This window comes from Chenopodium quinoa, unplaced genomic scaffold, assembly GCF_001683475.1.
Source record: "Chenopodium quinoa cultivar QQ74 unplaced genomic scaffold, ASM168347v1, whole genome shotgun sequence".
Classification (NCBI taxonomy): Eukaryota; Viridiplantae; Streptophyta; class Magnoliopsida; order Caryophyllales; family Amaranthaceae; genus Chenopodium; species Chenopodium quinoa.
The window spans coordinates 3325447-3464747 of NW_018743199.1; the positions used below are offsets into that span (position 1 = coordinate 3325447).

The window sequence follows — 139301 nt, forward strand, 5'->3', positions numbered from 1 at the left end:
TGTGAAAAATAAGTCTAATTAAATAGGTTTGAAACATTGATAATAAAGTTTTACAAAATATTGAATGTTGTACATTTGTACACCTAAAATAATTATTATTACTACATACTACGCATTAAGTACTTCGGTTAAGCAATTTCAAAACAAAAAAAAAAAAAAAAAATACTCCGGCTAAGCAAAAGGAGTAAATAGTTTCTTACATTGTTTTCCCGTGAATCAACCATAATTTTCCTATTTACACGTACAACCCATTAAATGTGGTAAATGAGGGCGGTTTAAAGTGAAACAATTATTAGTAAGATGACAAGAAGAATGGCAAAACAAAAATAATAATAAAAAAAAAATTAAAAATAAAAAAAATAAAAAAAAATTCCGTTCATAAAAATTTGATACCAAGAATAGTTTTGGTAGGAATGTCATAAAAATTCCGGGAACCTTGTCAAACAAATCAATTTCAGGCAGAAATTATAGTTGGGGTCGTTAATAATATCATATTTAGTATATATCTAGGTGATACTATAGATTTTATTCAAAAAAATTTGATACCAAGAATAGTTTTAATTCAATATTTCTTAGCAGAGAATGTTTTTTATGATAAAAGATGATTTTGTTTAAAATTGAATAATTTTTGTGTGGCTGTAATTAAATTATTATGAAAATGGTTTTTATTGTTTAAGATAGCATTTTCTTCACCTAAATTTCACTAATTTATTTGAATTTCAGTCTTAGGACCTGTTCATTTCACCTTAATTTTAATTTAGTTCAGTTCAATTCAACTCCAATATAATCATTTCAGTGCAGCTCCTAATTTCCTTCTCTCATAAAATTTTCATTTCAGCTCTACTCAGTTTAGTTCGGCTCTAATCAGTTCTATTCAGTTCAGTAAATGTGAAACATGCCCTTACTGTCTTGATTAATTTATATTTATATAAGGCTAAGATTTGTTAAATAAAATTCGGGTGAGTTTCAAGCATACACCTTTTATACTCCTAGCCTATTATTATTTTATCTTATATTGTCTTGATTTTAACTTATTTTTACCTGGCCTAAACTTATAGCATCAACATATTAGCTAGTCCTTAACTTATCTAGGCCAACTTATCTGGATTAATCTAATACTTGTACTTGAATTTATCTTAGTTGAGCTTATGAATTTTAAACATATTTTACTTCTTTTTTTTTTTTTTTTGGTGTTTAGAACATATTTTACTTAACTTCTAGTTAATGTACTTGAAAATATATTATTTGAGCTTAGTAACCAAAAATTGATCGATGTTATTTGAACTTAAATCATAAGCTTATCTTACAATTGAATTCATACCCTCTAAAGACCAATGAGCAATTGAAAGGGATTATTTTAAATACTAAATACTTGTTGTTACAAGACAATTCTAGGAAACTGGTTAATATTCATTCTATTAACCTGACCTATTTCTGACTATTTCAACTAGTAAAAAAAACCAAAATAAAAAAATTGAGTTCCTTTGGCATCACTGTTTTTTTTTTTTTTTTTTCCAAAATCATATGTCCTCCGTCTTCTTTTACTTGCAATAAAGCTTTTAGGCACATAGTTTTAAGAGGTGATTAGTGAAAATAAATTAGCTTACTTTTTTTTCAAAATAATTTTAACACTAGTATTAGAGAAGGGTTTAGCCATCATTGCATGTGTGTAAAAATTATTTTGATTAATTTATTAGTCGTTTACATTATATAACCTCGACCTCAAATTGCGTGTCACCAGACAGTGTTGCAAATATTTTAAACGGGGGAAGTATATGATATACGTAGTACGTATGTCATATGATGAATTTAAGATTATCAAACTTATTAAAATCATGACAATATTAAAATATAAAAATACTTTTTTTAAGCCCTTAACAAAAAGCCAACAAAAAAATCCACTTGCAAAACATGCAATATTATTGTTATTAATACAAGGACAGCAAAAAAAAAAAACTGTAGAGTAGTCCACCCATCATTCATCAAGGCCCAGCTCCCTAACCATTTCGTATAAACAAGTCGGCTCTTTAGTCTTTTTTATGATGCGAACTTGACCATTTGTGGTTATTGCGATTATGAACTATCAACTACCACATTAACTATTCTCTAATGTATTGGTGTGGCCAAGAAATCCTCAATATGATCTCTTGATTCCTATATATAATGGTATCTCATTAATATTCATATCTTCAGTTACAAGCAACTAGTTTACATTGGTTCAGCAATCCAGGGAAGCAACTAGATTTTAAAGTTGGAAAATATGTTTTTCGGTGTAGTATTTCATAGTACTCCCTCCGTCCCTAAATTACATTTCTCTTTGGAAATTTACACGGGATTTAAGGAGGAAAGAATAAGACAAATAACAATAATTAGATAATGCAATGGGAAGTACAAAGATAGATTAGTTATTACTCATGACATGTCATCAATCCTTTACAAAAAAAAAAGGGACCAATCACATGCTCCTAATTGAAAATTTTTAACCAATCATATTTATTGTAATTTGGCACAAGGATTATGAGTGAGATTAGGTAAGGATGAGTGAGAAAGCATTAAATATAAAACAGAAAAAGAGTTGATTTACTTAAAAAAAAACTTACCAAAAATAGAAAGGAGGAATGTAATTTTGAAATACCAAAAATAGAAAGGAGGAATGTAATTTAGGGATGGAGGGAGTAGTATTTAATTGTTTGCCTTTTTTACGTGTCAGGATAAAATAACCCTTATAACATTGTCCAATTTAATCTTTGTAATACTATTGAGGGTTTGTTCTCATTGACTGAACTCAGCTGAACTGAACTGAACTGATAAACTGAACTGAATTGAATATTTTATAAGAGAAGGAAATTAGGAGCTGAGCTAAACTGAACTGAATTGAACTGAATTGAAATGAACTGAGCTGAGCTGAACTGAACTGAGCTGAGCTGAACTGAACTGAACTAAGCTGAACTGAACTGAATTTCAACGTAAGAGAACAAGCCCTGAGTAATATCTAATCCCTATAGCACAGACGAGTGCCTTCGTAACAATGACAAAGTACAATACCTAATCCCTATAACACAGACGACTGTCTTTGTAATAATGACCAAGTAACCCCTAATGAGGCACATATAAACATTTGTGTTATAATAATGCTCCTTTTGAAGTGCGTGATTTACGAGTATCACATTTTTTTCGTTACCCGTATTCTTCTATTTGAAATTATATGTTGATCTTAAACTAAACTACATCAATTTGAGAGATTTTCAACTCACCAAAAAATAATATTGTGTTTTTGATATATTTCGATTTAAACCAAAAATATCTTTACATTGAATTTATATTGATTGAAGAAAGTACACTAAGACTCTATTCTTTTGAGCTCTTAAGTTGAGCCGAGAAGTCGAGAAAAAGAAAAGCGGCTCCGTAGGCGGAACAAGTTTCAACGAAAAAAAGAGAAGGGCTTGTTAATTAGTACTACATCCCTCCGTCCCTTTATTAGATGCCTATTTCTAAAATTTATTACTCATATAATAAAAAGAAGTAGACATCTAATTAAGGAACAGAGGAAGTAATTAATAATTATTAGTCACTAGCTAATTTTATATTGTGGCAAGCCACTTTGGGGTTACTTGTTAGTAGTGTAGGGGTTACTTAGTTTATTTGTAACATACTAATATAAGAGGTATCCTATCATTGTTGTAGAGATTACTTTGTTATTTATTAAAGTATAATAAGGGAGGGCCTGTTCACTTTAGCATAATTTCAATTCAGTTTAGCTCCAATCAATTCAGTTCAATTCAGCTCTAATCAGTTCAAATCAGCTCAGTTCAGTGAATGAGAACAGACTCGATCTTACTCTGTCTATGTTATATGAGTTACTTAATAAGTGTTATGAGGGTTACTCTGTTTTTTTTACAAGTGATCATACGGTGTGGCTTGCTGCGCTAAAAACACGCTGACAGCTAATAATTTAAGATTAGTAATTAATCATTAATTAATTATTATTACTTAATATATTTACTAAACATAATATGGCTTAGTAGGAAGAACATGTGTCAATAGAGCAAATTTCAGGATAGCAAAAAATGCAGCTCAGAATAATTGGGCTTAATATTATCTATTAGAGAAACTTCACTAATTTTTGCATCATTAAGACTTAGGTAGGTAGTGTTTTGTACACTTAAATTTTACTTATCGTATCTTATTAGTCATGAACTTATTTTATCTAATTAAACTTATTAGATCTTAACTTATTTGAGCATATTTATTAGCCTAATCTTATATCATCTTATTTATTTAGACTAATTAACCCTTGTTGATTGGCCTTGTATAAGGGTGTCATTAGATCTTATAAAAACTTATTGATCCTTATTTGTCTTAGTTAAACTGCCCACATCTTATTTTATGTAAACTTATTAGCTCTTATATTATCTTATATACAAGTATAAATTTATTAGTTTATATAATATTATACGTATTCGTTTTTTTTTTTCCTCTTTTACTTGCAACACTTCTTTGGTTTATTTTATTCCAATTTGGGCACGTAAACAAACACAAACCTCTAAATACTATGATGGGCAAAACAATCTAACAAAACCAAAAAGCTAGATTGAGATAGTGGCAGACTGGCAATGATCTTCTATCTAGTTCTTTCCTCTTTGGGTCATTAACTTGTCAATTCATCTGAATTTCGTAGTTAATACCTAATTGGGGTTTGTGCCAACTTCCAACAACCATATTTAATTACGTGGCATGTCCAAGCTCATTAGATTTTTTCAACTTCAAAATTTTTAAATTATCATTTTATCTCTTTGTTAAGTTTTCTCCAAGTTGATTGGGTAATAAATTTCCTTGGCCCAAATTTGGGCCCCATATTTCTCGGGCCCAATATTATCACACTTTTTTCCACAAGATTTTTTTTGGAATCTTTCACATGTTATAATGAAACAGTACTGTCTTTGTACAGTATTTAATACCGTTTTTATTAAATTTACTCACACATGCAGTATAAATTACTATCCATTTTACGTACAAAAACACACAAACTCATTCATACCGTAATATTTTTATAAGCTTTGTTATATTTTTCATCATGGATCATGCAACACTAGCAATGATACTTGCTATTTGGTTTGTTGTTTTTCATTTCATTAAAATGTTATTCACTAGCCAAACTACCAAACTTCTTCCCCCCGGTCCTAAACCATTGCCACTAATCGGAAACATCCTTGAAGTTGGTGAGAAACCTCACCAGTCATTTGCTAATCTTGCTAAGATTCATGGTCCATTGATATCATTACGTCTAGGAAGTGTCACAACTATTGTTGTATCCTCGGCTGAAGTAGCCAAAGAAATGTTCTTAAAAAAAGACCACCCACTTTCTAACCGCACTGTTCCTAATTCTGTCACTGCTGGGGATCACCATAAGCTGACTATGTCGTGGTTGCCTGTTTCTCCAAAGTGGCGGAACTTTAGAAAAATCACCGCCGTTCATTTACTTTCTCCTCAAAGACTTGATGCTTGCCAAACCCTAAGACATGCCAAAGTGCAACAGCTTTTCCAATATGTACAAGAATGTGCACAAAAAGGACAAGCTGTTGATATTGGCAAGGCAGCATTTACAACCTCCCTTAATTTGTTATCAAAATTATTCTTTTCGGTCGAATTAGCCCACCATAAATCCCATACATCTCAACAATTCAAAGAACTTATATGGAATATTATGGAAGATATTGGCAAACCTAACTACGCTGATTATTTTCCAATCTTAGGATGCTTAGACCCATCAGGAATTCGACGTCGATTGGCGTCTAATTTTGACAAGTTGATTGCAGTTTTTCAAAGCATAATATGTCAAAGGATTGGCAACGGCCAGGATTCTGCTTCGACGAAGACGACCGATGATGTGCTAGACATTCTTCTTGACCTCCACAAACAAAAAGAGCTCAGTATGGGCGAGATAAATCATCTGCTCGTGGTAAGTCATTGTTTGAAGTTGTTGCCAATATATTAATTACAAGAAGTAAACCTATAAAACGTACAATTATAATAGCAAATTTTTAATGAACATTAATTATATACTAGTGTAGCTTGTGCGTATTAAAATTTTCATGGAGAAATTGCACGAGTTATGTAGGGCTACATGACGAGGACTTTTTTTTTTTATTATTATTATTTTTTTATATATATAATTTTTTTTTGACGGCATATATATATATATTCAAATGTTGGATAAAATGTTGGATAAATAAAAGAAAACAAGGACTTACAAGATTTTAAAATAGTCTAAAATTTAACCAATTTTTTCACTAATGTATAAACAATTTTTTTTTTTTTGATGCAACTAATGTATAAACAATTAATATTATTATGTAAATCATTATTGAATAACTATACTCATATTTTCACGGAATTTAGATGATTAAAATGAGTTGTGATGTAGACAGAATCCGACTTATTAACTAGTACTGCCAAGGACTTTGACAATCATTTGCAGTATATAGCCCATAATAGGGGAAAATACAGCCTAAATCAAGATATAGTTAATTGTAGGTGTTCTTTGGTAAGTTGGTAACTAACAAACGAAGGTGGTGAGGTGGAAATTTTAGCTTTTACGTAGCATTACAACAATTATGTGATTATGTCTCCATCTCTACAAACATAAATTGAATTGTCACTAGTCTACAATGTAGTAAATCTAAGCGACAAATTTGAAAATCTGGTCCCTACGTAATCTACACTCCTATTATTGGCATATCATGATAATCATAAATTCTTCACCAATCTTAATGTTACTACCAATGTCATTTAACTCAGACTACTCCCTTCGTTTTTAAATACTTGCTCCATTTTTTATTTTTCGGCCGTTTTTAAATACTTGCTCCATTTCTTTATTTAGAAAGTTTTACAATATTTTACTAATTTCTTTCACCTAGTGGACCCGCCATATATTTTCTCTCCTCCAATCCTTCCACTACTTTTGCTTTTTATAATTTTTTATTCTTCCACTTATTCCACTACCTCCATATATTATTATTTTCTCCAATTTCTCCTAAAACTCCGTACAAGGAAAAATGAAGCAAGTATTTAAAAACGGTGGGAGTATTAATTTATGTGTCAATGCTTTGGCATAAGGTTGAAAGAACCTTGATAGAGAATCATGGATAAAACAGATAATTTTATGTCGAATGACCTTGTTTGACAATGGGCTGTTGATGGTTGGCTGCATCTTGGTTTTTGTTGCTTATTTGACTGACTATTTGTAGAATAGATGCTTCACAATTTAACAAGCAACTCTATTAAAATGAACTTGTAATTAATTTGGTACTTATTCCAAGTAATATATGTGATCAATACTCGATTATAATTATGTGAGTATATAATATTGATATAGTTGCATAAACTAACTACAACATCAACAGGATATTTTTGATGCTGGGACTGACACTACATCAAGTACTTTTGAATGGGTAATGGCAGAGTTAATTCGAAATCCTAAGATGATGGAAAAAGCTCAAGAAGAAATTGAGCAAGTCTTGGGCAAGGATAGACAAATTCAAGAATCAGACATTATTAAGCTACCTTACTTACAAGCCATTATCAAAGAAACATTGCGGCTACACCCACCAACTGTATTTCTCTTGCCTCGTAAAGCTGATAGTGATGTTGAATTATATGGCTATGTTGTGCCGAAAGATGCACAAATACTTGTTAATTTATGGGCCATTGGAAGAGACCCTCAAGCGTGGGTGAAACCTGACGTGTTTTTACCTGAGAGGTTTTTAGGATCCGAAATTGATGTGAAAGGAAGAGATTTTGGACTCTTACCTTTTGGAGCTGGAAGGAGAATATGCCCCGGGATGAATTTGGCTATTAGAATGTTAACTTTGATGTTAGCTACGCTTCTTCAATTCTTCAATTGGAAGCTTGAAGAAGGTATGAAAGCAGAAGATCTAGACATGGATGAGAAATTTGGGATTGCCTTACAAAAGACTAAACCTCTTCAGATTATTCCCGTTCTTAGGTATTGATCATTATCAAATGCCTGCATATTTATACCGTTATATGTTTTCGTTAGTAAATTCATTCATTTTGTAATTGTTTAAGTTTTCTCCAATTGTTCATGTTTGTTTGATCTTCCATTCAATGCAATTTTAAGGTGGTACTAGAGATCAAGTTTATGTACGTTAGCTCATATGCTATTTTTTTGTAATCTATGTTTACGTATAACTTGTTCGTACAAGTTTGTCATCAATTGTTAGATTTTTTTTTAGTGATTTCAGTTGTTTTTATTTTTACTGTTCATAGTATAACGAGCTAGTACTCCGTAATAATTAAACTTCTCAGCTCCTTCTTCATTTTTTTTCAAAGGAAATGGTTGAGATGGAGACTTCAATCTCTCGAGTCTCGACACCACAACATGATTGTGACTTGACTCAATGTTACTGAGAAGAATTAATCTTCAACAGTATTGGTCCAATACAATAAAAAAAAGCTCCATCAAGTCATTTGACCTCATTTGGCATATTATGTAGCAAATCTTAACTCAATTAATGCTCCATGATATTTTTGATTAAATCTTAGGCTCTTAGCACAACTATTTTTATCTAAAACCCTACCACACTAGGTGAAAAAAGGGATCTAGCAGCGGTTCAAACCCGGCTTAAGGCACCGGTTTGAACCGCTGCCTATGTGGGGGGTGCCAATTACACCCCTTTTTGGCACCGGTTTAAAATCGGTGCCATAAACCGGTTTTGGCACCGGTTAACCGGTGCCTTAAATAATTTCGCGGAATATTTTTTGTTAGTGGTAGTTGTTTTAGGCACCGGTTAACCGGTGCCTTTTTGATATTTTTTTGTTTTTGTTTTTTTTTTTCTTTTTTTACTTTTTGCTTGCAATAATAATAAAAATAATATACAAACAAACATGAAATACGAACCAAACAAAAATAAATGGTGAAATAAGGATTCTTGAAATTGTTATATTCAACATCAAACCAATGGTAAATCACATTATATTCAACAAGTAAATTGTTATTGTACCATACAATAAAAAAAAAATTACAATGAATTATAATGAAATTTAACTCAGAAATTGAAATTGTAAAACAATAAAAAAAAAAAATTTACAACATCAAAATAATATTCCAAAATCGAAATCTTGAATCCTTGTTGCATGAATTAACACCTGCATAAATTAAAACCCAGAAATTATTAAAACTAAAAAAAAAAAAAAAACGAGAAGCAAACCCAGAAAACTAATGCATGAACGAGAAAATCAATTAATCCAAAATCAAACCCAGCAATTGATTAAACCCAGCAAAATTAGTTGACCCCAGAATTTTGCTGGGTTTTCTGAATTATTAATCCCAGAATTTAGAAAATCGATTAACCCCAGAAAATCAATTAACCCCAAAATCGATTAAACCCAGAAAATCAATTAAACCCAGAAGCAAACCCAACAATCGATTAAACCCAGCAAACCCAGAAAATCAATTAACCCCAAAACTTTCGAAAATCAATTAAACCCAGAAATTTCGAAAAATCAATTAAGTGCAAAAAATGACAAAATCAATTAACCCAAATAATTCCAAGATCAATTACACCAATCAATTTCGAACAATATTACAACAATCAAACCCAAAAAAATTAAGGCACATAGCATAAATAATTAAACCCAGAAACCCTTACCCCGAATTATTAAACCCAGAAACATTGAGTTCGTCGCCTATAACTCACTCTAAGGAGGTGGTTCTAGAAAGAGATCCGAGGTGAGGCGAGGCGAGACGAGGCGGTTAACCGGGAAACAGCATGCATGTCACAAGAGCGAGGCGAGCAAGAAGCACCTACTGCGAGAGGGGCGAAGCCGGGCTTAGATGTAGTTTTCAGGTCAGAAGAAGAGGACAGAGAGGGGAGAGAGACAGAGAACAGAGGTCGGAAAGCTGAGAGGAGAAAGAGAGGAGAAGGAGGAGAGGCGCTCAGTTGGAGCCTTGGAGGAGAAAGAGAGGAGAGAGAATCTAAGAGGAGAGATAAGGATGTTAGGGTTTATAAATGAACAATCCCGGTTTTTTTTTTTGTAGCACCGGTTCAATCCGGTGGCCTTGTTATTTTTGGTGGCCTTGTGACGAAAAAGTGAAGCACAGTCAATTTGGTTGAAAGATCTTTAAGAAAAGGACGAGACATTGGTGGATGCAACTCTTGCATGGAAATCCAATAATAAAACTAACGATAATCCGCTAACCACGTCTTATTAATTTTATTATGTTTGCATTCACCAGCCTTATGATCATCCGTTTACCACGTCCTAACATCCGAACTTTAGGATTTGTTTTGAATAATCTAATTTTTACTAATCCATTTGTTATGCATGTATGTTAATGAGAATAATGACGATTAGAGATTTAGAGATGTCAATTCCAATATTCGGATTGAGTTTGCCGAGGTTAGGTTGCGTGACTTGGGTCAGGTCGAGTCTAAATGTCTAATTTTAAACTTAATTTATGCTAAATTATTGTGTCCATACTAAACGAAACCTAAATTGGATATTTTTTGAATCGGGTCAATCGGGTTAGGTTTTAACACCTTTATATTCAACCATGCAAAGATTGTATTATTTGTTCTAATCTTAATAAATGTATAAAACACAAAAAAATACTTGGGATTCTTAAATTTATAATTAATCTTATACCCAATTCACACTCGCAAAATTAATTTGTGATTAAGAAGGAAAATATATACGAAGTGGATAGATAGTCTCTTACAAGTATCATATATACTATCATCCCATCACACGTCTTTTATATATATATCGGTATATGCAACTATCGACGAAATTGTTTTGTATGGATATTAGGCCCTGTTAAATGTTAATGGTATATTCTTCCGGGGTCTAGCCCCTCGTTTGCACCCAAAAAAAAAAATGTTAATGGTATACTATTATAGTAAGAGACTATCTAATTATCTATAGTGATAGAGACTGATACTAATTTTAAAATGGATAAATTAGATTAATGACTCTTTCTATACTATTACAGTAATACTAGCTATTATTTGTATAGTATAGATTAATGACTCTTTTTGTACCAAACCATTTTCTATAGTGATAGAGACTGATACTAATTTTAAAATGCATAAATGTTATGAGTATAAATGTTTGCTTGGGCTCCATATAATTAAGCTAGCTAGTATCATTAAAGTTATACGTTGTGGTGTTTGTATATATATTATTTCCTAAAGGGAAGTTTAAAACGTCTATTTAATATTTAGTCGTGTTTTGATGGCCAATTGCTTACGAAAGAAAGAAAGGGGAGTGCATTCAATTTGCATGATTGTATCGAGGACCAGCAATAATAATACCATCCAGGACCAGCATGTCGGCAACTAATCAACAATATCGTCAATATGCGAGTACAGAGTACTTCATATCAAATTGCCTGGTTTGTACTATTGTAGTTTGTGTCACACTCCACATAAAAGTGTATGATTGTTTCGGTTAAGAATTTAACTAAATGTATATGACATGACACCCTCATCGAATTTCTCATTAATTTTTCCTCTTAACCAAAGGAATTATTGCGATAATGAATAATGATTTAGGGCATGTTTCTTTCAGCTTTATTTCATTTCAGTTCCTAACTTTTTTATTTCGTAAATAGTTCAGTTCAGCTCAGTTTAATAAATGAGAATATGCCCTTAATTGAAATTCATAACTATAAAGTTGAGATTAATACCTTTTTCTAATTACTATTTTTAACAAGATAGCAGAAAATCTTGGTTATTAAAAACTATATTCACAAATGTACTCTACAAATTAACAAAAAAGATTAAAAGAATGTGGGATTAAAGAGAGTAATTAGTACCCTTCGTTCAATCTAAAAGCTTAAATATTTTGAATTAAATATTGAGTGTGACACTAGGACGTGCATATTTATCAGACTTGTTACAACAGAATTTTAATTTTATAGAGCAAATTTGTATTCATATGCAAACTTAAGATAACACAGTATGATAACAATGATTTCCAGCACTTATTCACTGGTTTTACATACTTTTTATTTGATGAACTTTATAATTTAACCAAAGCAATCATCAAAGATAATAATGAAAATAATAATAAGACACACATGAACTAAAAGCATGACCCAATACGACAATCACAACAATAATACGTGTGTATGTTAAATTACGAGACGAAATAATTTAGGTGGAAGTAAACTTGTAGGAGGCATGACATAAGGTACCATGGTCCCAACTAGTATGAATAAGCTCAGCCTTCCACTTTTCACCAGCCGCCCCAACGACGACGTGCAATGGATAAAAATGCTCCGGGAATGGATGTGCCAATTCCCAGTTTGGTGCTTTGGTTTCATATGTATTCACTTCTTCAAACCTGAATACCACCCAAAAAAAATCATACGTAGTTATATATATACTCCGTATTTGTCAAATGAGTATCTTACTAATACTTGCCCTACCAAAAAGCTAGGGCTATCACATCGTGGTACAACTTTTAAATGAAAATTTTCTACCTACCAAGCTACCACCATCAAATAAACGAGAAAAATCTGTTTAAATTGTTTTACTGTTACATGTGAGTTATTTTAAATTGGAGAAATAGTAGAAAACCACTATGTACTGTACAATATGACTTTATTAGCTACAGAGTACATAAATTTCTTTCTTTAAAAGTACTTTTATTGTATTTTCTGTTTTTTGGTTTTTTGTTTTTCAAAAATCATATCATATATCATACGTAGTATAATGAATTAAACAATAGTCAAAGTTATTAAAATAATAATAATGATGAAAACTGACAACAGAAAAGTGGAAATAAACACATTTTTCTAGTTTCCTGTTTTTCGTTTTTTTTGTTTCCTGTTTTTGGTTTTTTATTTTAAAAAAACAAAAAATTGAAAACAAAAAACGATGTCAAACATGCCCTTAATATTTTTTTTTTTTGTGATACTCCGTATAAAACTTAAGCTTTTGTTACTTTGAAAAAAGGATCGATGGCATTATAATACTTCAAATTAAAATAAAATGAACTTAAAATAATTTCAATTGGATTTATTTATTATTAGAAATACTTAAAAAAAAATTATAGTAATTTATAAAAGTGAAAACAATTATATTTGGATTCGGATCCGAACCTATAGATCTACGTACGAAAATTGGGTTTGGAAATTCAAATCCACATATACAAATTCAAGTTTGGAATTGGATCCCACCTGCTCGCCCGTTACCATTCCTAGATCAAGGTCGACTACTTCAATTTTTTCGAATTGAAGAATAGAATATGGATTTGGATTACGTCTTGAGATCAATGAATCATTTTAATTTATTTTTGTAGGTATTTTAGGATAAAAATTTACCAAAGTTAACCAATGAATAGTGTATAAATTTATTATGATAACTGTTTTAGCCATATAAATGAACTTAAAGCATTTTTTGATTTTTTTTTTTTTACAAATGTCACAAAATAAATTTTTATAGGAAAAAATGTTATAAATAATACAATTTTTTAGCATTTCAAATTTAAATATGACAACCTTTTGATTATTTCTTAAAATTACAATCTTTGGGGTCTCAATTTTAAACCGGCCGAAACGATTACTACCTGTTTAAGAGGTTAAATATGCCACATTTGTTCTATGATTGGCTAACAATTTTTTCTTTTCTCTCTCCTCTCCTCTAACACTGCCATTTTTCCACCTCCGGCAACCCTGTTTCCCATCTCCAACCATCTGAAAAATGCACCACCTCCACCTACCCACCCCATCCTTCAACAACCCCACATCTACCCCACCCTAAAAACCGTCCCCTCCCATGCTTACCAACCCCGGCCCAACCGTCACAAGCTTCAATCCCCTAACCCCTCCACGAGCCCAAAACCCTACCCCACCATCCACCATTATCGAAACCCCCCCAAAATAGGTCGGGGTCGTCGTTGTGTGGCCTCGGGGATAGCGGCTTTGGTTGTCAATGGTGGGGGGGGGGGAAAGCAAGATCCGGGTTGGTCGATGGTTGTGGTGGACGAGCAGGTAGGATCGGGCAGGGGGAGGTAGGCTGGCAACCGGCGCTGGCGTGGGAGGAGTTGGTTGACTTCGAAGTGGGAAGGGGAGGCTAGGGATTTTTTAAAAACTATTTTTTAATCAATATTTAGAAAAAAGAAAATCAAATTTTAATTGTTTAGATCAATTATACGATAGCACGTGTCACGTGTAGTCTGTAATCGGTTACAAGTTTTTTTGATTTGCTAGCGCTTAATTTTGAGACCCCTAAAGATTGTAATAAAATTAAGAAATAATGAAAATGATGATTGTCTTATTTAAATTCAACCATGCAAAGATTGTATTATTTATGACAGTTTTTCCTATTTTTTTAAATAAGAGAACAAGCTTTCATATGATTGATTTTATATCTACAAATTTAGGATTCTTGGATCAACATATTAGAATTCGAAGCCACATTTAGAAAGTGGATCCAGATCCATCCTTAATTGATCGTGGATAACATCTGACCCATTGTCATCCCTAAATTTTGTACTTTACATTAGAAGGCTAAAAATGTCTTAATTACCTTCCTTTAGTGAGAGCTAGGTCAAGCCATGAGTCAAAGTCAGCAGCCCAAGGAGCAACACCACCATGATAATGAGGGGTTTCGTCCAATGGGTGTGTTGCACTTCCGGAACCAATAATGAGTACACCTTCGTCTTTCAGCGGAGCCAACGCCCGTCCCAAGTTGTAGTGGTACGTTCCGTCCATTTTCGGCTGCACGGAGAGCTGACACACCGGAATGTCAGCCTCCGGATACATGTACATAAGAGGCACCCATGCACCATGATCAAGCCCACGTTTTTTGTCAATGTGCACCGTGTCGAACCCGGACTTTTTCAGAATTTCTTCTATTCTGCTAGCCAAGTCTGGTGACCCTGGTGCTGGATACTTCAACTGATTCATAATTAACCAAACCAATTGATTCACATTAATTATCAATTTATCATGTGTATAATATTTGGTATTATATAATTCTATAACAATAATGCTAAAGGTTTAACTCGTTTAGACAATAATTAAAATGTCACACCTAGCTAACTTGACGTGTGACATTATTTCATATTTATTGTATTGTATCACATTGAAAAATAAACAAAGGATACAATTAGGAATACAAAATTATTGTTACATTATTAAAAATATAATAATAATACTTTGTATAAAATAAGGCACGGCTAGAAAATAGGAAAACACTACCTTGTACATTGCTTGAGGATAGTCATCAAAATCGTAGATAGTATCATTAAGATGAACAGCATTAACAGCAGGATGATCAGTTTCCCAGTGACCGGAGATCACAAGTATCGCCTTCGGCTTCTTCGAAAATATTTTTTTAGTCCAAGTTTCAAAGAATGGCCTTAAGGGATGTGTGTCTTCTACGGTCAAAATCGGGTTTCCATGGGTTATGAAGAAGGTTTCATTGATTATATTGTTATTTTCCCCACCCATTTTCATTGTTTGTTAAGTTATTTGGAGTTAAAGAAGAATTTTTTTGTAGGGTTTTTATGATTTTGAAACAATTGTGTTTTCGCGAGTATTATAGCAATGGAGGAATCAATAAGTTACGTATTGTATACTAGTACCACGTATTTCATTTATTAATTTTTTTTTTATAAGGTGAGAAAGACCCCGATTGTCGGATTGTGTCTCAACAATCACGGTTTTTTTGGTCCGATATTTGTGAGTCAGAAACTTTGAGAGTGAGGGGAAGGGTAAGGGACTAAGGGACCTTTAGACCACCCTCAAAGTGTGTCTAATGAGAATAAATTCTGTCTACATAATATACAGCTAAAAAAACTTAATTATTTAAAATTTTTGTAAATGATTACAAATCAGTAACTTTTTATATATTTGTATATGGATGAAGAGTTAAACAAATTTTGTGGTCATTTTACGCTAATTAGTACTCCGTCCTATCATTTGGCTAATAAATTTCATGTATAATATCAAACTGACACACAAAATCTAGTACTAGTACAAGTTTTTATGTAGCAGTGTAGCACATAATTAAGTTAGGCCAACCAAACAAATCCAACGATCTACAGAAACTACACAAATATATTTGTGGTTAAAAATTTAATATTAAAGTAATCTTGTTATTTGATAATTTAAAGAAATAAATTTTTTCGTAATAGAATGTAGTTATTATTTGTAGATTTAAATCCTCTAAGAAATCTCATAAAATTTAATTCTTAGACTTCAAAAATACTAGATTGAGAGTGATGCAACTATTGCATCGCCTTGACCTTAATTTGTAAGATAATGTAATTAAAAATTATTATACGTATTATTTGTTTTTTTGATAAAATTATATACTTATTATTATTTGTACTCGTATATGACAATAGGGCGCATAAGCGCTACGTGATTCGTGACAAAAGAATTCTTGTAAGTACTTTGCCCATAACTATAAAATAATATAGATGTAGTCAAGTAGCTAGAATGATCGAGGTCCAGTATACATTGCTCAACAAGGCGACAAGACATAATACGTAAATAACAGTTATGTTAAGAAAAGTGCTGGAAGATGCAAGCAGATCAAGACAATTAAGAAATTTAATCAAACTAAAACTCTATTTACCTACTCTAAGATTAAGACACCAACCTATCAAAACACTTCTAAGACAGACTTAAGAATATAAACTCCTTTAGGTTACTGCTTCTAAGTAGTTTTAAGAGCAATTGGATAAAGTAATAAAATATAGAGGTACTGGGTAAAGGTATTAAACACGGGTCTGAGCCGCACCTGCAAACCAAGAGAGAGAGAGTCCACTTCACAAGTCCAAATAGGGGTGAACATGGTTTGGTTTGGTGCGGTTTGAGTCCAAACCAAACCAAACCGCAAAATACGGTTTGGTAAATTTTTCAAACCAAACCAAGCCATATTAGTATTGAAACCAAACCAAACCAATTAAGCCATATTACTGTTTGGTTTGCGGTTTATGATGAAATGATATTTTTTTTTTCCAAAAATTGTCAAATAATACTTCACTAATTTATAATAATGTTTAAATAAGTAGCCCAAACGGATTAAATTGTACTACAAAGTTACAATAAAAATATCAAGTGCTAACACATAATAAAAATAATACATAACTATAAAAGATATTCATATGAGTACTACATTATAGTCATTAATTATAGAGTATTGACGGTATAGTTTTTATCTATTTTTCATGGTTTTTTTTATTTATTCTTTAATTTTTTTATATAATATAAAAAAAAATTTATTGAAAAATTATATAAATATTAAAATACGGTTTATTGGTTTACGGTTTGGTTTGGTTTATAATTTTTGCAAAACCAAACCAAACCATAAACCATATTTACAAAAAAAATCGAGACCAAACCGTAATTTTATAAACCGTAAACCAAACCAAACCGCTAAAATACGATTTGGTTACGGTCCAGACCAAACTGTGTACAACCCTAAGTCCAAGGAGTTTCCATCCCAAAACCATATGGCAATAGGAGGAGTAGCCCCTTAGCCTTATAAAGTGTTTAATTCTCTCTTCTCCAACCAATGTGGGACACTTACATGTGGTGACACTTGAGAGGTTTATTCTTCAACAAATGGGATGAATAAAAAATTATAAAAAGCAAAAGTAGTTAGAGAATTGGAAGAGAGAAAATATGAAATTCATAAAATATGATTTATGTTGGATCTAATAGGTAAGAAAAATGAATTAAATATTATAAAAGATTTCAAATAAGGAAGGAGCAAATATTTAAAAACGGCCGGAAAAGAAAAGTTGGGAAACGCTAGAATTGTCACACCTTATTTCTTAATCTAGAACTTACACAATGAGTTACTTCAATTCATATATATTGTAGAAAGATTCGAACTCATAACTTCTGCGTGCACCCACCCTTATAGCTAGTAAGCTAGATCATGTTGCACGTCATTACGAACGCGATACTTTTCTCCTAAGGTAACCTAATTTGTAAATCAATCATTCCACACAAAATTTCAAAAGATAATAATTAATCTAATAATAGGTTAACCCCCCACGTTAAGCCTTAAGCTAAGTCTTGGACTAGGATTGATTATGAAAGTGTTGCATACCATTTTTGTATATAAAAGCGTTTTAATTTTTTGATATTTCTGATTAATTGTTTCCATTAATATCAGCACGGATATTGTGTAAATTAATTTGTTTGTATTGAAATTATTTATTTAACGTAATTTCTTACAAAAGACAATACTCAAATATCAACATTTGATACAAGTATTTATTATTTCTTTCATAAAAAAAGATCATATTAAATTGTATAAAATAAACTCTTTGGTCCAAAGAGTTCCTATCATTGTATATACTTGTAGATAGTACGTGTGTATCTAAGCTAAGACAACAAGAGTCCTTAGGTAGGTGTTAGTAGTTAATACACAAAATAGTATTCTACGCCTATGGCATTATATATATATATATATATATATATATATATATATATATATATATATATATATATATATATATATATATATATATATATATATATATATATATATCATCGTAATTAAAGGTGTTAAAACCTAACCCGATTGACCCGATTCGAAAAATATCCAATTTAGGTTTCGTTTAGTATGGACGCAATAATTTAGCATAAATCAAGTTTAAAATTAGACATTTAGACTCGACCTGACCCAAGTCACCCAACCTAACCTCGGTAAACTCAATCCGAAAATTGGAATTGACATCTCTAAATCTCTAATCGTCATTATTCTCATTAACATACATGCATAACAAATGGATTAGTAAAAATTAGATTATTCAAAACAAATCCTAAAGTTCGGATGTTAGGACGTGGTAAACGGATGATCATAAGGCTGGTGAATGCAAACATAATAAAATTAATAAGACGTGGTTAACGGATTATCGTTAGTTTTATTATTGGATTTCCATGCAAGAGTTGCATCCACCAATGTCTCGTCCTTTTCTTAAAGATCTTTCAACCAAATTGACTGTGCTTCACTTTTTCGTCACAAGCCCCAACAACTAGCACGACAAATATGATACGGTCCCTCAATTTCTATGCCAGCTTACTTTAATGAAGAGTTATAAGATCGCTATCTAAGAAAATAACAATATAGTTGTCCTATTCATTTTTCCATATTCTACAAGATAGCATGTTGATTAAAAATTTATTATTAGTTTAAAAATGTATACCGGAATTAGTAATCAATAAAGAGGAAATATAGCTATACAATGCATCACTAAAGACTTAAATTGACATAATTTACTAAACTTTCTCAAATTTAGACCAAATGGATTAAAGGGTATCCAAAAACCCCATGCATGTTAGTGGAAAGTCTAATTAGGTCACCTCATACATGGATAATTAATAAGTGAATAAAGTTGTTTATCGGAAATAAAGGTTAATTAATTATCTAGCTTCAATTCCCTCCTTTTCTCCAACTTATATTTAAGTTATTCTTTTCACACCTTAAATTCGTACATACTAATGTAATGATATAAACATGCTAGACTGTGAAGCCAACAAACAGTTTGAGAGAAAAGTCGATCACATTACGTGTACGTTAATAATCTAGTATGGTACAACATACGTTCAGTTATCCTTAAAATTGAGAGCTACTATACTATCAATTGTGTCAATTCATTATTGTAGTGTAATTAAGTTTTCAAGAACATATAACGTGGCCAAATAGAAAGGATAATGAAAAGTCATTGTGAGAAACACGGCACTAACAGTATATTAAGAATTTTCGTCAACTTTAATCTTAAATTTCTTGTATGTTCATCCTTTCCATCCAATTAGACTTTTCATTCGTAACTACTTAATCAATCACAACATTTAATCAACAATAATAGTTGTCATGTCGTGTTTGATACCACTTATAAATGGTTAAATTAAAAAGACGTGGATAATTGTCAATCGGAAGTTCATTGGAAACCTTTTCATGGATATTTTTCAAATGATTAACAATGTAATAAATTTTTGGGTCCAAAGTTTTGGGGGGCTCTTTCCTTTCTGCAAATGATAATCTAGCTACATGTTAGGCAAAATTACGACACTTATACTGTTGTTGAAAATTTTAAAAAGAAATTGTTTGGGTCCAATTTAGTCAAAATTGGGCCGGAGCACTAAATGATCCAATTAAAAGCCCAAGGTCAAGGTTCAACTCTCCAATTGCTCAAAAGTCAAAAGTCAGCCCACAAAGTAATCCAATTGGGCTAAAGCCCAACCTCTCCAAGTATGACAAGGTATAAAAGCCATCATATTAACACATTCAAGGGGACATCACATATACATTGATATTCCATTTCATATGCTCATTCTTGCATTCAGGAATATTCCACAAAAGCCTCAAGCTACAAACTCTCTTGCATAGTGTCTTCCTTTTACACATTGTACTGACTTTAGCATCGGAGGGGCCTTCCTCGGAAACACCCCCGAGGCTAGTTTACGTGTGTTCACTGTGCAGGAAACCTTCGGCCCAACACAACTTGGACCGAATCCAGTCTTCTCCACTTCAGCGGACCTTCGGCAAGGTCCCATTGTTTTCAACCGAAACAATTTGGCGCCGTCTGTGGGGAAGACTTTCAAAAATCTTTAAGCCAAATTCCTAACCAAGATCATCTTGCAATTATCTTAGCAGCCATGGCTAAGAACCGCAAGAGCAAAAGCCTCCGTCAAGGAGCGGGCGAAAAGCCTAAAACCCCTACACCATCGCCCTCGCCGGACCGGAACTCTCCCAAGGGTGCCGGCTCGGGGGGAGGATCACACAAGGAGGATTCCCTATCTCCTATAATGCATGACTCTCAATATAGGCCGGACCACTCTCGGTCTAGCAGGGGTCAGTCTGATCATAGGACATATTCAGTGTCCCAAAGCCAACCATCGGCTGCACGGCCTCATTACCACACTCGGCCGGGGACCCCTTTGACGGGGCCCAGTTCGGAAGAGGTGGCAAGAGCGCTGGCAGTACTCATGGAGGCAATGAGGGCACAGAATATGCCACCGCCTCGTGATCAAACTCCTCCGCATACCCGGCATCAGCGGAGGAAGTTAGACCATGACGGTGGGAAGCTTCCTTCCTTCCGGGAGCTGGAAGAGTGGGAGGAGGATTCTTGGAAAAATGAAAAACAGAGGAAAAAGAACTCTCAATTATTTAAAGGATCCTCATCCTCAAGACCAGCAGCGCATAAGAGCAGCAGCTCAGCTTCTCGGCCAAAATCTACTCGCCGGGAACCCGAGACTGCTCGCAGAAGCGTCCTTGACCGACTCGGCGGCCAGGAACCGAGCGTGCGTAGTCGCCTCTCGTTCCCTGCAGCCGAGGCCCAGACTTCCCAGCCAGGGACGAAAACCACTCCTACCTCTCTAAGAGGGCGGAGCGCGGTCCCTTCGGCCAGGAACAAGGGCAAGGCCATTATGCTTCCCGCTAGTTCACCATTCGAGCAATGGATACTGGAAGAGCGCGTACCCACGGTTAAAATACCGTCGCATATCACATATGACGGGACCACGGATCCGAAGGACCACGTGGCCTCGTATGAGACTCATATGCATCTTTGCCCCAGATCCGAGGCGACTTGGTGCAAATATTTCCCAACCACTCTCAAGGGGGTCGCGCAAGCGTGGATCTCCAAGGGAGTAAGGCAAGGCTCCATAACAGGTTGGGATGATCTGTCCTCCAAGTTCAGGAGCAAGTTTTCCACGGCAAACCGCCGAGAGAAGACTACCGCAGAGCTCATGGGTCTGCAACAGGGGGAAACCGAAAGCCTCCGAGACTACCTGACCCGTTTCAGTAACGAGTCATCAAGCGTCTCTCAGCTGGACCAGGGGCTAGCTGTTTTTGCAATGCAGAATGGCCTTCAGCCAGGAAAATTCCTAGACTTCATGGTCATGCATACCCCTCAGACCTTGGAGGAAGTTCTTAGTGCTTCGGATAAGTTCATCCGAGCCGAAGAATGGAATAAAGCAAAAACCCAACCTCAATCCGGGGGAGGGAAACAGAGGCAAATACCTTTGTCTGAAGGCCAAGGCCATAAGGCAAAGGGAAAATCAAAGGCTCCGGAGCCATCTCCGGCCAGCGACCCAAAGAAGGACAGGTTTGCCTCATACACAGGCAGATATGAGTCCTACACTCCGCTCTCTCTTCCACGCGCCAAAATTTACAGTGTGACGAAGGAGGAGCAGAGTTACCGAAAGCCGAGACCACTCCCAGAGTGGTATCAGCGAAAAAATAAAAATCAGTGGTGTGAGTTCCACGAGTCTTCGGAACACAACACTGAGGAGTGTATCCAGCTGAAGGACCAGATAGAGGACATGGTCCGGAAGGGATACTTGAAAAAATACATCGCGGATCACCGCGAGAAAAAAGAATCCGAGAGGTTAGCAAAGGACTCTCGGCAGGACCTTGATTTCCCCCGGAAAAACAGTAAAAAACAGGAGGGGAAATTCCCTCCGATCAATGTTATCTCGGGAGGAATATACTCTCGGAGGGAGCACAAGCGTCACCTTAGAGCTTTGACTCACCAGGTGAACAACGCTGACATTCAATCTCCCCAGTCGCCGGTGCCGAACATGACGTTCACAGCCGCCGACTGCCGGGGGATTACGTTCCCTCACGAGGATCCGTTGGTGATCATCGCCACGGTGGCCAACCACGACGTCAGTAAGGTCCTTGTTGACGGTGGCAGCGGAGCAAACATTCTGTTCCGAAAGGCCTACAACCAAATTAAGCTGAAGCCCAAGCACCTTACGCCGGTACCCTATCCGGTATCCGGGTTCAATGGGGCTTCAACTTATCCAGATGGGAAGGTGACGCTTCCTGTCACCATCGGTTGCGATTCTGAAGAACATAAAGACTGGGACACCTGCTGACATTGGCAGCAGACCAGATTCTGAAGAGTCCAGTCCATCGGCAATGGACATGGACCAACAGACTGAAACAGTTGAGTTGGCCGAAGGAGATGCTGAGAAATGTGTAACAATCGGGATGGACCTTGATCCTAACACCCGTTGTGAACTTATTCAGCTCCTGCGGGATAACAGAGATGTGTTTGCTTTCTCGGCAGCTGATATGCCCGGGATAAGTTCAGACCTCATCTCCCATAACCGAAGGGTCCATGCAAGGCCTCTCAAAATTGGAGATCTTGTCCTTCGGAATGCTGCTGCAGTTCAGAAAGGCCGAATCCATGGGAAGCTCTCAGCTACATGGGAGGGACCTTACGAAATATATGATGAGCTTCAGCCAGGGACATACCGACTTCGGCAGTTGGATGGAACTGAGTTGAAAAATCACTGGAACGCTGATGTACTGAAAAGATACCATGTGTAAACCCTTCGGGGCAGAACAATCTTTGTAAGTACATTTTGAACTAATGAAAGGCCTTGGAGCCGCCATTTATATAAATATTTACAACTTTTTATCCTTTCAAAATTTTCTTTGTTCTATCTACTCTTTAAGGGTTTTTTATTCAGCCTCGTCTGAAGCCTTCGCCTTCGGGTAACTGGGTTTCAGATTGCTGACAAAACCTGTCTTTTTAAAGAACACCGGTCTTTCAGCTGAAGTCAAACTTCAGTAAGACTTGTTCTCCAAAGACATGAGTCCATGGACAATTCTGGGATATTGCCTTAACTGAGCCTTGTATCCCAGAGAGCCATTATCCGAAACATTGCCTTAAGTTGGCCCTGTGTTTCGGGTATCCATTTTTCAAAGATAGACAGAAAATCAAGGATAACAGCAACAGTTGAAAATTTTTAAATCAGCCTCGTCTGAAACCTTCGCCTTCGGGTAACTGGGTTTCAGATGGCTTACAAAACTCAGTCTTTTTAAAGAACACTGGTCTTTCAGCTGAAATCAAAAATCAGTAAGACCTGTTCTCCAAAGACATGAGTCCATGGACAATTCTGGGATATTGCCTTAACTGAGCCTTGTATCCCAGAGAGCCATTATCCGAAACATTGCCTTAAGTTGGCCCTGTGTTTCGGGTATCCATTTTTCAAAGATAGACAGAAAATCAAGGATAACAGCCTTTTTAAATCAGCCTCGTCTGAAACCTTCGCCTTCGGGTAACTGGGTTTCAGATGGCTTATAAAACTCAGTCTTTTTAAAGAACACTGGTCTTTCAGCTGAAATCAAACATCAGTAAGACCTGTTCTCCAAAGACATGAGCATGGACAATTCTGGGGTATTGCCTTAACTGAGCCTTGTATCCCAGAGAGCCATTATCCGAAACATTGCCTTAAGTTGGCCCTGTGTTTCGGATACGCGTCTTCTTTAAGAACGGTGGTGTTTCAGCTGAAGTCAAACTTCAGTAAGACTTGTTCTAAAGAGGTTAGTCCCAGAAAGCTAATGTCCCAAGCATTGCCTTCAGTTGGCCCTGTGTTTCGGATATCCAGCTTTCAGACAGTCAATCTTCAATAAGACTTGTATCCCAGAAGCATTGCCTCCAGTTGGCCCTGTGTTTCGGATACCCATTTTGAAGAAGTTCAGAAATTGCTTATTTAACTGAAGTCATACTTCAATTTCTGTGGGGGCAAGAAGCACTCAGTGCAACTATGTTCGGCAGAGTTGAAGAAAAGAAACAGTAAAGCATTCAAAAATAAAGCAACTGAAGAAAAGAGCATTAGATTAATATTTCTCAAAAATTGAGCTACAAGTTCAATAATTCAGTATCGGCAGCCGCCCACAAGCGGAAAATAACAGCTGCCGAAATACGTACATAAGCAAAAAAAAATAATAAAACTGCTGTACGACAAGGCAAGCTGAAGCAAAAAACAAGGCAAAAAACTCAGAAAGCGGCAAGTCTAAAGTTAAGCGCATGATGAACCGCAAGATTCTGAAGACGACTGCCCGAGTTCCTATGCTTCAGCCGGAGGATCAAACTGATCAGCGTTGAGCCCCATGGTGGCCTCAGCCCCAGCAGCAGAAGAAGCGGGCTTTGCACTTTGCCGAGCCTCCCTTTCCCTCTGCTCAGCTTCCAACTCCAGTCTTTCAGCTTCCTCTTCGGCTTCCTCAGCCTTAAGAATTTCAGCTTCAGCTGGAGTTGCATACTTCATGTGAGGGTCTTCGGGATTCTGAACCCACTCAGCACATTTAGACCAGTCTAGTTTCGGCTCAGCATGAAGGCAGACTCTTCGGCATACTCGGAATCCGTTTCTGAAACCCATCTCATATTCCTCTTGGGTGTAAACACGGACTTTGAGTAAAGCCTCAGCATCAGCCAGCTTCTTCTAGGTCTCCTCCAAGTCTTCCTTGGATTTCTTCAGCTCATCAGCGACTTTGGAGGAGGAACCCTTCAGCTCATTCAGCTCTTGCTGAATTTGGAAAGCCTTTGTCTGAGCCTGGGCCACTTCAACTTTCTGGATCAGCAGTTGATCCTCAGCCTCTTGAAATTTAGCTCTTTGGGCTTCAGCAGCAGCAGCAGCCTCTGAGAGTTGGACGTCTTTGGCCAGGAGCAACTCTTCAGCAGCCATTCGGCTGGTTTCAAGAGCCTCTAGACGCTGCTGCACTTCAGCTTGTGCAGCAGTTCCTTCTTGAATTCGGCTCTCAATAGCAGCCTTGAATTTGGAGACGTCCACTCCCATATGCTCCTGGAGGAATTTTTCCCCTTCCATCAGTGGGGGAAAAACCTCCTTCTCCATAGCATCGCAGAAGGTTTTCAGGGCTTCGGCAGCTTTTTTACCGTACTCCTCAACCTCCTGCTGCTTCTCTTCAGCTGATGCTTGCTTCAGCTTAGCAAGCTTAACTTCCTCTTCAGCCACCTTCTTTTCGTGCACAGCAGCGTCTACCCTATCTTGTAGGGTATCAATCAGCTCTACAGTGAGAGTCTGATTGTGCACGAACTGAAAACAGGAAGACAAAAAAAAAAAAAATATATAATAAATAAAAAAAAAAAATATATATATATATGAAGAGCTGAATTTCGGAGGAAATGAAGGAAAATTACCTGCATCATCAGCAGTTGGTTAGACCTGGCTGGGTCAGGAACTGATCTGCTGGATTCGCCCATCCCAGCAGTGGCCTTCAGCGACCAGATCCTTGCCCTGTCTACTTCGGACATGCCAGCAAAATTGCCGAAGTAGGCTGCAGCTCCTTCTCGGTTTTGACCCCATATGAGGTCCCAGATGTGATCTGGGATTGGAATTCGGGGGGCCGAGAAACCCATTTCTCCAGAATGCAGAGTCTGGAAAGAAGGGAAGGACGACGATGGAGCTTGATTAGCTTTGGTTGCCTCAGCATCGTCCTTCTCAGAGGAGTCAATTACTATGACCTCCTCTTCTTCAGGGGTGAGGACGAAAGCCTCAACCTCTCTTGCGATATCTGCCGTGAAGCCCTCAGCACTGGACATCACGGCATCTTTATTTTCGTGCTCAGCAGCACTCTTCTTGATTTCTTCTTGGACCCCTCCCTTAGGTTCGGGAGTTCTCTGATCCACCTCCATCTCAGGAGGTGGCGGAGGGGTCTTTTGAGGAGATTGGGGTGTTGGCTGGGGAACCCTCGGCGATCCATTGCCTTCCTCAGGTTCCCTTATTGCGACGCCGATGGTCATCGGCCTCTGCTGAAAGTCATGAGGGCCGATGATGGCCATCCTTCGGCGCCTTTTCAGAAGGGGCTGCTCGTCCATATCTGAGTCTGAAGACTCTTGTATTTGATCTTCGGGACGAACAGGAGCTTTGCCTTCTCTGTGTCTGTTACTCTCTTCAGACTGTAACAGACAGGGGGGAAGAAGAGTGTGAGTAAAAAAAAAAAAAAAAAAAAAAAAAAAAGAAAAGAAAAGTTTTCTGAAAGCTCACCGAGGTTTTCAGCAAAGCCTCGTCTTCTTCAGCTGCTCTAGCTGCAGCTTCGGCTTCAGCAGCTCTGGAGGACCCCTCTCCTCCTTCGCAAGCCTCAAGTACCCGTGCAACCTCTTCGGCTGTGCGGGCAGCTTCAGCTTCTTCGTTCAGCAGCTGAAACCAAGGGTCTCTCTTCTTCCACCAAGGCTTCTGCCTCTGATACAGAGCAACAGCCTCAATTTGGAAGTGGGAAGAATCCAGATGAACTTCCCTATGCCTCGGCTCAGTGATAGACGGGGCCCGTTCAGTTACAACTCGCTCTCGGTTAACACCAAGACGAGCGTAGTTAATACCAACGTTGGTCTCGTCCCGCTCTGAAAAAAGGAAAGGGAAAAAGTTTAGCTCAGATATGTTGGCACAGCATAAAAAAGCAAAGCGAGAGAAGAAAAAGAGGTAGTTAAAAGCCTCGGCCCCAGCCGAAGAAGCTTACCATCCTTAAACTTTCGGCTGAGGCCAACAGCTGCTAGCATATTCTCTTGGAAAACGTAATGCGTATCGGGGAGCCAAGTCTCCGGGATATGCTGCATTCGACCACTCCCCCCCGGGTTCGGCAGCTTGCCGAAGATATGTTGCTGATCCAGGTTCGGATCCGCCCCGTTATCTGCGGGGGGACCTAGACTTCCCATTTCGGGATCAGGCTCAGCTAAGTACCGGGGAGCGCTGAAGACGCAAGGGTGGCCCGGATCTGTGGGTGCCCTAACCCAAATCCATTGACCTCTCCAGTCCTTGTCTGAAGAGTCATTTGGCCACATGGTCAAGTATTGGGGCCGGGACTCAATCCGATACCACCCAGAACCATGGCTTCCGTGCCCACTCTGAATATTTGGCACTAGCCGATGGAGCTTTCTGAAGCAGTGCAGGTTCGGCACGTATTTGAAGAACTTGCAGACCCATAAGTATGTCATCACCCTTCGGATGCTGGTGGGGGTTAGCTGACATAGGGAAATGTTGTAATGGATCAGCAAGTCTCGGACGAAAACGTCCAAAGGGAACCTCAGCCCATACTGAAGCTGTCTCGTGTACACCCCCACATACCCCGGGGGTGGACGATGGATTCTATCGGATGCTGAGGGCATTCGGCACCAATATCCATCAGCTTCAAAAATGCCGTAGTGCAACTCAATCTGCTCGGCAAATCGATATTGATCGGCGTTCTCTACCCACCATGAGTAGGGGCGGTTCTTTATCATGGCCGAAGCGACTTCGGCATTCTCCCACTCTGAAAACCCAGGGAGGATATCCCAAAGGACAGCGGGAATTTCATCATCCCGTCCAGAAGCACTCGGCTCATCCGTTCTTTGAGGAGGAGCCGAGGAAAGGGGAGTCGCCCTAATCCCTTCAGCAGGGTCAGACTCCGGCCTTTGACCATTCCAGGTCCCAATCCTGTTCCTAGGATCGGGAATCAGCCTTGCTCTTCTTGGAGCACGGGCTCTACCTCTAACTCCTCTTGCCATGGATTATTTCGAAGAGAAAAGTCGAAAGAAAAGGGGAAGGAGTTCGAATTCGAAGAAAAATAAACTGAAATCAAAGGAATTTACCTTAATCTGAAGCGAAAGTTGCCGATTTACGAGTTCGTAGTGGCAAGTCTCAGTTTCTAAGCTCAATGCTCGGGGAATTTGCGAAGTTTTGATGCGGGTTCTTGGTTTCTCTCTCGAAGAATTCTGGGTTCGTGTTGGTGAATAAGTGAGGAGAATGACGCGCCTCTGTTTATATCTCCAGGTACGGGATACGAAGAGTCTGTGCTTTAATTTCTCTTAAGTACCCACTAAGTAACCATTAAACACATGTCTTGTGATTAAACTGCCCATTATCCGTCCAACTTCCGCAAATCATTAACCGTTGTTATCTCATTAATTACGGTTTAAATTCAAATTTTTGGATCAATTAAATCATTTACTTCCCTCCTTTTCTGAGTTAAATCAAACCCGACCCGTCATTCTTCCAAATCGGGTCTGGGGGGCAAGTTGTTTGGGTCCAATTTAGTCAAAATTGGGCCGGAGCACTAAATGATCCAATTAAAAGCCCAAGGTCAAGGTTCAACTCTCCAATTGCTCAAAAGTCAAAAGTCAGCCCACAAAGTAAGCCAATTGGGCTAAAGCCCAACCTCTCCAAGTATGACAAGGTATAAAAGCCATCATATTAACACATTCAAGGGGACATCACATATACATTGATATTCCATTTCATATGCTCATTCTTGCATTCAGGAATATTCCACAAAAGCCTCAAGCTACAAACTCTCTTGCATAGTGTCTTCCTTTTACACATTGTACTGACTTTAGCATCGGAGGGGCCTTCCTCGGAAACACCCCCGAGGCTAGTTTACGTGTGTTCACTGTGCAGGAAACCTTCGGCCCAACACAACTTGGACCGAATCCAGTCTTCTCCACTTCAGCGGACCTTCGGCAAGGTCCCATTGTTTTCAACCGAAACAGAAATTATAAAAAAGGACAAACATATGTATCGCATTCTTGGTGTCATGCACAGGATTTAGTGTTTCAACCTTCTACGATCTACACATGCATGTATCACCATAAGGCCGATGTGTGATAGATATTCATGGGTAAGAGAGTGACATGCATGACTATGTCGTATGCTACTATATTCACAAAATTGCTAGCTTAGAGCATCAAAGAGCAGTCCATGCCTAATGCTCTCGAGTACACAATATAATTTAAGCGAAATTTAATATTCATTGTGTAATATAACCTACTCATGCAATAAGGTCCTTGTACATTGTAGTCTTTAGGTTCCATATATGAGGTTTCTTTTACTATGATGTACTTAGTATCTGTTAAAACTAGAGTGCACCTATACAAACGCATGAGATATTATTTTGAATAGTTTTGGAAGGATTGGATATGATTACTCCATTAACTTCTTGATCGATATCCTTAAAACTGAAAACTTCTTATTTCAGATAGAACTTCCCCTAATTAATATTTATTTCTCTCTCTTTTTTTTTTTTTTTTTTGACAACAGGTTAATATTAATTCTTTGCTGTCCAATTCAAATGTTTAAACGACGTGTTTGCTACGATTGTAAATACAAAAAGACTTGCGTGGATCTGGTCCACAATAATATTATTGTGGACCCGAGGTCTATACACACGCAACTGACATTATATTGAACATAGTGACCATTATTTTTAACATAGTAACCTTATTTTTAACATAGTAACCTTTATTAAAATTACTACAACGTTTAATAATATTGTGAACTAGAAATACGACGCTATTACCCTAATTTTAGCATAGTGGCCTTTATTATTCATATTGATCAGTATATAAAATATTTCATTACAAAAATAACCACTTAGGCCTATATATTACCAAAATGATTTTTATTTCAACTTAGTGACCTTTTTAAAAATTATAGTGACCCTTTTTTTGTTAATAAAACAACCATACTTTCTCTAATATTAGTGGTCCACAATAAATTAGTGTGAACCAGGTCCATTTAAGAATTTGTATTGTAAATAACCAAAGCCATTATCAATCATATATAGTTTTCATCGTATCGTATACACATTTAAGGAAAATTAATTATCGAGTGGTCTCCCAAAAGACTTTGCCTTAGACAACAAAATCACCGTGTTGTTACCAAAAAAAATATCACTCTCGCTCTCACCATCATAATGATTAGCAAACACTAAATCACATCAAGATTTTAATTCCAAATCGACATTCCGAATCTATTTTAGATATTAAAAAAAAAAAAAAAATTCCATTTATTTTCATCGTGTTACATTATCTTTTTCCTCTTTGTGTTCGATTTCGGACCATTTATTTTAATTAGAAGTGTAAGATGGTTTTCTTCTACTAGTTGCCTGCCTTTTAGTGTCGATGTGGTAGCTAGCAACTCGTTTAAGTCTCATTAATCAATTTGTTTTTTTGGGTCCATTGTATCTAGTTGCTTATGGTCCAATTATACGGAACTATAGATTAACATGTGAAAGAGAGGAAGAGAATGTGAAAAATGTTAAGAGTTGAATAGACATGTGAAGAGATTGATGGAAATGATGGAAGAAAGGACGAGATTAGAGTCCGGAAAAAATAATAAAAAGAAGAAGATAGACTCTAAATAGTGTACAAAGCGGGGATGTTAATTAACTTATTTAGTTATTTGATTAAACTAGTTGTTGGTAGGATGATGCTATGGATTTTGTTTAAGTACAAAATGAAAAAATTACGTATTTTAAGATTGATTTTTTTTTTTTAATGAATGTAAGTAAAGTAATACTCCCTCCGTTTCAATATGATAGTCCCATATGGAATCTATTACATAAAATAAGAAAAGAAGAATATTTGGAATCTAACATTAAAGTCAAAAACAATTCATAAATATTTTTGCCTTATTTAAACTTTTTTTTTTTAGGAAACCGTCAAGTATAATTGCATATTTCAAGGGAATAATTTCTTTACTTAGACTCATGTCATCAATGCACAATCATTAATTTAACCAATCATAATTTAATAGGTATAAAATAGGAAATAAAAACTAAGTTAAAAGTAGAATACATTCAATATGGGTAGATCTTTTTGAAACGCTCAAAATAGTATGTGGGACTAACAAATTGAAACGGAGGTAGTAACAAATTCACTAGAGAAAAAGGAAATTTAATTTAAGGTGAATCAGTGTGGAATAATTGTCCACTTGATAGGATAGTAATGATAAATAAATTGGAAACTCCAAGGGCTTTAAGGGTTTAAATATAGTCCAAATATTTATGTGTGTCGCCATTATCCATGTGACACCATGTCATAAATCTCATTATGACATAACAGTGACACATGTCTTCAACATAATATTTCTTTGCGTTATAATAATAATAATAATAATAATAATAATAATAATAATAATAATAATAATAATAATAATAATATTATTATTATTTCATTCCCTTCTCCTTTTCTTCGCTTGGGGAATTAGAGAAGGAGGTTGTTGCGTTACTGAAGCGGATTCAGAGGTTCTCGACGACGCAAGATATTGGGGCTCGTGCTGCAGCTCATATCTTCACTAGGGTAGGATTTGCTATATCTAGAGGAGTGGGGGCCTAGATTGTATCTCGGCTTCCCACTAATTTATTGTAGGTTGTATGACTTTTGTTTTTGAATAATAATAATAATAATAATAATAGAGGAAATTTCAGTAATAGAGCGAGTAATAGTAGTTGACATCCATTTATTATATTGGTATAATTAGCAACAATGTAAAATAACAATGTAATAGTAGTTGATTCGAGCATGATTTTGCTCCTTTGGATATGAGTGTGGTTTACTCTGAAAAATCAAAGATTTGAGTGTGGTTTACTCTGAAAGACCAAGAGATTTGAGTGTGGTTTACTCTGAAAGACCAATAAAAGATTTGAGTGTGGTTTACTCTGAATGCCCAATAAAAGATTTGAGTGTGGTTTACTCTGAAAAGCTAATATTTGATTGGAGCTCGATTTTGCTCTGGAAAAACCAAAAATTGTTATTTACAGGTTCGAAAAGAATGACGTTCCTGTTTGATTGATGACTAATGAGTTCGAAAAGATGAACGTTCTCATAGTTGAAAAAGAAGAAACAAAAAAAATTGAAGGCGACATCACAAGAGTGTGCATCTCGACTTCAACAAATTGAAGAATTTCCAATCGCAACGTTCGTGTTACTGCCGTTACGATTGCGGGAGGGTGTTAGAGATATGAAAAATCGGAAAATATATATATGATATATTTTCCGCAGACATCATTTAAGAGAATAATATATTTAGGTTTATTTTATGTTAAGATATTATTTAGTGAATATATCATTATTAAGATATATGGTATATCTTTTGGGAAGATTGTTTCCTATCTTATTAGCATAGGTTTTGTATAAATACTCAACCTGTTGATGAATAATAATCAAGCAATACAGAAGCTATTCATTCTCTCTTCTCCCTAATTTGTCAAATAATAATAATAATAATAATAATAATAATAATAATAATAATAGAGGAAATTTTAGTAATAGAGCGAGTAATAGTAGTTGACATCCATTTATTATATTGGTATAATTAGCAACAATGTAAAATAACTATTAGACAAAAAAAAATACCTCGATTTTGTTTTTTAAAAGTAAGGAGAATGACCCTAATCAAACTTCAAGCTTCACGGATTTTGGTGAAGTATTTGTGAGATAGACACTTGAAGTGAGGGATGGAAAAGAAAACTTCACCCCAAGCATCGATTTGGCCATTTAATTTTAATTTAAGGTTACAAGGTGAATCCCCATTCATTTGTATCAAGTTTTGCTTGGTACCAAATACCTTAATCTGAGGTATATAGTTAGATACATAACATACATTAATGCTCAATGAAGGGGGCAAACAAAATACTACGTAATTGTGTAGTAAAGGGCCGGGTGTGTATGTAGTCGCTATAGGTATAAACAAAATACTTACAAGTTGGGTGATGATTGATGATGTAAAATTGTGCATTTGTCTTTACGTTTGGTACTTTCGATCTTGTTTATTTTTGGCAAAACTTGTCTATCATGTTGTTAATATTAATCATTTTCAAGTGATTGTCTTACATGGTTGGTGGAAATTTCACTATGCAAAAAAAAAATTTAAAAAAACGTGGCAAACTGAAGTTCACTTGCTGGATGGGTACCCCCTGGCCTCCAGCGATTACTGTTGAATTTACGCCATAATTGATTGTCTTCTAATACAATAATACATTAATACATCGAAGTATAAGATGTTGCTCATATGGTATCACATATGATTTTACTATGATACGTTGGACTGTTTTCACGATTTATATAATCCCTCTAATTCTTAATTAGATGCTTAAAGAGAACCAGAGACAGGATGGATAAAATTAAAGAAGATAAATTCTTGTGAGATTTGTCTTTAATTTTCACTTTTCAAGAAATTAATTAATTATTCAATAGAAAGTTATATAACATTTGCATACAGTACATAATCTGATTAAAGTTAAGGTTTTGTTCTAGTTATATATTAAAAAAAAATGTTAGGGTTTGTTAGACCTATTCTTCTAAGAATATCTTTTTTTTTTTTTTTTTTTTTTTTTTGTCAAAAGCAACTTCTAAGAATATCAAGTAAAGGAAATTTACATGTTGTTTCGTCAATTGAATACAAGATATTATTTAGTTACTTAATTTATTGCATTTAGTAGGTAAAACAATAATCTTAGTGGACATGGGTTAAAAGATCTTTTAATTTTGTTATAGTATTGTTTAAGAAGATGAACAATTTTCAAATGGCTACAATAAAATGGTGGCCATTGTAACTGAATAAATCTCAACCCTCCATTTAATTAAATTCATCATAATCATTCTTCAAAAAAAAAAAAAAAAAATTCATCATAATCATCCATTTAGTTGGCTTTAAAATAAATTAAACTTTATTTAAAAATAAAACAATTAAATGAGATTAAAAAAAAATCAACTATAAAACTTACTTGTATAATTTATCCTACTTGATGTTTCAATTTTTTATCTTTAATGTCAATCGATTGGTTTCTTAATACATTTTTATCTCAAATTTTCGAAATTCTGAAAAGAAAAAATATATACATATTTTTTTTTTTTGAATAGCAAAATATTTCATTAATTAAAAGTCATACGACATCTACAATAGAGATTCGACGTTTACAAATACATAAGATATTGAATCAAATAGAATTTTCCTTCATAAAAACTACGATCGTTGAGTAGATCTTGCACTGCGGAGCATCTCCCGCTTATATCGCTGAAAATTACAGCCTTGTTGGAGAGACAATCTAACGATCCTTTGTAGCCGTGAGGATGTTTTCCTTCTGATCCATCTGTTCGTATTCGAAAACTTGATAACTTTTTCACCAACGAAATAATTTCACGATAATCTATTAGATCTGCTACCATGGATTTAAAACAAAGAAATTTCTCCCTCGAAAAGAGGAAATAAACCTTGTCTTTCGAAGGAGGTCGAAAAACCCTTGTCTTTCGAAGGAGATCGGAAACCCTTTCTTTCGAGAAAGAAAAGTTCCTCCCAAAAGGAGGAAATATTATTATAAACCTAAAAAAACAATAAAGAAACAAGGATTGGGGCTTTCCACCGATTAAAATCGATGAAAGCCCCTTCAAAATTCAACAATAAAGGCTAGGGTTTTGGAGAGAGAAAGGAGGAAAAAGGAGGAGAGTCCTGGACAAAAATATATACATATAATAATTAAAGAATTTATTTTTAATTAAAATTACTAATTAAAGATAAATAAATAAATAAATAAACAAATAATCTTAACCGTTCATTTTAAAAAAATTATAGTAGTCAAAAGTGATAAGACTACATTAGAATTTTCATAATCTTTTGCGTTAATAACTTGGGGGCTTCTATCGATCCAACAAGGCAAAAATAATGTTTCGTAACAAATTAAGTTGGGCAGCATGAGCTTTCTTTAATAAAAACAAATTATATATCATTATCTCTATCAACTTATCACGGGCTCTAAACTCTCTGATACGAGGTAGCAATGCAACTCCATCTTTTGTTGATTTTTTGTCAACTTTAATGTGCCAAATTAATTTTAGCCTCTTTTGACAAATGATGATTTCTTTTAATTTACCCATTTAATTTGATTTTGTCTCTTAGTTGGAAATATATAAAACTTAAATTAAATACGTAAACTAAATTCTAATAAAATAACGAATAATAGTCAATTCTAAAACTGTCTTAAATTTAGCTCAATTTCAGAGAAAATAATTACAAAAACTAAATTCTAAAAACCAGTTAGATTCCCCTAAAAAATGTTGAATTGTAAATTAATTCCCTATTTGCGTTGGTTTAAAAACTTATTTCCACAATATTGTCCACGTAGGTTTGGTAGTTTTTTTTTTTCAAAGAACTGCTATTGGTGATAGCGGTTCTATACTTATAAAACCGCTAATGTCGTTAGCGGTTTTGTATTAGGTTCTTGTATAATAAAAATTCACAAGTTAAAACTTAATATAAGAACCGCTAACGACATTAGCGGTTTTATAACAAGTATAGAACCGTTATCACCGTTAGCGGTTCTTTTTGATAGCGGTTCTTTTTTTAAAAAAACAAAAAAACAAACCTTTTTCCAATCCTACGTGGACAATATTGTGGGAATAAGTTTTTAAACCGACGCAAATAGGGAATTAATTTACAATTCAACAATTTTTATGGAAATCGTTCTAATATTCAAAGCTAAAATTCCCTTCAATTTAATTTGATTTCGGATCGGAAAAATTAAAATGGAGTATAAGAAATCACCTAATGTCATGAGATTTTGATAGATTCACAATCAAGCAAATGATTTGCATACTAGCAATGATATCAATTGGTTATTGTAAAACTAATCCTTCTAACTTATAACATGGTACAACATTTCACTCATATTTGAATTTTCTCATGGGCTCAACAGTATCTCAGTTTATCCAATGTGAGCCAACTCATATTGTGGAATACATAAGGCTTTAACAATTTTTAGGGAGAATGGTGATAATATACCTTGAGTTAGGGTCTGTTCTCATACGCTGAAATTCAGTTCAGTTCAGTTTAGTCCAGCTCAGATCAGTTCAGGTTAGTCTAATTCAATCCATTTCAACTCCTAATTTCCTTCTCTTATAGAATATTCAGTTCAGTTCAGTTCAGTTCAATTTAGTTCAGTTCAGTTCAGTTCAGTTCAACTCAATTCAGTTCAGCTGAGTTCAGTCAATGAGAATAGGTCCTTAGTGACGTTTTCACTTTTCCTCTGCATTTTTTTTTTTGAAATGTTACCGTTTTTTTCTCTAACTTTAGGATCTTTTAGAAACAAATTCACACCACCTGCTTGTTTCTAAAAAACAAAGTAAAATAAAATAAAATCACACCATTTGCTAGAGGTTGTAACAATCCAAACTATCCCACTAAACATTTTTGCTATTTGCATTGCTTTATTTATTTTTACTCTGACCTCCTCCTACCTGAATTTTACCTACAACGCCTATACTTCCATTTTCATCAATTTATAGAATTTACTAAATACATCCGGGTGTATAGAACATACTCTCATTAATTGGCGGGCCAAAAAGTGAGGTAATGTAGGCCCAATGGCCCATCCATAAATAATCATGTTGGACCAATTATCCCATTGGGTAATAAATAATTGTTTTATTAGAGTCAATGCCAAAGTTTTTCCAAGAAAGATGTAAATAAAAATAAAAAATAAAAGAAAGAAAGAAAGAAAGTAACAGTATAATTGCCAAATGGGTTTCATAACTTCATCACTTTGTATAGTTCCATCCATCTATCCCTTTCTAGGATCTATCGTACGTTGTAATTATATTTTTAGGTCCAAATGTTAAGTTGGGACATGCCCTCTTCTGCCCAAACAAGTAACAACGACACACAAATGCGTATGCCCTCTGTTTCGGTTGAAAACAATGGGACCTTGCCGAAGGTCCGCTGAAATGGAGAAGACTGGATTCGGTCCAAGTTGTGTTGGGCCGAAGGTTTCCTGCACAGTGAACACACGTAAACTAGCCTCGGGGGTGTTTCCGAGGAAGGCCCCTCCGATGCTAAAGTCAGTACAATGTGTAAAAGGAAGACACTATGCAAGAGAGTTTGTAGCTTGAGGCTTTTGTGGAATATTCCTGAATGCAAGAATGAGCATATGAAATGGAATATCAATGTATATGTGATGTCCCCTTGAATGTGTTAATATGATGGCTTTTATACCTTGTCATACTTGGAGAGGTTGGGCTTTAGCCCAATTGGCTTACTTTGTGGGCTGACTTTTGACTTTTGAGCAATTGGAGAGTTGAACCTTGACCTTGGGCTTTTAATTGGATCATTTAGTGCTCCGGCCCAATTTTGACTAAATTGGACCCAAACAACTTGCCCCCCAGACCCGATTTGGAAGAATGACGGGTCGGGTTTGATTTAACTCAGAAAAGGAGGGAAGTAAATGATTTAATTGATCCAAAAATTTGAATTTAAACCGTAATTAATGAGATAACAACGGTTAATGATTTGCGGAAGTTGGACGGATAATGGGCAGTTTAATCACAAGACATGTGTTTAATGGTTACTTAGTGGGTACTTAAGAGAAATTAAAGCACAGACTCTTCGTATCCCGTACCTGGAGATATAAACAGAGGCGCGTCATTCTCCTCACTTATTCACCAACACGAACCCAGAATTCTTCGAGAGAGAAACCAAGAACCCGCATCAAAACTTCGCAAATTCCCCGAGCATTGAGCTTAGAAACTGAGACTTGCCACTACGAACTCGTAAATCGGCAACTTTCGCTTCAGATTAAGGTAAATTCCTTTGATTTCAGTTTATTTTTCTTCGAATTCGAACTCCTTCCCCTTTTCTTTCGACTTTTCTCTTCGAAATAATCCATGGCAAGAGGAGTTAGAGGTAGAGCCCGTGCTCCAAGAAGAGCAAGGCTGATTCCCGATCCTAGGAACAGGATTGGGACCTGGAATGGTCAAAGGCCGGAGTCTGACCCTGCTGAAGGGATTAGGGCGACTCCCCTTTCCTCGGCTCCTCCTCAAAGAACGGATGAGCCGAGTGCTTCTGGACGGGATGATGAAATTCCCGCTGTCCTTTGGGATATCCTCCCTGGGTTTTCAGAGTGGGAGAATGCCGAAGTCGCTTCGGCCATGATAAAGAACCGCCCCTACTCATGGTGGGTAGAGAACGCCGATCAATATCGATTTGCCGAGCAGATTGAGTTGCACTACGGCATTTTTGAAGCTGATGGATATTGGTGCCGAATGCCCTCAGCATCCGATAGAATCCATCGTCCACCCCCGGGGTATGTGGGGGTGTACACGAGACAGCTTCAGTATGGGCTGAGGTTCCCTTTGGACGTTTTCGTCCGAGACTTGCTGATCCATTACAACATTTCCCTATGTCAGCTAACCCCCACCAGCATCCGAAGGGTGATGACATACTTATGGGTCTGCAAGTTCTTCAAATACGTGCCGAACCTGCACTGCTTCAGAAAGCTCCATCGGCTAGTGCCAAATATTCAGAGTGGGCACGGAAGCCATGGTTCTGGGTGGTATCGGATTGAGTCCCGGCCCCAATACTTGACCATGTGGCCAAATGACTCTTCAGACAAGGACTGGAGAGGTCAATGGATTTGGGTTAGGGCACCCACAGATCCGGGCCACCCTTGCGTCTTCAGCGCTCCCCGGTACTTAGCTGAGCCTGATCCCGAAATGGGAAGTCTAGGTCCCCCCGCAGATAACGGGGCGGATCCGAACCTGGATCAGCAACATATCTTCGGCAAGCTGCCGAACCCGGGGGGGAGTGGTCGAATGCAGCATATCCCGGAGACTTGGCTCCCCGATACGCATTACGTTTTCCAAGAGAATATGCTAGCAGCTGTTGGCCTCAGCCGAAAGTTTAAGGATGGTAAGCTTCTTCGGCTGGGGCCGAGGCTTTTAACTACCTCTTTTTCTTCTCTCGCTTTGCTTTTTTATGCTGTGCCAACATATCTGAGCTAAACTTTTTCCCTTTCCTTTTTTCAGAGCGGGACGAGACCAACGTTGGTATTAACTACGCTCGTCTTGGTGTTAACCGAGAGCGAGTTGTAACTGAACGGGCCCCGTCTATCACTGAGCCGAGGCATAGGGAAGTTCATCTGGATTCTTCCCACTTCCAAATTGAGGCTGTTGCTCTGTATTAGAGGCAGAAGCCTTGGTGGAAGAAGAGAGACCCTTGGTTTCAGCTGCTGAACGAAGAAGCTGAAGCTGCCCGCACAGCCGAAGAGGTTGCACGGGTACTTGAGGCTTGCGAAGGAGGAGAGGGGTCCTCCAGAGCTGCTGAAGCCGAAGCTGCAGCTAGAGCAGCTGAAGAAGACGAGGCTTTGCTGAAAACCTCGGTGAGCTTTCAGAAAACTTTTCTTTTCTTTTTTTTTTTTTTTTTTTTTTTTTTTTTTACTCACACTCTTCTTCCCCCCTGTCTGTTACAGTCTGAAGAGAGTAACAGACACAGAGAAGGCAAAGCTCCTGTTCGTCCCGAAGATCAAATACAAGAGTCTTCAGACTCAGATATGGACGAGCAGCCCCTTCTGAAAAGGCGCCGAAGGATGGCCATCATCGGCCCTCATGACTTTCAGCAGAGGCCGATGACCATCGGCGTCGCAATAAGGGAACCTGAGGAAGGCAATGGATCGCCGAGGGTTCCCCAGCCAACACCCCAATCTCCTCAAAAGACCCCTCCGCCACCTCCTGAGATGGAGGTGGATCAGAGAACTCCCGAACCTAAGGGAGGGGTCCAAGAAGAAATCAAGAAGAGTGCTGCTGAGCACGAAAATAAAGATGCCGTGATGTCCAGTGCTGAGGGCTTCACGGCAGATATCGCAAGAGAGGTTGAGGCTTTCGTCCTCACCCCTGAAGAAGAGGAGGTCATAGTAATTGACTCCTCTGAGAAGGACGATGCTGAGGCAACCAAAGCTAATCAAGCTCCATCGTCGTCCTTCCCTTCTTTCCAGACTCTGCATTCTGGAGAAATGGGTTTCTCGGCCCCCCGAATTCCAATCCCAGATCACATCTGGGACCTCATATGGGGTCAAAACCGAGAAGGAGCTGCAGCCTACTTCGGCAATTTTGCTGGCATGTCCGAAGTAGACAGGGCAAGGATCTGGTCGCTGAAGGCCACTGCTGGGATGGGCGAATCCAGCAGATCAGTTCCTGACCCAGCCAGGTCTAACCAACTGCTGATGATGCAGGTAATTTTCCTTCATTTCCTCCGAAATTCAGCTCTTCATATATATATATATATTTTTTTTTTTTATTTATTATATATATTTTTTTTTTTGTCTTCCTGTTTTCAGTTCGTGCACAATCAGACTCTCACTGTAGAGCTGATTGATACCCTACAAGATAGGGTAGACGCTGCTGTGCACGAAAAGAAGGTGGCTGAAGAGGAAGTTAAGCTTGCTAAGCTGAAGCAAGCAGCAGCTGAAGAGAAGCAGCAGGAGGTTGAGGAGTACGGTAAAAAAGCTGCCGAAGCCCTGAAAACCTTCTGCGATGCTATGGAGAAGGAGGTTTTTCCCCCACTGATGGAAGGGGAAAAATTCCTCCAGGAGCATATGGGAGTGGACGTCTCCAAATTCAAGGCTGCTATTGAGAGCCGAATTCAAGAAGGAACTGCTGCACAAGCTGAAGTGCAGCAGCGTCTAGAGGCTCTTGAAACCAGCCGAATGGCTGCTGAAGAGTTGCTCCTGGCCAAAGACGTCCAACTCTCAGAGGCTGCTGCTGCTGCTGAAGCCCAAAGAGCTAAATTTCAAGAGGCTGAGGATCAACTGCTGATCCAGGAAGTTGAAGTGGCCCAGGCTCAGACAAAGGCTTTCCAAATTCAGCAAGAGCTGAATGAGCTGAAGGGTTCCTCCTCCAAAGTCGCTGATGAGCTGAAGAAATCCAAGGAAGACTTGGAGGAGACCCAGAAGAAGCTGGCTGATGCTGAGGCTTTACTCAAAGTCCGTGTTTACACCCAAGAGGAATATGAGATGGGTTTCAGAAACGGATTCCGAGTATGCCGAAGAGTCTGCCTTCATGCTGAGCCGAAACTGGACTGGTCTAAATGTGCTGAGTGGGTCCAGAATCCCGAAGACCCTCACATGAAGTATGCAACTCCAGCTGAAGCTGAAATTCTTAAGGCTGAGGAAGCCGAAGAGGAAGCTGAAAGACTGGAGTTGGAAGCTGAGCAGAGGGAAAGGGAGGCTCGGCAAAGTGCAAAGCCCGCTTCTTCTGCTGCTGGGGCTGAGGCCACCATGGGGCTCAACGCTGATCAGTCTGATCCTCCGGCTGAAGCATAGGAACTCGGGCAGTCGTCTTCAGAATCTTGCGGTTCATCATGTGCTTAACTTTAGACTTGCCGCTTTCTGAGTTTTTTGCCTTGTTTTTTGCTTCAGCTTGCCTTGTCGTACAGCAGTTTTATTTTTTTGCTTATGTACGTATTTCGGCAGCTGTTATTTTCCGCTTGTGGGCGGCTGCCGATACTGAATTATTGAACTTGTAGCTCAATTTTTGAGCATGAAATATTAATCTAATGCTCTTTTCTTCAGTTGCTTTATTTTTGAATGCTTTACTGTTTCTTTTCTTCAACTCTGCCGAACATAGTTGCACTGAGTGCTTCTTGCCCCCACAGAAATTGAAGTATGACTGCAGTTGAATAAGCAATTTCTGAACTTCTTCAAAATGGATATCCGAAACACAGGGCCAACTGAAGGCAATGCTTCTGGGATACAAGTCTTACTGAAGATTGACTGTCTGAAAGTTGGATATCCGAAACACAGGGCCAACTGAAGGCAATGCTTGGGATATTAGCTTTCTGGGACTAACCTCTTTAGAACAAGTCTTACTGAAGTTTGACTTCAGCTGAAAGACCAGCGTTCTTAAAGAAGACGCATATCCGAAACACAGGGCCAACTTAAGGCAATGTTTCGGATAATGGCTCTCTGGGATACAAGGCTCAGTTAAGGCAATACCCCAGAATTGTCCATGCTCATGTCTTTGGAGAACAGGTCTTACTGATGTTTGATTTCAGCTGAAAGACCAGTGTTCTTTAAAAAGACTGAGTTTTATAAGCCATCTGAAACCCAGTTACCCGAAGGCGAAGGTTTCAGACGAGGCTGATTTAAAAAGGCTGTTATCCTTGATTTTCTGTCTATCTTTGAAAAATGGATACCCGAAACACAGGGCCAACTTAAGGCAATGTTTCGGATAATGGCTCTCTGGGATACAAGGCTCAGTTAAGGCAATATCCCAGAATTGTCCATGGACTCATGTCTTTGGAGAACAAGTCTTACTGAAGTTTGACTTCAGCTGAAAGACCAGTGTTCTTTAAAAAGACTGAGTTTTGTAAGCCATCTGAAACCCAGTTACCCGAAGGCGAAGGTTTCAGACGAGGCTGATTTAAAAATTTTCAACTGTTGCTGTTATCCTTGATTTTCTGTCTATCTTTGAAAAATGGATACCCGAAACACAGGGCCAACTTAAGGCAATGTTTCGGATAATGGCTCTCTGGGATACAAGGCTCAGTTAAGGCAATATCCCAGAATTGTCCATGGACTCATGTCTTTGGAGAACAAGTCTTACTGAAGTTTGACTTCAGCTGAAAGACCGGTGTTCTTTAAAAAGACAGGTTTTGTCAGCAATCTGAAACCCAGTTACCCGAAGGCGAAGGCTTCAGACGAGGCTGAATAAAAAACCCTTAAAGAGTAGATAGAACAAAGAAAATTTTGAAAGGATAAAAAGTTGTAAATATTTATATAAATGGCGGCTCCAAGGCCTTTCATTAGTTCAAAATGTACTTACAAAGGTTGTTCTGCCCCGAAGGGTTTACACATGGTATTTTTTCAGTACATCAGCGTTCCAGTGATTTTTCAACTCAGTTCCATCCAACTGCCGAAGTCGGTATGTCCCTGGCTGAAGCTCATCATATATTTCGTAAGGTCCCTCCCATGTAGCTGAGAGCTTCCCATGGATTCGGCCTTTCTGAACTGCAGCAGCATTCCGAAGGACAAGATCTCCAATTTTGAGAGGCCTTGCATGGACCCTTCGGTTATAAAATTTGCTGACTCTCTGCTTATAGGCCGCCATTTTATCTCGAGCTGAGTCTCTTACTTCGTCGAGGAAATCGAGAGATTCCCTCATCAGTCGCTCATTCTCAGTCGAGAAATGGTGCACTCGAAGGCTCTCAGAGCCAATTTCCACTGGAAGGACGGCTTCGGCACCATACACCAGTTCAAAAGGTGAGTGGCCCGTTGCCTCTTTTTCAGTTGTCCGAAGGGACCAAAGGGTTCCAGGGAGCTCCTCTAGCCATTTGGACTTTTGATCTTCCACCCTCTTCTTGAGGGCATTTAAGATCTGTTTATTTGCTTCTTCGGCTTGTCCGTTACTTTGCGGGTGGCATACTGCTGAGTATGCCAGTTTGATGCCGAACTGATCTGTATATCGCTTCAGCGGTAAGTTGTCAAATTGCCTCCCATGATCGAAGACAAATACTCTCGGGATGCCAAAGCGAGTGATGATATTCTGCCAGATAAATTTTCTGACAGTTTGCTCTGTAATGTTCGAGGCTGCTTCGGCCTCGATCCATTTACTGAAGTAGTCGACACCAACTATCAGCCATTTTTTCTGGTACACAGCCTCTGGAAATGGTCCCAGTATATCCAGTCCCCATTGGGCAAACGGGAGTGGATTAAGGATCGGCTGAAGATCCCTTGCTGGCTGATGGATAACTGGAGCATATTTTTGACATTTTTCACATTTCCGAACCAGCTCCTTAGCATCTGCGATCATGGTGGGCCAGTAATATCCAGCCCTCAATGCCTTGTGGGCTAAGGCTCTTCCCCCAATGTGGTTCCCACAGATGCCGAGGTGAATCTCCCGCAGGATATAATCTGCATCTGTTGGTCCCACGCATTTCAGCAATGGGGCTGAGAAGGACTTTTTCAGAAGTTCCCCCCTGAAGACAATGAACCTAGAGCTGGTTCTCTTCATTTTGGAGGCCAAAGCTTTGTCCTCAGGAGTTTCTCCCCGAAGCTTAAAAGCTAAAATGGGTTCCATCCAACTAGGCTCTGGGTCAGCGCAGCACACTTCAGGTGCTTCGTCGACACTTCTTACTCGACGCACTTCTACATATACAGACCTGTTCAGCTCGGTAAAAGATGAACTAGCAAGTTTGGAGAGTGCATCGGCCTGAGTATTCTGACCCCTTGGGATCAGCTGAACCTCAAAAGTTTTCAGCTCTGCAATGACTGATTTGATCTTGGCAAGATAAGCTATCATGGAGGGCTCTTTGGCCTCATAGCTGCCACTGATCTGACATGCAACTAGCTGAGAGTCTGTTTTTAAGCAGACATGATCGGCTTCCAAGGAGATGCATAATTGTAGGCCGGCGATTGCTGCCTCATATTCGGCTTCATTGTTCGAGGCCTTAAAAGAAAATTTTAGTGCATACTCAAAGGATTTGCCCTCGGGAGAAGTTATCAGTACTCCTGCCCCCGAACCGTTTTCGGTGGAAGACCCATCCGTAAACACGGTCCAGACTTTCTTGTCACTGTCTAGCACTTCTTGGTATGAGCATTCGGCCAAGAAATCCGCCAGGGCTTGAGCCTTAATGGCAGCCCTCGGACGGTAGCTGATGCTGAATTCGGTGAGCTCAAAAGCCCACTTGGCTAGCCTACCGGATTTTTCAACCTTGCCAAGAACTTTTTCCAACGGCTGATCAGTTAAGACCACTATCTGATGGCAATCAAAATAGGGCCTCAGATTCCGAGCAGCTACCACTACCGCGAAAGCAACTTTCTCGAGTAGAGGATAGCGGGTCTCGGCATCCGTCAGTGTATGACTGACGAAATAAATCGGTTGCTGACTCTTACTCTCTTCCCTCAGCAATACTGCGCTGATGGTGGCTGGGCTAACGGCCACATATAGGTATAGAGTTTCTCCTTCAACTGGGCTAGCCAGCGTTGGGAGTTGAGCCAGATGCTCCCGAAGCTGTTGAAAGGCGTCTTTTTGCTCTTCCTCCCAAACAAGCTCTTTTGTTTTCGGGAGTTTCAGGGCTTTGAAGAAGGGTAACCCCTTATCCGAAGCTCTGGAAATGAACCTCGAGAGGGCTGCCATTCTTCCGGTGAGCCGCTGAACATCCCGCTTTGTTTTCGGCTCAGGAAGGTCGAGCGCCGCTTTGACTTTAGAGGGATTGGCATCAATCCCCCTTTTGCTGACCATGAAACCCAGGAATTTCCCTGACTTCACGCCGAAGACACACTTCTTCGGATTCAGCTTCATTTGATGCTTTCTCAAGGTGGCGAAAGTTTCAGCCAGGTCCTTTACATGGTCCTCTAGTTTTCTGCTTTTGACGATCGAATCGTCAACATAGACTTCCATGTTTCGGCCCTTTTGATCGGCGAAAACTTGATCCACCAGCCTTTGATAGGTTGCCCCCGCATTTTTCAATCCGAAGGGCATCATTTTGTAATTATACACCCCAGCGCTCGTGACGAATGCTGTCTTGGCTCGATCGTCGGGGTGCATAAAAATCTGATGATACCCCGAGAATGCGTCCATGAAACTAAGCAAGGCATGGCCACTTGTCGAATCGACTAGCTGATCGATTCTTGGCAAGGGATAGAAATCCTTTGGACAAGCCTTATTTAGGTCCGTGAAGTCAACGCACATCCTCCAGGTACCATTGGGCTTCTGAACCATCACCACATTTGCCAGCCATTCCGGATATTGGCAAGGTTCAATGAACCCTGCCTCCAATAATTTTTTGACTTCGGCTGCGATGTCTCGGTTCTTATTGGCGGAGTAATTCCGCTTCTTTTGCTTAACTGGTCGACACGCTGGGTCAACATTAAGCTTATGGGAGATGAGGTCTGAACTTATCCCGGGCATATCAGCTGCCGAGAAAGCAAACACATCTCTGTTATCCCGAAGGAGCTGAATAAGTTCACAACGGGTGCTAGGATCAAGGTCCATCCCGATTGTTACACATTTGTCAGCATCTCCTTCGGCCACCTCAACTGTTTCAGTCTGTTGGTCCATGTCCATTGCCGAGGGACTGGACTCTTCAGAATCTGGTCTGCTGCCAATGTCAGCAGGTGTCCCAGTCTTTGTGTTCTTTGGCTGGCTCTCTGAGTCTTGCGGCTCAGCTGAAGAGTCAACCTTTTCCCTTTCGGGACCTTTTTCTCTGGGCACTGATCCTTGGGCCGAAGCACTTAGGCCTTTCGGCTTTTTTGTGCTTGGCTCTCTTTCTTTTTCTTTCTCCTCCTCATCCTTGTCGTTATCTGGGCGACTACTGGATGGCTTGAGGTAGTTGCACCTTCGGGCGTCCTTTTGGTTGCCCTGTATCCTTTCGGGGAAGCCGGCGTCTGAGACATAAATCATCAGCTGATGATAAGTTGAGACGACCCCTTGGATCTCGTGAATTATGGGTCTCCCCAAAATCACGTTGTACACTGAAGGAGCGTCGATGACCAAAAACTCAATCATGACGTTCCGGGCTGCCTCATCGCAACCGATGGTGACAGGAAGCGTCACCTTCCCATCTGGATAAGTTGAAGCCCCATTGAACCCGGATACCGGATAGGGTACCGGCGTAAGGTGCTTGGGCTTCAGCTTAATTTGGTTGTAGGCCTTTCGGAACAGAATGTTTGCTCCGCTGCCACCGTCAACAAGGACCTTACTGACGTCGTGGTTGGCCACCGTGGCGATGATCACCAACGGATCCTCGTGAGGGAACGTAATCCCCCGGCAGTCGGCGGCTGTGAACGTCATGTTCGGCACCGGCGACTGGGGAGCTTGAATGTCAGCGTTGTTCACCTGGTGAGTCAAAGCTCTAAGGTGACGCTTGTGCTCCCTCCGAGAGTATATTCCTCCCGAGATAACATTGATCGGAGGGAATTTCCCCTCCGGTTTTTTACTGTTTTTCCGGGGGAAATCAAGGTCCTGCCGAGGGTCCTTTGCTAGCCTCTCGGATTCTTTTTTCTCGCGGTGATCCGCGATGTATTTTTTCAAGTATCCCTTCCGGACCATGTCCTCTATCTGGTCCTTCAGCTGGAAACACTCTTCAGTGTTGTGGCCCGAAGACTCGTGGAACTCACACCACTGATTTTTATTTTTTCGCTGATACCACTCTGGGAGTGGTCTCGGCTTTCGGTAACTCTGCTCCTCCTTCGTCACACTGTAAATTTTGGCGCGTGGAAGAGAGAGCGGAGTGTAGGACTCGTATCTGCCTGTGTATGAGGCAAACCTGTCCTTCTTTAGGTCGTTGGCCGAAGATGGCTCCGAGACCTTTGATTTTCCCTTTGCCTTATGGCCTTGGCCTTCAGACAAGGGTATTTGCCTCTGTTTCCCTCCCCCGGATTGAGGTTGGGTTTTTGCTTTATTCCATTCTTCGGCTCGGATGAACTTATCCGAAGCACTAAGAGCTTCCTCCAAGGTCTGCGGGGTATGCATGACCATGAAGTCTAGGAATTTTCCTGGCTGAAGGCCATTCTGCATTGCAAAAACAGCTAGCCCCTGGTCTAGCTGGGAGACGCTTGATGACTCGTTACTGAAACGGGTCAGGTAGTCTCGGAGGCTCGAAAAGAGGAAATAAACCTTGTCTTTCGAAGGAGGTCGAAAAACCCTTGTCTTTCGAAGGAGATCGGAAACCCTTTCTTTCGAGAAAGAAAAGTTCCTCCCAAAAGGAGGAAATATTATTATAAACCTAAAAAAACAATAAAGAAACAAGGATTGGGGCTTTCCACCGATTAAAATCGATGAAAGCCCCTTCAAAATTCAACAATAAAGGCTAGGGTTTTGGAGAGAGAAAGGAGGAAAAAGGAGGAGAGTCCTGGACAAAAATATATACATATAATAATTAAAGAATTTATTTTTAATTAAAATTACTAATTAAAGATAAATAAATAAATAAATAAACAAATAATCTTAACCGTTCATTTTAAAAAAATTATAGTAGTCAAAAGTGATAAGACTACATTAGAATTTTCATAATCTTTTGCGTTAATAACTTGGGGGCTTCTATCGATCCAACAAGGCAAAAATAATGTTTCGTAACAAATTAAGTTGGGCAGCATGAGCTTTCTTTAATAAAAACAAATTATATATCATTATCTCTATCAACTTATCACGGGCTCTAAACTCTCTGATACGAGGTAGCAATGCAACTCCATCTTTTGTTGATTTTTTGTCAACTTTAATGTGCCAAATTAATTTTAGCCTCTTTTGACAAATGATGATTTCTTTTAATTTACCCATTTAATTTGATTTTGTCTCTTAGTTGGAAATATATAAAACTTAAATTAAATACGTAAACTAAATTCTAATAAAATAACGAATAATAGTCAATTCTAAAACTGTCTTAAATTTAGCTCAATTTCAGAGAAAATAATTACAAAAACTAAATTCTAAAAACCAGTTAGATTCCCCTAAAAAATGTTGAATTGTAAATTAATTCCCTATTTGCGTTGGTTTAAAAACTTATTTCCACAATATTGTCCACGTAGGTTTGGTAGTTTTTTTTTTTCAAAGAACTGCTATTGGTGATAGCGGTTCTATACTTATAAAACCGCTAATGTCGTTAGCGGTTTTGTATTAGGTTCTTGTATAATAAAAATTCACAAGTTAAAACTTAATATAAGAACCGCTAACGACATTAGCGGTTTTATAACAAGTATAGAACCGTTATCACCGTTAGCGGTTCTTTTTGATAGCGGTTCTTTTTTTAAAAAAACAAAAAAAACAAACCTTTTTCCAATCCTACGTGGACAATATTGTGGGAATAAGTTTTTAAACCGACGCAAATAGGGAATTAATTTACAATTCAACAATTTTTATGGAAATCGTTCTAATATTCAAAGCTAAAATTCCCTTCAATTTAATTTGATTTCGGATCGGAAAAATTAAAATGGAGTATAAGTGAATAAAGTTGTTTATCGGAAATAAAGGTTAATTAATTATCTAGCTTCAATTCCCTCCTTTTCTCCAACTTATATTTAAGTTATTCTTTTCACACCTTAAATTCGTACATACTAATGTAATGATATAAACATGCTAGACTGTGAAGCCAACAAACAGTTTGAGAGAAAAGTCGATCACATTACGTGTACGTTAATAATCTAGTATGGTACAACATACGTTCAGTTATCCTTAAAATTGAGAGCTACTATACTATCAATTGTGTCAATTCATTATTGTAGTGTAATTAAGTTTTCAAGAACATATAACGTGGCCAAATAGAAAGGATAATGAAAAGTCATTGTGAGAAACACGGCACTAACAGTATATTAAGAATTTTCGTCAACTTTAATCTTAAATTTCTTGTATGTTCATCCTTTCCATCCAATTAGACTTTTCATTCGTAACTACTTAATCAATCACAACATTTAATCAACAATAATAGTTGTCATGTCGTGTTTGATACCACTTATAAATGGTTAAATTAAAAAGACGTGGATAATTGTCAATCGGAAGTTCATTGGAAACCTTTTCATGGATATTTTTCAAATGATTAACAATGTAATAAATTTTTGGGTCCAAAGTTTTGGGGGGCTCTTTCCTTTCTGCAAATGATAATCTAGCTACATGTTAGGCAAAATTACGACACTTATACTGTTGTTGAAAATTTTAAAAAGAAATTATAAAAAAGGACAAACATATGTATCGCATTCTTGGTGTCATGCACAGGATTTAGTGTTTCAACCTTCTACGATCTACACATGCATGTATCACCATAAGGCCGATGTGTGATAGATATTCATGGGTAAGAGAGTGACATGCATGACTATGTCGTATGCTACTATATTCACAAAATTGCTAGCTTAGAGCATCAAAGAGCAGTCCATGCCTAATGCTCTCGAGTACACAATATAATTTAAGCGAAATTTAATATTCATTGTGTAATATAACCTACTCATGCAATAAGGTCCTTGTACATTGTAGTCTTTAGGTTCCATATATGAGGTTTCTTTTACTATGATGTACTTAGTATCTGTTAAAACTAGAGTGCACCTATACAAACGCATGAGATATTATTTTGAATAGTTTTGGAAGGATTGGATATGATTACTCCATTAACTTCTTGATCGATATCCTTAAAACTGAAAACTTCTTATTTCAGATAGAACTTCCCCTAATTAATATTTATTTCTCTCTCTTTTTTTTTTTTTTTTTGACAACAGGTTAATATTAATTCTTTGCTGTCCAATTCAAATGTTTAAACGACGTGTTTGCTACGATTGTAAATACAAAAAGACTTGCGTGGATCTGGTCCACAATAATATTATTGTGGACCCGAGGTCTATACACACGCAACTGACATTATATTGAACATAGTGACCATTATTTTTAACATAGTAACCTTATTTTTAACATAGTAACCTTTATTAAAATTACTACAACGTTTAATAATATTGTGAACTAGAAATACGACGCTATTACCCTAATTTTAGAATAGTGGCCTTTATTATTCATATTGATCAGTATATAAAATATTTCATTACAAAAATAACCACTTAGGCCTATATATTACCAAAATGATTTTTATTTCAACTTAGTGACCTTTTTAAAAATTATAGTGACCCTTTTTTTGTTAATAAAACAACCATACTTTCTCTAATATTAGTGGTCCACAATAAATTAGTGTGAACCAGGTCCATTTAAGAATTTGTATTGTAAATAACCAAAGCCATTATCAATCATATATAGTTTTCATCGTATCGTATACACATTTAAGGAAAATTAATTATCGAGTGGTCTCCCAAAAGACTTTGCCTTAGACAACAAAATCACCGTGTTGTTACCAAAAAAAATATCACTCTCGCTCTCACCATCATAATGATTAGCAAACACTAAATCACATCAAGATTTTAATTCCAAATCGACATTCCGAATCTATTTTAGATATTAAAAAAAAAAAAAAAATTCCATTTATTTTCATCGTGTTACATTATCTTTTTCCTCTTTGTGTTCGATTTCGGACCATTTATTTTAATTAGAAGTGTAAGATGGTTTTCTTCTACTAGTTGCCTGCCTTTTAGTGTCGATGTGGTAGCTAGCAACTCGTTTAAGTCTCATTAATCAATTTGTTTTTTTGGGTCCATTGTATCTAGTTGCTTATGGTCCAATTATACGGAACTATAGATTAACATGTGAAAGAGAGGAAGAGAATGTGAAAAATGTTAAGAGTTGAATAGACATGTGAAGAGATTGATGGAAATGATGGAAGAAAGGACGAGATTAGAGTCCGGAAAAAATAATAAAAAGAAGAAGATAGACTCTAAATAGTGTACAAAGCGGGGATGTTAATTAACTTATTTGATTAAACTAGTTGTTGGTAGGATGATGCTATGGATTTTGTTTAAGTACAAAATGAAAAAATTACGTACTTTAAGATTGATTTTTTTTTTTTTAATGAATGTAAGTAAAGTAATACTCCCTCCGTTTCAATATGATAGTCCCATATGGAATCTATTACATAAAATAAGAAAAGAAGAATATTTGGAATCTAACATTAAAGTCAAAAACAATTCATAAATATTTTTGCCTTATTTAAACTTTTTTTTTTTAGGAAACCGTCAAGTATAATTGCATATTTCAAGGGAATAATTTCTTTACTTAGACTCATGTCATCAATGCACAATCATTAATTTAACCAATCATAATTTAATAGGTATAAAATAGGAAATAAAAACTAAGTTAAAAGTAGAATACATTCAATATGGGTAGATCTTTTTGAAACGCTCAAAATAGTATGTGGGACTAACAAATTGAAACGGAGGTAGTAACAAATTCACTAGAGAAAAAGGAAATTTAATTTAAGGTGAATCAGTGTGGAATAATTGTCCACTTGATAGGATAGTAATGATAAATAAATTGGAAACTCCAAGGGCTTTAAGGGTTTAAATATAGTCCAAATATTTATGTGTGTCGCCATTATCCATGTGACACCATGTCATAAATCTCATTATGACATAACAGTGACACATGTCTTCAACATAATATTTCTTTGCGTTATAATAATAATAATAATAATAATAATAATAATAATAATAATAATAATATTATTATTATTTCATTCCCTTCTCCTTTTCTTCGCTTGGGGAATTAGAGAAGGAGGTTGTTGCGTTACTGAAGCGGATTCAGAGGTTCTCGACGACGCAAGATATTGGGGCTCGTGCTGCAGCTCATATCTTCACTAGGGTAGGATTTGCTATATCTAGAGGAGTGGGGGCCTAGATTGTATCTCGGCTTCCCACTAATTTATTGTAGGTTGTATGACTTTTGTTTTTGAATAATAATAATAATAATAATAATAGAGGAAATTTCAGTAATAGAGCGAGTAATAGTAGTTGACATCCATTTATTATATTGGTATAATTAGCAACAATGTAAAATAACAATGTAATAGTAGTTGATTCGAGCATGATTTTGCTCCTTTGGATATGAGTGTGGTTTACTCTGAAAAATCAAAGATTTGAGTGTGGTTTACTCTGAAAGACCAAGAGATTTGAGTGTGGTTTACTCTGAAAGACCAATAAAAGATTTGAGTGTGGTTTACTCTGAATGCCCAATAAAAGATTTGAGTGTGGTTTACTCTGAAAAGCTAATATTTGATTGGAGCTCGATTTTGCTCTGGAAAAACCAAAAATTGTTATTTACAGGTTCGAAAAGAATGACGTTCCTGTTTGATTGATGACTAATGAGTTCGAAAAGATGAACGTTCTCATAGTTGAAAAAGAAGAAACAAAAAAAATTGAAGGCGACATCACAAGAGTGTGCATCTCGACTTCAACAAATTGAAGAATTTCCAATCGCAACGTTCGTGTTACTGCCGTTACGATTGCGGGAGGGTGTTAGAGATATGAAAAATCGGAAAATATATATATGATATATTTTCCGCAGACATCATTTAAGAGAATAATATATTTAGGTTTATTTTATGTTAAGATATTATTTAGTGAATATATCATTATTAAGATATATGGTATATCTTTTGGGAAGATTGTTTCCTATCTTATTAGCATAGGTTTTGTATAAATACTCAACCTGTTGATGAATAATAATCAAGCAATACAGAAGCTATTCATTCTCTCTTCTCCCTAATTTGTCAAATAATAATAATAATAATAATAATAATAATAATAATAATAATAGAGGAAATTTTAGTAATAGAGCGAGTAATAGTAGTTGACATCCATTTATTATATTGGTATAATTAGCAACAATGTAAAATAACTATTAGACAAAAAAAAATACCTCGATTTTGTTTTTTAAAAGTAAGGAGAATGACCCTAATCAAACTTCAAGCTTCACGGATTTTGGTGAAGTATTTGTGAGATAGACACTTGAAGTGAGGGATGGAAAAGAAAACTTCACCCCAAGCATCGATTTGGCCATTTAATTTTAATTTAAGGTTACAAGGTGAATCCCCATTCATTTGTATCAAGTTTTGCTTGGTACCAAATACCTTAATCTGAGGTATATAGTTAGATACATAACATACATTAATGCTCAATGAAGGGGGCAAACAAAATACTACGTAATTGTGTAGTAAAGGGCCGGGTGTGTATGTAGTCGCTATAGGTATAAACAAAATACTTACAAGTTGGGTGATGATTGATGATGTAAAATTGTGCATTTGTCTTTACGTTTGGTACTTTCGATCTTGTTTATTTTTGGCAAAACTTGTCTATCATGTTGTTAATATTAATCATTTTCAAGTGATTGTCTTACATGGTTGGTGGAAATTTCACTATGCAAAAAAAAAATTTAAAAAAACGTGGCAAACTGAAGTTCACTTGCTGGATGGGTACCCCCTGGCCTCCAGCGATTACTGTTGAATTTACGCCATAATTGATTGTCTTCTAATACAATAATACATTAATACATCGAAGTATAAGATGTTGCTCATATGGTATCACATATGATTTTACTATGATACGTTGGACTGTTTTCACGATTTATATAATCCCTCTAATTCTTAATTAGATGCTTAAAGAGAACCAGAGACAGGATGGATAAAATTAAAGAAGATAAATTCTTGTGAGATTTGTCTTTAATTTTCACTTTTCAAGAAATTAATTAATTATTCAATAGAAAGTTATATAACATTTGCATACAGTACATAATCTGATTAAAGTTAAGGTTTTGTTCTAGTTATATATTAAAAAAAAATGTTAGGGTTTGTTAGACCTATTCTTCTAAGAATATCTTTTTTTTTTTTTTTTTTTTTTTGTCAAAAGCAACTTCTAAGAATATCAAGTAAAGGAAATTTACATGTTGTTTCGTCAATTGAATACAAGATATTATTTAGTTACTTAATTTATTGCATTTAGTAGGTAAAACAATAATCTTAGTGGACATGGGTTAAAAGATCTTTTAATTTTGTTATAGTATTGTTTAAGAAGATGAACAATTTTCAAATGGCTACAATAAAATGGTGGCCATTGTAACTGAATAAATCTCAACCCTCCATTTAATTAAATTCATCATAATCATTCTTCAAAAAAAAAAAAAAAAAAATTCATCATAATCATCCATTTAGTTGGCTTTAAAATAAATTAAACTTTATTTAAAAATAAAACAATTAAATGAGATTAAAAAAAAATCAACTATAAAACTTACTTGTATAATTTATCCTACTTGATGTTTCAATTTTTTATCTTTAATGTCAATCGATTGGTTTCTTAATACATTTTTATCTCAAATTTTCGAAATTCTGAAAAGAAAAAATATATACATATTTTTTTTTTTGAATAGCAAAATATTTCATTAATTAAAAGTCATACGACATCTACAATAGAGATTCGACGTTTACAAATACATAAGATATTGAATCAAATAGAATTTTCCTTCATAAAAACTACGATCGTTGAGTAGATCTTGCACTGCGGAGCATCTCCCGCTTATATCGCTGAAAATTACAGCCTTGTTGGAGAGACAATCTAACGATCCTTTGTAGCCGTGAGGATGTTTTCCTTCTGATCCATCTGTTCGTATTCGAAAACTTGATAACTTTTTCACCAACGAAATAATTTCACGATAATCTATTAGATCTGCTACCATGGATTTAAAACAAAGAAATTTCTCCCTCGAAAAGAGGAAATAAACCTTGTCTTTCGAAGGAGGTCGAAAAACCCTTGTCTTTCGAAGGAGATCGGAAACCCTTTCTTTCGAGAAAGAAAAGTTCCTCCCAAAAGGAGGAAATATTATTATAAACCTAAAAAAAAATAAAGAAACAAGGATTGGGGCTTTCCACCGATTAAAATCGATGAAAGCCCCTTCAAAATTCAACAATAAAGGCTAGGGTTTTGGAGAGAGAAAGGAGGAAAAAGGAGGAGAGTCCTGGACAAAAATATATACATATAATAATTAAAGAATTTATTTTTAATTAAAATTACTAATTAAAGATAAATAAATAAATAAATAAACAAATAATCTTAACCGTTCATTTTAAAAAAATTATAGTAGTCAAAAGTGATAAGACTACATTAGAATTTTCATAATCTTTTGCGTTAATAACTTGGGGGCTTCTATCGATCCAACAAGGCAAAAATAATGTTTCGTAACAAATTAAGTTGGGCAGCATGAGCTTTCTTTAATAAAAACAAATTATATATCATTATCTCTATCAACTTATCACGGGCTCTAAACTCTCTGATACGAGGTAGCAATGCAACTCCATCTTTTGTTGATTTTTTGTCAACTTTAATGTGCCAAATTAATTTTAGCCTCTTTTGACAAATGATGATTTCTTTTAATTTACCCATTTAATTTGATTTTGTCTCTTAGTTGGAAATATATAAAACTTAAATTAAATACGTAAACTAAATTCTAATAAAATAACGAATAATAGTCAATTCTAAAACTGTCTTAAATTTAGCTCAATTTCAGAGAAAATAATTACAAAAACTAAATTCTAAAAACCAGTTAGATTCCCCTAAAAAATGTTGAATTGTAAATTAATTCCCTATTTGCGTTGGTTTAAAAACTTATTTCCACAATATTGTCCACGTAGGTTTGGTAGTTTTTTTTTTTCAAAGAACTGCTATTGGTGATAGCGGTTCTATACTTATAAAACCGCTAATGTCGTTAGCGGTTTTGTATTAGGTTCTTGTATAATAAAAATTCACAAGTTAAAACTTAATATAAGAACCGCTAACGACATTAGCGGTTTTATAACAAGTATAGAACCGTTATCACCGTTAGCGGTTCTTTTTGATAGCGGTTCTTTTTTTAAAAAAACAAAAAAACAAACCTTTTTCCAATCCTACGTGGACAATATTGTGGGAATAAGTTTTTAAACCGACGCAAATAGGGAATTAATTTACAATTCAACAATTTTTATGGAAATCGTTCTAATATTCAAAGCTAAAATTCCCTTCAATTTAATTTGATTTCGGATCGGAAAAATTAAAATGGAGTATAAGTGAATAAAGTTGTTTATCGGAAATAAAGGTTAATTAATTATCTAGCTTCAATTCCCTCCTTTTCTCCAACTTATATTTAAGTTATTCTTTTCACACCTTAAATTCGTACATACTAATGTAATGATATAAACATGCTAGACTGTGAAGCCAACAAACAGTTTGAGAGAAAAGTCGATCACATTACGTGTACGTTAATAATCTAGTATGGTACAACATACGTTCAGTTATCCTTAAAATTGAGAGCTACTATACTATCAATTGTGTCAATTCATTATTGTAGTGTAATTAAGTTTTCAAGAACATATAACGTGGCCAAATAGAAAGGATAATGAAAAGTCATTGTGAGAAACACGGCACTAACAGTATATTAAGAATTTTCGTCAACTTTAATCTTAAATTTCTTGTATGTTCATCCTTTCCATCCAATTAGACTTTTCATTCGTAACTACTTAATCAATCACAACATTTAATCAACAATAATAGTTGTCATGTCGTGTTTGATACCACTTATAAATGGTTAAATTAAAAAGACGTGGATAATTGTCAATCGGAAGTTCATTGGAAACCTTTTCATGGATATTTTTCAAATGATTAACAATGTAATAAATTTTTGGGTCCAAAGTTTTGGGGGGCTCTTTCCTTTCTGCAAATGATAATCTAGCTACATGTTAGGCAAAATTACGACACTTATACTGTTGTTGAAAATTTTAAAAAGAAATTATAAAAAAGGACAAACATATGTATCGCATTCTTGGTGTCATGCACAGGATTTAGTGTTTCAACCTTCTACGATCTACACATGCATGTATCACCATAAGGCCGATGTGTGATAGATATTCATGGGTAAGAGAGTGACATGCATGACTATGTCGTATGCTACTATATTCACAAAATTGCTAGCTTAGAGCATCAAAGAGCAGTCCATGCCTAATGCTCTCGAGTACACAATATAATTTAAGCGAAATTTAATATTCATTGTGTAATATAACCTACTCATGCAATAAGGTCCTTGTACATTGTAGTCTTTAGGTTCCATATATGAGGTTTCTTTTACTATGATGTACTTAGTATCTGTTAAAACTAGAGTGCACCTATACAAACGCATGAGATATTATTTTGAATAGTTTTGGAAGGATTGGATATGATTACTCCATTAACTTCTTGATCGATATCCTTAAAACTGAAAACTTCTTATTTCAGATAGAACTTCCCCTAATTAATATTTATTTCTCTCTCTTTTTTTTTTTTTTTTTTGACAACAGGTTAATATTAATTCTTTGCTGTCCAATTCAAATGTTTAAACGACGTGTTTGCTACGATTGTAAATACAAAAAGACTTGCGTGGATCTGGTCCACAATAATATTATTGTGGACCCGAGGTCTATACACACGCAACTGACATTATATTGAACATAGTGACCATTATTTTTAACATAGTAACCTTATTTTTAACATAGTAACCTTTATTAAAATTACTACAACGTTTAATAATATTGTGAACTAGAAATACGACGCTATTACCCTAATTTTAGCATAGTGGCCTTTATTATTCATATTGATCAGTATATAAAATATTTCATTACAAAAATAACCACTTAGGCCTATATATTACCAAAATGATTTTTATTTCAACTTAGTGACCTTTTTAAAAATTATAGTGACCCTTTTTTTGTTAATAAAACAACCATACTTTCTCTAATATTAGTGGTCCACAATAAATTAGTGTGAACCAGGTCCATTTAAGAATTTGTATTGTAAATAACCAAAGCCATTATCAATCATATATAGTTTTCATCGTATCGTATACACATTTAAGGAAAATTAATTATCGAGTGGTCTCCCAAAAGACTTTGCCTTAGACAACAAAATCACCGTGTTGTTACCAAAAAAAATATCACTCTCGCTCTCACCATCATAATGATTAGCAAACACTAAATCACATCAAGATTTTAATTCCAAATCGACATTCCGAATCTATTTTAGATATTAAAAAAAAAAAAAAAATTCCATTTATTTTCATCGTGTTACATTATCTTTTTCCTCTTTGTGTTCGATTTCGGACCATTTATTTTAATTAGAAGTGTAAGATGGTTTTCTTCTACTAGTTGCCTGCCTTTTAGTGTCGATGTGGTAGCTAGCAACTCGTTTAAGTCTCATTAATCAATTTGTTTTTTTTGGGTCCATTGTATCTAGTTGCTTATGGTCCAATTATACGGAACTATAGATTAACATGTGAAAGAGAGGAAGAGAATGTGAAAAATGTTAAGAGTTGAATAGACATGTGAAGAGATTGATGGAAATGATGGAAGAAAGGACGAGATTAGAGTCCGGAAAAAATAATAAAAAGAAGAAGATAGACTCTAAATAGTGTACAAAGCGGGGATGTTAATTAACTTATTTGATTAAACTAGTTGTTGGTAGGATGATGCTATGGATTTTGTTTAAGTACAAAATGAAAAAATTACGTACTTTAAGATTGATTTTTTTTTTTTTAATGAATGTAAGTAAAGTAATACTCCCTCCGTTTCAATATGATAGTCCCATATGGAATCTATTACATAAAATAAGAAAAGAAGAATATTTGGAATCTAACATTAAAGTCAAAAACAATTCATAAATATTTTTGCCTTATTTAAACTTTTTTTTTTTAGGAAACCGTCAAGTATAATTGCATATTTCAAGGGAATAATTTCTTTACTTAGACTCATGTCATCAATGCACAATCATTAATTTAACCAATCATAATTTAATAGGTATAAAATAGGAAATAAAAACTAAGTTAAAAGTAGAATACATTCAATATGGGTAGATCTTTTTGAAACGCTCAAAATAGTATGTGGGACTAACAAATTGAAACGGAGGTAGTAACAAATTCACTAGAGAAAAAGGAAATTTAATTTAAGGTGAATCAGTGTGGAATAATTGTCCACTTGATAGGATAGTAATGATAAATAAATTGGAAACTCCAAGGGCTTTAAGGGTTTAAATATAGTCCAAATATTTATGTGTGTCGCCATTATCCATGTGACACCATGTCATAAATCTCATTATGACATAACAGTGACACATGTCTTCAACATAATATTTCTTTGCGTTATAATAATAATAATAATAATAATAATAATAATAATAATAATAATAATAATAATAATATTATTATTATTTCATTCCCTTCTCCTTTTCTTCGCTTGGGGAATTAGAGAAGGAGGTTGTTGCGTTACTGAAGCGGATTCAGAGGTTCTCGACGACGCAAGATATTGGGGCTCGTGCTGCAGCTCATATCTTCACTAGGGTAGGATTTGCTATATCTAGAGGAGTGGGGGCCTAGATTGTATCTCGGCTTCCCACTAATTTATTGTAGGTTGTATGACTTTTGTTTTTGAATAATAATAATAATAATAATAATAGAGGAAATTTCAGTAATAGAGCGAGTAATAGTAGTTGACATCCATTTATTATATTGGTATAATTAGCAACAATGTAAAATAACAATGTAATAGTAGTTGATTCGAGCATGATTTTGCTCCTTTGGATATGAGTGTGGTTTACTCTGAAAAATCAAAGATTTGAGTGTGGTTTACTCTGAAAGACCAAGAGATTTGAGTGTGGTTTACTCTGAAAGACCAATAAAAGATTTGAGTGTGGTTTACTCTGAATGCCCAATAAAAGATTTGAGTGTGGTTTACTCTGAAAAGCTAATATTTGATTGGAGCTCGATTTTGCTCTGGAAAAACCAAAAATTGTTATTTACAGGTTCGAAAAGAATGACGTTCCTGTTTGATTGATGACTAATGAGTTCGAAAAGATGAACGTTCTCATAGTTGAAAAAGAAGAAACAAAAAAAATTGAAGGCGACATCACAAGAGTGTGCATCTCGACTTCAACAAATTGAAGAATTTCCAATCGCAACGTTCGTGTTACTGCCGTTACGATTGCGGGAGGGTGTTAGAGATATGAAAAATCGGAAAATATATATATGATATATTTTCCGCAGACATCATTTAAGAGAATAATATATTTAGGTTTATTTTATGTTAAGATATTATTTAGTGAATATATCATTATTAAGATATATGGTATATCTTTTGGGAAGATTGTTTCCTATCTTATTAGCATAGGTTTTGTATAAATACTCAACCTGTTGATGAATAATAATCAAGCAATACAGAAGCTATTCATTCTCTCTTCTCCCTAATTTGTCAAATAATAATAATAATAATAATAATAATAGAGGAAATTTTAGTAATAGAGCGAGTAATAGTAGTTGACATCCATTTATTATATTGGTATAATTAGCAACAATGTAAAATAACTATTAGACAAAAAAAAATACCTCGATTTTGTTTTTTAAAAGTAAGGAGAATGACCCTAATCAAACTTCAAGCTTCACGGATTTTGGTGAAGTATTTGTGAGATAGACACTTGAAGTGAGGGATGGAAAAGAAAACTTCACCCCAAGCATCGATTTGGCCATTTAATTTTAATTTAAGGTTACAAGGTGAATCCCCATTCATTTGTATCAAGTTTTGCTTGGTACCAAATACCTTAATCTGAGGTATATAGTTAGATACATAACATACATTAATGCTCAATGAAGGGGGCAAACAAAATACTACGTAATTGTGTAGTAAAGGGCCGGGTGTGTATGTAGTCGCTATAGGTATAAACAAAATACTTACAAGTTGGGTGATGATTGATGATGTAAAATTGTGCATTTGTCTTTACGTTTGGTACTTTCGATCTTGTTTATTTTTGGCAAAACTTGTCTATCATGTTGTTAATATTAATCATTTTCAAGTGATTGTCTTACATGGTTGGTGGAAATTTCACTATGCAAAAAAAAAATTTAAAAAAACGTGGCAAACTGAAGTTCACTTGCTGGATGGGTACCCCCTGGCCTCCAGCGATTACTGTTGAATTTACGCCATAATTGATTGTCTTCTAATACAATAATACATTAATACATCGAAGTATAAGATGTTGCTCATATGGTATCACATATGATTTTACTATGATACGTTGGACTGTTTTCACGATTTATATAATCCCTCTAATTCTTAATTAGATGCTTAAAGAGAACCAGAGACAGGATGGATAAAATTAAAGAAGATAAATTCTTGTGAGATTTGTCTTTAATTTTCACTTTTCAAGAAATTAATTAATTATTCAATAGAAAGTTATATAACATTTGCATACAGTACATAATCTGATTAAAGTTAAGGTTTTGTTCTAGTTATATATTAAAAAAAAATGTTAGGGTTTGTTAGACCTATTCTTCTAAGAATATCTTTTTTTTTTTTTTTTTTTTGTCAAAAGCAACTTCTAAGAATATCAAGTAAAGGAAATTTACATGTTGTTTCGTCAATTGAATACAAGATATTATTTAGTTACTTAATTTATTGCATTTAGTAGGTAAAACAATAATCTTAGTGGACATGGGTTAAAAGATCTTTTAATTTTGTTATAGTATTGTTTAAGAAGATGAACAATTTTCAAATGGCTACAATAAAATGGTGGCCATTGTAACTGAATAAATCTCAACCCTCCATTTAATTAAATTCATCATAATCATTCTTCAAAAAAAAAAAAAAAATTCATCATAATCATCCATTTAGTTGGCTTTAAAATAAATTAAACTTTATTTAAAAATAAAACAATTAAATGAGATTAAAAAAAATCAACTATAAAACTTACTTGTATAATTTATCCTACTTGATGTTTCAATTTTTTATCTTTAATGTCAATCGATTGGTTTCTTAATACATTTTTATCTCAAATTTTCGAAATTCTGAAAAGAAAAAATATATACATATTTTTTTTTTTGAATAGCAAAATATTTCATTAATTAAAAGTCATACGACATCTACAATAGAGATTCGACGTTTACAAATACATAAGATATTGAATCAAATAGAATTTTCCTTCATAAAAACTACGATCGTTGAGTAGATCTTGCACTGCGGAGCATCTCCCGCTTATATCGCTGAAAATTACAGCCTTGTTGGAGAGACAATCTAACGATCCTTTGTAGCCGTGAGGATGTTTTCCTTCTGATCCATCTGTTCGTATTCGAAAACTTGATAACTTTTTCACCAACGAAATAATTTCACGATAATCTATTAGATCTGCTACCATGGATTTAAAACAAAGAAATTTCTCCCTCGAAAAGAGGAAATAAACCTTGTCTTTCGAAGGAGGTCGAAAAACCCTTGTCTTTCGAAGGAGATCGGAAACCCTTTCTTTCGAGAAAGAAAAGTTCCTCCCAAAAGGAGGAAATATTATTATAAACCTAAAAAAACAATAAAGAAACAAGGATTGGGGCTTTCCACCGATTAAAATCGATGAAAGCCCCTTCAAAATTCAACAATAAAGGCTAGGGTTTTGGAGAGAGAAAGGAGGAAAAAGGAGGAGAGTCCTGGACAAAAATATATACATATAATAATTAAAGAATTTATTTTTAATTAAAATTACTAATTAAAGATAAATAAATAAATAAATAAACAAATAATCTTAACCGTTCATTTTAAAAAAATTATAGTAGTCAAAAGTGATAAGACTACATTAGAATTTTCATAATCTTTTGCGTTAATAACTTGGGGGCTTCTATCGATCCAACAAGGCAAAAATAATGTTTCGTAACAAATTAAGTTGGGCAGCATGAGCTTTCTTTAATAAAAACAAATTATATATCATTATCTCTATCAACTTATCACGGGCTCTAAACTCTCTGATACGAGGTAGCAATGCAACTCCATCTTTTGTTGATTTTTTGTCAACTTTAATGTGCCAAATTAATTTTAGCCTCTTTTGACAAATGATGATTTCTTTTAATTTACCCATTTAATTTGATTTTGTCTCTTAGTTGGAAATATATAAAACTTAAATTAAATACGTAAACTAAATTCTAATAAAATAACGAATAATAGTCAATTCTAAAACTGTCTTAAATTTAGCTCAATTTCAGAGAAAATAATTACAAAAACTAAATTCTAAAAACCAGTTAGATTCCCCTAAAAAATGTTGAATTGTAAATTAATTCCCTATTTGCGTTGGTTTAAAAACTTATTTCCACAATATTGTCCACGTAGGTTTGGTAGTTTTTTTTTTTTCAAAGAACTGCTATTGGTGATAGCGGTTCTATACTTATAAAACCGCTAATGTCGTTAGCGGTTTTGTATTAGGTTCTTGTATAATAAAAATTCACAAGTTAAAACTTAATATAAGAACCGCTAACGACATTAGCGGTTTTATAACAAGTATAGAACCGTTATCACCGTTAGCGGTTCTTTTTGATAGCGGTTCTTTTTTTTAAAAAAACAAAAAAAACAAACCTTTTTCCAATCCTACGTGGACAATATTGTGGGAATAAGTTTTTAAACCGACGCAAATAGGGAATTAATTTACAATTCAACAATTTTTATGGAAATCGTTCTAATATTCAAAGCTAAAATTCCCTTCAATTTAATTTGATTTCGGATCGGAAAAATTAAAATGGAGTATAAGAAATCACCTAATGTCATGAGATTTTGATAGATTCACAATCAAGCAAATGATTTGCATACTAGCAATGATATCAATTGGTTATTGTAAAACTAATCCTTCTAACTTATAACATGGTACAACATTTCACTCATATTTGAATTTTCTCATGGGCTCAACAGTATCTCAGTTTATCCAATGTGAGCCAACTCATATTGTGGAATACATAAGGCTTTAACAATTTTTAGGGAGAATGGTGATAATATACCTTGAGTTAGGGTCTGTTCTCATACGCTGAAATTCAGTTCAGTTCAGTTTAGTCCAGCTCAGATCAGTTCAGGTTAGTCTAATTCAATCCATTTCAACTCCTAATTTCCTTCTCTTATAGAATATTCAGTTCAGTTCAGTTCAGTTCAATTTAGTTCAGTTCAGTTCAGTTCAGTTCAACTCAATTCAGTTCAGCTGAGTTCAGTCAATGAGAATAGGTCCTTAGTGACGTTTTCACTTTTCCTCTGCATTTTTTTTTTTTGAAATGTTACCGTTTTTTTCTCTAACTTTAGGATCTTTTAGAAACAAATTCACACCACCTGCTTGTTTCTAAAAAACAAAGTAAAATAAAATAAAATCACACCATTTGCTAGAGGTTGTAACAATCCAAACTATCCCACTAAACATTTTTGCTATTTGCATTGCTTTATTTATTTTTACTCTGACCTCCTCCTACCTGAATTTTACCTACAACGCCTATACTTCCATTTTCATCAATTTATAGAATTTACTAAATACATCCGGGTGTATAGAACATACTCTCATTAATTGGCGGGCCAAAAAGTGAGGTAATGTAGGCCCAATGGCCCATCCATAAATAATCATGTTGGACCAATTATCCCATTGGGTAATAAATAATTGTTTTATTAGAGTCAATGCCAAAGTTTTTCCAAGAAAGATGTAAATAAAAATAAAAAATAAAAGAAAGAAAGAAAGAAAGTAAAAGTATAATTGCCAAATGGGTTTCATAACTTCATCACTTTGTATAGTTCCATCCATCTATCCCTTTCTAGGATCTATCGTACGTTGTAATTATATTTTTAGGTCCAAATGTTAAGTTGGGACATGCCCTCTTCTGCCCAAACAAGTAACAACGACACACAAATGCGTATGCCCTCTGTTTCGGTTGAAAACAATGGGACCTTGCCGAAGGTCCGCTGAAATGGAGAAGACTGGATTCGGTCCAAGTTGTGTTGGGCCGAAGGTTTCCTGCACAGTGAACACACGTAAACTAGCCTCGGGGGTGTTTCCGAGGATGGCCCCTCCGATGCTAAAGTCAGTACAATGTGTAAAAGGAAGACACTATGCAAGAGAGTTTGTAGCTTGAGGCTTTTGTGGAATATTCCTGAATGCAAGAATGAGCATATGAATTGGAATATCCGTCGTTGTCTAATTGTTTTAGTATGATGGCTTTTATACCTCATCATACATGGAGAAGTTGGGCTTTAGCCCAATTGGCTTACTTTGTGGGCTGACCTTTGACTTTTGAGCAATTGGAGAGTTGAACCTTGACCTTGGGCTTTTAATTGGATCATTTAGTGCTCAGGCCCAATTTTGACTAAATTGGACCCAAACAACTTGCCCCCCAGACCCGATTTGGAAGGATGACGGGTCGGGTTTGATTTAACTCAGAAAAGGAGGGAAGTAAATGATTTAATTGATCCAAAAATTTGAATTTAAACCGTAATTAATGAGATAACAACGGTTAATGATTTGCGGAAGTTGGACGGATAATGGGCAGTTTAATCACAAGACATGTGTTTAATGGTTACTTAGTGGGTACTTAAGAGAAATTAAAGCACAGACTCTTCGTATCCCGTACCTGGAGATATAAACAGAGGCGCGTCATTCTCCTCACTTATTCACCAACACGAACCCAGAATTCTTCGAGAGAGAAACCAAGAACCCGCATCAAAACTTCGCAAATTCCCCGAGCATTGAGCTTAGAAACTGAGACTTGCCACTACGAACTCGTAAATCGGGGGTGTTTCCGAGGAAGGCCCCTCCGATGCTAAAGTCAGTACAATGTGTAAAAGGAAGACACTATGCAAGAGAGTTTGTAGCTTGAGGCTTTTGTGTAATATTTCTGAATGCAAGAATGAGCATATGAATTGGAATATCCGTCGTTGTCTAAATTGTCCTTTGAATGTGTTAATATGATGGCTTTTATACCTCATCATACATGGAGAAGTTGGGCTTTAGCCCAATTGGCTTACTTTGTGGGCTGACCTTTGACTTTTGAGCAATTGGAGAGTTGAACCTTGACCTTGGGCTTTTAATTGGATCATTTAGTGCTCAGGCCCAATTTTGACTAAATTGGACCCAAACAACTTGCCCCCCAGACCCGATTTGGAAGGATGACGGGTCGGGTTTGATTTAACTCAGAAAAGGAGGGAAGTAAATGATTTAATTGATCCAAAAATTTGAATTTAAACCGTAATTAATGAGATAACAACGGTTAATGATTTGCGGAAGTTGGACGGATAATGGGCAGTTTAATCACAAGACATGTGTTTAATGGCTACTTAGTGGGTATTTAAGAGAAATTAAAGCACAGACTCTTCGTATCCCGTACCTGGAGATATAAACAGAGGCGCGTCATTCTCCTCACTTATTCACCAACACGAACCCAGAATTCTTCGAGAGAGAAACCAAGAACCCGCATCAAAACTTCGCAAATTCCCCGAGCATTGAGCTTAGAAACTGAGACTTGCCACTACGAACTCGTAAATCGGCAACTTTCGCTTCAGATTAAGGTAAATTCCTTTGATTTCAGTTTATTTTTCTTCGAATTCGAACTCCTTTCCCTTTTTTTTCGACTTTTCTCTTCGAAACAATCCATGGCAAGAGGAGTTAGAGGTAGAGCCCGTGCTCCAAGAAGAGCAAGGCTGATTCCCGATCCTAGGAACTGGATTGGGACCTGGAATGGTCAAAGGCCGGAGTCTGACCCTGCTGAAGGGATTAGGGCGACTCCCCTTTCCTCGGCTCCTCCTCAAAGAACGGATGAGCCGAGTGCTTCTGGACGGGATGATGAAATTCCCGCTGTCCTTTGGGATATCCTCCCTGGGTTTTCAGAGTGGGAGAATGCCGAAGTCGCTTCGGCCATGATAAAGAACCGCCCCTACTCATGGTGGGTAGAGAACGCCGATCAATATCGATTTGCCGAGCAGATTGAGTTGCACTACGGCATTTTTGAAGCTGATGGATATTGGTGCCGAATGCCCTCAGCATCCGATAGAATCCATCGTCCACCCCCGGGGTATGTGGGGGTGTACACGAGACAGCTTCAGTATGGGCTGAGGTTCCCTTTGGACGTTTTCGTCCGAGACTTGCTGATCCATTACAACATTTCCCTACGTCAGCTAACCCCCACCAGCATCCGAAGGGTGATGACATACTTATGGGTCTGCAAGTTCTTCAAATACGTGCCGAACCTGCACTGCTTCAGAAAGCTCCATCGGCTAGTGCCAAATATTCAGAGTGGGCACGGAAGCCATGGTTCTGGGTGGTATCGGATTGAGTCCCGGCCCCAATACTTGACCATGTGGCCAAATGACTCTTCAGACAAGGACTGGAGAGGTCAATGGATTTGGGTTAGGGCACCCACAGATCCGGGCCACCCTTGCGTCTTCAGCGCTCCCCGGTACTTAGCTGAGCCTGATCCCGAAATGGGAAGTCTAGGTTCCCCCGCAGATAACGGGGCGGATCCGAACCTGGATCAGCAACACATCTTCGGCAAGCTGCCGAACCCGGGGGGGAGTGGTCGAATGCAGCATATCCCGGAGACTTGGCTCCCCGATACGCATTACGTTTTCCAAGAGAATATGCTAGCAGCTGTTGGCCTCAGCCGAAAGTTTAAGGATGGTAAGCTTCTTCGGCTGGGGCCGAGGCTTTTAACTACCTCTTTTTCTTCTCTCGCTTTGCTTTTTTATGCTGTGCCAACATATCTGAGCTTAACTTTTTCCCTTTCCTTTTTTCAGAGCGGGACGAGACCAACGTTGGTATTAACTACGCTCGTCTTGGTGTTAACCGAGAGCGAGTTGTAACTGAACGGGCCCCGTCTATCACTGAGCCGAGGCATAGGGAAGTTCATCTGGATTCTTCCCACTTCCAAATTGAGGCTGTTGCTCTGTATCAGAGGCAGAAGCCTTGGTGGAAGAAGAGAGACCCTTGGTTTCAGCTGCTGAACGAAGAAGCTGAAGCTGCCCGCACAGCCGAAGAGGTTGCACGGGTACTTGAGGCTTGCGAAGGAGGAGAGGGGTCCTCCAGAGCTGCTGAAGCCGAAGCTGCAGCTAGAGCAGCTGAAGAAGACGAGGCTTTGCTGAAAACCTCGGTGAGCTTTCAGAAAACTTTTCTTTTCTTTTTTTTTTTTTTTTTTTTTTTTTTTACTCACACTCTTCTTCCCCCCTGTCTGTTACAGTCTGAAGAGAGTAACAGACACAGAGAAGGCAAAGCTCCTGTTCGTCCCGAAGATCAAATACAAGAGTCTTCAGACTCAGATATGGACGAGCAGCCCCTTCTGAAAAGGCGCCGAAGGATGGCCATCATCGGCCCTCATGACTTTCAGCAGAGGCCGATGACCATCGGCGTCGCAATAAGGGAACCTCAGGAAGGCAATGGATCGCCGAGGGTTCCCCAACCAACACCCCAATCTCCTCAAAAGACCCCTCCGCCACCTCCTGAGATGGAGGTGGATCAGAGAACTCCCGAACCTAAGGGAGGGGTCGAAGAAATCAAAAAGAGTGCTGCTGAGCACGAAAATAAAGATGCCGTGATGTCCAGTGCTGAGGGCTTCACGGCAGATATCGCAAGAGAGGTTGAGGCTTTCGTCCTCACCCCTGAAGAAGAGGAGGTCATAGTAATTGACTCCTCTGAGAAGGACGATGCTGAGGCAACCAAAGCTAATCAAGCTCCATCGTCGTCCTTCCCTTCTTTCCAGACTCTGCATTCTGGAGAAATGGGTTTCTCGGCCCCCCGAATTCCAATCCCAGATCACATCTGGGACCTCATATGGGGTCAAAACCGAGAAGGAGCTGCAGCCTACTTCGGCAATTTTGCTGGCATGTCCGAAGTAGACAGGGCTAGGATCTGGTCGCTGAAGGCCACTGCTGGGATGGGCGAATCCAGCAGATCAGTTCCTGACCCAGCCAGGTCTAACCAACTGCTGATGATGCAGGTAATTTTCCTTCATTTCCTCCGAAATTCAGCTCTTCATATATATATATTTTTTTCAGTTCGTGCACAATCAGACTCTCACTGTAGAGCTGATTGATACCCTACAAGATAGGGTAGACGCTGCTGTGCACGAAAAGAAGGTGGCTGAAGAGGAAGTTAAGCTTGCTAAGCTGAAGCAAGCAGCAGCTGAAGAGAAGCAGCAGGAGGTTGAGGAGTACGGTAAAAAAGCTGCCGAAGCCCTGAAAACCTTCTGCGATGCTATGGAGAAGGAGGTTTTTCCCCCACTGATGGAAGGGGAAAAATTCCTCCAGGAGCATATGGGAGTGGACGTCTCCAAATTCAAGGCTGCTATTGAGAGCCGAATTCAAGAAGGAACTGCTGCACAAGCTGAAGTGCAGCAGCGTCTAGAGGCTCTTGAAACCAGCCGAATGGCTGCTGAAGAGTTGCTCCTGGCCAAAGACGTCCAACTCTCAGAGGCTGCTGCTGCTGCTGAAGCCCAAAGAGCTAAATTTCAAGAGGCTGAGGATCAACTGCTGATCCAGAAAGTTGAAGTGGCCCAGGCTCAGACAAAGGCTTTCCAAATTCAGCAAGAGCTGAATGAGCTGAAGGGTTCCTCCTCCAAAGTCGCTGATGAGCTGAAGAAATCCAAGGAAGACTTGGAGGAGACCCAGAAGAAGCTGGCTGATTCTGAGGCTTTACTCAAAGTCCGTGTTTACACCCAAGAGGAATATGAGATGGGTTTCAGAAACGGATTCCGAGTATGCCGAAGAGTCTGCCTTCATGCTGAGCCGAAACTGGACTGGTCTAAATGTGCTGAGTGGGTTCAGAATCCCGAAGACCCTCACATGAAGTATGCAACTCCAGCTGAAGCTGAAATTCTTAAGGCTGAGGAAGCCGAAGAGGAAGCTGAAAGACTGGAGTTGGAAGCTGAGCAGAGGGAAAGGGAGGCTCGGCAAAGTGCAAAGCCCGCTTCTTCTGCTGCTGGGGCTGAGGCCACCATGGGGCTCAACGCTGATCAGTTTGATCCTCCGGCTGAAGCATAGGAACTCGGGCAGTCGTCTTCAGAATCTTGCGGTTCATCATGCGCTTAACTTTAGACTTGCCGCTTTCTGAGTTTTTTGCCTTGTTTTTTGCTTCAGCTTGCCTTGTCGTACAGCAGTTTTATTATTTTTTTTTGCTTATGTACGTATTTCGGCAGCTGTTATTTTCCGCTTGTGGGCGGCTGCCGATACTGAATTATTGAACTTGTAGCTCAATTTTTGAGAAATATTAATCTAATGCTCTTTTCTTCAGTTGCTTTATTTTTGAATGCTTTACTGTTTCTTTTCTTCAACTCTGCCGAACATAGTTGCACTGAGTGCTTCTTGCCCCCACAGAAATTGAAGTATGACTTCAGTTAAATAAGCAATTTCTGAACTTCTTCAAAATGGGTATCCGAAACACAGGGCCAACTGGAGGCAATGCTTGGGACATTAGCTTTCTGGGACTAACCTCTTTAGAACAAGTCTTACTGAAGTTTGACTTCAGCTGAAACACCACCGTTCTTAAAGAAGACGCGTATCCGAAACACAGGGCCAACTTAAGGCAATGTTTCGGATAATGGCTCTCTGGGATACAAGGCTCAGTTAAGGCAATACCCCAGAATTGTCCATGCTCATGTCTTTGGAGAACAGGTCTTACTGATGTTTGATTTCAGCTGAAAGACCAGTGTTCTTTAAAAAGACTGAGTTTTATAAGCCATCTGAAACCCAGTTACCCGAAGGCGAAGGTTTCAGACGAGGCTGATTTAAAAAGGCTGTTATCCTTGATTTTCTGTCTATCTTTGAAAAATGGATACCCGAAACACAGGGCCAACTTAAGGCAATGTTTCGGATAATGGCTCTCTGGGATACAAGGCTCAGTTAAGGCAATATCCCAGAATTGTCCATGGACTCATGTCTTTGGAGAACAGGTCTTACTGATTTTTGATTTCAGCTGAAAGACCAGTGTTCTTTAAAAAGACTGAGTTTTGTAAGCCATCTGAAACCCAGTTACCCGAAGGCGAAGGTTTCAGACGAGGCTGATTTAAAAATTTTCAACTGTTGCTGTTATCCTTGATTTTCTGTCTATCTTTGAAAAATGGATACCCGAAACACAGGGCCAACTTAAGGCAATGTTTCGGATAATGGCTCTCTGGGATACAAGGCTCAGTTAAGGCAATATCCCAGAATTGTCCATGGACTCATGTCTTTGGAGAACAAGTCTTACTGAAGTTTGACTTCAGCTGAAAGACCGGTGTTCTTTAAAAAGACAGGTTTTGTCAGCAATCTGAAACCCAGTTACCCGAAGGCGAAGGCTTCAGACGAGGCTGAATAAAAAACCCTTAAAGAGTAGATAGAACAAAGAAAATTTTGAAAGGATAAAAAGTTGTAAATATTTATATAAATGGCGGCTCCAAGGCCTTTCATTAGTTCAAAATGTACTTACAAAGATTGTTCTGCCCCGAAGGGTTTACACATGGTATCTTTTCAGTACATCAGCGTTCCAGTGATTTTTCAACTCAGTTCCATCCAACTGCCGAAGTCGGTATGTCCCTGGCTGAAGCTCATCATATATTTCGTAAGGTCCCTCCCATGTAGCTGAGAGCTTCCCATGGATTCGGCCTTTCTGAACTGCAGCAGCATTCCGAAGGACAAGATCTCCAATTTTGAGAGGCCTTGCATGGACCCTTCGGTTATGGGAGATGAGGTCTGAACTTATCCCGGGCATATCAGCTGCCGAGAAAGCAAACACATCTCTGTTATCCCGCAGGAGCTGAATAAGTTCACAACGGGTGTTAGGATCAAGGTCCATCCCGATTGTTACACATTTCTCAGCATCTCCTTCGGCCAACTCAACTGTTTCAGTCTGTTGGTCCATGTCCATTGCCGATGGACTGGACTCTTCAGAATCTGGTCTGCTGCCAATGTCAGCAGGTGTCCCAGTCTTTATGTTCTTCGGCTGGCTCTCTGAGTCTTTCGGCTCAGCTGAAGAGTCAACCTTTTCCCTTTCGGGACCTTTTTCTCTGGGCACTGATCCTTGGGCCGAAGCACTTAGGCCTTTCGGCTTTTTTGTGCTTGGCTCTCTTTCTTTTTCTTTCTCCTCCTCATCCTTGTCGTTATCTGGGCGACTAATGGATGGCTTGAGGTAGTTGCACCTTCGGGCGTCCTTTTGGTTGCCCTGTATCCTTTCGGGGAAGCCGGCGTCTGAGACATAAATCATCAGCTGATGATAAGTTGAGACGACCCCTTGGATCTCGTGAATTATGGGTCTCCCCAAAATCACGTTGTACACTGAAGGAGCGTCGATGACCAAAAACTCAATCATGACGTTCCGGGCTGCCTCATCGCAACCGATGGTGACAGGAAGCGTCACCTTCCCATCTGGATAAGTTGAAGCCCCATTGAACCCGGATACCGGATAGGGTACCGGCGTAAGGTGCTTGGGCTTCAGCTTAATTTGGTTGTAGGCCTTTCGGAACAGAATGTTTGCTCCGCTGCCACCGTCAACAAGGACCTTACTGACGTCGTGGTTGGCCACCGTGGCGATGATCACCAACGGATCCTCGTGAGGGAACGTAATCCCCCGGCAGTCGGCGGCTGTGAACGTCATGTTCGGCACCGGCGACTGGGGAGCTTGAATGTCAGCGTTGTTCACCTGGTGAGTCAAAGCTCTAAGGTGACGCTTGTGCTCCCTCCGAGAGTATATTCCTCCCGAGATAACATTGATCGGAGGGAATTTCCCCTCCGGTTTTTTACTGTTTTTCCGGGGGAAATCAAGGTCCTGCCGAGGGTCCTTTGCTAGCCTCTCGGATTCTTTTTTCTCGCGGTGATCCGCGATGTATTTTTTCAAGTATCCCTTCCGGACCATGTCCTCTATCTGGTCCTTCAGCTGGAAACACTCTTCAGTGTTGTGGCCCGAAGACTCGTGGAACTCACACCACTGATTTTTATTTTTTCGCTGATACCACTCTGGGAGTGGTCTCGGCTTTCGGTAACTCTGCTCCTCCTTCGTCACACTGTAAATTTTGGCGCGTGGAAGAGAGAGCGGAGTGTAGGACTCGTATCTGCCTGTGTATGAGGCAAACCTGTCCTTCTTTAGGTCGTTGGCCGAAGATGGCTCCGAGACCTTTGATTTTCCCTTTGCCTTATGGCCTTGGCCTTCAGACAAGGGTATTTGCCTCTGTTTCCCTCCCCCGGATTGAGGTTGGGTTTTTGCTTTATTCCATTCTTCGGCTCGGATGAACTTATCCGAAGCACTAAGAGCTTCCTCCAAGGTCTGCGGGGTATGCATGACCATGAAGTCTAGGAATTTTCCTGGCTGAAGGCCATTCTGCATTGCAAAAACAGCTAGCCCCTGGTCTAGCTGGGAGACGCTTGATGACTCGTTACTGAAACGGGTCAGGTAGTCTCGGAGGCTTTCGGTTTCCCCCTGTTGCAGACCCATGAGCTCTGCGGTAGTCTTCTCTCGGCGGTTTGCCGTGGAAAACTTGCTCCTGAACTTGGAGGACAGATCATCCCAACCTGTTATGGAGCCTTGCCTTACTCCCTTGGAGATCCACGCTTGCGCGACCCCCTTGAGAGTGGTTGGGAAATATTTGCACCAAGTCGGCTCGGATCTGGGGCAAAGATGCATATGAGTCTCATACGAGGCCACGTGGTCCTTCGGATCCGTGGTCCCGTCATATGTGATATGCGACGGTATTTTAACCGTGGGTACGCGCTCTTCCAGTATCCATTGCTCGAATGGTGAACTAGCGGGAAGCATAATGGCCTTGCCCTTGTTCCTGGCCGAAGGGACCGCGCTCCGCCCTCTTAGAGAGGTAGGAGTGGTTTTCGTCCCTGGCTGGGAAGTCTGGGCCTCGGCTGCAGGGAACGAGAGGCGACTACGCACGCTCGGTTCCTGGCCGCCGAGTCGGTCAAGGACGCTTCTGCGAGCAGTCTCGGGTTCCCGGCGAGTAGATTCTGGCCGAGAAGCTGAGCTGCTGCTCTTATGCGCTGCTGGTCTTGAGGATGAGGATCCTTTAAATAATTGAGAGTTCTTTTTCCTCTGTTTTTCATTTTTCCAAGAATCCTCCTCCCACTCTTCCAGTTCCCGGAAGGAAGGAAGCTTCCCACCGTCATGGTCTAACTTCCTCCGCTGATGCCGGGTATGCGGAGGAGTTTGATCACGAGGCGGTGGCATATTCTGTGCCCTCATTGCCTCCATGAGTACTGCCAGCGCTCTTGCCACCTCTTCCGAACTGGGCCCCGTCAAAGGGGTCCCCGGCCGAGTGTGGTAATGAGGCCGTGCAGCCGATGGTTGGCTTTGGGACACTGAATATGTCCTATGATCAGACTGACCCCTGCTAGACCGAGAGTGGTCCGGCCTATATTGAGAGTCATGCATTATAGGAGATAGGGAATCCTCCTTGTGTGATCCTCCCCCCGAGCCGGCACCCTTGGGAGAGTTCCGGTCCGGCGAGGGCGATGGTGTAGGGGTTTTAGGCTTTTCGCCCGCTCCTTGACGGAGGCTTTTGCTCTTGCGGTTCTTAGCCATGGCTGCTAAGATAATTGCAAGATGATCTTGGTTAGGAATTTGGCTTAAAGATTTTTGAAAGTCTTCCCCACAGACGGCGCCAAATTGTTTCGGTTGAAAACAATGGGACCTTGCCGAAGGTCCGCTGAAATGGAGAAGACTGGATTCGGTCCAAGTTGTGTTGGGCCGAAGGTTTCCTGCACAGTGAACACACGTAAACTAGCCTCGGGGGTGTTTCCGAGGAAGGCCCCTCCGATGCTAAAGTCAGTACAATGTGTAAAAGGAAGACACTATGCAAGAGAGTTTGTAGCTTGAGGCTTTTGTGTAATATTTCTGAATGCAAGAATGAGCATATGAATTGGAATATCCGTCGTTGTCTAAATTGTCCTTTGAATGTGTTAATATGATGGCTTTTATACCTCATCATACATGGAGAAGTTGGGCTTTAGCCCAATTTGGTTTACTTTGTGGGCTGACCTTTGACTTTTGAGCAATTGGAGAGTTGAACCTTGACCTTGGGCTTTTAATTGGATCATTTAGTGCTCAGGCCCAATTTTGACTAAATTGGACCCAAACACCCTCTATTTTTAAAGATTCGTTTTTAAGTTTCTGACAAATTAAAATATTTCTAACAGTTTCATACCCCATTGCATGTGCACATTATTAAAATATCATGAATTCAACGACAAACTATTTTACGACAGAAATTATTTATACACTACACTTATTCCCTTTTTTAATTTTTTTAAAAATTATTAATTAATTTTACTAATTATTAAATGAAGCTTGCATATTATGATGTCACGTGTTTGCTTTATGTTCTCCGATTTTCTTTTTCTATCAAATGTAAAAATAATAACCTGTTCAATGTTCACTCTTCTAACTACTTTTCTCCCACTTTAAGTTAATGATCTGTTTTAACAAAAAATTAAAAATAAAAATAAAAAAAATCAAACTTCCTTTTTTTTTTAGGAAAAATTACTAATAATAATACAACCTTTGTCCCATTCTTTTATAATAATACAATCTTTTAATTATTTTATACTAATACAACCTTTAGGGGGTGTTCATTTTAAAACAAGATTAAATCGAATTTTCGATGAGTTTTGAGGTGGGAGAAGGGAAGGGGATATTACACCCTTCCTCATCCCCACCACCAAAAATTCATCCTTCCCCTTTCTTAACCTCAAAGTCCACTGAAATTTGATTTTATCTTGTTTAAAATGAACACTCCCTAAAGGTTGTATTATTACAAAATAATCCAAAGGTTGTATTATTAAAAAAGAATGGGCCAAAGGTTGTATTATTTTTTTTATCAATTTTTCCTTTTTTTATATTTTATTTTATTTTACGAAACTTCCCGATTTATCGAAATAGATATCTTTACAAAAGAAAATAATTACTCCGTATAAACTAAAACTACATCATCACATTCCATCAAGTTAATTTACCAAAGTGTAAAAAATTTTACTAACTAAAATTGATTTTAAATGAATATTATTTCTTAAGGGATAGAATACATACATGGTATATATGGATTGGGGAAAAGTCTAAATTTCAGTCCAAATTAAATAATTTATTTGTAGATTGGAAAAACTCATGTTTTTAAGTGTATATAAAGTCTCTGAAAGGCTTGGCCATGTATGTACAAATTATCTTCACTTAATTTAGGGGAATAAAAAAAAAATCAAATAAGAGTTAGTAAGTTTAGGTTAAATAAATTAGACAAAATAAATTCTACAAAGTACGTACTAAATTAAATAAGCTCATATGAACTATAAATCAAAATCACATAAACATGTATAGAACCCACCATATGACTTTCCTAATTTTAAATTCCAACTTATGAAATTTGACATTGGTGGAAAAATAATACATAGCACAACGTATAGAAAATAATACTCCGTAATACTCTAATGCTTAAACGAATGATTCAGATTTAAGAGTGTCTATGCTATTTCTTACAGCTATATGTTAAATTATTAATTACCAGTGTTAATAAATCGTATAATTTAGTTGAGTTCATTGTTTATATAGGGTTGAAAGGTATAATCTTTAGTCTAGTTTTTGACTTAAGTTACATGTACCCGACATAGTTTTTCTAACCTACATTAATTTATCAAAAAACCTACATTGATTTATCTTTTGAAATATTGATAACTTGTTTGGTTTAATTTCATTGTTTCAAGCGTTCAAATCATGATATATCAAACTAGAGAGATTTATTGGATTTGCCAAAGTCCTATTCCAATTAATCAAAAACCCAAACACTAATGAAATAAGTAAAATTTCCAAATTTATATATAATATTTTTGTTCAAATAACCGGCAAAAAAAAAATGTTAATTACCTAGTAAAAACTCTGATATTTTGTTTATTCTTTTCATAGTATGTGATTCCTTTCTTCTCGGATATACTGATACAACCATTATAAATAGAAGATGCTAGACATTTACGTAAGTATGCACAACATAGCAAAAACCAACCAACTTCTATTACAATATTTTTTTAATACTTCTTTTGGAGGAGAACAAATCATGGATAATACAAGCCTAGCAATGATACTTGCAATTTGGTTCATTGCTTTTCATTTCATTAAAATATTATTTACTAGCCAAACTTCCAAACTTCTTCCTCCAGGCCCTAAACCACTTCCAATAATCGGCAACATTCTTGAAGTTGGTGACAAACCTCACCAGTCATTTGCTAACCTCGCCAAGATTCACGGCCCTCTAATATCTCTACGTCTAGGCAGTGTCACAACTATTGTTGTATCATCAGCTGAAGTAGCCAAAGAAATGTTCTTAAAAAAAGACTACCCTCTTTCTAACCGTACTGTTCCTAATTCTGTCACTGCTGGTGACCACCACAAACTCACCATGTCGTGGTTGCCTGTCTCCCCAAAGTGGAGGAATTTTAGAAAGATCACAGCCGTTCATTTACTTTCTCCTCAAAGACTTGATAGTTGCCAAAGCCTTAGGCATGCCAAGGTACAACAACTTTTTCAATATGTACAAGAATGTGCACAAAAAGGGCAAGCCGTTGATATTGGCAAGGCTGCATTTACTACATCCCTCAATTTGTTATCAAAACTATTCTTTTCGGTCGAATTAGCCCATCATAAATCCCATACATCTCAACAATTCAAAGAACTTATATGGAATATTATGGAAGATATTGGCAAGCCTAACTATGCTGATTACTTTCCAATCTTAGGATGTGTCGATCCTTCGGGTATTCGACGGCGATTAGCGTCTAGTTTTGACAAGCTAATTGCTGTTTTTCAAAGTATAATCACTCAAAGGCTTGGTAGTACAACAACAAAGATAAATGATGTGCTTGACGTTCTTCTCGACCTCTACAAACAGAAGGAGCTTAGCATGGCCGAGATTAACCATCTTCTAGTCGTAAGTTCATTTTTTTTCTCCATATATATATATATATATATATATATATATATATATATATATATATATATATATATATATATATATATATATATATTCTAATGTAATCTTATGACTTTTGACTACCACAATTTTTTATAATGGATGGCTGAGATTATTTGTTTTTAGATTTATTTTTAATTAGTAATTTTATTTTTAAAAAAATCATTTTTAATTATTTTATATATATGTTTTATTTCCTTAATTTTGAAAACATAAAAATAATTTCTGAAAGATTAAAATATATATTACGTATTTAAAATGATTAAAAATTAATTTTAATCAAATTTACGAATAAAAAATAAATTAAAAAATAAATAATCTCAGCCGTCCATTTTAATAAAATTGTGGTAGTCTAAAGTCATAAAACTACATTGAAATCATATATATGTTTTCTTGTGTACGTAGTTTCGAGGAAATTGACGTAAATAGAATATCATATCAGACTAGTTCTTAGATTCACGTCAAAGATTTTGACGAATTAAGCTAATTACTACAATCATCAAGCATGCATCTACTAATTCTTAATATTTTTTCTTTACCAATAATGAGCTTGTGCATGGCATAAAATGATTTTTTAAGAAACACAACTTTACATTATAAAATTAATAACGAATTACGATTCATTGATTGGATATATATATATGTGACAAATATATAAACCACATTTATTTGGAGCTTGTTAAACTCTGACCTGTCACATTAGATCAGAATTTAAAGTATACTTGTTACTGTTTTCATCTCAAATAATTGTTTTACTATACTATGCTTTGCAACAAAAACAAGTAAAATAGTATATTTGTTGATAAAAATTGTACGAGTAAGATTTTGATGTATATAATGAAAAAGGCAAAATAGTATGAGAAGATAGAACGCAACCCGTGCATTCACAATAATAAAACAAGAAAATTCCATTAAGAACAATTAAATGATTGGTAAGAACATTATTCTATAAAATAAAGAAAGTATACATTGTTTAATAGAATAATTACCCATCCAATTGGACTTCGGGAGGATATTACAGACCATGATAAAAATTTCGACAATTTTTGTTTCCGCACGAAAAAAAAAGTCAAAAAATTCAAAAATTGAACGCTAATATCCACCTTTTTGATAAATTTTGGAGCCTTTGGGGGGTGTCTAAAAGTCTTGAAATTCTAGGGAATACATCTTAGGGTCATATAATGTCGTTTTGAAACATATGTGATCATTATTTTTGTCATAAATGTTCGTGGTAGGCTAGAGTTAATAAATTCGGTGCCAGTTGTCAACTTGTAAATTGGTCATTTAAAGGAAAATTGAATGGTTCCACCCACCCAATTGGACTCCCGGAGGATATTAGGGACCATGTAAAACATTTCGGCAATTTTATTTTCGGGGCCCGATGTTGAAAAGAAATGAGATTTTAGGGGATACAACATCTCGGGGTCATATAATTCTGTTTGAAACCATAAATGACCATTATATGTTGTCATCAATATTCGTGGTAGGCTTGAGTTAATGAAATCAGTGCAAGTTGTAAACCGGTAAATTGGTCATTTAAAGAAAAAAAATTGGATGGTTCCAACTTAGTAATTGGACTCCTGGAGGGTATTAAGTACCATGGTAAACATTTCACCAATTTTTATTTCTGGGCGAAAAAAAGTTAAAAATTTCCAATATTGAAGGCTAATATCCACGTTTTTTAAGAAATTTTGAAGTTTTCGGGACCTAGTGTCGAAAAGACTTGTTGTAGACACCCAAATGTGTCTCCCCAAAACCAAACCCAGTGATGAGTACTTTTCACGTCGAAACATAATCGAATGAAGTGAAAGTGTGGAAAATCTAGTGTTGCGGATAATTTTAATTTCTTTTCTCTTCTCTCTGTTTTTGAAAATTTATTTTAAGAAAACAGCCAATCCAGTTTGGTTGGTCCATGATATGGGTCCAATATTAGTGTAGTTGGATGGGGCTTGCAAAGACCTTTCCAACGATATATTATAAGCCCAATTCCGATGAATATTGAGGAAGTTATGGCCAATTTACCAAACTGGGCCCGGTTTGAGCTTTATAAACGGCCCAATGATCTAGGGGAGCGCCTAATATGATTTATCATTCCTAATGCAATTAGGAATGGTTTTAGTCTTCTAGATTCTTCTAGAAGGTTCTTTTCACTCCTAATTCAATTAGCATTGATAAATTGACTTTTGTTGACTTTTCAGAGTTTTAATCAAAATCAAATAGCAATTTCGAGGAAATTATATGATTTTATCCTCCAGTACGGTAAATTTATCTGATTTTCGAAAACGCGTTAAAATCAGGCTTGGCGCCTAACCCCGGGCCTTGGCACCTGGAACCAGGCCTGGCGCTAGCCACTGGCGCCTGGCGCCAGCTAGCCAAGGGTGGCGCCAGCTTTGTTTTCTTCGCGTCAGACTCTGTTTTGTTTAATTTATCTTTTTGGCTGATTTTCTCTATAAATATCGTATTAAAAACTCCGTTTTGATTCATCATCTACATTCATTCATTAATCACCAATTCTCATCATTCACGAGCTCTCATCTACAATCAGTTTTAATTAGCGTTCTCTTAATTATTCAATTCTTTCTTCTTACTTTGCTTTTCATACAAAATTCCGCATTCACAAGATCTAGAAACACCTAGCCATATTCGAAGTTGCCTTCGCCCTAGACGTGAAAGGTTTTAATTTCTGAGGGTTTGGTCCCAAATCTCTATTTCAATTATTTAATTTAATTGTTGTTTATTATTTTCCTTGAAGTTACTAACGTGTGTATTTTGTTATAAGAAAGAGGTACGAGGTATCAAAGTAAGTACTTTAATGGTTTTAATTGATATTATGATGTAGAAATCATGTTTATATTGTTATTATAATATTCCTAGTATCATGTCTAGGGTAATTTTAATATTAAATATGATTGTTACGATGCTTCCTATGTTCTTCCTAATATTTATGATTGTTAGTATCATGTTAGGGTTAAAGATTTGATTTTTATTGCTTAGTGACATGCTAGGATTTGTTATTAATCTTGTTAGTATCATGCCTAGGATCTTGCTATTATTATGCTTTAATATTAACATGATTATTATTATGGTTAATATGATTGTTATTATGATGATTATTTCATTGTTATATTTTTATTATCATAGTTATATTTATTATTATGTTGCTTGATACAATATTTTTATTTATTGCTTGATCACACCTTTGATGCATGTTTAAAGGGAATTTGGTACTTGTAATCACGCTTAATAAGATATTAATAATCTTGTTAGGTTTAATTGTGATTATAATTTCAAGTGATCGCCAATAATAGTTTATTTGTGCATTATATTCAACCAACATAGATTAAACAGGTTTAGGGTTAATCCTATTGATTGTATGTTAATCAAAAAGCGCACATGAATACGATCAGAATAAAGTAGAGGCCTATTATTAGGGCAGGTTCAATCTCTTTTAGGTTGGATTTGTACCTTAATCCTCGAACCCTTATTTGGTTCTAGACCTTATGGAGTGGACGATCTCTTGGATCGTTAAGGGGTGTAACCTTCACCCTGTGAACGGTTTACAAGTTCCTAAAAAACTTGTTGGCGACTCTTTTGCTCTATCTTCTTCCCTTTTGGACGCCACCGTACTTTAGTGTATGATCACAGTGGGGTTCAAGCTAGTGGGATTTAAAAGCTTGAAATTATTCCCTACAGTTTTTGGCGACTCCACTGGGGAGGATTTCTATTTTAATTCCTGAATTTGTTTCGGCAATGATTTAGAATGAGTGGATGAGACTCGAAACGTTCTAAGTATTTCATGTGCGTAATTTTGATTAACATCATTGTCATATGCACAAAAAAGATCTCATTGGAAAGACCATCCATGATGAGTTAAAAACATAGGATTTTACACGTAGGAAATTTGAGAATTATCTTTCACAACTAGGACTGAAATAACACCGCGCGAAACTGGAAAATTTTATCGAGCACAGAAAGCTGCTGAGGCATGTGGGAAGTAGCGTCAGGGCCGGGGCCAGAGCTTGGCGCCAGTGTTTTAGTTGTAGCGCCAGACGCCAGTATTGGCGCCAGACGCTACAGTTAAAATCTGGCGCCTGTCTTTGATTGCTGGCGCTAATTTCCCCCAATACCGAGCCAGAAATATGCGTTCTAATTTCGACCGGTTTTTTCGTATTGTTTGCTCGATCCTACTTCCTGATTGCATTTTTTTTCTCACTTTTCTGAAACCCATATGTGTTCTATATATGGACATAACCCTCTGGGAATTCATGCTCCATTTACCCGATTGAACGCTCCGTGCAAAAAAGGGTACATCCGAGATGTTGAATTCACCAAATCATGGAAGCGAGTTTTTTCTAAAGCTCGCGGTGTCCCATCCACTCGCGCCAACCCTTCACGGTTAGGCTTCCGCGCGGTGCATCCGGACAATTAACCATGGACCCTCTATTGACTAAACCATATCCCGAACTTTAGAGAACTAGAGCCATGGTTAGGTTGCAAACTCATTGCATCATGTTGTGCCTACTTGACTAAGTGTGCATTATTTGTTGTGCATATATATTCTATCTTAACCGTTTGTTGACTTGTGTTGAGTCTAAAAAATTAATGACTTAAAGAACTTTGCCAATCTTTTTAAATAATTAATTAGTTTGAGTCAATAAAGTCTAATATTTTAATCGGAATTGACCTAGTACGACTTTAGGCATACCCCAGTTGATTAATAACACCGAAAACAGTCCCAGACCAAAGCTCCAATATTGGCGCCAAGGTTTGAGCTGTAGCGCCACATGATGGAGTGTAGCGCCTGACGACGGTTTTGTCGCCTGGGGCCAAGCTCCACAGTGCGACGCCAGTTCTGTTGCTTGGCCTACAGTTCGGATTATTGGTCGAGTCATCACCAAGGGTCTAATTAATCAGTCTTCTGTTTAATTCGGTTAATTTTCGCTGTCAATAACATTGTCGAGTCACTAATCGAGTTTTAGTCACATAGTCTAGCCACATGGTCATGACATGAGTCTCAACATGTCACCTACACTCACTAGTCTTAGCACACACTTTGAGTATATGTCACCTTGACCATGTCTTAGGTTCATGCATGAGTCGGTCTTTCCGTCATTTGAGTTGGGGGTATATTCTACTCCTAATTCTTCATATCCCTCCATCTAAATCTTCTTCACATCCTATTCCAATCTTTATTCACTTCCTCCATCCATTGCATGTTGAATAAAGTTTAAGTCAAATAATTAACAATAGAGATCCCCAAATTCCTTTTCCACAGTACTTGGTCAAGGAGAGAAGGGCGTCCTCTTTATTCAGGTCTCGCTTTTTGATAAATCGATTCGTCAAAAGAGGAAGGCTAAGAAGATAATGGCAACTCAAGAAGAAGTCAATGATCTTAAGAACCAACTGGCTACTGTGAATGAGACACTGAAGCTTCTCGCACTTAAGGTCGATGATCCCGTGAAGCAACAACAAATGGACCTCATGCAAGAAAGTTTGGGCAAGCTATCTAGTGACTATAAATTTCAGGGCATGAGTTCACAAGGGGTCTCGCTGGACAAGGAACTTCTTCCACATAAGTTCAACGCCATTGACATCCCAAAATTCAAGGCAATAGATAACCCTTACTTCCATCTAAGAGATTTCAAAACCATAATGAACATTAAGGGTATCGATAAGAAGGTTTTCCCCTCTTTATTCTCATTATCTCTTGAGACCGTTTACCAACAATGGTTCTTCTCCCTTGACAAGGAGAAAACCTCTACCTGGGAATCGATAGTGTTGATAGGTACAAGTGCAATATTCAAGTTGAAACCGACCATAGACAACTTGAGATGCTAAGACAAAAAGAGAATGAAGGCTTTACTTCTTTCTTTAATAAGTGGAGGGAAACTTTCGCCAAGATTATTGAAGTCCCCACCGAAAAGGAGTCTATGAGGATGTTTATCAAGAATCTTCAAGAGAAGTATTCGAAGCATTTGAAATATCAACACAATTTGAATACTTTCAAGGTCATTTATGACATTGAAATTGAAATGGAAGACGACCTCGCAAAGCAAAAAGCTACTAACAATAGTAACCACGGTGGCTGGAAAGGAAAGAAGAACGACAATCCTTCTTCTTCCGAAAATGCCAACTCTAGTAATAATGTTAGTACCTTTGACCGTAGTGGTGTCTTAGCCTTGGACAATCAAGGATCTAAAAGGAAACCCGGGCGAGAGTTCACATCCATTGGAATGACCTACGATGCTGCTTTCGATCGTCTTTACGATCGAGGATTAATCAAACCTATTGGCCCTACTGAGGATCCAACACCAGAAAATCGATCCTCGAGATGGAATCCAAACTCCTATTGCAAGTACCATCGACAGAACGGTCATACTATTGATGAATGATAAAGGTTTCAAAACCTCATTCAAGATCTCATAGAGGCAAATAAGATCCCATTGCCTCTAGCTAGCGAGAAGACTGGGTGATGATGAAGCGAATGACACGAGACAAGAGGCGAGCTTCAACGACAAGATTTCGTGACCTCTTTTTGCTGTTTCTTTTTCATTCTTTCCTTTCCCCAATAATCCTAGCATAGGCACCTTTTAATCTCCTTAAATTTATTTTGTAGGATCATTATTTTCTTTTAATAATATGAGCATTTATTTCCTTGCATATGATCATTGCATTGCATTCAAAAAAAAAAAATCCATGTCGAATCAAGCACAAGGTATACCAATGATTTAAGGAAACCCTTGTAGCCACATCATATCTTCTTTCACCATTTAGAATATACAATCCTTTCTTCATAAACCACTTTGAGCCTCGTCTAACGATAAACCTTTCTTTTTTCAACCTACATCTACCTAACCTTGGGATGGGATGGTGTGTAACTTATGCAATTCTAAAAAAAGCTTGAGTAATTTAAAATATCAATATAAAAATAAGCAAAAGCAAAAAAAATAATAAATAAAAGTGTACAAAAGGGAAAGTGTTCCAATGTCTTTGATATGAAAATATCTTCGATAAGAACACGTCTCAGATTGCGTCCCTTATCGAGTGCTCGGTACCGTGCCTGAGAAACATGAATGCCAAGTGAGTGATAGACCGCATGATCGGGATTGCCCACACTTATAAAAATAAAATAGATGCTAAAGCAAAAGATAAAAGAGAGCTAAAAAAGAGTAGAAACTCAAGCATTCAAAAGCAAGGTTGCACACCTTGGGGGCTTATTTAGGGTCTTGAGCCTTTATCCCCTTCTTCTATAACCTTTAGCCTAACCACGTTACAACCCTTAAAAAGACCTTTTTGAGGTATACACACACTTGTGCGAGGTTCGGCTAGAGCTACGTTCGGCCTGATTCCTAACGGATACGTAGGCAACCTCACATTGAGGTGCGGCCGTAATAAAAATGCATTCATATTCACATTCACACACTTACACCATGATCATATCAAGGGATATCCCATGCTCATCCCTATTCATTTAGAGCTAGACTTGGGGGCTTGATCCCTACATCATTAGCTTACCTAGCCTAGGAGTCACCATCATTTGACTCTTCTTGAAAATAATATTCTTTCCACACACTTAGCTCTTGTAGCTTAGCTTTAGTGTCACTTTCACACATTGCACAGATACATGACCAAATATACTTCCCTTAGGAACCCTTTGTCATGAAATCACAACGTTGAAGCATGCCTTGTCATATCAACATCGCTCATCAGTCATATTTGTCATTGCATCACGAAGTATGAAGTACTTAGCCTCCGTGCCTAAGTTACCCAAATACTTACATCATTGAGCCAACAGTTGAGATAGCCTAGGATGGATTAATCCTTGCACCTTGAGAGATAGTATCAAACAACATTTGATTAAGCTCATTCAACATGCATCTTCAAACTTTCGATTCTTTTTTCGCGTCTTTCTTTTTTGGGAGAAAGTCGGTACCCTCCACAAAAATGACGGAAATTTTTGCTTTTTGCATTTTCGAGTCGCACGTTCACGTTACTATGCACACACGGGTCATGAGTCCCACGTGTCATTTCACTTTAAGTCGAATCAACCTCGAGTCAGTTGATCACAGCGAGTCAAGTTTATGCCTTGAGTCATGTCAAGTCAATGTGTCAAACGCGCTAAGCCTTAGGTCAACCCTAAGATAATTAAAAAGATTGGCAAAGTTCTACAGTCAAAATAAATACAAATGCAGCAGAATAGGGAAGACCCTACTCCAATTCTTGGTTCCAGAGATATCTCAGCAACGACAGAGCTCGAAGCCTCTCAGAAAGGTGATTTCGACTTCATACAACAATTTTGGGTTCCTTGGTACGCCAGTTAGACCCTATAAGCAATTTGACATGATTAGTAGTCGGCTCGATTACAATCGTAGTAAGTGATTGACCTCACAAAAAAACCGTCTCACTTAGCTTAAGCGCTTAAAACACTGGTTCATTACAATCGGTTCAAAAGCAAGCACTTAAACGACAATATTTCTAAAAATGGATTGTCGTGCATCTTCTTCAACGACAATTTTTCCAAGCGTGGATTGTCGTGCTCCTTCTTTGTTTGGCAAGTTTTTCCAAGTTCGGATTGTCATACATTCATAGATCGCTGGCAAGTTTTCCGAGATTGGATTGTCATACACCCAGTTCCCTATGGCAAAATTTCCCAAAGGATTGTCGTAGGTCTGTACTCATCATAAATTTCGGCAAAAGTTCCTCAACGTGGATTGTCTTCAGCAAGTGGCAAATTTTCCCGAAGTGGATTGTCGGTCGACTCTTTTTTGCAAATGTTCCAAGACGCGGATTGTCAATCGTGGCAGTATTTTCCTAAGAGGATTGTCGCATAGCGTTGGCAAATTTCCAAGGTGGATTGCTTTCAAGAGTTATATTCCAAGATGTGGATTGTCGATCGTAGCAAAGTTCTTATGAAAGATTGTTACGAAGCATTGGCAACTTTTCTAAAGATTGGATTTTTGGGAAATTTTCCGAGATACGGATTGTCGCTTCATCGTGACAACATTTCCAAGAATGGATTGTTACGTGGCATTGACAACTTTCCCTAAATCGGATTGTCATACATCATACAAGAGTTGTGTTGGCAACTGTTCCCGAAGAAAAGAGGATTGTCATCACAGCAAAAGCACCGACATACAGGTTCAAAGCAACAGAAGCGCCGACGTACAGGCACAGCGGAAGCAAAGTTCAGGCGAACTTTTAAAGATCGACAGGCATGGATCTTCGGTAATTTCCTTTGGAAAATTATCGCATCAAATGAGGATAACTTCAAGAGAAGATATCTTCGACAGCATTCCCTAGCTTGCGGAGAGTTGTCACAAACAACTGGAGGTAATTTCGGGCGAAGTTGTCTTCGATCATATTCCCTTAGGCATGGAAGATGATCATAATGCGGATGAGGATTATTTCAAGAGAAATAGTATTCGATGATGTTCCCTAGGATGTGGAATATTATCAATGCAGATGAGGATTATTTCAAGAGAAATAGTACTCTTCGATGGTGTTCCCTAGGATGTGGAATATTATCAATGCGGATGTGGATTGTTTCAAGAGAAGCAATCTTTGATGGTATTCCCTTGGACGTGGAATATTATCAATGCGGAGGAGGATCGTTTCAGGCAAAGCAATCTTCTATTTTGGAAGCAGTTACGGGCGTGGCGGTTTTCAAGCGGGATGACATTCTCTAGCTTGCAGGAGGTCATCAAAACAATCGGTTACTTTCAGAGACGTGTGCTCGACGGTGCAAGATACGTGTTTCTTAACTCTTTTATCTGTTTAACTAATGCTAGTTTTGCAGGTATCGGCGTTACAAGAGTGGTTTAGGATCGCAGAACGTTCTGAATCATTCTCCGTCCCTATCGATATTTTGACTTTTGTTTTCGAAACTTGCGTTTCTCCAAACTCAGTCAAAGTGGGGGCTTCTGTAGACACCCAAATGTGTCTCCCCAAAACCAAACCCAGTGATGAGTACTTTTCACGTCGAATCATAATCGAATGAAGTGAAAGTGTGGAAAATCTAGTGTTGCGGATAGTTTTAATTTCTTTTCTCTTCTCTCTGTTTTTGAAAATTTATTTTAAGAAAACAGCCAATCCAGTTTGGTTGGTCCATGATATGGGTCCAATAGTAGTGTATTTGGATGGGGCTTGCAAAGACCTTTCCAACGATATATTATAAGCCCGATTCCGATGAATATTGAGGAAGTTATGGCCAATTTACCAAACTGGGCCCGGTTTGAGGTTTATATACGGCCCAATGATCTAGGGGAGGGCCTAATATGATTTATTATTCCTAATGCAATAAGGAATGGTTTTAGTCTTCTAGATTCTTCTAGAAGGTTCTTTTCATTCCTAATTCAATTAGCATTGATAAATTGACTTTTGTTGACTTTTCAGAGTTTTAATCAAAATCAAATAGCATTTTCGAGGAAATTATATGATTTTATCCTCCAGTACGGTAAATTTATCTGATTTTCGAAAACGCGTTAAAATCAGGCTTGGCGCCTAACCCCGGGCCTTGGCGCCTGGAACCAGGCCTGGCGCTAGCCACTGGCGCCTGGCGCCAGCTAGCCAAGGGTGGCGCCAGCTTTGTTTTCTTCGCGTCAGACTCTGTTTTGTTTAATTTATCTTTTTGGCTGATTTTCTCTATAAATATCGTATTAAAAACTCCGTTTTGATTCATCATCTACATTCATTCATTAATCACCAATTCTCATCATTCACGAGCTCTCATCTACAATCAGTTTTAATTAGCGTTCTCTTAATTATTCAATTCTTTCTTCTTACTTTGCTTTTCATACAAAATTCCGCATTCACAAGATCTAGAAACACCTAGCCATATTCGAAGTTGCCTTCGCCCTAGACGTGAAAGGTTTTAATTTCTGAGGGTTTGGTCCCAAATCTCTATTTCAATTATTTAATTTAATTGTTGTTTATTATTTTCCTTGAAGTTACTAACGTGTGTATTTTGTTATAAGAAAGAGGTACGAGGTATCAAAGTAAGTACTTTAATGGTTTTAATTGATATTATGATGTAGAAATCATGTTTATATTGTTATTATAATATTCCTAGTATCATGTCTAGGGTAATTTTAATATTAAATATGATTGTTACGATGCTTCCTATGTTCTTCCTAATATTTATGATTGTTAGTATCATGTTAGGGTTAAAGATTTGATTTTTATTGCTTAGTGACATGCTAGGATTTGTTATTAATCTTGTTAGTATCATGCCTAGGATCTTGCTATTATTATGCTTTAATATTAACATGATTATTATTATGGTTAATATGATTGTTATTATGATGATTATTTCATTGTTATATTTTTATTATCATAGTTATATTTATTATTATGTTGCTTGATACAATATTTTTATTTATTGCTTGATCACACCTTTGATGCATGTTTAAAGGGAATTTGGTACTTGTAATCACGCTTAATAAGATATTAATAATCTTGTTAGGTTTAATTGTGATTATAATTTCAAGTGATCGCCAATAATAGTTTATTTGTGCATTATATTCAACCAACATAGATTAAACAGGTTTAGGGTTAATCCTATTGATTGTATGTTAATCAAAAAGCGCACATGAATACGATCAGAATAAAGTAGAGGCCTATTATTAGGGCAGGTTCAATCTCTTTTAGGTTGGATTTGTACCTTAATCCTCGAACCCTTATTTGGTTCTAGACCTTATGGAGTGGACGATCTCTTGGATCGTTAAGGGGTGTAACCTTCACCCTGTGAACGGTTTACAAGTTCCTAAAAAACTTGTTGGCGACTCTTTTACTCTATCTTCTTCCCTTTTGGACGCCACCGTACTTTAGTGTATGATCACAGTGGGGTTCAAGCTAGTGGGATTTAAAAGCTTGAAATTATTCCCTACACTAGTGATTTTAAGGAATATATTTCGGGGTCATATAACGTCGTTTAAAACCATATATGACCATTATATGTTATCATAAATGTTCGTTGTAGGCTTGAGTTAATGAAATCAGTTCAAGTTGTAAACCGGTAAATTGGTCGTTTAAAGGCAAATTGGTTGGTTACACCCACCCAATTGGACTACCTGAGGGTATTATGGACCACGGTAAAAATTTCGACAATTTTTATTTTCGGGATAAAAAAATTCAAAAAATTCCAAAACTGAAGGCCCGATGTGGTTTTTGAGAAATGTTATCCACGTTTTTTGAGAAATTTTTGAGGTTTCGAGGCTCGATGTGGAAAATCCTTGAGATTTTAGGGGATACATCTCGAGGTCATATAATACTGTTTTAAACCATAAATGATCATTATATGTTGTCAAAACTATTCGTGGTAGGCTTGAGTTAATGTAATCAGTGTAAGTGGTAAATTAGTAAATTCATCATTTAAAGGCAAATTGGATGGTTCCACCAACCTAATTAGACATCAGAAGGGTATTAGGGACCATAAACATTTCGGAAATTTTATATTTCAAGCGAAAAAAAGTAAAAAATTTCCAAAATATCCACGCTTTTTGAGAAATTTTAGAGGTTTTGAGGCCCGATGTCGAAAATCCTTGAGATTTTAGAGAATACATCTGGGGGTCATATAACGTCGTTTGGAAACATATATGATAATTATTTGTTGTCATAAATATTCGTGGTATGCTTTAGTTAACCAAATCAGTGCAAGTTGTAAATCGGTAAATTGGTCGTTTAAAGGGAAATTGAATGGTTACAACCACCCAATTAGAATCCCGAAGGGTATTAGGGTCCATGATAAACATTTAGGCAATTTTTATTTTCGGGTGAAAAAAGTCAAAAATTTCAAAAATTAAAGACTAATATCCACGCTTTTTGAAAAATTTTAGAGGTTTCCTGGCCCAGTCACTAAAAGCCATGAAAGTCAAATAACGTCGTTTGGAACCATATATGACCATTATATGTTTTCATAAATGTTCGTGGTAGGCTTGATTTAATGAAATCGGTGCAAGTTGTAAACCGGTAAATTCGTCTTTCGCCTTTTAAAGGGAAATTGGATGGTTCCACCCACCATGTTGGACTCCCGGAGGGTATTAGAAACCTTAGTAAATATTTCAGTTTATTTCTGGGCGAAAAAAGTCAAAGTATTACAAAATTGAAGGCTAATATCCACCCTTTTTAAGAAATTTGTGAGGTTTCGGGGACTGTTTTCGAAAAGCCTTGAAAATTTAAGTAATTTATCTCGGGGTCATATAATGCCGTTTAGAATCATATATAATCATTATATGTTGTCATAAATGTTAGTGGTAGGCTTGATTTAACGAAATCGGTGCAAGTTGTAAACTGGTAAATTGGTCGTTTAAAGACAAATTGGATGTTTCTACCCACAAAATTGGACTCCCGGAGAGTATTAGGGACCATGATAAACATTTCAGCAATTTTTATTCCAGGCAAAAAAAGTCAAGAAATTCAAAAATTGAAGGCTAATATCCACCAATTTGAGAAATTTTAGAGTTTTCGGGGCCCGGTGTTTAAAAGTCTTGAAATTCAAGTGAATACACCTCGGAGTCATATAATTTTGTTTGGAACCATATGTAATCATTATTTTTTGTAATAAATGTTCGTGGTATGCTTGATTTAATGAAATCGGTTGAAGTTTTAAATCGGTAAATTGGTCGTTAAAAGACAAATTGGATTGTTTCACCCACCAAATTGGACTCCCGGAGGGTATTAGGGACCATGGTAAACATTCGGAAAATTTTTATATTTGGGCTAAAAAAATAATAAAAAAAATTCCAAAATTAAAGGTATATCCACGCTTTTTGAAAATTTTTTAGAAATTTCGGTGCCTGGTGTCGAAAAGCCTTTAGAATTTAATATTTATCTTGGTGTCAAATGACGTTTGGAATCATATATAATCATTATATGATGTCATAAATGTTCGTGGTAGGCTTGAGTCAATGAAATCGGTGCAAGTTGTAAATCAGTAAATTGGCATTTAAAGTCAAATTGGATGGTTACACCCACCCAATTAGACTCCCGAAGGGTATTAAGGACCATGGTAAACATTTCGGCAATTTTTATTTCCGGGAAAAAAAAAGTTAAAAAATTCCAAAATTGAAGTACAATATCCACGCTTTTTGAGAAATTTTTTAGGTTTCAGGTCCGGTGTTGAAAAGAAATGAGATTTTAGGGGATACATCTTAGGGATCATATTATGCCGTTTGAAACCATAAATGACCATTAGATGTTGTCATAAATGTTCGTTGTAGGCTTAAGTTAATGAAATCAGTGCAAGTTGTAAACCGGTAAATTGGTCGTTTAAAGGAAAATTGGATGGTAACACCCACCCAATTAGACTACCGGAGGGTATTAGTGACCATGGTTAACATTTCGACAATTTTTATTTTCGGGCGAAAAAAGTAAAAAAAAATTCAAAACTGAAGGGTAATATCCATATTTTATGAGAAATTTTTGAGGTTTCGAGGTCCGGTGTCAAAAAGAATTGAGATTTTAGGGGATACATCTCGGGGTCATATAATAATGTTTTAAACCATAAATGATCAGCGTATGTTGTCATAACTGTTCGTGGTAGGCTTGGGTTAAAGTAATTAGTGCAAGTTGTAAACAGGTAAATTCGCCATTTAAAGACAAATTGGATTGTTCCACCCACCTAATTAGACTTCAGGAGTGTATTAAGGAACATGGTAAACATTTCGGCAATTTTAATTTACACTCGAAAAAAGTCAAAAAAATTCCAAAATTTAAGACATTATCCACACTTTTTGAGAAATTTTACAGATTTTGAGGCCCTATTTCGAAAATCCTTGAGATTTTAGGGAATACATCTAGGGGTCATATAATGTCGTTTGGAACCATATATGATAATTATTTGTTCTCATAAATGTTCGTGGTAGGCTTGAGTCAATAAAATTGGTGAAAGAAGTAAACCGGTAAACTGGTCGTTTAAAGGCAAATTAGATGTTTCTACCCAGCCAATTGAATTCCTGGAGGGTACTAGGGACCATGGTAAACAGTTTGGAAATTTCTTTTTCTAACAAAAAATGTCAAAAATTGAAGACTAATATGCACGCATTTTGCGAAATTTTGAAGGTTTGGGGGCTCGGTGTCGAAAACAATTGAAATTCTAGGAAATACATCTTGGGGTCATATAATTCCGTTTGGAACCATATATGATCTTTATATGTTGTCATAAATGTTCGTGGTAGGCTTGAGTTAATGAAATCAGTGCAAGTTGTAAATCGGTAAATTTTCAATTTAAAGGCAAATTGGATGGTTCAACCAACCAAATGGGACTCCCGGAGGATATTACGGATCCTGATAAAAATTTCGGCAATTTTTATTTGTGGGCGAAAAAGAGTAAAAAAAATTCCAAATTTGAAGACTAATATCCACGCTTTTGAGAAATTTTGGAGGTTTTGAGGCCCGTTGTTGAAAAACCTTGAGACTTTAGGGGATATATCTCAGAGTCATATAATGTCGTTTGAAACCATAAATGATCATTATATTTTGCCATAAATGTTCGTGGTATGCTTGAATTAATGAAATCGTTGAGAGTTGAAAATCGGTAAATTGGTCGTTTAAAGGCAAATTAGATGGTTCCACCCACTCAATTGTACTCCTGGTGGGTATTAGGGACCATGGTAAACATTTCGAAATTTTTTATTTCGGGTGAAATTAAAAAAAGTCAAAAAATTCCAAAATTAAGGGCTTATATCAACGCGTTTTGAGAAATTTTGGAGGTTTAAGGTCCGGTGTCGAAAAGCCTTGATATTTTAGAGAATAAATCTCATAATGACCGTTTGGATCCATATATGATCATTATATAATGTCATAAATATTTGTGGTAGGCTTGATTTAATGAAATCGATGCAAGTTGTAAACCGGTAAATTGGTCGTTTAAAGAAAAAATTGGATGGTTCCACCCTAACAATTGGACTCCCAGAAGGTATTAATTACCATGGTAAACATTTTGCCAATTTTTATTTCTGGGCGAAAAAAAAGTCAAAAAATTACAAAATTGAAGGCTAATATCCACGTTTTTTAAGAAAATTTGAAGTTTTTGGGACCTTGTCTCGAAAAGACTTGAGATTTTAGGGAATACATTTTGGAGTAATATAACGTCGTTTGGAATCATATATAATAATTATTTGTTGTCATTAATGTTCGTGGTAGGTTCGAGTTAATGAAATCAGTTCAAGTTGCAAACCGATAAATTGGTCGTTTAAAGAAAAATTGGATGGTTCCACCCACCCAATTGGACTACCGAAGAGTATTAGGGACCATGGTAAACATTTTTGCAATTTTTATTTTCAGGTGAAAAAACGTAAAAAAAATTCCAAAATTAAAGGCTAATATCCACACTTTTTGAGAAATATTTGAGGTTTCGGGGCCCGGTGTCCAAACATTTTGAGATTATAGGGGATAAATTTCGAGGTCATGTAATACTGTTTTAAACCATAAATGATCATTATATGTTGTCATAAATGTCCGTGGTAGGCTTGAGTTAATGAAATCGATGCAAGTTGTAAATCGGCAATTCGCCATTTAAAGGCCACTTGGATGGTTCCACCCACTTAATTAGACTCCCTAAGAGTATTAGGGACCATGGTAAACATTTTGGCAATTTTTATTTACAAGCGAAAAAAGTGAAAAAAAATCCCAAAATTTAAGGCTAATATCCACGTTTTTTGAGAAATTTTGGAGGTTTTGAGGCCTGAAGTCGAAAATCTTTAAGGTTTTAGGGAATACATTTCGGGGTCAAATAATGCTGTTTGGAACTATATATGATCATTATATGTTGTCATAAATGTTCGTGGTAGGCTTGAGTTAATGAAATCGGTGCAAGTTGTGAACCGGTAAATTGGTTGTTTAAAGGCAAATTGGATGGTTCCACTCACCCAGTTATACTCCCGAATGATATTAGGGACCATGGTAAAAATTTCGGCATTTTTTATTTCCAGGTGAAAAAAAGTCAAAAAATTCCAGAATTGAAGGATAATATCCTCGCTTTTTGAGAAATTTCGAAGGTTTCGGGGCCTTGTGTCGAAAAGAAATGAGATTTTAGGAGATACATTGCGGGGTCATATAATGTCATTTGAAACCATAAATGACTATTAATTATATGATGTCATAAATGTTCGTGGTAGGCTTGAGTTAATGAAATCATTGCAAGTTGTAAACCGGTAAATTGGTCGTTTAAAGTTAAATTGGATAGTTACACCCACGCAATCAGACTACCGGAGGGTATTATGGACCATGGTTAACATTTCGGCAATTTTATTTTCGGTCGAAAATAGTAAAAAAGTTCCAAAACTGAAGGCTAATATCCACGCTTTTTGAGAAATTTTTGAGGTTTCGGGGCAAGGTGTCGAAAAGATTTGAGATTTTAGGGGATGCATCTCAAGGTCATATAATACTGTTTTAAACCATAAATGAACATTATATGTTGTCATAAATGTTCGTGGTAGGCTCTAGTTAATGAAATCGCTGCAAGTTGTAAATCGGTAAATTGGTCGTTTAAAGGCAAATTGGATGGTTCCACCCAGCCAATTGAACTCCCGAAGGGTATAAGCTAGGGACCATGGTAAACATTTCGACGGTTTTTATTCACGGGCGAAAAAATTCAAAAAATTCCAAAACTGAAGGCTAATATCCATGTTTTTTGTGAAATTTTTGAGGATTTGAGACCCGGTGTCGAAAAGGCTTGAGATTTTAGAGGATAAATCTCAGGGTCATATAATGACGTCTGGTACCATATGTAATCATTATATGTTGTCATAAAGGTTCGTGGTAAGCTTGAGTTAATGAAATCGGTGCAAGATGTAAACCAGTAAGTTGGCTATTTAAAGGCAAATTGGATGATTCCACCCACCCAATTAGACTCCTGGAGGTTATTAGGGACCATGGTACACATGTCGGCAATTTTTATTTACAGGCAAAAAAAAAAATCGTAAAATTTAAAATTGAAGGCTTTTTGAAAATTTTGGAAGTTTTGAGGCCTGGTTACGAAGCCTTGATATTTTTGGGGATACATGTCAGTGACATATAATGACGTTTGAAACCATATATGATCATTATATGTTGTCATAAATGTTTGTGGTAGGCTTGAGTTAATGAAATCGGTGGAATTTGTAAACCGGTAAATTAGACGTTTAAAGGCAAGTTGGATGGTTCCACTCACCCAATTGGAATCTCGAAGGGTGTTAGGGACCATGGTAAACATTTCAGCAACTTTTATTTCCGGGTGAAAAAAAGTCAAAAAAAATTCTAAAATTGAAGAATAATCCACGCATTTTTCGAAATTTTGAAGGTTTTGAGGCTCGGTGTTTAAAAGTATTTCTAGGGAATAGATCTCGGGGTCATATAATACCGTTTGGAACCATATATGATTATTATATGTTGTCATAAATGTTCGTGGTAGACTTGAGTTAATGAAATCGGTGAAAGTAGTAAACCGGTACATTGGCCGTTTAAAGGCAGATTGGATGGTTCCACCCCGCCAATTGAACTTTCGGAGGGTTCTAGGGACTATGGTAAACAATTTGGCAATTTTTATTTCTTAACGAAGAAAAGTAAAAAAATTCCAAAATTGAAGACTAATATCTAGGGCTGGCAAAAACTGACCCGACCCGAAAACACGACCTGAACCCGACCTGAAAATATCGGGTTAGGGTTGAGGTTTTTGACACGAAAACTTAAATGGGTTGACACGAACCCGACCTGATATTTAAATGGGTTAGGTTAAGGTTGAGAAATTCAACCCGAAAGTAACCCGAATTGACCCGAAAAAAATTAAAACATGTTTTGTTTTTGGGCCAGATCCATATTGTACTCCGTATGAGATATATATGTACTACCTAAAGAATAAAACCCTAATATTTATTTCCCTACCCACCAGCCACCGTCACTTGTTTTCTTACCTCCACTTTCTCTCTCATAATTTTTTCTCTCTTCTCTCTCATAATTTCTTCTCTCCTTCCTTTAAATGAGTTTTTCACTAATATTCTAACCCAGATCTTCATCAAATGAAAATATGACTTTCATTTTTCTACTACTTCGTTTTTTTTTGTGTGTGTTATTAAATAGTTTATTTTTGTTGTTGTTCTTTAGTTCGAAAATCTCTATTGTTTGAAAATAAGAATTTAGTCATTAGTTTAAATAATATTTCGTGTATGTTTGTTTTTCTGTAATTGTTTTTCAATTTATTTAATGATTGTGTCGAATTTTTCTTTCATTCTTTTTTTTTCTTTTTTGTTTCTCTGATTTTTCTTATTTTTGTTTTGCACGACATGCAAGGTTGAGCTTTTGCTGTTTCATGGTTTACCGACTCATGAATTTGACGCTTCATATGGATCATTATTTTGTTTTATTTTGGAAATGTAACTTCAATTCTCGTATAAAGGTGTACTGTGTGGATTCCAATTTCATACTAAGTATTAAATTATAAAAAATAATTAAAGGATGAATGTATGTGTTGCCAGATCTGAATAAAAATCCAAATTATTGGCTTAATTTTTTCATTAAAAAAAATCAGGTTGAAATCAGGTTGACCCGAACCCGAATAAATCAGGTTAGGGTTAGGATTTCTGACCCGAAAAGTTAAATGGGTCAGGTTCAGGTCAGGGGTTTTTTGACCCGAAACCGAAATGACCCGAACCCGAAATGACCCAACCCGACCTGATTGCCACCCCTACTAATATCCACGCATTTTGCGAAATTTTAAAGGTTTTGAGGCTCGAAGTCGAAAAGAATTGAAATTCTAGGAAATACATTTCGGGGTTATATAATTCCGTTTGGAATCATATATGATCATTATATGTTGTCACAAATGTTCGTGGAAAGCTTAAGTTAATGAAATTGTTGCAAGTTGTAAATCGGTAAATTTGTCGTTTAAAGGCAAACTGGATTGTTCAACCCACCCAATGGGACTCCCGGAAGGTATTAGAGACCATGGTAAACATTTTGGCAATTTTTATTTTCGGGTGAAAAAAAACAAAAAAAAATCCAAAATTGAAGGCTAATATCCACGTTTTTTTTGAAAATTTTTGGAGGTTTCGGTTTGAGTTGTCAATTCGGGTAAACGGGTCGGGTTAAGGTTGGGTAATAGTGGGTCGAGTCAATTCAAATTAATTCCATAACCTATGCAGGTGGGGTTTGGGTTGTTTATGCTTGAGTTGGGTCATACTTCTTATCGGGTTTGGGTCGGGTTAAGGCCGGGTTAATAACAAGTCGGGTTACATTCGGGTTGGGTGAATAATAGATAGATCGGTTTAATTTGGGATTTCACGGGTTAAAATGGGTTAGGGTAATTCTCAGGTTCGAGTTGGGTTCGGTTCAAGTCAATAATTTGCGAGTTATAATTAGGTCGGGTCATTCTCGGGTTCAAGTCAATAATTTGCGGGTTATATTCTGGTTGGGTCATTTCCAAGTCGGGTCATTCTCGGATTCAAGTCGGGTTATATTCAAGTCTATAAGTTGCAGGCTGCAATTAGGTCGGGTCATTTCCAAGTCAGGTCATATTCGGGTTCAACTAACTATAAATTGATAATTATCATTTTTATCAAGCTAATTATTTCCTTTGATTTTAATATATATGACAATATACTAGGGAACTATAGTCTATAATTTAGGAAGATAAATATTTCCTTTTACCATACAACAAATATATAATATATTTAATTCTTAAATTTGAGAATGATACTATATTTAATATATACCACCCACACCACCTTTACGATCCACCGTAAATTGCACCAATTTCATTCGATGAAAATTACCTAGCAATAAGGAGGAGCATAGGAGAAAGAAAGACAAGAGAAGAGAGGAAGAAGTACCAAGTAAAAAGGAACAGAGGAGAGAAAAAGAGAAAGGAAGAGAAGAAGGGTTGTGCCGCACAAACGGTTTGGTGCGGGTGGACACACCTAATAGTTTATGTTTTTAATAATATTTTGTAGAGCAAATTAAAGTTGTACTGATATGCAAAATTAAGATAGTACAACATGATAACAATGATTTCCAGCACTTATTCACTGATTTTACATACTTTTTATTTGATGAACTTTATAATTTAACCAAAGCAATCATCAAAGATAATAATGAAAATAATAATAAGACACACATGAACTAAAAGCATGACCCAATAAGACAATCACAACAATAATACGTGTGTATGTTAAATTACGAGACGAAATAATTTAGGTGGAAGTAAACTTGTAGGAGGCATGACATAAGGTACCATGGTCCCAACTAGTATGAATAAGCTCAGCCTTCCACTTTTCACCAGCCGCCCCGACGACGACGTGCAATGGATAAAAATGCTCCGGGAATGGATGTGCCAATTCCCAGTTTGGTGCTTTGGTTTCATATGTATTCACTTCTTCAAACCTGAATACCACTACAAAAATCATACGTAGCTATATACAAGTATATAGTGCACCAAAAAAAAAAAAAAAAAAAAAAACCTTCGTATATAATACTCTGTATTAGTGAAATGAGTATCTTACTAAATATTTGCACTACCAAGAAGCTAGGGCTATCACATCGTGGTACAACTTTAAAATGAAAATTTTCTACCTACCAAGCTACCACCATCAAATAAATGAGAAAATTCTGTTTAAATTGTTTTACATTTACATGTGAGTTATTTTTAATTGGAGAAATAGTAGAAAATCACTATGTACTGGACAATGTAACTTTATAAGGTTCATAATTTTATTAATTTAAAAGTATTTTTTAATTTACTCGTTTACAGTATTTTAACTACCACCTCTTATTTTTATTCTTTGCAATTTTAGGGGTATTATTTGTGAGATATAAAATATTTTAAAGTTGTGAGTTAAGCACAAAATTAGGTACTCAATTCTTCCTTTTTTCACCGTTTAGGTGCTCAATTATTTTTACTTTGCTTTTGGGTACTGAGTTAAGAATTCAGGCAAAAAAAAAAAAAAAATCAGCCAAAGAATTCAGTACCTTGGGTTAAAGAATTTAGTACCTTTGGTTAAGAGTATGTTGGCCCCACCCGATTAAAAAATTCGCAGGTCAACCCATTTTTTTCCCTTTCTTTTTCTTTATTCCCCCTTTTTGCTCCTTTATTCTTTTCCATTTCTAGAAACATTGCTGCGTCACTTTTGAAGAACAACGAGCAACCCTGGGCTCGATTCTGGGGAAAACGACACCAAAAGCCGCCATTTTTTTGAGGTAAGCTCAATTTCTCATCGTTTATGTTGTTAATTTGATATAAAATTTGGATTTTTTGCCCATTTGTTGATGTTTGTTGCAACCTAGGGTTTTCGATATTTTGGGGTTTTTATTGAACAAATTGATGATGTCGATTAGTTGTGTTTTTTGTGTTAAATTTGTTGCTTTGTTGTTGTTTGTTGTTGGATTAAGGTAGTGTTGTTGTTGAATATTGATTTCATGTTGTTTACAATGCGCAAGGGTTGGATTAGTTTATATGTTTTTCGCACTAAAACAAGGGAGGTTTTGGTGAAATTGTGTATATATGCTGAATTTGTGTCCTCACAGAATATTCAAAGTTATCCTTCTATGAGGCTGAATTTCCAGAACTAGGTTCATACAAATTACATACAGTTAGGGGGTATGAATTTTGAACCGTTAAACTAAGAATTTTGGGCCTGAAGTGGTAATGATCGAACTTGCTGTAAGTTGTTCCTAATTATGTAGTTTTTATAAGTTTTGGTTGATCATTTGACTTAGTGGCCCATGTCATAGTCCCCTTTGATAATCTGCAAGACGTGATTGATGTTTTTTTTTTTTGAAATTGAATAAGGGACAAATGGTTTTGGATGAATTTTGTTAAGCAACAATGGCTGATTTTGTGGCTGGACAGAAGAAGCAGCAGCAGGGGCAGACTTGAAGTACCAGCGGTAGGGGAAGCAGCAGCAGCTTCCGTTTCTGTTTTTTTTTTTCTACAAAATCTGGGAAAACCTTGAAGAATTTCTGCCTAAATAAACATGGTCAATGAACCTGTTTTTATGAATTTTGTTGTTGGTTAAACTGCTACAGATTCTGTCTTGCTGTTTTTTTATTATTGAAATTGAATCAGGGACAAATGGTTTTGGATGAATTTTGTTAAGCAACAATGGTGATTCTGCCAGGTTCATGCCCCTTTAAATAGAGAAACTAACGGCTAGTTTCTTAGTCAAAATTAATACATTTATTTATTATTATATTTTTAAAAATATTAATTTTTTAATTAGGTATGGGGTCCACATACTCTTAACCAAAGGTACTAAATTCTTTAACCCAAGGTACTGAATTCTTTGGCTGATTTATTTTTTTTTAGCCGGAATTCTTAACTCAGTACCCAAAAGCAAAGTAAAAAAAACTGAGTACCTAAAAGGTGAAATTTTTAAGAATTGAGTACCTAATTGTACTCTTAACTCTAAAGTTGTAAAAAACAAAAATCAAAGGCAGGGTTTTTTTTTTTTGATAATCTGTATAAAACTTTTGCTTTTGTTACTTTGAAAAAAGGAACGATGGTATAATAATACTTCAAATTTTAAAAAATAAACTTAAAATAAATTCAGTTGGATTTATTTATTTTGAAACATTTAAAAAAAACGAAAGTAATATTTTAAAAGTGAAAACAATTATATTTGGATTCGGATCTATTGAACCTATAGATCTACGAAATCTAGATTTGGAAATTCAAATCCACATATAGGAATTCAAGTTTGGATTTGGATTCAGTCAAATACGACTTAGCTTGCTAGTCCGTTACCATCCCTAGATCAAGGTCGGCCCTAGTTCAATTTTTTCGAATTGAAGAATCGATTATGGATTTGGATTATGTTTTGAGATCAATTAATCATTTTAATTATTTATTTTAAGATAAAAAAATTACAAAAGTTAACTAGTGAATAGTGTATAAATTTATTAGATAATTATTTAAGCCACATATATGAACTTAAAGCTTTTTTATATATATGTATATAAATTTTTTTTTACAAATTTCACAAAATTATCTTTTTTTTTAGAAAAAAATGTCATGAATAATACAGTACAACTTTAATTTTGAGCGTTTGAAATTTAAATATGACAAGTTGACAACATTTTGGTTATTTCTTAATATTACAACTTTTGGGGTCTCAATTTTAAACAGGCCGAAATCGATTGCTACTTGTTTAACAGGTTATATATGCTATGTGTTGCTCTATGATTGGCTAACAATTTTTTTCATTTCTTTCTCCTCCCCTCTAACACTACCATTTTTCCACCTCCGGCAACCCTGCTTTCCATCACCAACCATCGGAAAATGCACCACCTCCAGCTGCCCACCCAATCCTTCAACAACCCCGACCCACCTTGAAAACCGTCTCCTCCCATGCCTACCCACCCCAACCATAACAATTCAAGCTTCAATTCCCCTACCCCTCCACGAGCCCAAAACCCTACCCCACCATCCACCATAATCAAAACCCCTCAAAATAGGTCGGGTCGTGGTGGCCTGGGGGATCACAGGTTTGGTTGTCATTGGTGGGGGGGAAGCAAGATCCGAGTTGGTCAGTGATTGTGGTGGGCGAGCAGGTAGGATCGTGCAAGGGGTGGGCTGACAACCGGTGCTGGCGGGAAAGGAGGTGCGTGGTTGGCGTGGAAGTGGGAGGGGGAGGTTATGGATTTTTTTACTTTTTTTTTAATCAATATTTAGAAAAAAAGAAATCAAATTTAAATTGTGTAGACCACTTAAACGATATCACGTGTCACGTGTAGTCTATTAAATCGGTTACAAGTTTTTTGATTTGCTAGCGCTTAATTTTGAGACCCCCAAAGGATGTCATAGTATCAAGAAATAATGAAAAGCCTGATTGACTTATTTAAATTAACTATCTAAAGATCGTATTATTTATGAAAGTTTTTCCTATTTTTTTAAAATAAGAGAACAAGGTTTCATATAGATTTTACATCTACGGATTTAAGATTCTTGGATCAACATATTAGAATTCGAATAATTTGAAGCCAAATTTAGAAAGTGAATCCAGATCCATCCCGAATTGGCCGTGGATAAGATCTGACCCATTGTCATCCCTAAATTTTGTACTTCTCATTAAAAGGCTAAAAATGTCTTAATTACCTTCCTTTAGTGAGAGCAACGTCAAGCCACGAGTCAAAGTCAGCAGCCCAAGGAGCAACACCACCATGATAATGAGGGGTTTCGTCCAAAGGGTGTGTTGCACTTCCGGAGCCAATAATGAGAACACCTTCGTCTTTCAGTGGCGCCAACGCCCGCCCCAAGTTGTAGTGGTACGTTCCGTCCATTTTCGGCTGAACGGAGAGCTGACATACCGGAATGTCAGCCTCCGGATACATGTACATAAGAGGCACCCATGCACCATGATCAAGCCCACGTTTTTTGTCAATGTGCACCGTGTCGAACCCGGACTTTTTCAGAATTTCTTCTACTCGGCTAGCCAAGTCTGGTGACCCTGGAGCTGGATACTTCAACTGATCCATAATTAACCAAACCAAAAAAAAATATTTATTTGTTACTTGAGTCACATACTCACGTTATCAAGTGTATAATAATATTTCATACTACGTGTTACATAACTTTATAACATTAATAATGCTAAACTCATTTAGAAAATAAAAAGTGTCACGCCTATTAGCTAAATTGACATGTGACATTATTATTTAACATCATTGTATCACAAACACAGTACATATGATTGAAATATAAAGAAAAGTATAGATACATTTACGAAAAATAAATTATCGTAAACATCATAAAACATAAGTAATCCGTAAGAAATAAGGCACGGTCCAAAAATAGGAAAATTCTATTTACCTTTGTACATGGCTTCAGGATAATCATCAAAATCGTAGATAGTATCATTGATGTTTGGGTCCAATTTAGTCCAATTGGGCCTAGGCATTAAATGATCCAATTAAAAGCCCAAGGTCAAGGTTCAACTCTTCAATTGTGCTCAAGTCAAAGGTCAGCCCTCAAAGCAAGCCAATTGGGCTAAAGCCCAACTTCTCCATGTATGAAGAGGTATAAAAGCCATCAATAATCATACATTCAGACATATATTCATAGATTCATATATTCTCATATACTCAAATAAAGCCTCAAGCAACAAAACTCTCTTGCATAGTGTTCTCTTTCTACACATTGTACTGACTTTAGCATCGGAGGGGCCTTCCTCGGCAACACCCCCGAGGCTAGTTTACGTGTGTTTACTGTGCAGGAAACCTTCGGCCCAACATAACTTGGACCGAATCCAGTCTTCTCCGTTTCAGCGGACCTTCGGCAAGGTCCCATTGTTTTCACCCGAAACAATTTGGCGCCGTCTGTGGGGAAGACTTTCAAAAATCTTTAAGCCAAATTTCTAACCAAGATCATCTTGCAATTATCTTAGTAGAAATGGCTAAGAACCGCAAGAGCAAAAGCCTCCGTCAAGGAGCGGGCGAAAAGCCTAAAATCCCTACACCATCACCCTCGCCGGACCGGAACTCTCCCAAGGGTGCCAGCTCGGGGGGAGGATCATACAAGGAGGATTCCCTTTCTCCTGTAATTCATGACTCTCATCATAGGCCGAGTCACTCTCGGTCTAGCAGGGGTGAGTCCGATCATAGGACACATTCAGTGCCCCAAAGCCAACCATCGGCTGTACGCCCTCATTCCCATACTCGGCCGAGGACCCCTTTGACGGGGCCCAGCTCGGAAAAGGTGGCAAGAGCGCAGGCAGTACTCATGGAGGCGATGAGGGCACAAAATATGCCACCACCTCGTGATCGAACTCCTCCGCATACCCGGCATCAGCGGAGGAAGTTAGACCATGATGGTGGGAAGCTTCCTTCCTTCCGGGAACTGGAAGAGTGGGAAGAGGATACCTGGAAGAATGAAAAAGAGAGGAAAAAGAACCCTCAATTTTTAAAAGGATCCTCATCCTCACGACCAGAAACGCATAAGAGCAGCAGCTCAGCTTCTCGGCCAAAATCTACTCACCGAGAACCTGAGACTGTTCGCCGAAGCGTCCTCGACCGACTCGGCGGCAAGGAACCGAGCGTGCGCAGTCGCCTCTCGTTCCCAGCAGCCGAGGCCCAGACTTCCCATCCAGGGACGAAAACCACTCCTACCTCTCTAAGAGGGCGGAGCGCGGTCCCTTCGGCCAGGAACAAGGGCAAGGCCGTTATGCTACCCGCCAGTTCACCATTCGAGCAATGGATACAGGAAGAGCGCGTGCCCACGGTTAAAATACCGTCGCACATCACATATGACGGGACCTCGGATCCGAAGGATCATGTGGCCTCGTATGAGACTCATATGCATCTTTGCCCCAGATCCGAAGCGACTTGGTGCAAATATTTCCCAACCACTCTCAAGGGGGTCGCGCAAGCGTGGATCTCCAAGGGAGTAAAGCAAGGCTCCATAACAGGGTGGGATGATCTGTCCTCCAAATTTAGGAGCAAGTTTTCCACGGCAAACCGCCGAGAGAAGACTACTGCAGAACTCATGAGTCTGCAACAGGGGGAAACCGAAAGCCTCCGAGACTATCTGACCCGTTTCAGTAACGAGTCATCCAGCGTCTCTCAGCTGGATCAGGGGCTAGCCGTTTTTGCGATGCAGAATGGCCTTCAGCCCGGAAAGTTCCTAGACTTCATGGTCATGCATACCCCGCAGACCCTGGAGGAAGCTCTGAATGCCACGGATAAGTTCATCCGAGCCGAAGAATGGAACAAAGCGAAAACCCAACCTCAATTTGGGGGAGGGAAACAAAGACAAATACCCTTGTCTGAAGGCCAAGGCCATAAGGCAAAGGGAAAGTCAAAGGCCTCGGAGCAATCTTCGGCCAGCGACCCAAAGAAGGAAAGATCTGCCTCATACACAGGCAGATACGAGTCCTACACTCCGCTCTCTCTTCCACGCGCCAAAATTTACAGCGTGACGAAGGAAGAGCAGAGTTACCGAAAGCCGAGACCACTCCCAGAGTGGTATCAGCGAAAAAATAAAAATCAGTGGTGCGAGTTCCACGAGTCTTCAGGACACAACACTGAGGAGTGTATCCAACTGAAGGACCAGATAGAGGACATGGTCCGGAAGGGATACTTGAAAAAATACATCGCGGATCACCGCGAGAAAAAAGAATCCGAGAAGTCAGCAAAGGACCCTCGGCAAGACCTCGACTTCCCCCGGAAAAACAGTAAAAAGCCGGAGGGGAAATTCCCACCGATCAATGTTATCAAGGGAGGAATATACTCTCGGAGGGAGCACAAGAGACACCTTAGAGCTTTGACTCACCAGGTGAACAACGCTGACATTCAATCTCCCCAGTCGCCGGTGCCGAACATGACGTTCACAGCCGCCGACTGCCGGGGGATTACGTTCCCTCACGAGGATCCGTTGGTGATCATCGCCACGGTTGCCAACCACGACGTCAGTAAGGTCCTTGTTGACGGTGGCAGCGGAGCAAACATTCTGTTCCGAAAGGCCTACAATCAAATCAAGCTGAAGCCCAAGCACCTTACGCCGGTACCCTACCCGGTATCCGGGTTCAACGGGGCTTCAACTTATCCAGATGGGAAGGTGACACTTCCTGTCACCATCGGCTGCGATGAGGCAGCCAGGAACGTCATGATTGAATTTTTGGTAATTGACGCTCCTTCAGTGTACAACGTGATTTTGGGGAGACCCATAATTCATGAGATCCAAGGGGTCGTCTCAACTTATCATCAGCTGATGATTTACGTCTCAGACGCCGGCTTCCCCGAAAGGATACAGTTTAACCAAAAGGACGCCCGAAGGTGCAACTACCTCAAGCTATCCAGTAGCCGCCCAGATGACGACAAGGATGAGGAGGAGCAAGAAAAAGAAAGAGAGCCAAGCACAAAAAAGCCGAAAGGCCTAAGTGCTTCGGCCCAAGGATCTGTACCCGGAGGTAAAGGGCCCGAAAGGGAAAAGGCTAGCTCTTCAGCTGAGCCGCAAGACTCAGAGAGCCAGCCGAAGAACAAAAAGACTGAGACACCTGCTGACATTGGCAGCAGGCCAGATTATGAAGAGTCCAGTCCATCAGCAATGGACATGGACCAACAGACTGAAACAGTTGAGTTGGTTGAAGGAGACGTTGAGAAATGTGTAACAATCAGGATGGACCTTGATCCGAACACCCGTTGTGAACTTATTCAGCTCCTTCGGGACAACAGAGATGTGTTTGCTTTCTCGGCAGCTGATATGCCCGGGATAAGTTCAGACCTCATCTCCCATAAGCTTAATGTTGACCCAACGTGTCGACCAGTTAAGCAAAAGAAGCGGAATTACTCCGCCAATAAGAACCGAGACATCGCTGCCGAGGTCAAAAAATTGCTGGAGGCAGGATTCATTGAACCTTGCCAATATCCAGAATGGCTGGCAAATGTGGTGATGGTTCAGAAGGCCAATGGTACCTGGAGGATGTGCGTTGACTTCACGGACCTAAATAAGGCTTGTCCAAAGGATTTCTATCCCTTGCCGAGGATCGATCAGCTAGTCGATTCGACAAGTGGCCATGCCTTGCTTAGTTTCATGGACGCATTCTCGGGGTATCATCAGATCTTTATGCACCCCGACGATCGAGCAAAGACAGCATTCGTCACGAACGCTGGGGTGTACAATTACAAAATGATGCCCTTCGGATTGAAAAATGCGGGGGCAACCTATCAAAGGCTAGTGGATCAAGTTTTTGCCGATCAAAAGGGCCAAAACATGGAAGTCTATGTTGACGATTCGATCGTCAAAAGCAAAAAACCAGAGGACCATGTAAAGGACCTGGCTGAAACTTTCGCCACCTTGAGAAAGCATCAAATGAAGCTGAATCCGAAGAAGTGTGTCTTCGGCGTGAAGTCAGGGAAATTCCTTGGGTTCATAGTCAGCAAAAGGGGGATTGATGCCAATCCCTCTAAAGTCAAAGCGGCGCTCGACCTTCCTGAGCCAAAAACGAAGCGGGATGTTCAGCGGCTCACCGGAAGAATGGCAGCCCTCTCGAGTTTCATTTCCAGAGCTTCGGATAAGGGGTTACCTTTCTTCAAAGACCTGAAACTCCCGAAAACAAAAGAGCTCGTTTGGGAGGAAGAGCAAAAAGACGCCTTTAAACAGCTTCGGGAGCATCTGGCTCAACTCCCAACGCTGTCTAGCCCAGCTGAAGGAGAAACTTTGTACCTATATGTGGCCGTTAGCCCAGCCACCATCAGCGCCGTATTGCTGAAGGAAGAAAGTAAAAGTCAGCAGCCGATCTATTTTGTCAGTCATACACTGACGGATGCCGAGACTCGCTATCCACTACTCGAGAAAGTCGCTTTCGCGGTAGTAGTAGCTGCTCGGAAGCTGAGGCCCTATTTTAATTGCCATCAGATAGTGGTCTTAACTGATCAACCGTTGGAAAAATTTCTCGGCAAGGTTGAAAAATCTGGTAGGCTAGCCAAGTGGGCTTTTGAGCTCACCGAATTCAGCATCAGCTACCGTCCGAGGGCTGCCATTAAGGCTCAAGCTCTAGCGGATTTCTTGCCCGAATGCTCATACCAAGAAGCGCTAGACAGTGAAAAGAAAGTCTGGACCGTGTTTACGGAAGGATCTTCCACCGAAAACGGTTCGGGGGCAGGAGTGGTGATAACTTCTCCTGAAGGCAAATCCTTTGAGTATGCACTAAAATTTTCTTTTAAGGCCTCGAAAAATGAAGCCGAATATGAGGCAGCAATCGCCGGCCTAGAATTGTGCATCTCCCTGGAGGCCGATCATGTCTGCCTGAAAACAGACTCTCAGCTAGTTGCATATCAGATCAGCGGCAGCTACGAGGCCAAAGAGCCCTCCATGATAGCTTATCTTGCCAAGATCAAGTCAGTCATTGCAGAGCTGAAAACTTTTGAGGTTCAGCTGATCCCAAGGGGTCAGAATACTCAAGCCGATGCACTTTCCAAACTTGCCAGTTCATCTCTTACCGAGCTGAACAGATCTGTATATGTAGAAGTGCGTCGAGAGAGAAGTGTTGACAAAGCACCTGAAGTGTGCTGCGCTGACCCAGAGCCTAGTTGGATGGACCCCATCCTAGCTTTCAAGCTTCGGGGAGAAACTCCCGAAGATAAAGCTTTGGCCTCCAAGATAAAGAGAACCAGCTCTAGGTTCATTGTCTTCAGGGGGGAACTTCTGAAAAAGTCCTTCTCAGCCCCATTGCTGAAATGCGTGGGACCAACAGATGCAGATTATATCCTACGGGAGATTCATCTCGGCATCTGTGGGAACCACATTGGGGGAAGGACCTTAGCCCACAAGGCATTGAGGGCTGGATATTACTGGCCCACCATGATCGCAGATGCTAAGGAGCTGGTTCGGAAATGCGAAAAATGTCAAAAGTACGCTCCAGTTATCCATCAGCCAGCAAGGGATCTTCAGCCGATCCTTAATCCACTCCCGTTCGCCCAATGGGGACTGGATATACTAGGACCATTTCCAGAGGCTGTGTACTAGAAAAAATGGCTGATGGTTGGTGTCGACTACTTCAGTAAATGGATCGAAGCCGAAGCAACCTCGAACATTACAGAGCAAACTGTCAGAAAATTTATCTGGCAGAATATCATCACTCAATTTGGCATCCCGAGAGTATTTATCTTCGATCATGGGAGGCAATTTGATAACTTGCCGCTAAAGCGGTATACAAATCAGTTCGGCATCAAACTGGCATATTCAGCGGTATGCCACCCGCAAAGTAACGGACAAGCCGAAGCTGCAAATAAACAGATCTTAAATGCCCTCAAGAAGAGGGTGGAAGATCAAAAGTCCAAGTGGCTGGATGAGCTCCCAGGAACCCTTTGGTCCCTTCGGACAACTGAAAAAGAAGCAACGGGCTATTCACCTTTTGAACTTGTGTATGGTGCCGAAGCCGTCCTTCCAGTGGAAATTGGCTCTGAGAGCCTGCGAGTGCACCACTTCTCGGCTGAGAATGAGCAACTGATGAGGGAATCTCTCGATTTCCTCGAAGAAGTAAGAGACTCAACCCGAGACAGAATGGCCGCCTATAAGCAGAGAATCAGCAAATTTTATAACCGAAGGGTCCATGCAAGGCCTCTCAAAATTGGAGACCTTGTCCTTCGGAATGCTGCTGCAGTTCAGAAAGGCCGAATCCATGGGAAACTCTCAGCTGCATGGGAAGGACCTTATGAAATTTATGATGAGCTTCAGCCAGGGACATACCGACTTCGGCAGTTGGATGGAACTGAGTTAAAAAATCACTAGAACGCTGATGTACTGAAAAAATATCATGTGTAAACCCTTCGGGGCAGAACAATCTTTGTAAGTACATTTTGAACTAATGAAAGGCCTTGGAGCCGCCATTTATATAAATGTTTACAACTTTTTATCCTTTCAAAGTTTTCTTTGTTCTATCTACTCTTTAAGGGTTTTTTATTCAGCCTCGTCTGAAACCTTCGCCTTCGGGTAACTGGGTTTCAGATTGCTGACAAAACTCGTCTTTTTAAAGAACACTGGTCTTTCAGCTGAAGTCAAACTTCAGTAAGACTTGTTCTCCAAAGACATGAGTTCATGGACAATTCTGGGATATTGCCTTAACTGAGCCTTGTATCCCAGAGAGCCATTATCCGAAACATTTCCTTAAGTTGGCCCAGTGTTTCGGGTATCCATTTTTCAAAGATAGACAGAAAATCAAGGATAACAGCAACAGTTGAAAATTGTTTATTCAGCCTCGTCTGAAACCTTAACCTTCGGGTAACTGGGTTTCAGATTGCTGACAAAACTCGTCTTTTTAAAAAAAAACACTGGTCTTTCAGCTGAAGTCCAACTTCAGTAAGACTTGTTCTCCAAAGACGAGTCCATGGACAATTCTGGGATATTGCCTTAACTGAGCCTTGTATCCCAGAAAGCCATTATCCGAAACATTGCCTTCAGTTGGCCCTGTGTTTCGGATACCCATTTTTTAAAAAAATGAAGAAATTGTTTATTCAGCTGAAGCCATACTTCAATTTCTGGGGGGGCAAGAAGCACTATCAGTGCAAGTTTATGTTCAGCAGAATTGAAGAAACAGTAAAACATTCAAAAGCAAAGCAGCTGAAGAAAAGAGCATCAAATTAATAATTTATGCTCAGAAATTGAGCTACAAGTTCAATTAAACTGTATCGGCAGCCGCCCACAAGCGGAAAATAACAGCTGCCGAAATACGTACATAAGCAAAAAAATAAACTGTTGTACGACAAGGCAAGCTGAAGCAAAAAACAAGGCAAAAAAATTCAGAAAGCGGCAAGTCTAAAGTTAAGCGCATGATGAACCGCAAGATTCTGAAGACGACTGCCCGAGTTCTTATGCTTCAGCCCGAGGATCAGACTGATCAGCATTGTTGAGCCCCATGGTGGCCTCAACCCCAGCAGCAGAAGAAGCAGGCTTTGCACTCTGCCGAGCCTCCCTTTCCCTCTGTTCAGCTTCCAACTCCATTCTCTCAGCTTCTTCTTCGGCTTCCTCAGCCTGAAGAATTTCAGCTTCGACTGGAGTTGCATACTTCATATGAGGGTCTTCGGGATTCTGGACCCATTCAGCACACTTGGACCAGTCCAGCTTCGGCTCAGCATGAAGGCAGACTCTTCGGCATACTCTGAACCCGTTTCTGAAACCCATTTCATATTCTTCCTGGGTATAGACACGGACTTTGAGTAGAGCCTCAGCATCAGCTAACTTGGGAAGCCTCTGTCTGAGCCTGGGCCATTTCTTCTTTTTTGACCATCAGCAGATCCTCAGCCTCATGGAGCTTAGCTCTCTGAGCTTCAGCAGCAGCAGCAGCCTCTGAGAGTTGCACATCCTTGGCCTGGAGCAGCTCTTCAGCAGCCATTCTGCTGGCTTCAAGAGCTTCTAGCCGTTGCTGCACTTCAGCTTGTGCAGCAGCTCCTTCCTGAATACGGCTCTCAACGGCAGCCTTGAATTTGGAGACGTCCACTCCCAGGTGCTCCTGGAGGAATTTTTCCCCTTCCATCAGTGGGGGAAAAACTTCCTTCTCCATAGCGTCGCAGAAGGTTTTGAGGGCTTCAGCAGCTTTTTTCTCGTACTCCTCACCCTTCTGCTGCTTCTCTTCAGCTGCTGCTTGCTTCAGCTTAGCAAGCTTTAATTCCTCTTCAGCTACCTTCTTGTCGTGCTCGGCAGCGTCTACCCTATCTTGTAGGGTATCTATCAGCTCTACAGTGAGAGTCTGATTGTGCACGAACTGAAAACAGGAAGACAAGTTAAAAAATAAAAAAAAATAAAAATAGAGCTGAATTTTAGAGGAAATAAAGGCAAGGAAAATCACCTGTATCATCAGCAGTTGGTTAGACCTGGCTGGGTCAAGAACTGATCTGCTGGATTCGCCCATCCCAGCAGTGGCCTTCAGCGACCAGATTCTTGCCCTATCTACTTCGGACATGCCAGCAAAATCGCCGAAGTAGGCTGCAGCTCCTTCTCGGTTCTGACCCCATATGAGGTCCCAGATGTGTTCTGGGATTGGAATTCGGGGGGCCGAGAAACCCATTTCTCCAGATTGCAGAGTCTGGAAGGAGGGAAAGGATGACGATGGAGCTTGTTTAGCTTTGGATGGCTCAGCATCATCCTTCTCAGAGGAGTCAATTACTATGACCTCCTCTTCTTCAGGGGTGAGGACGAAAGCCTCAACCTCTCTTGCAATGTCTGCCGTGAAACCCTCAGCACTGGGCATCATGACATCTTTATTCTTGTGCTCAGCAGCACTCTCCTGAATTTCTTCTTGGACCCCTCCCTTAGATTAGGGAGTTTTTTGATCCACCTCCATCTCAGAAGGTGGCGGAGGGGTCTTTTGAGGTGATTGAGGTTGTGGCCGGGGAACCCTCGGCGATCCATTGCCTTCCTCGGGTTCCTTTATTTCAACGCCGATGGTCATCGGCCTCCGCTGAAAGTCATGCGGCCCGATGATGGCCATTCTTCGGCGTCTTTTCTGAAGGGGCTGCTCGTCCATGTCTGAGTCTGAAGACTCTTCTTGTATTTGGTCTTCGGGACGAACAGGGGCTTTCCCTTCTCTGTGTCTGTTACTCTCTTCAGACTGTAACAGACAGGGGGGAGGAGGAATGTGAGCAAAAAAAAAAAAAAAAAAAAAGAAAAAAAAAAGAAGAAGACAAAGTTAAGTCTGAAAGCTCACCGAGGTCTTCAGCAGAGCCTCGTCTTCTTCAGCTGCCCTAGCTGCAGCTTCCTCTTCAGCAGCTCTGGAGGACCCTTGTCCTCCTTCGCAAGCTTCGAGAACCCGTGCAACCTCTTCGGCTGTACGGGCAGCTTCAGCTTCTTCGTCCAGCAGCTGAAACCAGGGGTCTCTCTTCTTCCACCAAGGCTTCTGCCTCTGATACAGAGCAACAGCCTCAATTTGGAAGTGGGAAGAGTCTAGATGAACTTCCCTATGCCTCGGCTCAGTGATAGACGGGGCCCGATCAGTTACAACTCGTTCTCGGTTGACGCCAAGACGAGCGTAGTTAATGCCAACGTTGGTCTCGTCCCGCTCTGAAAAAGAAAAGGGGAAAGGTCAGTTCAGTTAGGCTGGCACAACATAAAAAAAGCGAAGTGTGGAGAAAAAGAGATAATTTAAAAGTCTCGGCCCCAGCCGAAGAAGCTTACCATCCTTAAACTTTCGGCTGAGGCCAACAGCTGCTAGCATGTTCTCTTGGAAAACATAATGCGTATCGGGGAGCCAAGTCTCCGGGATATGCTGCATTCGGCCGCTGCCCCCCCGGTTCGGCAGCTTGCCGAACATATTTTATTGATCAAGGTTCGGATCCGGCCCGTTATCTGCGGGGGGACCTAAACTTCCCATTTCGGGATCAGGCTCAGCAAGGTACCGGGGAGCACTGAAGACGCAAGGGTGGCCCGGATCTGTGGGTGCCCTAACCCAAATCCATTGACCTCTCCAGTCCTTGTCTGAAGAGTCGTTCGGCCACATGGTCAGGTACTGGGGCCGAGACTCAATTCGGTACCACCCAGAACCATGGCTTCCGTGCCCACTTTGAATATTTGGCACTAGCCGATGAAGCTTTTTGAAGCAGTGCAGGTTCGACACATACTTGAAGAACTTGCAGACCCATAGGTATGTCATCACCCTTCGGATGCTGGTAGGAGTTAGCTAACATAGGGAGATATTGTAATGGATCAGCAAGTCTCGGACGAATACGTCCAAAGGGAACCTCAGCCCGTACTGAAGCTGTCTTGTGTACACCCCAACATACCCCGGGGGTGGAAGATGGATTCTATCGGATGCCGCGGGCATTCGGCACCAATACCCATCAGCTTCAAAAATGCCGTAATGCAACTCAATTTGCTCGGCAAACCGATATTGTTAGGCATTCTCCACCCACCATGAGTAGGGGCGGTTCTTTATCATGGCCGAAGCTACTTCGGCATTCTCCCACTCTGAAAACCCGGGGAGGATATCCCAAAGGACAGCGGGAACTTCATCGTCCCGTCCAGAAGCGCTTGGCCCCTCCGTTCTCTGAGGAGGAGCCGAGGAAATTGGAGTCGCCCTAATCCCTTCAGCAGGGTCAGACTCTGGCCTTTGTCCATTCCAGGTCCCAATCCTGTTCCTAGGATCGGGAATCGGCCTTGCTCTTCTTGGAGCACGGGCTCTACCTCTAACTCCTCTTGCCATTGATTATTTCGAAGAAAAAAGTCGAAAAAAAGGGAAGGAGTTCGAATTCGAAGAAAAATAAACTAAAATCAAAGGAATTTACCTTAATCTGAAGCGAAAGTTGCCGATTTACGAGTTCGTAGTGGCAAGTCTCAGTTTCTAAGCTTAATGCTCGGGGAATTTGCGAAGTTTTGATGCGGGTTCTTGGTTTCTCTCGAGAATTCTGGGTTTGTGTTTGTGAATAAGTGAGGAGAGATGACGCGCCTCTGTTTATATCTCCAGGAATGGGAATACGGGGAGTCCGCGTTTCAATTTCTCTTAAATACCCCACTAAGTAACCGTTAAACACACGACCTTGCGATTAAACTGCCCATTATCCGTTCAACTTCCACAATCATCCGCCTTAACCGTTGTTATCTCATTAATTACGGTTTAAATTCAAATTTTTGGATTAATTAAATCATTTACTTCCCTCCTTTTCTGAATTAAATCAAACCCGACCCGTCATCCTTCCAAATCGGGTCTGGGGGGCAAGTTGTTTGGTTCCAATTTAGTCCAATTGGGCCTAGGCATTAAATGATCCAATTAAAAGCCCAAGGTCAAGGTTCAACTCTCCAATTGTGCTCAAGTCAAAGGTCAGCCCTCAAAGCAAGCCAATTGGGCTAAAGCCCAACTTCTCCATGTATGAAGAGGTATAAAAGTCATCAATATTCATACATTCAGACATATATTCATAGATTCATATATTCTCATATACTCAAATAAAGCCTCAAGCAACAAAACTCTCTTGCATAGTGTTCTCTTTCTACACATTGTACTGACTTTAGCATCGGAGGGGCCTTCCTCGGCAACACCCCCGAGGCTAGTTTACGTGTGTTTACTGTGCAGGAAACCTTCGGCCCAACATAACTTGGACCGAATCCAGTCTTCTCCATTTCAGCGGACCTTCGGCAAGGTCCCATTGTTTTCACCCGAAACAATTGATATGAACAGCATTAACAGCAGGATGATCAGTTTCCCAGTGACCGGAGATCACAAGTATCGCCTTCGGCTTCTTCGAAAATATTTTTTCAGTCCAAGTTTCAAAGAATGGCCTTAAGGGATGCGTGTCTTCTACTGTTAAAATTGGGTTTCCATGGGTTATGAAGAAGGTTTCATTGATTATATTCTTATCTTCCCCACCCATTTTATTTTAAGGAGTTATTGAACAAAATTTAGTAGGGTTATTATGATTTTGAAACAATTGTGGCTTCGCGAGTATTAGAACAATAATGGAGGAATCAAGGGAGAAGGGGGGGGGGGGGGGTACTTAGTACTTACGTATTGTACCACGCATTTTATTTTTCCTAAACTTTTAAATAAATCGGATGTACAATAAATATTGTATATCCGTTATAAAGTTACCTCTAAAATGAGCAAAAGTTATCCTAATATGAATAAAAGTTACCCTGACACAAATAAAAGTTACGAAATATATATGCTTTATCGATAAAAGTTACCCAAAAAATTATAAAAGTGACCCTAAATTCGATAAAAAGTATCCCCCCAGATGTATACAAAAGTTATTCTTCATTTTTTCAAGGTAAGAAAAAAGAGAAAACATTAGGAAACCCTCTGCATGAGGAGAATTCCTAATGCGTCTGAGGATAGGAATTAAAGAAGAGTTGTTATGAAGACTAATGCACATACTACCAATAACTAAATGACCCACATCAGCAGCTCAGTTTGCCTCTCGATAAATATGCCGAATGTTCACTTGTCGAATTTGCTAAGAAGGTAGCGTATGTATGTAATGATATGCTCAATCTCCAATGGAATTGACCAGGTATCAATAACTGAGTTGATGAGTAGCAAATTATCACTTTCCATGTGAATATTCTTGATCCCTTTCTCCAGAGCTAGGAGAATGCATTTGTGAAGTGAAGTAGCTTCTTCTATGAAAACCTTGGTGTTGTCGAGATTGAAATTGCACGCTCCAATAATTGTCTCAGTGCTGTCTCTATAATGATTTCCGCAGCTGCAGAGTTGTTGAGAACCGAACCACATATTTAATTGTTGGACTTAATTAATTTTGTAGTATTTGTGAAAGTATTTAGGCGGCCTACCTATATATAAATTAGAGGTGATCAACATCAGCCCGACCCACTATCCCGACCCGAAAATAGGGATAGTTTGGGCAAGCCTAAAAACTCAAGTTTAGTTAAAAAGCCTGAACCTGGCTCGAAAAAAACCCAAAAAGCCCATTTTGACTCGACAAGCCTGCTACTTTTTACGTTTTTGGGCACGAGAAATTATGATAAGGCCCGATCCGATTTTTATATGTGTAGCATAATTAAGTGTGGCCAACCAAACAAAACCAACGATCGACAGATAAACTAATTAAAGTAAATTTGTGTGGTTATATTATTAAAGTGTCCTTGTGTTTTGATAATTTAGAGAATACTCCGTAAATTACTTGGTAGTAGAAAATGGTTATTATTTGTAGATGTCATTTCTCTGATATGATGAGCCCTATGAAATTTAATTCTTAGACTTTAGAGACATTAGATTGAGAATTTGAGAGTAATTAATGCAACTACTTTATCACTTTAACCTCAATTTATTAGGTAATATACAATAAGGCACATAGCAAAAAGAGGAAGTGCACGTTACTCGTGACAAAAGTATTATTACAACTATTCTTTTAGAAGTAAGTACTTTGCCCAAAAGTAAAAAAAATAATATAGATGTAGTCAAGTAGCTAAAATTATCGAGGTCTTCTTGTATACGTTGCTCAACAAGGCGACAAAGACATACAACGTAATAACAGTATGTTAAGAAAAGTGCTGGAAGATGCAACCTCATTTACAAACTTAATCAAACTAAAACTCTATTTACCTACTATCAGATTAAGACACCAACATATCAAAACCTCCTATTAATTAGCTGGGAAACGCTAGAATTGGTTAATCCTTATTCTTTAATCTAGTACTTGTACGTACAATGAGTTCGTTGCATATTGTAGTAAGATTCGAATCCACAACCATTATAGCTAGATAAGGCGGCACGTCAGTGGCGGATCCAGGATTTAGAAAATGGGGGTACGAAAGGAAGTTCGATAAAAAAAAATTACAAAATAATACGTGGATTGCAATATATTTTTCTTAGCTAAATTTTGAGTTAATAAATCCTAAATCATTTTACTTTGTATTAGTATTTGCGTGTACGATACACCACATCCTCCGATAATAAGTCTTACGAGTATTATTGAGTAACTACATATGTTTCTGAAAAAAAAAAAAGATTATCTAAGAGACCTGTTATTTGGAATAACAGGACTCTTTGATCAAAAATACTAATCAGCAATCTGGCGTTAGAAAAAAAACCTAAAGAGTCTAAGAGACCTATTTTTAAAATATGTGGTCTCTTTAAAGTTAACACAAAAAAGGGCGGGCTGATTCAGTGCCTAGGCTATAACTACCTAACAGTACCTAACCTATTTGATACAGGCGGTCTCTTTTCTTACCAATTTTTTTTCCAGGAATGGGGGTACAACTGTAACTTTATAATAATGTTTTAAACCATAAATGATCATTGTATGTTGTCATAACTGTTCGTGGTAGGCTTGGGTTAATGTGATAAGTGCAAGTTGTAAACCGGTAAATTCGCCATTTAAAGACAAATTGGATGGTTCCATCCACCTAATTAGACTTCAGGATTGTATTAAGGAACATGGTAAACATTTCGGCAATTTTAATTAACACTCGAAAAAAGTCAAAAAAATTCCAAAATTTAAGGATAATATCCACACTTTTTGAGAAATTTTAGAGATTTTGAGGCCCTATTTCGAAAATCCTTGAGATTTTAGGGAATACATCTAGGGGTCATATAATGTCGTTTGGAACCATATATGATAATTATTTGTTCTCATAAATGTTCGTGGTAGGCTTGAGTTAATGAAATTGGTGAAAGAAGTAAACCGGTAAATTGGTCGTTTAAAGGCAAATTAAATTAGATGGTTCCACCCAGCCAATTGAACTCTCGGAAGGTACTAGGGACCATGGTAAACAGTTTGGCAATTTTTTTTTCTGACGAAAAATGTCAAAAATTGAAGACTAATATGCACGCATTTTGCGAAATTTTGAAGGTTTGGGGGCTCAGTGTCGAAAAGAATTGAAATTCTAGGAAATGCATCTCGGGGCCATATAATTCCGTTTGGAACCATATATGATCTTTATATGTAGTCATAAATGTTCGTGGTAGGCTTGACTTAATGAAATAGGTGCAAGTTTTAAATCGGTAAATTTTCAATTTAAAGGCAAATTGGATGGTTCAACCAACCCAATAGGACTCCCGGAGGATATTAGGGACCCTGATAAACATTTCAGCAATTTTTATTTGTGGGCGAAAAAGAGTAAAAATATTCCAAAATTGAAGGCTAATATCCACGCTTTTTGAGAAATTTTGGAGGTTTTGAGGCCCGTTGTCGAAAAACCCTAAGACTTTAGGGGATACATCTCAGAGTCATATAATGCCGTTTGGAACCATAAATGATCATTATATGTTTTCATAAATGTTCGTGGCCTGGTATGCTTGAATTAATGAAATCAGTGAGAGTTGAAAATCGGTAAATTGGTCGTTTAAAGTCAAATTAAATGGTTCCACCCACTAAATTGGACTCCTGGTGGGTATTAGGGACCATGGTAAACATTTCAGAAATTTTTATCCCGAGCGAAAAAAAGTCAAAAAAATTCCAAAATTAAGGGCTTATATCAACGCGTTTTGAGAAATTTTGGAGGTTTAAGGTCCGGTGTCAAAAAGCCTTGATATTTTAGAGAATACACCTCATAATGACCGTTTGGATCCATATATGATCATTATATGATGTCATAAATGTTTGTGGTAGGATTGATTTAATGAAATCGATGCAAGTTGTAAATCGGTAAATTGGCCATTTAAAGTAAAATTGGATGGTTACACCCACCCAGTTGGACTTCTTGAGGGTTTTAGGGACCATGGTAAACATTTTGACAATTTTTATATCCTAGCGAAAAAGTCAAAAAATCCAAAATTGAAGGCTAATATCCACGTTTTTAAAGAAATTTCAAAGGTTTCAAGGCCCGGTGTCGAAAAGAACAGAGATTTTATGGGATAAATCTCGGGGTCATATAATTTCGTTTGAAACCATAAATGTCCATTACATGTGTCATCAATGTTCGTGGTAGGCTTGAGTTAATGAAATCAGTGTAAGTTGTGAACCGGTAAATTGGTCGTTTTAAAGAAAAAATTGGATGGTTCCACCCTAACAATTGGACTCCCAGAAGGTATTAAGTACCATGGTAAACATTTCGCCAATTTTTATTTCTGGGCGAAAAAAAGTCAAAAAATTCCAAAATTGAAGGCTAATATCCACTTTTTTAAGAAATTTTGAAGTTTTTGGGACCTTGTCTCGAAAAGACTTGAGATTTTAGGGAATACATTTTGGGGTAATATAACGTCGTTTGGAACCATATATGATAATTATTTGTTGTCATTAATGTTCGTGGTAGGTTTGAGTTAATGAAATCAGTGCAAGTTACAAATCGGTAAATTGGTCGTTTAAAGAAAAATTGGATGGTTCCACCCACCCAATTGGACTACCGGAGAGTATTAGGGACCATGGTAAAAATTTCGACAATTTTTATTTTCTGGCGAAAATAAAGTAAAAAAATTCCAAAATTAAAGGCTAATATCCACACTTTTTGAGAAATGTTTGAGGTTTCGGGGCCCGGTGTCGAAACGTTTTAAGATTATAGGGAATACATTTCGAGGTCATGTAATACTGTTTTAAACCATACATGATTATTATATGTTGTCATAAATGTCCGTGGTAGGCTTGAGTTAATGAAATCGATGCAAGTTGTAAATCGGCAATTCGCCATTTAAAGGCAAATTGGATGGTTCCACCCACTCAATTAGACTCCCTGAGGGTATTAGGGAACATGGTAAATATTTTGGCAATTTTTATTTACAAGCGAACAAAAAGTGAAAAAAATCCCAAAATTTAAGGCTAATATCCACGTTTTTTGAGAAAATTTGGAGGTTTTGAGGCCTGAAGTCGAAAATCTTTGAGATTTTAGAGAATACATTTCGGGGTCAAATAATGTTATTTGGAACTATATATGATCATTATATGTTGTCATAAATGTTCGTGGTAGGCTTGAGTTAATGAAATCGGTGCAAGTTGTGAACCGGTAAATTGGTCGTTTAAAGGCAAATTGGATGGTTTCACTCACCCAATTAGACTCCCGAATGGTATTAGGGACCATGGTAAACATTTCGGCATTTTTTATTTCCAGGCGAAAAAAGTCAAAAAATTCAAAATTGAAGGCTAATATCCACGCTTTTTGAGAAATTTCGAAGGTTTCTGGGCCCTGTGTCGAAAAGAAATGAGATTTTAGGGGATACATCTCGGGGTCATATAATGTCATTTGAAACCATAATTAAATGACTATTTATTATATGATGTCATAAATGTTCGTGGTAGGCTTGAGTTAATGAAATCATTGCAAGTTGTAAACCGGTAAATTGGTCGTTTAAAGGTAAATTGGATGGTTACACCCACACAATCAGACTACCGGAGGATATTATGGACCATGGTAAACATTTCGGCAATTTTTATTTTCGGACGAAAATAGTAAAAAAAATTCCAAAACTAAAGGCTAATATCCACGCTTTTTGAGAAATTTTTGAGGTTTCGGGGCAAGGTAAAACATATTTGGAGTACTTCCTTAGAAAATTTATTATTTTAACACTTTCCCTCACATGTAAGGTCCCTTAAATTTCTTTTCATGTGAATTTGTGATGTTTCATGGGGTTAGAGCCCATTTTTTTACTCCTCATCTCCTCCTCATCACATAGACCTAATGTGCTCATTAATCAAAGATTGTGGGTCTAGCTTTGATTATGACCTTGTCAAATATGAGTCGTTAGGCACTCACAATCAAGAGAGTTCATTTTGTTAGTCCAAATGAGGTTCCATCCAATGTCATATGCCAATAGAAGGAGTAATCCTACCCTTATAAAATGTTTAACTCTCTTTCTTTTCTCAATGCAGGACACGTACATGTATTGTTTGAAAAGTTACACTTCCACAAAGAATGTTAGGCAGAGGCGAAGCCATAGGGGTGCTGGTGGAAGACTAGCCCCCGTGACCCAACTGTAAACTCTTTTATTATCAATGTTGGCTTCCTTAAGAAGTTAAGATAATAGAATAAACATAGTAAATGTTCATAAAATTAAAATGTTACTCTAGCATTTGTAGTTTTGCGCAGTGATAACTAATTAAATATAGTAAACGTCCATGAAATCTACTCTAGCGCAGTGGTAGGTTACAACCGCTAATTACCGCAAGACCGCAAGTCACAGGTTCAACTCTTGGTATTTATTTTTGTTAGATTTCGAGAAAACTCCTTGGGTTGGATTGTGTACCATTGAATAATATATATATAGTGTTACAATACTAGTCCTAATCATGTTAGGAAACCTATTATGATAAGAATACAAACTATATCACAAATATATACAAATATATCCTACTCTGCGACAAATATTATAATATTCCTATAATATCTATCACACCCCCGCAGTCGTAGCGGGAGGAGAGCGTACGCTAAGACTGGATCTAAATTCCAGAAATAAATCTCGTGGTAGATTGCACTGACATTGTCACAATAAACAATAGTAGCTTGCCGTAGAGGACAGTGTAACTCAAGATCAATGGTACCCTGAACATAACGCAGAATGCGTTTCAATGCCTCATAGTGAGGTTCCCGGGGATCATGCATAAAAAGACACACCTGTTGTACCACATATGCAATATATGGCCTAGTAAAGGTGAGATACTGAAAAGCACCTGCTAAACTGCGATACAAAGTAGGATCCCGAAAAGGTGGTCTTGCATCTGCACTAAGTTTGGACTTAGTGTCAACTGGAGTGGCTGCAGGTTTACAAGAGGCCATACTTGCACGCTCTAAAATCTCCTGTGCATACTTTTCCTGTGAAAGTAGCAAATAAGAAGATTTTCGGGTTACTACAATACCCAAAAAATAACTCAGAGGACCCAAGTCAGTCATAGGAAACTCAGTTTGTAACTGAGATATAATCCCTACACGCAACCTGTCAGATGAGGTAGCTAATATGATATCATCAACATAAAGAAGCAAATATGCCATATCATCACCCTGTCGGAAAGTGAAGAGAGAAGTGTCACTCTTAGAAATGACAAAGCCCAACTTGATAAAAAAATTTGCAAAGCGTTGGTACCAAGCTCTGGGAGCTTGCTTTAAACCATAGAGAGCCTTGCGGAGACGACAAACATGATTGGGCGCTCTCTGATCAAGAAAACCCGGAGGTTGATGCATATAAACAGTTTCTTGCAAGTCACCATGTAAAAAGGCATTTTTGACATCTAGTTGATGAATCGACCACTTTTTAGCCAAAGCTAAGCTGAGAACAGTACGAATAGTGGCCAGTTTAACTACCGGACTAAAGGTCTCATCACAGTCCACACCAATTTCCTGCGACCTGTCATCACATACAAGACGAGCTTTGTGCCTTTCAAGGTCACCATTAGACTTGTATTTATGCTTAAATAGCCACATACAATTAACAACATTCACCCCCGCAGGCCTAGGCACTAATTCCCATGTCCCTGTTTTAATTAAAGCACTATGTTCATCTTTCATCGCCGCATTCCAATTATGGTCATTTAAAGCTTGTTTATAGGACTTTGGAAGTGGTGATTTATGAAGATGGGGTCCCGAAGGTTGAACGGTGAGGTTACAATATTTCGGGTTTGGCTTAAAAATTCCCCGTTGACTACGGGTGACTCGGGGAGAGGGTGGTGGTGGCCGAGTGGGTTGTATGGGCGGTATTCCACGCAAAGGAGGTGGGGAGTAAGCGGGTGATGGGGTAGCTGGGCTGCTGGCCGTAGGAGTGGTGGGCAGCGGTGTGGGCAGTGAGGTCCGCAGGTCTGCCGCGGTGTGGGCTGGGCTGCCGCAGCCTAGCTGCGGTGTAGTCTGGACCATGGAGCTGCATGGTGTAGGCTGGGGTGGGATGCTTGCACTTGGGTTTTTCGCAGCTGGGCTGCCAGGAGGGGTTCGTGGGTTTGGGCCATGGTGAGGAGCTGTGGTTTGTGAGCCACAGCTTTGGGTTGGAGAGGGATATGGGCCTGCTTGTTGTGGGCTATGTAAAAAGGGATGCAACAAATCAGGAGATGGAGAATCATCCACCAAAAAATCGTAGTCAGTGTTGCGGAATTGTGCTCAATTCCGAAAAGGAAAAACGGTTTCATCAAAATTGACATGACCCGAGATGATGATTTTATTGGTGGTGAGATCAAGGAACCTATACCCTCTATGAACAATAGGATAACCCAGGAATACACATGGTGTTGATCTAGGAGCTAATTTATGTGGAGCTGTGGTAGACAAATTAGGAAAACAAAGACATGGATATGATCATACGAAGGAGTTTTCCCAAACAAGGCAAGAGCCGGAGTACTGTTTTTAAGGGCTTTGGTTGGCATAATATTTTGAAGATAAGTAGTCGTTTCAAGAGCATAAAACCAATACGATGGGGGAGAGATGCATGAAAGAGAATTGTACGCTTAATATTATTAAGTGTACGAATCATACGTTCAGCTTTGCCATTTTGGGAAGATGTGTGTGGACAAGAGAAGCGGAAAAGCATTCCATGGTCAATAAATTTTTGCTTAAATGGGTCATTATCAAATTCCCTACTATGATCACATTGAAAACATTTAATTTGACGTTCAAACTGGGTTTCAACATATTTTCGAAAATTGATAAAGGATTGAAAAGCTTGAGATTTGTATTTTAAAGGAATTGTCCACACAAAGTGAGTACGATTATCTAATAAAACTAGATAATATTTGTGACCTTGAGCACTACGAATGGGAGATGTTCATAAATCGACATGTATAATATCAAAAGCACAAACTGTAGTATTATTAGAATTATCAAAGGGAAGTCGAGTATGTTTCCTAATTGACAAGACTTGCAAAAATTGGAGTCATGCTCCTTATTACAATAAATATGATTTTTAGACTTAAGATAGCTAAAAACTTGAGCTCCAGGGTGTCCTAGACAACTATGCCAAGTAGATGGTGAAGCAGCAGTGAGGGAGGTAGCAAGACAGGTTGACGGAGTGGTTCTGACTGGATATAGGTCCCCCGAACTATCACATCTCGTTATTTTGTTCCCCGTACGAAGATCCTTCACGGAAAAACCAAAAGGATCAAACTCAATAGACACAGAATTATCAGAGGTATATTTACGGACTGAAATAAGGTTCTTTATGATTTGAGGTGCTAGAAGGACATCACGAAGGACAAGAGGTGTTTTAGTATGGGGAAGGGTGCCATGACCATAACCTGTTACTGGAATACGATGACCATTACCAACTAAAATATGATTTTTAGTGCTTAAATTAAACAAGGGCAAGAGATTACCAGCGTTATTCGTCATGTGAGATGTTGCACCTGAATCCACGTACCACTAATTGTCGGGATTTGGAAGAGTCATCGTGGAGAAGGAGGATGCCAATTTCGTTGGTGTCATGGGCTGCCCGTATTGGGCTGAGTACGCCTGTTGGGGTCTCGGCTGGCCGAGAATTGATTGCTGATGCTGGACTGGAAAGGGAGCAGGAGGTCTGGCCCAAGAAGCTTGTTGGGCCCACTGCTGAAAACTGGCCCAGAGCTGTTGCTGCCTTGGGGCGGACTGATTGTGGGGGTGGATTGGGCCTGGGCCATTTGTGGTTGTTGGCTCTGCCCTTGGCCACGCCCCCTGCCTTTCCCTTTGGGTTTGCCTCCCCTTCCCTTGCTGCCACGCCCACGGCCCACCGCCACCACCACCCCTGCCCTGCTGCTGTGGTGGTTGCTGCTGTTGGGCGGCTGCCGCGGAGGTGGTGGTGGTGTTGTTGTGTTGCGCTACAAAGGCTTGCCCGGAATTTTCTTTAGCCGATTTTCTTGACTCCTCTAACAAAATTCTTGATCTTGCTTCATCAAATCCGGGAAGAGGGCGAATTTGAGTGATGGATTGAGCCACTCCATCATAGTCCGAGTCAATTAAACCTGCACAAAGACGAAGAACCAAAGTTCTCTCGGATACGGGTTGACACACATTAGCAAGTTGGTCTTTGATCTCCTTCAATTTCTGACAATAAGAAGACACGTCTGGAAAATTCTCAACAAAAAGATTGTTAAATTGATTTTCAAGGTATATAGCACGAATTTCACCATTATCTTGAAAAATATTAGCGAGCCTATCCCAAGTTTCTTGTTCCGTAGCATTCTTGTACAACACCGTGCTTTGTAAGTCTGCAGAAATTGTATTATAAATCCATTTTTTCACAATTGAGTCAAGGCGGTTCCACTGCGCCGAGGTGAGGTCCGTAGGACGAGGTGATTTTGGATCTATATGGTCGATAACATTGCAGGAATGACAATGGATCTCAAAGAGTTCAACCCAACTACTATAATTCCCTTTGTCACGATCAAGAATTTCCGGGACCTCATTCTTGATATTGCTAATGGAATTAGCAGGGTGGTAGTCTTTTGAGGGTGGAGGAGGAGGAGGAGGTGTGGGTTGTTAATCATCATCCTTGGCCATCGCTAAGTATGCCGAAACAAAACGTTACTGGAAACCAAAATAAGGCTAAAGACAACAAAAACTTGATGTTGCAGCAAAGTGGACCAAAAAAAGGTAGCAATTTAGGTGATGAGAATACCACGAAGGATTAGAGTTTGCGGAAGAAAAGAAAGGATCGGATTTTTTAGAAAAAAATTAATTTTGTGGAACCCTAAAAAATCTAGGCTGTGATACCATGTTAGATTTCGGGAAAACTCCTTGAGTTGGAGTGTGTGCCATTGAAAAATATATATAGTGTTACAATACTAGTCCTAATCATGTTAGGAAACCTAGTATGATAAGAATACAAACTATATCACAAATATATACAAATATATCCTACTCTGCGACAAATATTATAATATATTCCTATAATATCTATCAATTTTTATGTAAAATTTATTTTTACGTATCCTTTTAATCTTTCTTTTTGTTAACTTAGCACTTTTTTTTTATTTTTTTATTTTATTTTTTTATACACTTTTGACAAACTTTTCAATAAATCGGATATAAAATAAATATTGTATATCGGTAATAAAGTTACCCTTACAATGAGCAAAATTTACCCTAATATGAATAAAAGTTAAATTACTCTGATATAAATAAAAGTTATAAAGTACTTATGTTTTATTGATAAAGTTACTTAAAAAGTTGTAAAGTGACCCTAAATTTGATGTGACCTCCGATGTATAGTAAATTACTATACACCAGATGTATACAAAACTTATTCTACTTTTTATGATACTTGCATTGTAATTTTGCTCATTTGTTATTTTGTTTCAATCTTTCTTTCTTATTAAATCATTTTTCTTGGTTTTACTTTAGCATTTATCACTATATTATACAAGTTCCATCATTAATACCTTTAATAATAATTAGTAAAGTTTTTTTTAAAAAAAATTATTTATCTTATTTTGACTTTTTATGGTTTTCAAGACACGGCTTAATCATACATCATGTTACAGAATTTTTTTTTTTAAAAGGAAACTTGTTATGGAATACTTAATAACATTTTTTATTATTATTAAATATAAAGTACTAGAAAAAATATGGTGATATAATGGTAATTATATTAGTGAAAAAAAAAAAAAACCAACTTTGACCATATGGAATATTATTTTATTTCGAGGTATAAGTGTCGGCCTCCTTAGATTTTTATTCTTGGGTTTGCGAACGAATGTAAGATGATCATAAGGTTGGTGAACGTGAATGCAAACATAATAAATAAATAAGACATGGTTAGAGGATTGTCGTTAGTTTTACTATTAGAGTTACATGCAAGAGTTGCATCCACCAATGTCTCGTCCTTTTCTTAAAGATTTTTCAACCAAATTGAATTTGCTTCACTTTTTCGCCCCAACAAGTCAACAACTAGCACGACAGATATGATACGTTCCCTCAATTTCCTTACCAACTTAACAACTTAAATGAAGAATTATGAGATCGCTATAAATCTAAGAAAATAACAATACAACTCGTCTTGTGTGCGGCCGGTCACACCGTGCGACCACTTAAAATAATCCCTATAACATTGATCAAGTAACCCCTGTAATACCAATCAAGTAACCCCTATAACACTAACCGAATAACTCTATAACAATGATGATGTAACCCCTTTACCACTGATCAAGTAACTCCCATTACACTAGCAAAGTAACCTCTATAGTTGTTGGCCACACGGTGTGACCAGCCACATTTAAGATTTTGTGATAGCCATATAGTTGTCCTATTCATTTTTCCATATTCTTCAAGATAACATGTTGATTAATTAATATTTTAGACCAAATGGATGAATGGGTATATTAAGGATGTATGTTAGTGGAGAGTCTAATTATACAATAACCTCATACTAAAATCAATTGATAATTAATAAGTAAATTGAAGTTGTTCATCAGAAGGAAGGAAGGAAAAAAAAAAAAAAAAAAAAAAAAAGGTTATCTAGCTCCCCTCCTTTCTCCAACTTACATGTAAGATATTATTAACACACCTTAAATTCATTAAACAAACATAATGAAATAAACATGATAGACTATAAAACCGACAAATTGTTTGAGATAAAAGTCAGCCACATTATGTGTCGATAATCGAGTATGGTACTACATACGTTTAGATTTCCTTAAATACTATACTATCTGTTTGGGTCCAATTTAGTCCAATTGGGCTTAGGCATTAAATGATCCAATTAAAAGCCTAAGGTCAAGGTTCATCTCTCCAATTGTGCTAAAGTCAAAGATCAGTCCTCAAGGTTAGCCAATTGGGCTAAGGCCCAACTTCTCCATGTATGCAGAGGTATAAAAGCCATCAATATTACATTTGTACATTCATTCAAGCAAAGCCTCAAGCAACTAATTCTCTTGCATAGTGTTCTCTTTCTACGCACTGTACTGACTTTAGCATCGGAGGGGCCTTCCTCGGCAACACCCCCGAGGCTAGTTTACGTGTGTTTACTGTGCAGGAAACCTTCGGCCCAACATTACTTGGATCGAATCTAGTCTTCTCCACTTCATCGGACCTTCGACAAGGTCCCATTGTTTTCACCCGAAACAATTTGGCGCCGTCTGTGGGGAAGACTTTCAAAAATCTTTAAGCCAAATTTCTAACCAAGATCATCTTGCAATTATCTTAGTAGCAATGTCTAAGAACCGCAAGAGCAAAGGCCTCCGTCAAGGAGCGGGCGAAAAGCCTAAAACCCCTACACCATCACCCTCGCCGGACCGGAACTCTCCCAAGGGTGCCAGCTCGGGGGGAGGATCATACAGGGAGGATTCCCTTTCTCCCGTAATTCATAACTCTCATCATAGGCCGAGTCACTCTCGGTCTAGCAGGGGTGAGTCCGATCATAGGACACATGCAGTGCCCCAAAGCCAACCATCGACTGTGCGCCCTCATTCCCATACTCGGCCGAGGACCCCTTTGACGGGGCCCAGCTCGGAGGAGGTGGCAAGAGCGCTGGCAGTGCTCATGGAGGCAATGAGGGCACAAAATATGCCACCACCTCGTGATCGAACTCCTCCGTATACCCGGCATCAACGGAGGAAGCTAGACCATGATGGTGGGAAGCTTCCTTCCTTCCGGGAACTGGAAGAGTGGGAAGAGGATACCTGGAAAAATGAAAAAGAGAGGAAAAAGAACCCTCAATTTTTCAAAGGATCCTCATCCTCCCGACCAGAAACGCATAAGAGCAGCAGCTCAGCTTCTCGGCCAGAATCCACTCACCGAGAACAACCTGAGGCTGTTCGCCGAAGCGTCCTCGACCGACTCGGCGGCAAGGAACCTAGCGTGCACAGTCGCCTCTCGTTCCCTGCGGCCGAGGCCCAAAATTTCCAGCCAGGGACGAAAACCACTCCTACCTCTCTAAGAGGGCGGAGCGCGGTCCCTTCGGCCAGGAACAAGGACAAGGCCGTTATGCTACCCGACAGTTCGCCATTCGAGCAATGGATACTGGAAGAGCACGTGCCCACGGTTAAAATACCGTCGCACATCACATATGACGGGACCTCGGATCCGAAGGATCACGTGGCCTCGTATGAGACTCATATGCATCTTTGCCCCAGATCCGAAGCGACTTGGTGCAAATATTTCCCAACCACTCTCAAGGGGGTCGCGCAAGCGTGGATCTCCAAGGGAGTAAAGCAAGGCTCCATAACAGGGTGGGATGATCTGTCCTCCAAGTTTAGGAGCAAGTTTTCCACGGCAAACCGCCGAGAGAAGACTACTGCAGAACTCATGAGTCTGCAACAGGGGGAAACCGAAAGCCTCCGAGACTATCTGACGCGTTTCAGTAACGAGTCATCCAGCGTCTCTCAGCTGGACCAGGGGCTAGCCGTTTTTGCAATGTAGAATGGCCTTCAGCCCGGGAAGTTCCTAGACTTCATGGTCATGCATACCCCGCAGACCTTGGAGGAAGCTCTGAATGCCTCGGATAAGTTCATCCGAGCCGAAGAATGGAACAAAGCGAAAACCCAACCTCAATTTGGGGGAGGGAAACAAAGACAAATACCCTTGTCTGAAGGCCAAGGCCATAAGGCAAAGGGAAAGTCAAAGGCCTCGGAGAAATCTTCGGCCAGCGACCCAAAGAAGGAAAAATCTGCCTCATATACAGGCAGATACGAGTCCTACACTCCGCTCTCTCTTCCACGCTGTGACGAAGGAGGAGCAGAGTTACCGAAAGCCGAGACCACTCCCAGAGTGGTATCAGCGAAAAAATAAAAATCAGTGGTGCGAGTCCAAAATTTACAGCGTGACGAAGGAGGAGCAGAGTTACCGAAAGCCGAGACCACTCCCAGTGTGGTATCAGCGAAAAAATAAAAATCAGTGGTGCGAGTTCCACGAGTCTCCGGGACACAACACTGAGGAGTGTATCCAACTGAAGGACCAGATAGAGGACATGGTCCGGAAGGGATACTTGAAAAAATACTCTCGGCAAGACCTCGACTTCCCCTAGAAGAACAGTAAAAAACCGGAGGGGAAATTCTCTCCGATCAATGTTATCTCGGGGGGAATATGCTCTCGGAGGGAGCACAAGCGACACCTTAGGGCTTTGACTCACCAGGTGAACAACGCTGACATTCAGTCTCCCCAATCGCCGGTGCCGAACATGACGTTCACAGTCGCCGACTGCCGGGGGATAACGTTCCCTCACGAGGATCCGTTGGTGATCATCGCCACGGTGGCCAACCACGACGTCAGTAAGGTCCTTGTTGACGGTGGCAGCGGAGCAAACATTCTGTTCTGAAAGGCCTACAATCAAATCAAGCTGAAGCCCAAGCACCTTACGCCGGTACCCTACCCGGTATCCGGGTTCAACGAGGCTTCAACTTATCTAGACGGAAAGGTGACACTTCCTATGACCATCGGCTGCGATGAGGCAGCCAGGAACGTCATGATTGAATTTTTGGTCATTGACGCTCCTTCAGTGTACAACGTGATTTTGGGGAGACCCATAATTCATGAGATCCAAGGGGTCGTCTCAACTTATCATCAGCTGATGATTTACGTCTCAGACGCTGGCTTCCCCGAAAGGATACAGGGCAACCAAAAGGACGCCCGAAGGTGCAACTATCTCAAGCCATCCAGTAGTCGCCCAGATGACGACAAGGATGAGGAGGAGAAAGAAAAAGAAAGAGAGCCAAGCACAAAAAAGTCGAAAGGCCTAAGTGCTTCGGCCCAAGGATCTATACCCAGAGGTAAAGGGCCCGAAAGGGAAAAAGCTAGCTCTTCAGCTGAACAGCAAGACTCAGAGAGCAAGCCGAAGAACAAAAAGACTGGGACACCTGCTGACATAGGCAACAGGCCAGATTATGAAGAGTCCAGTCCATCAGCAATGGACATGGACCAACAGCCTGAAACAGTTGAGTTGGCCGAAGGAGACGTTGAGAAATGTGTAACAATCGGGATGGACCTTGATCCGAATACCCGTTGTGAACTTATTCAGCTCCTTCGGGACAACAGAGATGTGTTTGCTTTCTCGGCAGCTGATATGCCCGGGATAAGTCCAGACCTCATCTCCCATAAGCTTAATGTTGACCCAACGTGTCGACCAATTAAGCAAAAGAAGCGGAATTACTCCGCTAATAAGAACCGAGACATCGCAGCCGAGGTCAAAAAATTGCTGGAGGCAGGCTTCATCGAACCTTGCCAATATCCAGAATTACTGGCAAATGTGGTGATGGTTCAGAAGGCCAATGGTACCTAGAGGATGTGCGTTGACTTCACGGACCTAAATAAGGCTTGTCCGAAGGATTTCTATCCCTTGCCGAGGATCGATCAGCTAGTCGATTCGACAAATGGCCATGCCTTGCTTAGTTTCATGGACGCATTCTCGGGGTATCATCAGATCTTCATGCACCCCGACGATCGAGCAAAGACAGCATTCGTCACGAACGCTGGGGTGTACAATTACAAAATGATGCCCTTTGGATTGAAAAATGCGGGGGCAACCTATCAAAGGCTGGTGGATCAAGTTTTTGCCGATCAAAAGGGCTGAAACATGGAAGTCTATGTCGACGATTCGATCGTCAAAAGCAAAAAACCTGAGGACCATGTTAAGGACCTGGCTGAAACTTTCTCCACCTTAAGAAAGCATCAAATGAAGCTGAATCCGAAGAAGTGTGTCTTCGGCGTGAAGTCAGGGAAATTCCTTGGGTTCATAGTTAGCAAAAGGGGGATTGATGCCAATCCCTCCAAAGTCAAAGCAGCGCTCGACCTTCCTGAGCCGAAAACAAAGCGGGATGTTCAGCGGCTCACCGGAAGAATGGCAGCCCTCTCGAGGTTCATTTCCAGAGCTTGGGATAAGGGGTTACCTTTCTTCAAAGCCCTGAAACTCCCGAAAACAAAAGAGCTCGTTTGGGAGGAAGAGCAAAAAGACGCCTTTAAACAGCTTCGGGAGCATCTGGCTCAACTCCCAACGCTGGCTAGCCCAGCAGAAGGAGAAACTTTGTACCTGTATGTGGCCGTTAGCCCAGCCACCATCAGTGCAGTACTGCTGAAGGAAGAAAGTAAAAGTCAGCAACCGATCTACTTTGTCAGTCATACACTGACGGATGTCGAGACTCGCTACCCTCTACTCGAGAAAGTTGCTTTCGCGGTAGTAGTAGCTGCTCGGAAGCTGAGGCCCTATTTTGATTGCCATCAGATAGTGGTCTTAACTGATCAGCCGTTGGAAAAAGTTCTCGGCAAGGTTGAAAAATCTGGTAGGCTAGCCAAGTGGGCTTTTGAGCTCACCGAATTCAGCATCAGCTACCGTCCGAGGGCTGCCATTAAGGCTCAAGCTCTAGCGGATTTCTTGGCCGAATGCTCATACCAAGAAGCGCTAGACAATGAAAAGAAAGTCTGGACCGTGTTTACGGATGGATCTTCCACCGAAAACGGTTCGGGGGCAGGAGTAGTGATAACTTCTCCCGAAGGCAAATCCTTTGAGTATGCACTAAAATTTTCTTTTAAGGCCTCGAACAACGAAGCCGAATATGAGGCAGCAATCGCCGGCCTAGAATTGTGCATCTCCCTGGAAGCCGATCATGTCTGCCTGAAAACAGACTCTCAGCTAGTTGCATATCAGATTAGCGGCAGCTACGAGGCCAAAAAGCCCTCCATGATAGCTTATCTTGCCAAGACCAAGTTAGTCATTGCAGAGCTTAAAACTTTTGAGGTTCAGCTGATCCCAAGGGGTCAGAATACTCAAGCCGATGCACTCTCCAAACTTGCCAGTTCATCTCTTACCGAGCTGAACAGATCTGTATATGTAGAAGTGCGTCGAGAGAGAAGTGTCGACGAAGCACCTGAAGTGTGCTGCGCTGACCCAGAGCCTAGTTGGATGGACCCCATCCTAACTTTCAAGCTTCGGGGAGAAACTCCCGAAGATAAAGCTTTGGCCTCCAAGATGAAGAGAACCAGCTCAAGGTTCATTGTCTTCAGGGGGGAACTTCTGAAAAAGTCCTTCTCAGCCCCATTGCTGAAATGTGTGGGACCAACAGATGCAGATTATATCCTACGGGAGATTCACCTCGGCATCTGTGGGAACCACATTGGGGGAAGGACCTTAGACCATAAGGCATTGAGGGCTGGATATTACTGGCCCACCATGATCGCAGATGCTAAGGAGCTGGTTCGGAAATGCGAAAAATGTCAAAAATACGCTCCAGTTATCCACCAGCCAGCAAGGGATCTTCAGCCGATCCTTAATCCACTCCCGTTTGCCCAATAGGGACTGGATATACTAGGACCATTTCCAGAGGCTGTGTACCAGAAAAAATGGCTGATAGTTGGTGTTGACTACTTCAGTAAATGGATCGAGGCCGAAGCAGCCTCGAACATTACAGAGCAAACTGTCAGAAAATTTATCTGGCAGAATATCATCACTCGTTTTGGCATCCCGAGAGTATTTATCTTCGATCATGGGAGGCAATTTGATAACTTACCGTTGAAGCGGTATACAGATCAGTTCGGCATCAAACTGGCATATTCAGTGGTATGCCACCCGCAAAGTAACGGACAAGCCGAAGCTGCAAATAAACAGATCCTAAATGCCCTCAAGAAGAGGGTGGAAGATCAAAAGTCCAAGTGGCTGGAGGAGCTCCCTGGAACCCTTTGGTCCCTTTGGAAAACTGAAAAAGAGGCAACGGGCTATTCACCTTTTGAACTGGTGTATGGTGCCAAAGCCGTTCTTCCAGTGGAAATTGGCTCTGAGAGCCTACGAGTGCACCACTTCTCGGCTGAGAATGAGCGACTGATGAGGGAATCTCTCGATTTCCTCGACGAAGTAAGAGACTCAGCCCGAGACAGGATGGCCGCTTATAAGCAGAGAATCAGCAAATTTTATAACCGAAGGGTCCATGCAAGGCCTCTTAAAAGTGGAGACCTTGTCCTTCGGAATGCTGCTGCAGTTCAGAAAGGTCGAATCCATGGGAAACTCTCAGCTGCATGGGAAGGGCCTTATGAAATCTGTGATGAGCTTCAGCCAGGGACATACCGACTTCGGTAGTTGGATGGAACTGAGTTGAAAAATCACTGGAACGCTGATGTACTGAAAAAAATATCATGTGTAAACCCTTCGGGGCAGGACAATCTTTGTAAGTACATTTTGAACTAATGAAAGGCCTTGGAGCCACCATTTATCCCAGAAAGCCATTATCCGAAACATTGCCTTCAGTTGGCCCTGTGTTTCGGATATCCATTTTTCAATGATAGACAAAAAATCAAGGATAACAGCAACAATTGGAAATTGTTTATTCAGCCTCGTCTGAAACCTTCGCCTTCGGGTAACTGGGTTTCTGATTGCTGGCAAACTCGTCTTTTTAAAGAACTCTAGTCTTTCAGCTGAAGTCAAGCTTCAGTAAGATTTGTTCTCCAAAGGCGTGAGTCCATGGACAATTCTGGGATATTGCCTATCCCAGAAAGCCATTATCCGAAGCATTGCCTTCAGTTGGTCCTGTGTTTCGAATACCCATTTTTAAGAAATAAAGAAATTGTTTATTCAGCTGAAGCCATACTTCAATTTCTGGGGGGGCAAGAAGCACTACCAGTGCAAGTTTATGTTCAGCAGAATTGAAGAAACAGTAAAGCACTCAAAAACAAAGCAGCTGAAGAAAAGAACATCAAATTAATAATTTATGCTCAGAAATTGAGCTACAAGTTCAAATAAGTTAAGAAACTATATCGGCAGCCGCCCACAAGCGGAAAATAACAGCTGCCGAAATACGTACAGAAGCAAAAAATTAAACTGTTTTGTACGACAAGGCAAGCTGAAGCAAAAAACAAACAAGGCAAAAAATTCAGAAAGCGGCAAGTCTAAAGTTGAGCGCATGATGAACCGCAAGATTCTGAAGACGACTGCCCGAGTTCCTATGCTTCAGCCCGAGGATCAGACTGGTCAGCATTGTTGGGCCTCATGGTGGTCTCAGCCCCAGCAGCAGAGGAAGCAGGTTTTGCACTCTGCCGAGCCTCCCTTTCCCTCTGTTCAGCCTCCAACTCCATTCTCTCAGCTTCTTCTTCGGCTTCCTCAGCCTTAAGGATTTCAGCTTCGACTGGAGTTGCATACTTCATATGAGGGTCTTCGGGATTCTGGACCCATTCAGCACATTTGGACCAGTCCAACTTCGGCTCAGCATGAAGGCAGACTCTTCGGCACACTCTGAACTCGTTTCTGAAACCCATTTCATATTCTTCCTGGGTATAGACACGGACTTTGAGTAGAGCCTCAGCATCAGCCAACTTCTTCTGGGTCTCCTCCAAGTCTTCCTTGGATTTCTTCAGCTCATCGGCGAGCTTGAAGGAGGAACCTTTTAGCTCATTCAGCTGCCGCTGAACTTGGGAAGCCTCTGCCTGGGCCTGGGCCACTTCGTCCTTTTTGGCCATCAGCTGATCCTCAGCTTCTTGGAGCTTAGCTCTCTAAGCTTCAGCGACAGCAGCAGCCTCTGAGAGTTGGACATCCCTGGCTTGGAGCATCACTTCAGCAGCCATTCTGCTGGCTTCAAGAGCTTCTAGCCGTTGCTGCACTTCAGCTTGTGCAGCAGCTCCTTCCTGGATTCGGCTCTCAATGGTAGCGTTGAATTTGGAGATGTCCACTCCCATGTGCTCTTGGAGGAATTTTTCCCCTTCCATCAGTGGGGGAAAAACTTCCTTCTCCATAGCATCGCAGAAGGTTTTGAAGGCTTCAGCAGCTTTTTTCTCGTATTCTTCACCCTTCTGCTGCTTCTCTTCAGCTGCTGCTTGCTTCAGCTTAGCAAGCTTTAACTCCTCTTCGACTACCTTTTTGTCGTGCTCGGCAGCGTCTACCCTATCTTGTAGGGTATCTATCAGCTCTACGGTGAGAGTCTGATTGTGCACGAACTGAAAACAGGAGCACAAGTTAAAATAAAAAATAGAGCTGAATTTTAGAGATAAAGGCAAGGAAAATCACCTGCATCATCAGCAGTTGGTTAGACCTGGCTGGGTCAGGAACTGATCTGCTGGATTCGCCCATCCCAGCAGTGGCCTTCAGCGACCAGATTCTTGCCCTATCTATTTCGGACGTGCCAGCAAAATCGCCGAAGTAGGCTGCAGCACCTTCTCGGTTCTGACCCCATATGAGGTCCCAGATGTGATCTGGGATTGGAATTCGGGGGGCCGAGAAACCCATTTCTCCAGATTGCAGAGTCTGGAAGGAAGGAAAGGATGACGACGGAGCTTCTTTAACTTTGGATGGCTCAACATCCTCCTTCTCAGAAGAGTCAATTATTATGACCTCTTCTTCTTCAGGGGTGAGGACAAAAGCCTCAACCTCTCTTGCAATGTCTGCCGTGAAACCCTCAGCACTGGGCATCACGACATCCTCATTCTTGTGCTCAGCAACACTCTCTTGAACTTCTTCTTGGACCCCTCCCTTAGGTTCGGGAGTTTTCTGATCCACCTCCATCTCGGGAGGTGGCAGAGGGGTCTTTGAAGGTGATTGAGGTGGTGGCCGGGGAACCCTCGGCGATCCATTGCCTTCCTCGGGTTCCCTTATTTCGACGCCGATGGTCATCGGCCTCCGCTGAAAGTCATGGGGGCCGATGATGGCCATTCTTCGGCGCCTTTTCTGAAGCGGCTGCTCGTCCATGTCTGAGTCTGAGGACTCTTCTTGTATCTGGTCTTCGGGACGAATAGGGGCTTTCCCTTCTCTGTGTCTATTACTCTCTTCAGACTGTAAAAGAAAGGGGGGGAAGAATGTGAGTAAAAACAAAACAACAAACAGAAACAGACAAAATTAAGTCTGAAAGCTCACCGAGGTCTTCAGCAAAGCCTCGTCTTCTTCAGCTGCCCTAGCTGCAGCTTCTTCTTCAGCAGCCCTGGAGGACCCTTCTCCTCCTTCACAAGCTTCAATAACCCGTGCAACCTCTTCGGCCGTACGGGCAGCTTCAACTTCTTCGTCCAGCAGCTGAAACCAGGGATCTCTCTTCTTCCACCAAGGCTTCTGCCTTTGATACAGAGCAACAGCCTTAATTTGGAAGTGGGAAGAGTCTAGATGAACTTCTCTATGCCGCGGTTCAGTGATAGAGGGGGCCCGATCAGTTAAACTCGTTCTCGGTTGACGCCAAGACAAGCGTAGTTAATGCCGACGTTGGTCTCGTCCCGCTCTGAAAAAGAAAAGGGGAAAGGTCAGTTCAGTTAGGTTGGCACAACATAAAAAAGCGAAGTGAGAGGAGAAAAAGAGATAATTAAAAAGCCTCGGCCCCAGCCGAAGAAGCTTACCATCCTTAAACTTTCGGCTGAGGCCGACAGCTGCTAGCATGTTCTCTTGGAAAACATAATGCGTATCGGGGAGCCAAGTCTCCGGGATATGCTGCATTCGGCCGCTGCCCCCCCGGTTCGGCAGCTTGCCGAAGATATTCTGTTGATTAAGGTTTGGATCTGGGCCGTTATCTGCGGGGGGACCTAAACTTCCCATGTCGGGATCAGGCTCAGCAAGGTACCGGGGAGCGCTGAAGACGCAAGGGTGGCCCGGGTCCGTGGGTGCCCTAACCCAAATCCATTGACCTCTCCAGTCCTTGTCTGAAGAGTCGTTCGGCCCCATGGTTAGGTACTGGGGCCGAGACTCAATCCGGTACCACCCAGAACCATGACTTCCGTGCCCACTTTGAATATTTGGCACTAGCCGATGAAGCTTTTTGAAGCAGTGCAGGTTCGGCACATACGTGAATAACTTGCAGACCCATAAGTATGTCATCACCCTTCAGATGCTAGTAGGAGTTAGCTGACATAGGGAAATATTGTAATGGATCAGCAAGTCTCGGACGAATACGTCCAAAGGGAACCTCAGCCTATACTGAAGTTGTCTTGTGTACACCCCCACATACCCCGGGGGTGGACGATGGATTCTATCGGATGCCACGGGCATTCGGCACCAATACCTATCAGCTTCAAGGATGCTGTAATGCAACTCAATTTGTTCGGCAAACCGATACTGTTCGACATTCTCCACCCACCATGAGTAGGGGCGGTTCTTTATCATGGCCGAAGCTACTTCGGCATCCTCCCACTCTGAAAACCCGGGAAGGATATCCCAAAGGACAGCGGGAACTTCATCGTCCCGCCCGGAAGCGCTCGGCCCCTCCGTTCTCTGAGGAGGAGCCGAGGAAACTGGAGT

General features: G+C 38.8%; 4 protein-coding genes across 4 annotated transcripts; 2 read left to right on the top strand and 2 right to left on the bottom strand.

Annotated features, from left to right (window-relative positions):
* The first annotated feature begins 5027 nt into the window (after nucleotides 1–5027).
* Nucleotides 5028–8342, top strand: LOC110733547 (cytochrome P450 76AD1). Its single transcript, XM_021913610.1, has 2 exons — nucleotides 5028–5959; nucleotides 7404–8342. The coding sequence occupies exons 1-2, from the start codon at nucleotides 5075–5077 to the stop codon at nucleotides 8010–8012; spliced, it is 1494 nt and encodes a 497-aa protein (XP_021769302.1). The 5' UTR covers nucleotides 5028–5074; the 3' UTR covers nucleotides 8013–8342.
* A 3577-nt stretch (nucleotides 8343–11919) lies between these two features.
* LOC110733548 (4,5-DOPA dioxygenase extradiol 1-like) lies at nucleotides 11920–15626 on the bottom strand. Its single transcript, XM_021913611.1, has 3 exons — nucleotides 15233–15626; nucleotides 14559–14929; nucleotides 11920–12369 (listed from the first exon to the last, which is right to left on the bottom strand). Exons 1-3 carry the CDS (start codon nucleotides 15488–15490, stop codon nucleotides 12180–12182), a joined length of 819 nt encoding a protein of 272 aa, XP_021769303.1. The 5' UTR covers nucleotides 15491–15626; the 3' UTR covers nucleotides 11920–12179.
* A 61758-nt stretch (nucleotides 15627–77384) lies between these two features.
* On the top strand, nucleotides 77385–78438 carry LOC110733713 (inactive cytochrome P450 76AD1-like; the record flags this gene model as incomplete). The annotated part of the gene is made up of 1 exon (XM_021913798.1): nucleotides 77385–78438. A coding segment is annotated over exon 1 (987 nt), but the record flags the coding sequence as incomplete, so codon positions are not given.
* A 20999-nt stretch (nucleotides 78439–99437) lies between these two features.
* Nucleotides 99438–116217, bottom strand: LOC110733551 (4,5-DOPA dioxygenase extradiol 1-like). Its single transcript, XM_021913614.1, has 4 exons — nucleotides 116017–116217; nucleotides 104234–104285; nucleotides 103520–103889; nucleotides 99438–99810 (listed from the first exon to the last, which is right to left on the bottom strand). Exons 1-4 carry the CDS (start codon nucleotides 116215–116217, stop codon nucleotides 99621–99623), a joined length of 813 nt encoding a protein of 270 aa, XP_021769306.1. The 3' UTR covers nucleotides 99438–99620.
* Between the last annotated feature and the right edge of the window lie 23084 nt (nucleotides 116218–139301).

Excerpts from the sequence above, each read along its gene's own strand:
- LOC110733547 (XM_021913610.1), top strand. The coding sequence starts at position 5,075 with ATGGATCATGCAACACTAGCAATGATACTTGCTATTTGGTTTGTTGTT. Across the intron at positions 5,960-7,403 it reads AGATAAATCATCTGCTCGTG|GATATTTTTGATGCTGGGAC; the intron begins GTAAGTCATTGT and ends CAACATCAACAG.
- LOC110733548 (XM_021913611.1), bottom strand. The coding sequence starts at position 15,490 with ATGAAAATGGGTGGGGAAAATAACAATATAATCAATGAAACCTTCTTC. Across the intron at positions 14,930-15,232 it reads ATCCTCAAGCAATGTACAAG|TTGAAGTATCCAGCACCAGG; the intron begins GTAGTGTTTTCC and ends ATTATGAATCAG. Across the intron at positions 12,370-14,558 it reads CTAGCTCTCACTAAAGGAAG|GTTTGAAGAAGTGAATACAT; the intron begins GTAATTAAGACA and ends GGTGGTATTCAG.
- LOC110733551 (XM_021913614.1), bottom strand. The coding sequence starts at position 116,217 with ATGGGTGGGGAAGATAAGAATATAATCAATGAAACCTTCTTCATAACC. Across the intron at positions 103,890-104,233 it reads TCCTGAAGCCATGTACAAAG|TGAAGTATCCAGCTCCAGGG; the intron begins GTAAATAGAATT and ends TTATGGATCAGT. Across the intron at positions 99,811-103,519 it reads GTTGCTCTCACTAAAGGAAG|GTTTGAAGAAGTGAATACAT; the intron begins GTAATTAAGACA and ends AGTGGTATTCAG.